This window comes from Aedes aegypti, unplaced genomic scaffold, assembly GCF_002204515.2.
Source record: "Aedes aegypti strain LVP_AGWG unplaced genomic scaffold, AaegL5.0 Primary Assembly AGWG_AaegL5_hic_scaff_1089_PBJ_arrow, whole genome shotgun sequence".
NCBI lineage: Eukaryota > Metazoa > Arthropoda > Insecta > Diptera > Culicidae > Aedes > Aedes aegypti.
Window position 1 is genome coordinate 123,305 of NW_018734504.1, and position 102,759 is coordinate 226,063.

General features: G+C 38.1%; 1 protein-coding gene across 2 annotated transcripts; it reads left to right on the forward strand.

Moving 5' to 3' along the window:
* Positions 1–10,255: 10,255 nt before the first annotated feature.
* Positions 10,256–84,826, forward strand: LOC110680236 (jmjC domain-containing histone demethylation protein 1-like). 2 transcript variants are annotated; one of them, XM_021856051.1, is made up of 6 exons: positions 10,256–10,435; positions 12,866–13,049; positions 13,177–13,521; positions 50,361–50,521; positions 63,054–64,986; positions 81,448–84,826. In XM_021856051.1, exons 3-6 carry the CDS (start codon positions 13,474–13,476, stop codon positions 82,984–82,986), a joined length of 3,681 nt encoding a protein of 1,226 aa, XP_021711743.1. In that variant the 5' UTR covers positions 10,256–10,435; positions 12,866–13,049; positions 13,177–13,473; the 3' UTR covers positions 82,987–84,826. The 2 variants fall into 2 exon arrangements, with proteins under 2 accessions (XP_021711743.1, XP_021711744.1); XM_021856052.1 differs by lacking the exon at positions 12,866–13,049.
* Positions 84,827–102,759: the final 17,933 nt, after the last annotated feature.

Consider the following 102,759-nt stretch of genomic DNA (forward strand, 5'->3'; position numbering starts at 1 on the left):
ATGTATAGGGGTAGTCAGGGCGGTTGGAAATTGGGGTGGAATTAGGGTTACCAGACGTACTCATTTTAGAGTACAAGTACTCTTTTTTGCTTTAAAAAATTGTGTACTATTCTTTTTTACTAAACGGGCTCAAATGTACTCTTTTTCAGTTATTACTGACGATAATCGACAAATAAAATAACGTTTAGAAGAATCCAGATCAACATTTTTCCCAGGATAACACAGATAGTTGCCTTAGAGTACATCAGTATTCTCCCACCCGAGCACTTCTTCATTTTTTTCCGACAGTCTAAGCTCTCTAGAGGCTGTTCGGTCAATGAAGCCGGTGAAGCACTCAGCGTACTTCTTGAATGGAATACGCCAAGCATGGAGTGCTTTGTCAAATCGCTCTTAAACTGTTACCCTAGCTTGGGTCCCTTCCCATTGCTCCATTCCGGGCAATGAGAAAGCGTACTATCTGGCTAAGGTAGGCGCTAAAGAATGTGATGTTTACGAGCGTCAAATCACCTTTGATGAATTTTTTGCATGAAATGGAGAGATGGAGAAATAGGTAGATGGCTGTATTCCATATTTCAGGTGACGAAAAAACCATGGTTTAAGGGGTTGGGCATGAGCTGTGATTTCATTTGTGTCATGTGTCGGCTTATGTCCAATCACTATTCGTTGAACGCACATACCCACCGTATTGGGATCTCAGAAAGCAATCTTTGTGTTTGCGGCGTGGCTTATCAGGATATCGAACATGTTGTGTGGAGATGCGGTGAGCATCGTGGCATCAGATCTGAGCTGACTGAAACTCACCGGATCCGAGGAAATCAGCAGAAGTCTGTCAGGGAAGTGTAGGCGAGCCTTGATTTAGAAAATATGAATTTTATCTATCTGTTTTTGAAGCGTATCAATATCCAAGTTTGATTGTCGTTCGTTCCCCGTCTTTCTTTTTCCCCTTCAAATTGTCCTCTTCTCGTCGTGTCTCCCACAAACCGTTTTTGTTTAGATTCTTTACAGATCTGGACATCCTGTCTCTTCAAGCTTCATCAGCTTAGTAGTCTAAGTAGCTTGAGAAATCCAAAAAAACAAATCTTTCCTTTCCTATTGTACAAATGTATTCCCTAACCGTAAAACTTTCCCAAACTAACATAGTTTTTAAACTGTAAATAATGTAAAAAAGAAAAGATTTCGGCTCTGTTATGCCCTACGGCGCCTGACAAAAACTGGCTGAATCGAATTGGCACGATCAGCTAAAAATGATTAGAAAAAATATATACGCTACGTAAACGTAATATGCTTATACGCTACGTAAATCTACTGGTTGTATACTATTCATTTTCAATTAAAAAAAGTCGGTTACAATTCAAAATCACTTTGTTTTGAACAATTTAATCTTATGAAACAACTTTTTTATAAAGCACTTTTTCTAGAAATGACGTTTTGGCGATGCAATTTTGTATGATCAAAGCTGTGCGAATGAAAAGGTTTCACTTTGAAGCGTAGTATGGAAATCACAAAAATAAACTAAATTTATAAAATTTAAACCGAAGACAATGCTTGAGGTTCTTTTTAGTAGAGATGGTCGGGTTTCACATTTTTCAAACCCGAACCCGACCCGTACCCGACTTATTTTATTTCTTCAAACCCGGACCCGACCCGAACCCGAGACAATAATTGAAAAGCAAACCCGGACCCGACCCGAACCCGAAAATTTTTCGCTGTCTAAGCCCGAACCCGACCCGAAACCCGAAAATTTTTCGTAAGAAAAACCCGAATAAAACCCGAGATTGAAAAGATGGTAAATTCATCGTTTCTGATGCATAGGGAAGCTTTTAGGTTGTTACTCTGTTCACAATTTTTACCAAACCCGACTTAAACCCGACTCAAACCCGACTTTTTGTAAGCCCGAACCCGACCCGTACCCGATAATTTTGTAGCCTTCAAACCCGACCCGAACCCGAACCCGGAAAATTTCAAATTTTCAAACCCGAACCCGACCCGAACCCGTCGGGTTCGGGTTCGGGTCGGGTTTCGGGTTTGAAAGCCCGAGACCCGACCATCTCTACTTTTTAGATCCACATTTCACTCTTCTCAGTTCTTCTGGTTTCTTCACAAACTCATATTGTTCTACACTTTCTTAAGAATATTCTTGCAAAGTACTAAGGAAAGAATTCTTTCAACAGAAAGACAATATTGTTACAAAAAGTCGAACGACATTTTCTTACATTTACTAGTAATTTAAAAAAAAAATGATTGAAACAATCTATTCACTCCGAGTCATTGTTCAATACAGAATTGGTGAGAAAAGTAAGAGTTAAATTTCATAAAATCATTGATGAAAAGTTGAGAATAGTGTCTCCCTAAAAAACTTAATTTTAATTGAAATGCAGGAAAAGTGGCTGTGATTAAGAATCAAACATTTTTTTGCAAGAAAATGGACGTTAGGCATAATTTCCAAAATAAAAATTGAAATCCTTTATGCGAAATGCGAGCTGACTTTTTTAACAATTGTGAAGGGTTTCAAAGATCAAAAATGAGTCCTTTTAAATGCAATTAGTTGCCTTATGATCGTCCCATAGTTGTGAATCCTTTGAGGTAAAATTCCAGGACATTTTTTTTTAATGATCAACATGACAATGCTGTAAAGGACCTTCATTAGCTTTGTGGCAACTTCTGCGACCATAGAGCAAAACCATGCCAAAGGTATCTTAGTTAGAATCTTTTCCTTTTTTCACTTCCTTTTTCACCATGAAATATAATCGTGTTAGTGTATCGTGCACAAATAAGAATGCAAATTAGCTACTTTGACAAAGCAAACTTTTGTTTAATAACTGTGGAAGTGCTCTTAGAACACTAAGCTACGAATATGTGTCGAGGTGTAATGTCAAGAATAAGAACGCCGCTGTACATGATCTGCTGCTCATCTTTCGAGTTTGATTGTATACATATAACTGGCAAATATTTCATCAGAGATTACCCCTTCTTTAAATTGAAGGCTGTTCTTCATAGTTATACTGTCGATATAATTATTGGAGTTCCTGCTGCTAATGTATAAACCAGAAAATATTTCTTCTTATATAAATAAGCTTGTTTTCGCTCATTCAAAAATTAATGTCATTACTGCTTAAATATTCCCATCATACATTTTACCTTCTTTAAATCATAGTCTATTCTTTATACTTATACGTTTTTTTTAATAATTGGAGAGAAAGGCTGGAAAATCACCTTCTTCCATTCTGTTCTATGGATTATTGCTGTTCTCATATCTATTGGAATTGTAGATAGAAATATTTCCATAATTCTTTTGACGTAGGACTACGTCTTTGTTTTCTATATTGGGGTGCACTTTAAAAGTACGGAAAATGAGACATGTAACGAAATTAGGGGAGATTTTGAACGTTAATAACTCAGTTGGTTATGAACCAATTATTACGATTTTAGTATCATTCGATCAGAAATGTATCTACGCATCGTTAGTAATATATCCGATAAGTGAATTTTGTTGTTAAACTATTGGAAATTTGATAAATGTTGACCCCTTTCTTATCCAACCAATCACGTTCGAGCACTTTTCGACGGTGTCGCTTCCTACTATAAAAGCAAACGGGTCCCTGCTTCTTCCCTCAGTCTTCTTTATGCAGTCGGACTGTGAACACGGTCGGGCGAGTCATTCTCGCTTTGCTTTTGCACCCGCGTCACAGTTCAATTTGTGTCGTCGGAAGAGGAAGACGCAAGATTGATTTGCGGCGGCGATGACGATGGCTTGGGCGCTTCCCCGAGCGGCAAACTACTGCTGCTCGGCGAAGCGTCCAAGCCATCGTCGTCGCCGCCGCAAATTTATTTGCGCTCCCAGATTTCGACCCGTGATAAATTCAGCATCGGCGGTCAAGAAGCAAGCCCGTTAGGAGCCAATTACCGGAAGCCCCCAGAGTTGCTGCTAATCGAGCGTCGGAATCGCTCGAGATTCCAAGAGTGAGCATCGTTTCCAGATTTCGACTTGTGCCCGGGGATCCACTACCCGTTGCTGTAGCTGTTTGCGTTAAGGATTTCCCGTTTGACCATGGCAATCAAGTGATAACTTCCCGCAGTGCTATTTATCTGCCATCGGACCTTGTCAGGACCATCAAATTTGTGGTAAAGAGTTGAAGGAATAATATTTCCGACCTTATTAGATCTTATATTTCTCAATCAATCTCGCAGCTTCATACAAAATTTAATTTGTTATGAATAATTGACTATTCGTGGACGCTACTGCAGTGCCGTCGGGGTGAGTGCTCAACATTTCACAACGATTGTAAACTAGAGTGGAATTTCCGACAGTGTCTTTGATTTGCCATATTTTATGAGAACACTTCGATTACGAAAATGATCACATGTAACAAAATTCTGACATGTTTAGAATGCTTTTGAAAAGAAATTCCCATTGAACAATTTTCATAATTTTGGCACCATGGATCAGAAATTTACCTTCATATTAAAGAAAAAATCATTTTGGCACCCATTATATAGAAATTCACCTTCATACTAAAGAAAACTATTGATTATCAATAGCTAACTAGAGAATATTTAGTAAATGTCAACCCTTCCAACTATTCATGTTCGATCAATTTCTCACGCGTTATCATTTTCCGCAATTTTCAAGTAATTCTTAGCCCAACACATTATTGGCATATACCCATTTTCCAGATTGGTCGACTAGAAAGAGAAGAGCACGAATGGGAGGAGCATAATCTGCTAATCTAAGGGTATATAGCATGCTTCCTTCGTCGGATACGGTTTCATTCCGTTTCGACTTCCGAGCTGGCAAGAGCTCCTCCGATCCTGTGCAGCGACGTCCGCACTTGCTGATTTCAAGCTAGCGATCCAGCGTCTGGTGATCGGCGGTCAAGAAGCAAGCCCGTTAGGAGCCAAATACCAGAAGCCCCCAGAATTGCTGATCCGAAGAGCTGTTGCGAATCAAGCGTCGGACTTGATTTCAAGATTTCAAGAGTCAGCATCGTTTCCAGATTTCGCCTTGTGCCCGGTGATCCACTACCCGTTGCTGTTGTGCGCCATCCACGGACCATGGCAATCAACTGATCAATTCCGCAATGCTATTTATCTGTGACCGCATCGAGGCTAAGAAAGCCATCGGCCCTTGTCAGGGCAATCAAATTTGTGGAAAAGAGTTGAAAGAATAATATTTCCAACCTTATTACATCTTATATTCCTCAATCAATCTCACAGCTTCGTACAAAATTTAATTTGTCATGAATAATTGATGGCACGACAATTTGAGACTATTCTTGGACGCTGCTGCTGTGCCGTCGGGGTGGAAGCTCTACATTTCACAACGATTGTAAACTAGAGTGGCATTTCCAACAGTGTCTTTGATTTGCCATATTTTATGAGAGCATTTCGATTATGAAGATTATCACATGTAACAAAACTGCGACATACTTAGAATGGTTTTCAAGAGAAATTCTGATTGAACAATTTTCATCATTTTGGCACCCATTAATCAGACCGTTGGGGCCCAGATAGCCGTTGCGGTAAACGCGAAGCTATTCAGCAAGACCAAGCTGAGGGTCGTGGGTTCGAATCCCACCGGTCGAGGATCTTTTCGAATTGGAAATTTTCCCGACTTCCCAGGGCATAGAGTATCTTCGTACCTGCCACACGATATACACATGCAAAAATGGTCACTGGCATAGTAAGCTCTCAGTTAATAACTGTGGAAGTGCTCATAAGAACACTAAGCTGAGAGCAGGCTCTGTCCCAGTGGGGACGTAACGCCAGAGAGTAGAGTAGTAGTAATCAGAAATTCACCTTCATACTAAAGAAATTTATTGATTATCAATAGCTAACTAGAGAATATTTAGTAAATGTCAAGCATTCTTACTATTCATATTTGATCAATTTCTCACGCAATACCATTTTTCGCAATTTTAAAGTAATTCGAAGCCCAACACATTATTGGCACATACTTATTTTCCAGATTGGTCGACTAGAAGAGAAGAGCACGAATGGGAGGAGCATCATCTGCTAATCTAAGGGTTTAAAGCATGCTTCCATCACCGGATTCGGTTTCATTCCATTTTCGCTTTCGAGCTGGTAAGAGCTCTCCGAACCTGCTTAGCGAGGAGCACCTCCTAGCCAGAAGCCTGCTGAGCTGTTGATCAGCATCTGGTTTATGAGATTTCGGCTCGTGATAAACTCATCTGTGGTGCAGTCAAGAATCAAGCCCGTTAGGCATCATTACTACTTTTATTAGACAAATCGAGCGTCCGGCTTGTGGTATCGCTCAAGATTTCAAACTTAGGGTTTATTCACAAATTTCATAACGCTAAAAATGGCCATTTTCGACACCCACCCACCCCCTCATAACGCGTTTTGTAGGAAATTTTTTCAAATTTTGTATGAGCCGTAACAGCACGAGGACACCCACTCACCCCTTTCAGCGTTATGAAATTTGTGAATGAGCCCTTAGGCTACGTTTTCAGATTTCGACTTCAGCCGTGTGATCTAATAACTGTTGCCGATGTGTGCCATCCACACCACGAAACATTCAACTGGTTGGGGATTCTTTGTTTAACCATGGCAATCAACTGATAACATCCTGTAGTGCGATTCATCTTTGACAGCATCCGAGATAACAAAGCCTTTGGCTCGTTTCAGGGCCACCAAATGTGTATAAGAGAGTTAACAAAGTAATATTTCCGACTTTATTTATCACATTTCCAAGCTATGAATAATATTTCTCTCAAACCATAAGATCAACAAAGCGATGACTGAAGCTTTCATTATAATCCTCGAATAACATCCTATACACATTGCTGTTAAATATTCTTTAATTAGAATTACTTAGATTTTGCTTCAGCATACTGAACAAGCCTCAATCACTTCTGTTCTTTCCAATGCTACCACATATTTCATAGGAGGTTACTAATATAATTTCAAAATAATCAAACAACCTGAAGTGAAATTTCACATCTTCATAGATAAATATGAAGAATTCATCGAATAAAGATAATGTATATTTGGGACATGATTGAACGTACACTTGGCTGCAAATCGTTATATGCATAAATATTTACGAAAGTTTCGAGCAACACAGTATGAAGTCAAAACGAGCAACAAGAACGACATCAAATTCAGTTAAATTAATCATCGTGGTCCTACGTCACCAGTTCGTACAACCCCATAGGGATGTACCCTTATAGTTTTTTCGTTTCGACTTGCTCTTGAATTGTTAAGTAGAACAAGATAAGTTGTGGGGGCTCTATGAAATAAAATTGGGAATACTATTTTGAACCTGAAGGCACGCCATGCTGAATAGTGCGCTATGGAAAACAATCTTGAAATTCTCTCTACAGTAGCTAAGCAAAGCAAATCACAGTCAGCGAAGCCAGTGAAACTTGCGTCCGTCACTGCTGTATGCAAAAAGCCTTGAAAATAGCAAAACACCCGTTGCTAATAGCAACCAACAATTACTGTAGAAACATGTTCTATTTCCCGCATTTAGAGCCTTCAGTGACACTTATGATTTATAAAATTCATGCACCCAAAATATTGATGAGATTCACGTTTTTGAATTACTGTACTGGGAAGAGCCACGTGAGTAGCTCGAAATTCAAAGCTACTACTATTTCCGTTCCCCGCACTGATGGTAAATTTGAATATGGCTTCTGTATCTTAAATAAAAACTTAATCCAATTTACCTTTTCAAACTCGACGAATTTCGAATAGTTTCATAGTGCTTTCGGTGAAACTTACATATGCGGCTGATCAAAATTGATTTTTCGAAAATTGTTTGCAGAAAAGACAAAGGAACTGTTCTCACTACATTAAATTGATGAAACTCGGAGTGGGAATGTAACGCCAAGAATATGGTTGAGACATTAGCAAAAATGTGACAAATTCTCTTGATTGTTGTCTTCAAGTAAATCTTTTGTATTATTCGTACTAACATGTATATGGAACGTTTACCTTCTTCAGAATTAACGTAATTATGTAAGATAAATGAAACAAAAAATATCACATAATCTCTAAAATATTTAATTATTTCTAGAAGAAAAAAAAAATTTTTATTGCATATCGTAAGTAGTAAATATAAATTCAAACTTCCAAAAATGGATTAAGCTGCATTTTATGATGATAATAATGACCATGACTACAACCTTCTTCCATATCTATAATGGGTTCATTGGCAAATTTCATAACATCGAACGTATTAATTTATGATCACCCAACCAACCCACCTCCTCGTAACGCTTTTTGTATGCATTTTGCATTTTTTTTTTTGAGCTGTTACATCTTGAGGACACTCACCCACCCCCATCAGCGGAATGAAATTTGTAAATGGTCCCGATCAATTTTCGATATAAGACGAGTTTCAAATGGTATACACGGAAGTTATTTTATGCCAAACGTCCATTATGCCTAACGTATTTTATGCCTAACATCCATTATGCCAGATGTCTTTATGCCTATCGTCCATTATTCCTAACATCCTTATGCCTAACGTCCTTATGCCTAACGTCTTTATGCCTAATGGGGTATACTCGGCTTAGTGTTCTCTTAAGTACTCTTTTACGGAGTTGAAAAAATGTACTCTTTTCAGTGAGAGCAAAATGGTAACCCTAGGTGGAATGAGCACTAGAGTGATGCAAATTTTGAAATTCTAGCTCCCCTATGCTTAAATGATTATAATTATGGTAAATAGCATCATCCCAAAGTTTGAAGTGATTCGGGAGAAATTTGACTGTGCACACGCCATTTGAAGTTTATATGGAGATTACTATGGAAAACGCCAATCTTTTGTGTTCAGCCCTCTATCTCTTCGTCATAATTTTTTTTTTTTTGAAAAGTGAACAAATTCTTCTAATGTGAAATCCTCCCAGCTACAACTTTGCCGAAGACCACTTTTCGATTAGACGTCAGGATAAATTGTTATTCATCATCATAAAGTTGGTTTGCATGTTACATGCTTCACCACCTGTTCAGCAGGCAACAGTGGAATAGATCAAAGTAATCCAGACTACTATGTTCTACAGCAAAAAAGCAGTGTTGGTCTGAAAGTAATTGAATGATCATCTCAGCATGATTTAGACTTTGTTATCAATAATAACAAATTTTCCTTACGTCCCATCAAAATGTGGTCTTCGGCAAAGTTGTAGCTGGGAAGTTTTCACATAAGATGAGTTTGTTCACTTTTCCATAGATTATTATGACGAGCAATTAAAGGACTGAACACAAAAGGTTTGCGTTTTCCATAGTAATTTCCATATAAACTTCAAATAGTGTGTGCACAACCAAATTTCTTTAGAATCATTTCAAATTTTGGGAGGATCATTTTTATCATAATTGCCATTGTTTAAGCATAGGGGAGCAAAAACTTCAAAATTTGCATCAGTCTAATGAGCACCCCTTGAAAACTGCATAAATTCTTAAAATTTTAACTGAAATAACATGCAACCCCAAAGCTGATGCGGAAATGAAGCAATAGGCATGTTATAAGTCAGTGTTCAATACTCAAAGAAAAATAAATAAACGATGTTCGAAAAAACTGCCCATATTGCCCCGAATGACTCTTGAACATAACTGAATTTTTAGATTATATGAGATTATTTTGCAATCAAAAATGGGGTGCTCATATCACCCCATCAGTAAAAAAAATCGACTCGAAAAATGACAAATTTTGAAAAATTAATCATTCATCCGTGAACTTTATAAGACAAAGGAAAACATGCGGATCTAGTGTATTTATCTAAAAATTGTTGGAAATCATGCAAACATTCGAAAGATTCATAATATTTTCATCACTTTTATCGAATTTTTCTTAAGGTGGCCAAACTGCCCCACTTTCCCCTAAGGTATTGGAAAAAGCGTTAAAAGCGGAGGTAGGGGGAGGTTGTCTAGAAATCCCGAAAAATGATGGAACATCCGTACACGTTCGGGGCAACTGGAAAAGTATCGTCCAACACCGAAGAAAATGAAGCTTTCAGCTTATTCAAATTAACTTTAGACCGAAGTTCATGAGAGAAATGAAATATCACTAAATAAATTAGAATTTCGACATCGAACTAGAATTTGACTTCAAAATTCACTTCAAACCCACTGTGCAGTACCGTTACACCAAGGGGCTTTAAATTCATTGATGAAACGCTGCACAGGAAACGTCTGGCAGCACTGTCACTAGCTGTCGATGCGGTTGCGGTTCTCTCTCGCAGACAAAAAGTACCGGTTCGGCGTCTGGTTTGGTTGGTGAGACACCTACACACACTCTCATATCATTCCGCGACGAGCGCTCGAACCGACTGGTCGAAGTTTAGTGCGCGTTCCTTCGTTTTGGCTGTTTGCGTCCATCATCGCGTCGAAAATCGGCGGAAAGCCTGGTCGGAAAAGAGGAAAAGAAACGGCGAAAAATAATACCGCGCGTTGTTCGGTTTTCGGTTCGGTCTTCTGGGTACGTAAATTTTGAGCTGGCTGGCTGCTTCGATACCATGCCATGCAAGGAAGGTGTGAGAGAAGAACCGAAAAATGTGTTCGGATGTGTGGATGTGCAGTAGGGTGCGGCTTATTTTTCGAAAGTGTTGTCAAAACCAAAAGTTCGTGTGCTCTTCTGAACTTAAAATTTAAGTGATTTAATCACAATAAATGATAGGAACTCCTTAAAATTTGAGCCAAAAATATTATGATTTAGAGGTGGTGTAAGCAACTTGAATATGAATACTCAAGTTAACACTTCTCAGTCGTCGCGCTGTTGTATTTTGTACAACACTGTTGGAACAACCTCGCTTTTCGTTCACAACAGCAGCGTGGTGGCTCTGACGGTGGCAAACCACGCGACGATTGGAAGGTTAAATACATACAGTATTGCGCAAAACATTAGCAATTGTTTCGATTTTTCATACAAAATGATCAACTTTGGAAGCTTAGATCGTATATATGGAACGATTTGAACCCTAGTTCGTAGCAATGTTTGAAAAATTCTGATCATAGTAGTTTGTACTGAGCAATTGTGACAATTATCCAAACCATCTTTCGAATAGCATCATTATTCAAAACAATGAGCGATTCCGAATCTGACTGATATTGAGTCGGCAGCGGAAAAGGCTTTGGCTGGTCTCCTACCGGGGAAATCTAAGGCAACCATTTCAATGGGTATCAAAAACAAGAGCGGCTATATTATGAGAAATTACACTACAGCGTTGATGTTCCAAAATGTGCGCCCAGTACCTCGCTCGTCGTCTGTTCCGAGTTCACTGCTGATAAGCGCGGTAGAAGTCATAGAATTTTCAGCTGAAGATTCCAGAGCCAGTAGGAAGAACAACTTATTGAACTCTCCTGAAGTCTTAATTTTGTCCTAATAATGAAAATTATCTAAATCTTAAGAGCACCTTTTCCGTTTTTTCAAGAATAATAAATAACATGTGTTTTATTACGTTACTGAAAACCGTTGCGTAAGGAACCATAACGCAACTTAAATGCGTTGCGTAATGAGTCATTAGCAAATGCTTTTCAGTTAAGTAATGATCTCATACGACAATGCGGGAAAGTAGGCCATTCCTTGACGGGTTGGCGTTATGAATAACTCTGATGACTATTCGTGATCAAACGTCAACATCCCACCGCAAAATCGCTAGTGTTTGGAGGTGATTTTAACCTCCAAATTGCGAAATCATCACCTCCAAGTTAGTTCTAATTCCCACCGTTACATGAATTATGGTGGCGCGTCGATCGTCGCAAGTTTCTCGTTAAACATTCCGTTCTACGGTTGAACAGAAAGCTACAGCAGTTGTCACATTACTGATTTTCACAAAGTATCCCGGTCAACCAGTCAGTGATTTTCGATAGCGATCGATACCGATTCGTTTTGAATCGTTGGCGATCGCCATCGTTGGACAAAGATCTATAAAGAAATCGGAAAACTGGTTGGTCGGGATCATCGATCGACTGCGATGATACCTTGGAAACCACGCTAATGACTGTTGTTTTCTATACTGTTTTCCAAAGCTTTGGATTCTACAAGCATACTTTGATTGGTTGGTTTCGTTCAATGATACAATGATTTTCAAGCCTGCGGTAGAACTTTGACAGTTGCGGTAGAACTCGGCGGCTACCGCAGAACGGAAAATTTTTAATCGAACCGTAATACGATGAGAAATAAAAAAAAATTACAGCACTCCAGACATAACTTAAATCACAACATATATTTTGAATGGTTTTTCCAATCACGAGTTCAAACGTAATTAAGGTTTCACTAAAGTAAAGTTTTTGACTAAAAATGGTAAATGGTTTACCTGAAAATAGGGAAGTCCTACACGAACACTGTTTTCAGAACACCTGTTCATCTTATCCATACTTACAACTTTTCTGAAGATACCATAAAGCAATCACTTAAACTTTTTAAGTTATGTACATCAAGAAAAAATTGTCAATCTTCACTTTAGTCAAGCCATTATTGCTTTTGAACTGGTGAATGGAAAAGTCGTTCAAAAATATATGTATATGTTGAACTGAATATTATATTATGAAAGTTATGTGAAACTAAGTGACTAATAATCGTGCCAAGATGTAATAGACGATTTTGAAAATAATATCAATGACAGGCTCATAACAAATGGCGATATTGACATTCTCGAGTACGTTTTAGGCGAAATTTTATAAGATATTTTGAGTACGAAATAGCTAAGGAAATTGTAGGAAATGTGTGTGGTATTTATGGGGGTTTCTAAACTAGGTTTTTGAAATGACCTATGATTAAGTTTGAGTATATTTTCTCCAATAAATTGGGATTCAAATTTGCACATGAAAATTTCATTGGTTATTTTCTCATTTATCTTCAAGTCTCTTGCACCAACTCTAAATATCTTTCCCTGTTATTTGAATTCAGAATAAGACTCACCCTAATGTGAAGAGATCGCGTTTGTGACTTGCGAGAAGAGTTTACTGGTAGTGGTAGATGTGGGGGCGGAAAGACGAGAGGAGGGACGGTCGAATCGCAGCAGCCTGGCAAAAGCGACGACGACGACTACAGAGGCAGTCAGTGAGAGAACGTCAGCCCAAGTGTAAAGTCGGTGAGTTTTTGCCCGCTGCCACTAGAGTGGAAAGAAGCTAATCGAAAGCAAAAAAAAGTCCGTGAAAAGGACTGGAAAATTATTGATACAGGCACACGGTGGAAGTTTTCAAAGTTCTCGATTCCAGTGCGGTTTTCTGTGGTGGAGATTCGGAAGTGCCCTCTGCTGGGTGGCGGAGCCTCTCGGTGCACAGAATATTGTGCGTAATGTGTCGTGTGCTAAATCGCAGTAAATTTCTCGAGTGAAAAAGTGTGGAAGAAAAAAAATCAGTGGTTGAAAATTTTGCGTTCGATCGGCGGCGGTCGCTGCTTTTGCTGCCGCGGAGTGGTTCCAGAATCTGGAGTGTGTTACCGGTGCCCAGGTGGGGCCGCGAAGATCGAAAATAGATCACCCGGAGGAGGAATATCGAACGACGACGACGACGATGTCTGATAAAGTGTCGATATCGCCATCCAAAAGTCGGAGGCAATTAGTAAGTGATGGTTGTTCTTCTTTTTCACATTTACCAACCCCTCCCCGCTTCACCACAGCCGCCCCTCGCCAACTCATTCCGTTTCCCCTTCGTTTCGTTCTCCACGATTGCACGTTTTGAAGAGGGAACAGAGAAAAGACCGATTTTATTGTAGGGGTGTCCAAAAAGTTGGAATCATTATTGTTCTCTGTTAAATTATTATTTTTTTGCTTATGAAATTGTTGTTAAGTATTTTCCAGTAAAGTATAAGAAGAGCATGGATAATACATTACCAACTGCTCCGATTTTACATACAAAATGGTCAATTCTGGCAGACTGGATCTTAGTTATTTTTGAATCGAGTTTAATGAAATTTCGAAAGCACTTCAGATATAGCTTAAATTTTAAATATATTTAAAAATATGTTTTTCTACTATTTCGAAAATCTTAACGATTTGACTTGAGTGAAATTCCTGAAGAAAAATTATAAACGATTCTCACGGCTGGTAACGAGTCTCTTTTTAGAACTTTATTTTTGTGAGTAAAAAGTCTATGATGTAGTGTATTTGAAAAGGGTCTAACTGCAAAACTGAGAAACCAAATTTAAACTCAATCTCTTTTGAACAAAGCGTAGACTGCCTTCGATGCTTATGCTCAGAGTTGTTAAATGTAATGAATGTCACATGACTTTGACAATCAAATATTGCTAATACAGTGAGGACCCGATTTTGTCAGCCCCTCGATGAATTTTAGGCTGATAAAATGGGGAACCTGACAAAATCGGGTCATTTTATTATGTTCCTGTTTTTCAAATTTTGACGTGTTAATGATTGCTTGTGAACCGCGTCAACAACTTGCATGGACTTTTAAGAGTTCATTCAAAAATTACGTAACGCAAAATTTGTCAATTTTAGACCCCCTCCCACCTCCACGTAACATATAGCAAATTTAAAATTTTTGTATGAACCGTAACTCTATGTAAGACCCCCTGTTGCGTTACGTAATATTTTAACGGTCCCTAAGGAGTCGATGACCATTGGCGTAGCCAGGTTTTTTTTATCAGGGGGGGGGCTTGAGAAGTTCGGTTCTTAACATTTCATTCACGATTTTCACGACAAAACGATCATTATACATTACACTCTTTTTGCATGAAACATAAAACTATACAAGATACCCACCGTATTTTTTCATAGTAAGCTAAGTAAAGTCCTAAACGCGTCTTTTTTCAGTGTTGAATGACGGGTCTATTTAAACTCTTGCAGATTTACCTATTGGAAAAATTCCAAAGATTCGATTCGTTGTGGTCCCTTTGATCGGCAATTTTGCTTTGTCCAGTAAGACAAATGGAATCAACCTAAGTTCCTAGTTATACATGATCGAACTTGTCACAGAACAAAGAAATTGAAGAGACGTATCGAAGGAGCAGTTGATTTTATGACCACCTTGGATACTGGGAGTTGTTTATCCTCTATCAACTAGTGAAAATTTAATCATTAATAAACCAACCTTGCTACTGAGCACACGTCTTTCTCTAAAGGTTATGGGCCCAGTAGCGTCTGGCCGTTGAAGATCAATTCAATTCAAGTTTGTGAAGATTGTTACGGATTTACGGAGAAGACGGAAGGATGTCGAGTGCAGCCAAAGTAGGAATTGTTCAGTTTGCTGGCGAAGGATACGACGTATGGAAGTTCCGGGTAGAAACGCAGTTGTCGGCCCATGGCGTAAAGGAAATGATCACGAAGGATGAACCCACGGAACAACAGCAGCGGGAAGCTTTTCGGGAAAAGGACGAAAAAGCGAAGGCGCTTCTGGTGGCATACATCGCTGATTCTCACTTGGAGTACGTGCGCGACAAGAACACTGCAAAGGAAATGTGGAACTCCCTGGCAAGTACGTTCGCGAAGAAGGGTTTTGCGGCGCAAACCTATATTCGAAGATCTCTGGCAACGCTGAAGATGGAAGAAGGAACACCGTTAATGGACCATTTCCGCCGATTTGATGAATTAGTTCGACAGTTGAAGGGAGCTGGAGCTACTATTTCGGAATTGGATGCCGTGAGCCAGCTGTTCATTTCGTTACCATCGTCGTATGATGTAGTAACAACGGCTATGGAAAACCTGGAAGATGATCAGTTAAAGATGGACACGGTGAAGGCGCGTTTTTTAGCCGAAGAGCAGAAGCGATCGGGAAGAGACTGCGGTTTCAAGGTCAATGGTGTTTCGGATGGATCAAGTTCAGCGTTAGCAGCGAAGCCTTTGAGAAGCAAGGAGAGGAACTCGGAGAAAAGTAAGTTTCAAGGAAAATGCTTTATTTGCGGAGAAGTGGGACACAAAAAGTTCGCATGTCCGAAGATCAAGAATCGGCGCGACAAGGCTCAAGTGGCGACCATCCCGGTGGATAGAGAAATTGCATTAGTACTATCTCAGGAAGAAAGAAAGGATCTGAACGAGGAATTGAAAATCGAATGGATCCTGGATTCGGGAGCAAGTCGTCATATGGCGTATAACGAAGAGCTGTTCCAAGATTTCAAGGAGTTCGATAATCCGCTGGTGATTGAAAGTGCGAAGAAAGGTGAGAAGCTAATCGCTACGAAAGAAGGCACAGTGAAAGGAAAGGTGGCTGGTAATGGACTGACGCTGTCCTTCGGAAACGTGCTATGTGTGAAGAATTTGAAATTCAATTTGCTGTCGTTATCGCGTTTGCTGAAATCCGGTGTGAAGGTCGAATTCAAGCCAGATCGAGCAGTTCTATCGAAAGATGGTGAAATTATAGCCGTGGCGATGTTACGTGGAAGCCTATTCTATTTGAAGATGAACTGTCTGGCGCCTGGCTCGGCAATGCTTGCGAAAGGAACCGAAGGTGAGCTGCAGTTATGGCACAAACGATTTGGACACTTAAGCTACAAGAACATTCGACGCCTGAAGCAGTACGAGATGGTTGATGGACTAGGTGAAGTCAGCAATGAGGGAGGATTTTGTGAACCCTGCGCGGAAAGCAAAATGATCCGGATGCCGTTCAACAAGACTCGACCGAGAACAACAAGACCTTTGGAGCGTGTTCATACAGATGTCTGTGGCCAGATTACACCGAAGACGGCAGATGGGTATCAGTATTTCGTGTCATTTATCGACGACTATACCCATTTTGCTGTGGTTTATCTGATGAAGCGTAAGGATCAAGTTTTCGAGTACTTCAAGGTATATGAAGCCATGGCGACGGCGAAGTTTGGATTGAAGATTGCCAACTTAAGATGTGACCTTGGAAGAGAATATTTTTCGAACGAGCAGAATGCGTATTATACGAAGCAAGGAATCCAAGTGGAATCAACGGTTGGCTACACCCCTCAACACAACGGAGTGGCAGAAAGGTTCAATAGAACAATTGCGGAAAAAATGAGAGCAATGCTTGCAGAATCCGGAGCACCGAAGACGATGTGGGGAGAAGCAGTATTGAACGCGGTGTATGTAACAAATCGAAGTCCTACTGATGCACTGAAAAGCAATACCACTCCCGCTGAATGTTGGCATGGTGAGAAACCGGATGTTGGAAAGCTGAGAGTATTTGGAAGTCTGTCATTTGCATGGATTCCGAAACAAAAAAGAAGCAAATTGGATGCAACTGGTCTGCGAAGTGTGATGCTCGGTTATGCACCGACTGGTTATCGCCTGTGGAATCTAAAAACCAGAAAAATGTTTGTGGCCAGAGATGTGAAATTCGATGAGACAAGTTTTCCGTTCAAGACACCGGAGAAAGAAATGCCTTCAAATTTGGTTATTCCGGAAGTTATCCCTGCTCCTGAACCGGTCGAGGTAGAAGATGTGCTACAAACTGTTGAAGCTGAGAACGATGCTACGAATGACGATAGTCCAGTGGTTTCAAGCGCTGATGAAGATGAATTTGAGGACACTGCTGATAACATCAGTGAAGAAAATGCATCAGCGCTCCCACCACAATTGAATAATGGGAACATCTGTGAGGAGATTGTTCCGAGGTCTAGTGGTCGGGAGCGCAGGACCCCAGGTTGGTTTACTGACTTTATTGCTCCATATAGGGCGCTTTCTGCTGCTGATGAATCCCAACAGGTACCCACGTGCTACGCTGAGGTCGACGGGCATCCGAACGAGTTAGAATGGAGGAAGGCAATCGATGACGAGCTGAGGTCCTTGGAGAAAAATCAAACCTGGACGATGGTGAAGTGTCCTGATGCGGTGAAACCTGTACCAAGTAAATGGGTGTTCACATTGAAGACTGATGCTGATGGGAATCCTGTGCGCTACAAAGCCCGTTTGGTTGCCAAGGGGTACCTGCAGCGGAAGCACATCGATTATGAAGCGACATTTGCACCAGTGGCCAAACTTTCGACTATAAGGACAATTTTGGCTGTCGTGACAAATCGGGACCTGAAGGTTCACCAAATGGACGTTAAAACGGCGTTTTTAAATGGCATTCTACAAGAGACGGTGCACATGCGAGTTCCAGAGGGGGTATGCAGTCAGCCTAATGAAGTATGCTTGTTGAAGAAATCCCTGTACGGCCTCAAGCAATCGCCTCGCTGTTGGAACGGTAGGTTTAATGAAGTTCTGGTGAACATGGGATTTGTTCGTTCCCGCCATGACTACTGTGTATACGTTCGTGGACAAGGAAGGCAGATCGTCTACATCGTGATTTACGTGGATGATTTACTAGTGGTTGCTGGAGATATCCGGACGATAAACGAAATCAAGATGAGACTGAAACAAGAATTCGAGATGACAGATATGAACGAACTCCATCATTTTCTGGGCATCAAGATAGAACGAGATGAAGATGGTGCTATGCATTTTTCCCAAGAAGCACTGATTCGGAAGATACTGATGCGGTTTGGAATGGACAATTGTAAACCTGTCAATACACCTGCTGAAACGAAGCTGCAACTTTGCCTATCGACTGAAGGTTGTAGCCATCCATATCGAGAACTAATTGGCAGCCTAATGTTCCTGATGCTGGGATCAAGACCAGACCTGTGCTTCATTGTGGGTTATTTAGCACGATTCCAAGATGCTGCAGGAGAAGAACACTGGAGGCACGCTAAGCGAGTGCTACGTTACCTTCAGGCTACCAAGGACATGAAGCTGACTTTCAAGAGGAACCTGCATGAACCACCAATCAAAGTATTTGTAGATGCTGATTATGCAAGTGATGAGCTGGATCGCAAATGTGTGTCTGGATTCCTTATTAAGGTATTTGGCTGTACAACCGTTTGGTCATCGAAGAAGCAGCGTACAGTAGCTATGTCGTCAACAGAAGCTGAATATATTGCGATGAGTTCTTCAATTAGTGAAACCATTTGGCTCAGTGGACTTTTGGCGGACCTGAGAGAATCAAAACTGTATCCTGTACCAATTCACGAGGATAATCAAGGTGCTATTGCTATGGCAGAGAAGGAAGAAACAAAACGCGTCAAGCATATTGATGTCAAGTTTCACTTCATCCGAGAAGCTGTTGCAGAACGAAAAGTAAAGCTCGTGTATGTACCAACCCAGAGGCAGGAGGCGGACATTCTTACAAAGCCGTTACCTGCTCCAGCACTAATTACATTGCGGTCAAAGATTGGATTAGAGACCATCAACTGAGAGGGGGTGAAGAGACGTATCGAAGGAGCAGTTGATTTTATGACCACCTTGGATACTGGGAGTTGTTTATCCTCTATCAACTAGTGAAAATTTAATCATTAATAAACCAACCTTGCTACTGAGCACACGTCTTTCTCTAAAGAAATTCCCAAAGAGGTTCATATAAAAATTCCTCTTGATTTAGAAACTCCTTCGAAATAGCATAAATAATTGCCTCGAAGCTCTTCTTGGAATTCATTTTAGTATAATTCAAAGAATGTTTCATACGGAGTTTTCACATATTTTTTCCTAAACATTGTTTTAAAACTCAATGTTTGGAATGTATGTAAAAATATTTCTCACTGTTTGAAAACCAAGAAATTTTCTTCAGTTTTCATGGATTTTTTTTGCTGGGTTTTCAGCGCAGAAGTATTCATAGTACATAACATGAAGTTGTGAATAAATCTCATAAATTATGCCTATACCTAAGGGATGATTTAATGCTTCAAAATGTTTTTGGTGAAATTCCTAGTCAAGTTCCTGAAAATCTCGTGAGATGATTCCTGTGGAAATCTTTCAATAAGCATAGAAATTAAAAAAAAAGGAAAAAGAGAAAAAAAAAAGAAAAAGAAGGGTAATTGGATGAATTTCCAAAAAAAAATTAATTAAAACAGTTTTTAGAAGAATATCGGAATTATAGAAAAATAGATTTTTGATGAGCCCTAGGTCTAACTTCATCAAGAATATCCTAAGAAAGCTTCAACTAAACTTTTTTTTTTTTTAAGGAACCTTTTAAACACTTCATTGTAGGCACAATCTCAATAAAACTTTAAGGAGCAAATTTTGAAGTTTATCTCAAACTCCCTGGGCAAAGGCACAACCTTGTGATCAGCTTGATTGCTGTCAGGTCTCGGGGCTTAAATGTATCTTTACTCTGAAGAGAAAGATGCACACTAGTGGTGTCAATGGTGATAATAATCAAAAGTGTTTTCTAATGAACACTATTGATTACCATCGCCGTGAACTGATACTTTACGTGGTCTATGATGAAGCGGCCTTTGTTTGTTTTTTCTATACGCATTTTATTTATACTTCCAGACACTCATCCGGAGCATTATTTTATTTGTTTTAATGTGCATCAAAACCTCCTAACATTGAAGAAATCGCGCTGAACAGGAACACGCATGGCCGTACAAGGATACAGCAGAATCTTATTAAATCCGTTTCTTATATCAATAATATCGCTATTTACTAATTACTAATTATAACACTCTCTTCTCGTCAGCTAGCGTCATTTCAGGATTAAGTTTTTCATCATAGCATTGAATATGCGTTATGAAAGAAGTTTTGTGCTGGTCAAACGAATGCCGTCAGACTAAAAAAACTTGTGACTAATCGCTATCTCTATTTATAGGTACCCGTAACCGCAAATAGGAATAGTAACTCATGAGAAAAAACTAGGATATAAGTGAGTAGGAAATAATCACTAACACCCCCAACACTGAAAAGGTAAGCACATATACTATTCCATTAATTCCATTCTAAAATAAATCTGATTAAGGAGTGTTATCTTAGACGCGTACTCGGAGGTAGTTTTAGTGAAAACAGGTAGCCCAGTGTAAGTGATTAGTATAATCTGCGCTTGTGATTGCTGTGCGATGCGCTTCATTATTGCAGGACATTGTTCTCATTATTATTGCGGCCTTCAGCCCCTCGACGAGATCACCTTAAGAAGATATATGAATAATCTCGTTGCTGGTTTTGAAAATAGTGATAATGTAATAATATAGTGAGATGACGTTATTGTGTCGAATAAGTTTGTGTGGTTAATAGTAGTAAGCTACAAAGATGGTGATTATTCGAGTGATGATAGTTGGTGATATTATGAATATTAGTGATATAAGCAACAAAAACCTTACTTTTATTTTAATGAAGATAATGATATTGAGTGTTTATATGATTTATTTATTACAGTGATTATTTTGTAACGAGAAGTTTTATACTTTAAACCTGATAGAGCAGTAGTGTTGTGTTGCGGCTGGGTTATAGATGTGATGTTAATAACAAAATTGGTACAGATAATGGTGACGCTGTTAGTAGAAATTCAGTTGATAATAAAGATAGTGATATCAATACCAGTGAATAGTGCTATGAAGTAATCTAATAGTTATCAAGTGAAGTGATAGTGTGAAAAGAACGTTTTCCACCTTCTACCGTAACCTTCTGAGACAGATCGCAACAGTGTCTTCTTGGAAGCCATCTTTCCGTGCACGTCTGGTGAACTGCTTCAGAAGGATTACGTCCTCTTTTCTATCTAAAGTCTAGTTTAGAGCTTTGGACAGTATTCACTGTACGGCTAGCAACATACAAAAAAAAAAAAAAAAAAAAAAAAATTTTGAAGTTTATCTCAAACTGAAGATAAAAATGGAATGAATTCAACAAGGACTAAAAGAAGATAATTATTGAAGTAATTACTTGAAAAATAAAAATATTCTATTAGAATTTTGAGTGAAGTTTGTGGTCGAGTTCATGTTCAAGCATAAAGAAATTTTAATTTAGAAGAAAATCCCTTTCGGTGTACCCAGTATGTTTCTGGAACAATTTATAAAATTATTGCTTGGAAATTTTTGAAAAAAAAGTTTCAACAAATTTTTGAAATAGTATTGAGTTCTCTCAATACTCTCGGAGGAATTCATGAATGAACCTACATACATGTTTTTTTGTCATAAACTCGACTGTATGAATACCGTTTTTTTTTATTTTAAGCATGATTTAACTAGCGAATTGCCAAGTTGCTTAGTAACGAAACACAGTTTTATGATACTTGAGATCGCTGTACATATCTCGTTTAATATTTGGCATATTTGGCAATTGAGTTTTTATGGAAGAATTTTTAGAATCATCTCCAGAAAACACCTTTAAATTTTGTTGAGGAATCTTTGGAGAAATTCGAGGTACAGCCAGGAACGATTTATAGAATAATTTTAGGAATAATTGGAGAAACACGTTGAAGAAATATCTGGAGGATTATGAATGATATCTCGAGTGGAATTTCTGGAGGAAATACGAGGAGTTTTATCCGATTACTTTAATGATAATATTCTGCTAACTATAAATTTTGTAGAACCTTTTTGAGTTTCCCAACAGATTTGAATAATTTATGGCAAGATGTTTTTCAAAAGGCTGATTGTTTGGTATACTCCATAAGTTTTCTAATCTATCATCATGTAACAATTATATAAATATGAGTGCTGGAGACAATCTTTTAAGAATACAAACACATGATTAATTCCCGTAATATTGTTTTTAGCATCGTCCAAAGGGGAGGAGGCATTCCCATTGCCCGCTCTGGCTACGCCCATGCGTGCATGACATTAAACATCATCATCAATTTTAATGAAAATGTGTTATACAGTGACCCCACGCAGTTGAATCACCCACAATTTATGAATCAGCTGATTTCAAAAGACAAAATTATTATCCAACTTGTCACAAAACATCACATAATTATTTTTACACATAGTTTCTTATCACTAAAAATAATTCTGAGATGTGTTGTGACAAGTTTGATAATAATTTTGTCTTTTGAAGTCAGCTGATTCATAAATTGTGGGTGAGTCAACTGCGTGGGGTGACTGTACCACGAAAACAATTTTTTGACAAATTTAAAACAGGCTGACAAAATCGGGGGTAGACAATATCGGGGGCAGACAAAATCGGGGGCTGACAAAATCGGGTCAGTACTGTATCATCCTTCCTTGTGGAAAAAGTCATCAATTTTTTGTCCCCCAATGACCTTTTCCGAATTCTTAGTTCATGCTATATTTCTAAGGCTGGTAGCAAGTCATTTTATAGTGACTATTACTTTTTTCAACCAGGTCACCATTCCAACAAAAAATCAATAAAGTCGCTTTGTTCAGAAATATGGTCACTAAAGTCATTATTTTCGTGATCTAATAATCAAATTTAAGGCTGACTTTATAGAAACTTCTCCGGAAGATATGCCGGAGACAGTTAGGAATGTAACTGAAAAAATCAAAAAAGTTTGTCAGAAACTCCTTTAGGACTTCAATAGCGAGTACATACTTATTTTGCTTGAAATCATCTCACAAATTACATTATAAATTCCAACAACAAAGTAATACATTTTTCTACTGTCTCTAAAATAAATTTTGTCTTTTTCTATTAGCCTGGTGCAAAATTTTTTAGGTCCCAGGGAAACGTTTAGGGATTCTTGTGCGACTATTGCACGCGTTATACCGGAATTTATAGCGGAGTTTCCTCAAGGAAAAGTTCTCGAGTGATTTCTCCAGAGATTTCTTCTGGAGCACCTGCAAAGATTTCTCAAGGGCTCATTCCAGAAATTCTCCTAGAGAGTTTTGTTTACAAATTCGCCATGGCATTCGATCAAAAGTTTTTCCATTGATTTCAACAAAATTTGTTGAAGAACAACCTTAAGGGCCCATTCCCAAATTTCATAACGCTGACGGGGGTGGGTGGGTGTCCTTTTGATGTTACAGATCATACAAAATCTTCTTCTTCTTCTTCTTGGCATTTACGTCCTCACTGGGACAGAGCCTGCTTGTCAGCGTAGTGTCCTTTTGAGCATTTCCACAGTTATTAATTGAGAGCTTTCTATGTCAAAGTTGCCATTTTCGCATTCGTATATCGTGTGGCAAATACGATTATACTTTATGCCCAGGGAAGTCAAGGAAATTTCCATTACGAATAGATCCTGGACCGACCGGGAATCGAACCCAGACACCTTCAGCATGGCTTTGCTTTGGAGCCGCGGACTATAACCACTCGGCTAAGGTCCCAAAAAATCTGTAAATATTCATACAAAAAGCGTTACAAGGGGGTGGGTGGGTGTCAAAAAGTGTCATTTTTGGCATTATGAAATTTGTGAATGAACCCTAAGCACTCCAAAGCTACTACCTTCAGTAATATCCACAGGGATAACTCTGAACATTTTCTCAAGAACTATCTTAGGATTTTTTCCAGAGGTTTTTCTCACAAACTCATCCAACAATTTTCCAATGTTGCTTCAGGAAATATTACAAAGATTCCAGATTAGATTCCTACAAGAGTTTTTCCTCATAAATCTCACAAGGGTTTTTTTCTGGAAGCCCTGCATCGATTTGTTCTGTTGTTTTTTAGGCATTTTGATATGATTTCTCCCAGAAATTGCTCCAAAAATTCCACCATATTTGTAAATCACTTAAAAACTTCTAAAGTAAGTTAGTTAATTTATCTTCATTTGAGTAACTTATCGCTTTTGGCGAGTTCGCCACTTAGAACATTTAAAGGAATTCATCAAAAGATTTTAAAAAGGAATTTATCATCAAGTGCTTTCAGAAGTTATCCAGGAATTTTATTTATTATTTCTTCAATAATTATCTTAGGAATTTATCTAGAAAATCCTTGCAAAAATCTTCAAAAGTCCAACAGTTCTTTTAGAGATCTTCGCAGGAATTCAATTTCTACAGAAGTTTTACCAGAGATTACATTAGGATTTCCCTAAGCTAAATACCCTTTTTCCTAAAATATTGCTCTAATAACTTTCTCAAAAACTGGAGACTTTCCGAAAAGAATTTCCAATCAAAATGTGGTCTTCGGTTAAGTTGTAGCTGAAAGGATTTCACATAAGAAGATTGTGTTCACTTTTCCATAAAACATTATGATGAAGAGATAGAGGGCTGAACACACAATAATGGTGGTTTTCCATAGTAATCTCCATATAAAATTCAAATGGCCTGTGCACAGTCAAATTTCTTCCGATTCATTTAAAATTTTGGGAGGATGCTATATACTATAAAATAAGCCGTTTAAGCATAGGGGAGCCAAAATTCCAAAATTTGCATCTCAAAATTCAAACCGTTTTAAGCTCACAGTAATTTATGAATTTAATCAAAAATAACTTATAGGTAAGTTAAATCAATTCCTCCAAATTCCGGGAAAAGACGGGGTTGGTGGTCTGATGGCTACCGCTTCTGCTTAATACGCAGAAGGTCATGGGTTCAATCCCAGGCCCGTCTCTTTCCTCGTACTTTGTAGTTATATATATCTCACTTGCTTCTATCTTCCATTCTAAATATATCACACTTATATAGTATCGTTCATAGCAAACGCTAGAACCAGAGACGGAAAAGAAACCGTTTCCCTAACGCTTCCATTTTTTCCACGCGCATGCTTTCCTTACGCCTGATTCATAGGCAGTCTGCTAACCACAAAAGCAAACCTCTCTGCCATACCTTTTCCCCAATCCCATACACTCCCGCATGATCTGGCGTAGATGCAGTGGTATATACGGTCTACGTGGGAGCCAGTATAATGCATCATCAATTCCTCCCCCTTCCCCACATTGGTCTGCATTCTGACGTGGCAGGCACCATTGTCGACTAAAAATAGAAGATCACCAGCACTTATACACTGAGGATGCCTGTTAGTCCCAAGCAGTCATTCGGTTGGTTCCTTGAGTAAGTGCAGCTGATTTGGCGATACTGGAGTAGCATCCACGGGCGGCCAATCAAGCTCAAGCTCAATTCCTCCAAATTCCGGGAAAATATGGGAATTGTGGAACTGATTTTGAATGAATACCATGCTGTGGTAAACTCCCATAAACGTCGGAGTAGCACTCGGTCGATTTTTCAACCTATTTTGTTGATTGTAACTTCATTTGAAACCATACAACATCGATTGTGTTGTCAACTAACGCAAGGCTTACCACGCCGGCAGCAAAATTGCTGACAACTAGCGTTTTAAAATTATGTTTGATAAACTCAAAACCGTTCTAGAGCAGAACTAGAATTGATTGCATCAGTACGTGTACTGATAGGATAGGTGATAGGTCATCGGGGAATCGGAAAGTCGGAAGTCTTTCTCTACGGGAATCATTGGATTGATATCGGCATCAAATCAACCAAAAACAAGACGCCTGCGAACCAGAAGTCATCCTCCACTGGAATAGGGTGATGTGCTAGTATCCATCGTATTAAGCATTGATCAGTGAGAACTGCAATTTTCCCAGTATTGCAGTTAATGATGCTGATACAAACCGATGCCAAACAATTCTTTCTCAAAACGGCTGATAAATCTGGATCTCTTTTTGGAAATAATGCAAAGAAAATGCATCATACCGTATTCTCAATCCGTCGTATCGTTTTCATCTCCGTCGCAATCAGTTTCCAGATTCGTCTCACAACTTACGGCTCACTGTGTGTATTGAGTGGTTAAAACACAACATATCAACGCTATAATAAAATGTTTTACTAGAATATATAGATCTACGGGCATCTCCCTCCATTCCCTCAGCATGATGGAATATACTAATTTCCTTTAAAATTAATTGTTCCTCATCAAAATTCAGCCCGAACATATGAACACAATTCCTTTTGACCGTACAATTATGGCATTTGCTCACAGTACAGCGAAAACAACACAATCAAAGGAATCGTATTTTTACGTCGAGCGTCACGCACACATTGATGCACACAAGCTTTTTTTTCTCAGTGCGACGGATTGAACTTTGTTTACATTCTCAATTATACGCGGCGGTTGAGGAAATTTCGTAAAATTTGGTGATTTATTGAAGTTTTACGGCGTGTGATTGGAATGAAATCCTTCAGTGAAGAAGTAGGAAGGTTTTCCATAGTGAAAATAAGTGCCCGGCGAATTAAGTCACCCACGGGGGCGGTAAGAAACTTGTGTTGGAAAGTGGTGTGGCTCAATTGATCGCTAAGCATTTCTCTCAAATCGTGTTCGTCCATGCGATTTCGGTGAAAAAGTACAAAGTGGATAATTGAACTGAAGTTATTTACCAAAATACAGTAGTTTTGGTAGCAGGGGCTCAGATAGCCGTAGCGGTAAACGCGCAGCTATTCAGCAAGACCAAGCTGAGGGTCGTGGGTTCGAATCCCGCTGGTCGAGGATCTTTTCGTAAAGGAAATTTTCTCGATTCCCAGGGCATAGAGTATCTTCGTACCTGCCACACGATATACACATGCAAAAATGGTCAATCGGCAAAGAAAACTCTCAGTTAATAAATGTGGAAGTGCTCATAAGAACACTAAGCTGAGAAGTAGGCTTTGTCCCAGTTGGGATGTAACGCCAGAAAGAAAGAAGAACAGTAGTTTTATTGCATTTTTGGTGTACAAGTGTACAAACCATAATAGCTTTCACAAAATTACACTTGGATAATGAACATTTGTTGCAGGTAAGTTTGAATATCCGCCGTAGTGGAACATTTAAAGTTCGATACGACGAATAGTAGCGCTTACGACGAAGAAGAACAAAACCCTAGTAGGAGAGGCATCTGCCCGGATGTACTGTGAGCTATTTTGAATAGTACGTAGCGCATTACCGGCTAGGTTTGTCGGGACGTCAGTGAACCAGGAGCAATTATCCATTCGGCATCACTAGCTGGACTGATTCCAACACTCTGTAGGCCAGCAATCGAGTAAGAATAACGCGTTATATTATCGGTTCCAGGAGATATTCTTCGTCAGGAAAGTTTTCACCGGATTCGAACAGCTACAATCGGGGCCTATGCTGAGTACATAGGATATTTGTGACAACACGCTGGTTCTGCTATCAGAACTAACCGGATTTACAGAAACGACCTTATCATCCGATCTGCCCGAAGAGCAAGATGAGAAGCCACACACTATTGATTGTTTTTTTCTGAAGAATCTAAGACAACATGTCTTATGTCATCAAGATCCATTGAAATGTCCTTTTTGCTCTAGATATTTTGAATCAAAGTATAGTTTCTCGTACCACAAGACACGCTTCTAAAAGTTGAAATTTTCCCAGCTTGTGCTATAATCCCCGTTGATTTCCGGACATCCCTAGTTTCAGTTCCTGGCCAGTGCGGCTGTGTCGTGTTGCGTAGCATACAACACACCGATCCGAAATGGAGGAGGCATGGCACTTGCCCGGTTGCTGCTGCCACGGCGGGGTGTTGTTTGGCCCAATGATGGAACACAACCGATTATCAAGTGCATGCTGATTAGTCTCGGCGGAGGAAACGATTGCCGCCTCAGAACGTCGTAGACTACGAGAGAGGTGCGACGCCATGGTCAGAAATAAAAATTCCCGAACGAATCGTGAGGTGCCTCGGAAATGGAGCACATCGTCAACGATTGATCGAACCACGCGGGAGTGTCCGGCGAACCCCTCCGGAACTAGAACCTACGAAGATGTGTCAACAAAGCGACGGAAGCTCTCTAGATCAACACTCGAAACAGCAAAACGTCGTCGATCCGCCATCACATGCATTGCGGCATTTTCGAGAGAATGATTTCATTCATTTTTCATCATGCCTCGACTAATGCCTACCTACGTCGTGCGAAGCGAGCCTAGCAGAGCTCGTTGTCATGAAGCTGCTCAAGAGCAGGCTGGACTGGCAACTGAAAGGCAACCGTGGTCCGGAGGCAGTGGGAACCAGCCAGCAGCAGCAGCACAGGCAAAGACAAACGAAAGGCCTTACGACCACGTACGTGTAGCAGGCAGAGCAGAGCAGAGAGCGGGAAGAAGAAAAACGCCAAGCCCTGCTAATGCTCGGTCTCCTCATGTATACGAAAATGAACGCTGCTGAGGCTGGCAAAATAAAAATGTGACAAACGACGAAAAACGACGCAAGGGCGAACCGACGTTCCGATGAAACGGTCAGAACTTCACACGTCCGATTCCATGCTGGGTCATGCGAGTACTGAAAATGCGGGTTCGATTCGGTGCTAAGTTCTACAAACACAGATCAGCCCCTAGCTAGCTTGCAGCGGGCTATGTATTGAAATCTATACAAGCAGAGCTGTTTACGAGAGAGGGAGAGAACGGTCAAAGTCGATGAGCACACAAATGCCGAAAGGTTACCGAAGAGTCCGCTCTCCCACCCACGGTCCATAGGATACGGACGCAGGGATGCCATCAGAATTCACTGAGTCATTTGTGGCTAGTAAAGGGAAGAACCTTTTCTTTTAAAGAGTGTGTAAGTGCAATTCCATATTTGGTTTGAATTTATATCTAAGTTGAATCAGTCAAAATTAAATACACTAAACTGCATTCCATTTTCGATCTATTTAGATTGATGATTGTCTGGACTTAAAGAACACTCTTTGTGAAATACTTATAAAAAATCATAGAAAAATCTCTGATTGATTTTTTTGATAAATGTCTTAAGGTATTTTTTTGAGAAATCTCAGAGAGAAATGAGGGATCCCTCAACAAATCCTTAGAGATAATTCTGAAAATCCTGAAGAAATCTATAGAAAAAGTGCTTGAGGAACATTCAGGAGAATCACTGAGAAGAAAATCCTGAGTTTTTAAGGAAGCGTTTTTAAGAAATACTGGAAACATCCCTGAGGAGAATTCCTCAGAAGAATCCCTGCAAAAAAAAAAATCTTTCAAAAGCTTCATGAAAAATCATTGAGAATTTTAGAAAAAGCTATGCGAATCATTTGAGAAAATCCGAAGAGTTCCCATTGGAAACATTTTTGGAATAATTCCAAGACAAATTCTTAATTTTGAGCAGCCCGTCATTTGTTTCGGCACCCATGTTTCATGAAACTCAATCCACATGATAAATATTAATCAGAAATGTATCACTGTATGCGTTTGCACGTAGAATGTATGCTGATAATTTTTCAGTTTAATCAGTGAGAAACCCATTGATTTGGATTGCTTTGAATTGAATTAGCAACAATCATCTATGACGTGTACAAATTTCAAAGACCCACTTCGCCTTAAATACAAATGTTGACATGCCTACTTTGTCTTAAATACAAATGTTGTAGAAAAAAGTAAAAGAATTCATGAGGGATTCTAGAAAAAATCTTGGGAATATCCTGGGAAGAATTTCTAAATGAATCTCTGGAGGAACTCCTGGAGAAATTTCCGAGAGATTTCTCGAGGAAACTCTTGAGAAACCATTCCAAGAATTCTGGAATCTCTTGAAAAATTCCTGGCAGTATCTCTAAAAAAAAACTTAGAAAAAAAAATTTAAAAAAAAAATTGGAGACATCCCCAAAACAGTCTCTTGAGAAAATGCTGAAAGAAATCCTGAAAAATCTTAACTGTATTTCCTTTATTAATCTCTGGAGAAATCGTGGTTAAATCCCTGGAGTGTTCAGGGATTTAACCACGATTTCTCCAGAGATTAGAGGCCCAGATAGCCGTAGCGGTAAACGCGCAGCTATTCAGCATGACCATGCTGAGGGTCGTGGGTTCGAATCCCGCTGGTCGAGGATCTTTTCGTAAAGGAAATTTTCTCGATTCCCAGGGCATAGAGTATCTTCGTACCTGCCACACGATATACACATGCAAAAATGGTCAATCGGCAAAGAAAGCTCTCAGTTAATAACTGTGGAAGTGCTCATAAGAACACTAATCTGAGAAGCAGGCTTTGTCCCAGTTGGGACGATACGCCAGAAAGAAGAAGAATCCCTGGAGTGTTCCCGAAGGAATTCTCGAGGGAATCGCTAAATGGAATCCCGGAGGAAATCTAGAGGAACCGCTGGAAAATTTACTAAAGAAATTCCCGTAGGAATCCCTGTAGCATCCATATATATCAAGCATAATTCTTCATTCCGACGTAACTGCAAAAATAAACAAATCGAGATTTGCTTTGCATGGGCTTGACAAACGCATAATCTACATATTGAGTCCAAAAAAGTAATCCTAAAACATTTTTTTTGATTTTTTGAAATAAATTTCAATTCTGCCCTATGTGCACTTTACTCAGTGTTTTCAATTTGGCTACATACACCCTACCATTGCAAAGCGACTCAACTGTCAACATTTTTCATGCTAGCACATACACCGTACATATGCTCATAGCAAAGCGACCTATATGCAGAATCAAAACATAAAATTTTAATCAGCAGATACGTCATACTGTTTTCGAATTACTAAACATGTTGGAAATCGAGAGATTCGGATTTTCACAGCTGCAGTAAGCTGACGGGTCGGCAAGCTGATGTGGAACATCATCAGTATTCGGTTTTAGACAATATTTCTCACCAAATTTCTTACAAGAACTGTTCTCCATTTACTTTTGTTACTCACGGCTCCGTCCGGTGCTCCTGTTAGTCGAGTTGAAATTGGAAACATTCAATATTCGTTGTAGTTGAACGTAGAAACTGACGAATAGAACAAACTTTATTATGTTTTATGGGAATTTGCAAACCGGTGTATGTGCAACTTCAAAACAATACTGGTGTATATGACGTGACGCATGTGATAAATGAACTGTCAAACCGACGCATCAAGCAAGGTGTATGTATCAAGCAAGGTATGATATCGACGAATCATCATGGTGTATGTGAGCAGCACAAAGCAAAAGGGTTTATTCGATAATTTCACCAGTTTTTCAATCTAATTCAAAACAAATCGGAATTGTTTAATAGTGGTTAGAAACGGTGTTCTTTTTTTCAACTTATAGAAGACACAGCAATAGAAAAAATGCAAAACATGTTAAACAGGATTTAAAATGCTTTACAATATATTGCATCGCATTTTTCTCGAATCCTTCCAAGTGTTAGATACGCCGATTTGAAAAATTAGGCTTGATATATACTCTATGCCCTGGGAAGTTGAGAAAATTTCCAACCCTAAAACATCCTCGGCCGGTAGGATACAATTCCACGAACCTTGCCTTGATCTTTCTGAATAGCTGCGTGCTATCTGAGCCCATTTGGGTGAAGTTGCCCTAAGATGCTCCAAAAAGTTCTGAAGATCTTCCTGAACAGAACGAATACAATGATTCAATAATCGTCAAACTAGCAACCCGTCCAAGCCAGCAAGCAACACAATCACGAGTCCATTCCGGATGAGTGTGAATCAGACACGAACAGAACACCTTCCCAGTTTCCCACAAACACACTGAGTGGTTAGGCTTGCCACCAGATACGCCTCTACAACACTGCTGGTCTGGGTGATTCTGATTCACTCCCGCGGAGTACGTCGTACGGATCGGACGTGCGTGCTACCCATCCGATATTTTCTGCTATTTCACAGAGGCAAACATCGACTCGAAAATGTTTGTCCGCGCGCCGTATAAATAGGTGCCCGCTGCAGGCCCCCGAGAGCATGCGATAAATAAAAATACTTAATTTTCGGTTTGGTCATCCCCTGATTCGGTTCCCCCCGCTCGTTTGCGGACTCAGCTGCTGCCATTGCGCCGGGAGAATCGTTGGAGCTTGGAAGAAGAGACTGAATCGCGCCGAAAACGTAGCGCTAATAAACAGAATGAAAAACAGATACGCTCCTCGCTCCTCGCTGCTGCTCGGAGGAAGATGTGCGTGCCAGAAGGGGGCGACCCGGCGCCGCAGGAAGAAGGGCCAAGGAGAGCAGTGATGGAACTGGTTTGCAGGTAATACCAACCAACGTGCTTGATTTGGATGGACGGACGCACGGACGGAATCTATCTGTATACGGTTAGCAAAGCAATGGCAAAAAAACGAATTTTCAAGTCACTTTTCGGAGAATGGGATACGGATCGGTTGGTAGATGGATGGTCAAGGCATGATGATGATGTGAGAAGAATGCCGATTTCAGGGCTGGTAGAATTGGCTCGTTTTAGAGACTTGGTCACTACTTCAGCGCAGAGAAAAAGAATTGGGTTGCTTAGTAAAAAAAAAAACACAGTAGCTTGATCGAAAAAGCACATTTTTATAACTATAACAAGATTTTATTGCACTTCAATTGTTCATTGTTGATATTATAAATGCTTAAAAAGATTACAATCCGTCGCCTCAATGACATTTTCATTTACATAATGACAGCTCGTTCCGAAGTAAAATTTGCAGAGGGGTGATTCAAAAGTGATTTTCATACTAATTTCGAACGTGTTTTAAAAATATTTCCAGGTTACGGACAATTTTGAAACTTTGGATTCTAGTTCTAATTTTAACGTATACTAGTGGTCCCGGCAAACTTCGTCTTGCCATCAAGTAGGCTGTTGAAAAACGCCATGGAACGCCCCGTGCAAAATGGAAGTTCCGTTCACTTCTGTTTTTTTTCAACTTTCCCGCTAAATATCCTTTGCTTTTTATATACACAAACACGTCGGAACACTTCAGGAACATAACTATGGAAGAATTTTCAAAATCCGTTAACCCGTTCTCAAGCCATTTCGTGACATACAAACATCATTCCATTTTTATTTATATAGATAGATTCAGAATATGTAAGAATCTTGATACCTGTTCCGCAATCTGCGGACGCGCCTCCGTTACCAACGAGCCCCCATCGGGAGTCACCGTCAATGGCTGAGATCGACGTAGCCGACGGAGCAGTGGAACGTCAGATAAATAAGAACATATATAAAAACAGTAAACAAATGTGAAAGATCTCTATCGATCGTTCTATTTACTCAACGAATTTTGATATTAATAACTCAGTAAAAGTTTCAACTGGCTAAAAGCCGATTAAAATTATTAGGAAGTAGAGCAGTGGATACCAGTTAAAGGTAAAATGAATTTAAAGCCTATTCGAAATAGTTAATAGAAATCTACCTTGATATATCCTAGATCTACTTCATTCAGTAAAAGTTTAGTTAGGCATGCGTTGCAGCATGATCACGATTGCAAGTGTTTATGGAAAAAGTATTAAATGAGGTAATTTGATGTGAAAAATAATTGTTACAAATTAATTTGAACAGTTTTCCCTATACTTATAAATTAACTACAGCTAAACACTGATAACAGAGAGCGTACCGTAGCATACCGCATTCTGGACATAACGAAGAGTAACGTAGACACTAAACGTAAGTAACAATTAAACCAATTCAATTATGTTAGTTGTTCTACCCACGAATTTGTTATTAAAGTAAATTGTATCCTACAGGAAAAATTTAACTAATTCGCCAATACATTACGTGAAAACAACACATTAGCGAGTTTGTTTAGATTTACGGAAGTCTATCGTCCAAATTGTTCCCTGTAACGGGAACAAATTAAATTTTTCGTTTACTCCGGAATGTCGAGCGGAAGTGTAGCGGGTGCCGGGATCCATTCACGGCGTAAAAGTGATTCTCCTGGCGGTGATGGAGCGAGCTGCGGAACATGTCGCCGTGTTGATAATAGTCGGATGGTGCAGTGTGATGACTGCGATGTTTGGTATCACTACGACTGCGTGAACGTGAACGACAGTGTTCGAAATCACGATTGGAGTTGCAATGAATGCGTGCGGGGAGCACTGGATAAGCAGAGGCGTGTTTTGAGTGAGCAGTTGGAAGTTTTTGAACAGCAGCAAAGGCAGTGGCAGTATGAGCAACAAAAGCGTCTAGAGCAGTTGGAAGAACAGCAGAAACTTAAGCAGCGAAATGAACAAGAATTTCAGCAGCGAAAGCAAGAGCAAATCGTCCGCATGCAGCTAGGAGAGTTGCAGTTACAAGAGCCGAGTATGCCGTTGGGAAAAGCTATAACTGAGCTTGAAGTACCGTTGAAATCTGTTGGTGGAATCTCGAAGCAAAATAAGCAGCATGTGAAGATCGTGGAGACGGATGCGCCGCAAGGATTTTCGACAGATCGTCGACTTTACACCGAACCGTTGGCTACCTCCATCGCCAATAATGAAAGAACATCAGGAAGATCCGATAAGACATCTTCGAAGTCGTCGAAGCGATCAGCAAAGCTTTTACTACTCGAAGCGAAAGCCCTGGAAGCAAGACAGGCATTAGAGAAGAAGCAGTTAGAAGAGCGACTGGCTTTGGAACGAGAAATGCTGGAATGTAGTGATTCCGATGCGGAGTCCAACATAAGTTTGGAAAAGATCAGTGAATGGCTGGAGAAAACGGAACACTTCGGACAGGAAGCAGGAAACGTCTTAAATGATACGCCGCTGCCGGTGTACAACGAGATACTGCGAAAAACCGTGGCTCCTCCAACGCAACTATACTTCCTCAGTAGCGGGGATCAAGCTGGGCCATCTACTCATCAGCAGCAGCATGGACAATATTTTTCGACACAGCCGCACGCCGTTCCGAAGCAACTTGGTGTCAGCTACGCGCCTGATTCAAATGTGAGGCATCCACAAACCAGTAGAAACGTTCCAATGGACCAATGCAGGAGTTCACTATTTGACGTTTTAGCGGTGCCGTGTTATTTACGTGATCATGGCAACGAGTGAATTCGGCACCGCTCAAACGTCACATTAGTGAACTCGTGCATTGGTCCATAGTCACATCGTGCCACCAGTCTGACATTTATGGACCAGCAGTATCTGGTAGGGGAAGGGGTGGTAAAATGAACACCTTAACGAAATCATATTGTTTCTGATAGAAAAACGAGGGATTTGTATAGTTCTTTCGCACAATATCGAAAATAGGTATGTAATCTATAGCAGCGACATGGATTTAAACTAAAATAGATAAATTTTCACATATTTTCATCGCTATCAAAAAGCGATGCAAATGTTCATTTTACCTGCACTATGTGGGTAAAATGAACAGCTGTGTGTGGTAAAATGAACACCATGCAAAAAACTGAGCAAAACAAATATTTCTGAAAACTTTCATTGCCCCACCGAAAAAACATCCATTAAAGATGGTAACCCATTCAAAAAGAATTCTAAAGGTATCAGATTTGACATCATATCATAACGATTTTCACCTCACTGAAAAACCTCAAGTCTTCCGAGCTAAAAGTTACGTCAGTTCTGATTTTCAAAGGTGATTTTCTAAAATCTTAGTTTTCGTTGATATTTTCACTTCAATTGACCTACGTATCAACTCGAACACTTTGATTTATGCTCTAAATCGTCCGTGTGTCATAAAATATCATCGAAATTTGTTTTTTCTCGGTAAAAGTCACGGTGTTCATTTTACCACCCCTGTTCATTTTACCACCACTTCCCCTATGTTACGAGAGCCTATGTACAACTTAGCATCTCAGCAACCAATCGTATCGACAGCCACCCCGTCGGCAAACTATCAAACCCATTTGCCTCATAATATGGGTACCTCCCAGAGGGTTGGCAATCCGCCGCTTGTAACTTCAACTCCACAGCAAAGTCTGCAACATTATCAACTACAAACAAATAGCGATACGGTACCGCTCAATAGTGGCCATCTTGCGGCGAGACAGACGGTTAAGGATCTGCCAAAGTTCGGTGGAGATCCCGAAGATTGGCCTCGATTCATCGCGGCGTTCGAGCGCACATCCAGGATGTGCGCATTTCGTAACGACGAGCTTCTTGATCGACTGGAGCGGAGCCTGTACGATAAAGCACTAGCCGCCGTCAAGAGTTTGCTACTTCTTCCAGAAAACGTTCCTGTCATTATAAATCGCCTGAGAACTTTATTTGGAAATCCAGAGTTTATCGTGGAAACATTGATCCAGAAGGTTCGCATGATGCCGCCACCAAAAGCAGAAAAGTTGGAATCAATTGTAGATTTTGGCGTTGCAGTTCAGAATCTCTGTGCAACGATACAAGTATGTCGAATGGACGAATGACTTTACAATGTTGCTATTCTGCAGGAGTTGGTAGATAGCTTGCCGTCTACACTAAAAATGCAGTGGGCATTATACCGGAAAGACATCGGAACATCCACAATGATAAACTTTAACAACTGGCTTGAAGGAATTGTAGAGGCGTTAAGCAAGGTAATCAGGCCTGCAGTGTGGATTAAACCGCAACGGTCTGACAACAAGTTGGAAAGACAAACTCGGAAAAAAGAAAACTATGTCCATGCACATTCCACCGTTCCATCGGAGCAGATAGAACATAATTCATGCTTAGCGTGCGGTAATGAGTGCAGCATGCTCGAAGAGTGTAGCAGTTTTCTAGAAATGTCACCAAACGCACGATGGGCGTTGCGACATGCGAAAGGAGGATTCCATGTAACCAGAACGGATGCACCTTTTTACATCACTGGTTGTTGCACGATGACAGCAAACATAAGAAGCATCAATCAGACTTTCCAACACACACTGCATCATGCAACATTCATTACAGTGAGCTGGGAAAGAATTTATTAAAATACATACCAGTTACGCTACACGGCAATGGAAAAGCAATTAATACGTACGCTTTTCTAGATGCAGGATCAACATCCACTTTAATTGAGCACAGTTTATGGGAAGAATTGAACCTCAGCGGCGAGAAATCCCCTTTGTGTATCTCGTGGACTGGTGGACAAAATAGGAGTGAGAAAGGTTCAGTAGTATTCTCGGTAGAAATCTCAGGTGCTCATTCTCCTGAACAGAGCTTTCATCTTCGGAGGTACATACTGTACATAGTCTAGATCTTCCTGCGCAGTCAATGTTAGCATCGGATCTGGCGAAACGCTTTGAATATCTCTCCGGTTTACCTGTAAATTCGTACACTGAGGTCAAACCTCGAATTTTATTAGGTGTTGACAACTCCAGACTCGAATATCCTCTCGACTCCAGAGAAGGTGGGCAAAACCAGCCAACAGCAGTTCTTACCAGACTAGGCTGGGTGATTTATGGTCCGTGTTCGACGTTAGAGCAAACGACAATGAAGAAAGATGTGCGTAAATACGGTGGTTTCCAGATTCAACACGTTGAAAAAACTTTAAATCCAAACGACGATATTCCCGCAACTCTGTGTAATAACTGGAGGCCATCCCAAATTTACGCCAGCTTGTTCTGGAAACGTCGGATGCGCGAATATCTGCCGTCGATTATCCGTCGGACAAAGTGGCACTATCCAGAGAAGGACCTGCCGACCATTCCGTGGCAGAGAGGAGGCCGTGTCGTGGACGTCAGCTACAAGAACAGTCAAGTGCGTAGTGCAACAGTGTATTCGCTCTTTAACAACTATGAACGTCCAGAGGTAAAACTTGAAGTTCTGGTCATCGGCGCAACGGTAGGTACTCAGCATTCTGAAACCTGTGTACTGGGGGGACTGTTCCGCAATCTGCGGACGCGCCTCCGTTACCAACGAGCCCCCATCGGGAGTCACCGTCAATGGCTGAGATCGACGTAGCCGACGGAGCAGTGGAACGTCAGATAAATAAGAACATATATAAAAACAGTAAACAAATGTGAAAGATCTCTATCGATCGTTCTATTTACTCAACGAATTTTGATATTAATAACTCAGTAAAAGTTTCAACTGGCTAAAAGCCGATTAAAATTATTAGGAAGTAGAGCAGTGGATACCAGTTAAAGGTAAAATGAATTTAAAGCCTATTCGAAATAGTTAATAGAAATCTACCTTGATATATCCTAGATCAACTTCATTCAGTAAAAGTTTAGTTAGGCATGCGTTGCAGCATGATCACGATTGCAAGTGTTTATGGAAAAAGTATTAAATGAGGTAATTTGATGTGAAAAATAATTGTTACAAATTAATTTGAACAGTTTTTCCTATACTTATAAATTAACTACAGCTAAACACTGATAACAGAGAGCGTACCGTAGCATACCGCATTCTGGACATAACGAAGAGTAACGTAGACACTAAACGTAAGTAACAATTAAACCAATTCAATTATGTTAGTTGTTCTACCCACGAATTTGTTATTAAAGTAAATTGTATCCTACAGGAAAAATTTAACTAATTCGCCAATACATTACGTGAAAACAACACATTAGCGAGTTTGTTTAGATTTGCGGAAGTCTATCGTCCAAATTGTTCCCTGTAACGGGAACAATACCCCTAAACAAGCCAATTGTCCCGTCAATCATATTTGCTGATCGATCAATCATAAAAAAACTGAAAAATAGTTGAATCAACCACAGATATGATTGACACGATTTCAAAATACAATCAAAATAACGACACTATTGTTGATGTTATATCGTTAAAATTGACACGAATGTAAATAAATTTGGGAGCTGGAATACAAACTTTTATTATGGGAATGAGACTTAACTTACGTCTACTTCGAATCCGTTAGTTGGTAACATGAAATTATTTGTAATAATAATGTGTGTTTAAGATTATAATGTGCAGATTGTTGTTTCAACAATAATAAATTTGAATTCAACAATAACGATTAAATTCATTATGTTGCAGCAACTATCGCAAGGCTGGAAGCAGGTCTTTTAAGTATCTTTTTTAACCAAAATGGTGTCTAAAGCTACTTCTCTGAATTCTGATTCCAAATACTTAACCAGGAAGATTTTTTCAGTTATTTCGTCAGCCATTTCCATAACAGTTCTTTCACGAATTCATTTACGGTTTATCTCAGGAATTGTATCAAAATACTTCCAGCGATCATTCCTAATATATTAAGAACTCTTTGAGGAATTTCTCAATAAATCATACTTGACATTAAGGTGAAGATGCATCGAAGACAAATCACGAATTTGAAAAAGCACAAATCTAGAGAAGCAGACAGCCGTTCACATTGAAAATTTGATCGATTGGTCACTCGCTGATTGCTGCTAAATGTGTGGACGGCTGTCTGCTTCTCTAGATTAGTGTTCTATAAAAAAATCGATCCTTCCAAACAATGCTCGAGCAATGTTTCAAGTAAAATTTCCTTGTTACGTTCAAATTTCATTTCAGGTTTCATAGCAGCAAATACCACTTGCATTATTCCGGCTTATTACATAAGTTTTTTTTAGGGATACCATTCAATGTTTTTCAAGAATTGCCTCAAGAAAACCTTGCAGGATTTTATCTAGTTCAAACACCTGCATAATTTTTAATGAGTAGGGTGCTGGTACCAATGGTTGTAATGTACCAGTAGATTGGACTATGGAATAAAACGTACATTTTTCGATAAAAACGACATGTGCTATTTTTGGTGGATAGATCGTCTCTAGTTTAGTTGATATGCAAAATTTCAGCTTTTTATTTTATCTAAAAGTTATATAAATAATTAAGTTTCTGCAAAAAATTTGCTCCCTTGCACCAGTAGTTGCCGTCGTGTTCCAGTAGTGGATCAACGGGTGAAACTAGTTTTTAAAATGGATGTATAAAAATGAAGCCCCAGAGATGATCTTTATGCTTCATTCGAAAGATATAAGTTGCCGTTCCAAGGGAAAAATGTTAAACCTGTGTAAAAATTTACCATTTTGTTAAAAATTTATTGTATCATTCTCCACCGTCTACTACTGGATCACTAGCGCAACTACTGGAACACGTGTACCAATAGTGGCTCAAGCGATTTTATGTTTAAAAAATAGTTTTAACACTCTTTTTTATATTTTTCCCATATAGTAGAGATTGAAATCTGTTTGAATTCTGTTGACGCCAAAAGATCTTTGTGAAGACTTTTCGTTATTTTGTTATGATTTTTTATAGCTTAGATAGTCTACTAATGGCACCTGCACCCTATCTCATCCAGAGTTTTTTAGAGGTCCTCGCAAGAGTTCATCAGGAATTGCTACAGTAGTTCTATAGGAGATTACTATAGAATTTGTTTTAGCGATACTTTTTTTTAGATTTTTTCAGGCTTCTCGAATAATGTCTTTAAAAATGTCCTCGGCAATTGTCCGGATAATATGAGTTTCCTTTGAAATTTCTCACTGGACTCTCCTAAGAAATCATAGAAGGAATCTCTGCAGTAATCTCTAAAGGTATTCCAGAAAAATTCTTGGTGTAATCTTGAACAACTTCTGAACGCCAATTCTGGAGGAAATCCTAGGAAATTAGTGGAGGCATATCTGGAGAAATTATTGCTCAGGTTCTTGAAAATGTACTGAATGGAAATCTTGGACGAAATCTTATTGAAGTATTGACTAGATCCTGCCCTAAAAGCCATTGGTAACCTAGTGTATAGCTTGTTGTTACTGGGCAAACGAATAGATTTACATTGATAATAAATCTTCGAGCTGTTTAGTAGAATATCTGTAAGTAGATGAAAAAACCGAATTTAGTACTATACCATTTAATTCTACTAGAGTTTGTATCCTTTGACAGATACGCGTATTTCGACCTCAACTGTAAGGCCGTCTTCAGTGTCGTGTACTAGACTCATGGATTTACACGTTTTTTTTATAATGCTTGATAATGAAGAGAAGATCTTCCTTTATAGTGTGATAGTTTTTATCTTACTAAATTCATTTGCTCCAAAACAACGAGCTACAGACTCGGTTACCAATGGTTTTTACTTAAGAAATTAATTATGGAGTCCATGGAGTAATTTATGGGGGTTTTCTAAAAAAGCAGTTGGAATTTTTGAATGTATTTTGAACCTATTTGAAAGAGAGGCTATTGAAGAAACAATAGATTAATTATATACCTGAATTAGTTTGTGATTAAAAAGAAAAAAAGCTTTAATCTTTTGATTCCTGTCCTTATAAGATTGCTCGAGGAAAAGCTACAGGAATTTATCTGGTGATACTCCAGAGATTTGTTCTAGAATACTTTCAGGGACTCTAAGGATATACCACAAATTCTTCCTGGAGTTTTACATTTCGTCCATAAGTTCCTTCAAAGATTTATCTAGTCATAATTAAAAGCATTTGTCATCAATTTCCTTTAGGAAATCCAGCGCAACTACTTCCAATAATTTCAACAGAGATTATTACTCCATCTATTTTCAGATATTATTCCAGGACTGCCTTCAAAGGTTTTCCACCTATTTTCCTATATTCCTATAGTTGCTCTGGCAGATCGATCTTCCACTGATTCCTTTAATTCTTTTAAGAAAATCTTCAATGATTTATTCCTGTTAAAAAAAATCTTCGAAGGTTCTTTCCAAGAAACCCAACCACAATTCATCAAGGTGTTTTACACCGATTTTTGTCGTACCTTTCCAGCCATTTTGATATGAATTGTTTCATGAATTCATCAAAGGTTTGTCTCAGGAGTAGCTCCACAATTTCACCTGAGATAGTTACTGGAAATCTAATAAGCAACATTCAATTCTTTTGTTCTCTTTCTTCTTAACTTTAATTAAGGTTCTGCCCGAGGGGATTTGTCGTAACTTCACTTTTGTCTGATCTACGTACTATAAATAGATGTTTTCACAAACTTACAAACTAATGTAAGAAATAATTCATTGAAATCAACTATTCAAACCATTCCCTACTTAATAGACTCGCAATTTATAAATTTATATCCGTAGAACAATTTATACATTTATATTCGTAGAACAGGTAGATTTGAAATTAACCCTCTAATACCCAACCCTGCCTTTAGACGGGGTACACTTTGGAATTTTGTGTATTTTTTCGTAGCTCGGAAATCAACATGATTTTATTTTTGGCTTATACCTTGACTCATAACACGCATATAAGAAAAAAATTTTAAGACTTTTGAAACTTTTTTGTATTTTTAGAAATTGTTTGAAAAATTGCATTCTTATATAACCTACAAATGCCTGGGCTTCATTTAACGTGTAATATAAAAAATCGTACCTTTTATATTTTTCTACGATTAACCTATCCCAAACGAAGAGCCTGGTGGTATTGAAATCATTTCAAACCTAAAAAACGCTCCGAAAAAATAAATAAAAAGTTAATATTTTTAAAAATACCGTAACAATTTAAATTTTTATTATTGCCAAAAATCAACATCTAGAAAAGGCTTCAAGAAAAAATGAAAAAAGCTAGGGATGTTCAAAAATAAAAGTTAAAAAAATCAAAAACCAAAATTTAAAAATTTGTGAATAAAAATAAATAAGTGCCCAAAACGTGTTTAGAACGATTTTAGATAACGAAAAATAATACTTAAATCGAAAATAAAAATTTGGGTATTAGAGGGTTAAGGAATGGTTTCATAGCAGCAAATACTACAGCAAATATTCCGGCTGCACAAACTTCTTCAGGAGTTCCATTTTGTGTTTTTCTATGATTTTTTTCAGGCAATTCTAAAGGATAATATCGAGGAGTTCGATTGGTTAATTTTTCAATAATTATCTCAGCAATTTATCTTGAAAGCCTACCAAGCCTTCCTCACGAACTAGAGAGTTTTATTCTTATTATTTATTTTTTTTAAATTTAGTTTTTGTTCTTGGCTAGTTCGCCACTAACTAGACAGAGATCCAAGCAATTATCAGGAATTTCTACAGAAGTTTCATCAAAGATAATCATAGAATTTGTTTTAGAAATATCTCCCAGATGTTTTCAAAATTTCTTTAAGGCGAAGTAGGCCGTCATTGAAATGTGTACCCGTCGTTGATAATTGTTATCAAATCATGTCACAATTTCAAATTGATGAAAATCAGTTGGTATTGCAGTGACCTAGCTGAAAAAGTATCAGCAAACTTTCTGCGTGTAAGCGCTCGTAGTGATACTTTTCCGTATCAATATCAACTCCGAGAACTGAATTTTATTACTTTGAAATTGCGAGCTGTAATGTTAACATGGCTGTCAAAACAAATGAAAGGCTTCTTGGCCTTAAAAATTTCTTTCAAAGTATCCAGCAATTCCCTGGAACTCCTGAATTAGTAGTTTACGCAACAAATTGCAGAATCAGGATTTTGTACAAAATGAATTCTACAGCGGCCCGTGTGCAATTTTTTTTGCGATTTCGTAGAAGAAACACTTGAAAGTATCAGTAATCATAACGGGATGCACTCACAATTATTTTGTAAGTTCTAAAAATGGTTGGGTAATGATTCGTTACGTCACTCAAATCAGTTGTGTTATGGAAAAACGTTGCGTAATAGACATTACGATGCTGATTTCATTTCATGTTGAGGAGTACTATAAAGATTGATGTGAGGAAAAACAGCTTATTAAGATGAAAAATTACAAAAATAAATATTTGAGAACTCTTAAAGACCTTCTGGAGGACTTCCTGAAGGAATCATCAATCTCTGGATTGACTAATAAAGATAACTTGTTTTTATAGGAAAACTTGTATCTTCTGGTTCCAGTTTAGATTGTATTGTTTTCTTAGTTACTGTTTTGTCTTGTTTGTTTCCTGTTCGGACTCTTTTTGGTTTCCTCTTTTCAATTTTCTTTTTCTTCTTCTTGGCATTGCGTCCCCACTGGGGCAGAGCCTGCTTCTCAGCTTAGTGTTCAATGAACACTTCCACAATTATCAACTGAGAGCTTACTATGCCAAAGTTGTCGCATTCGTATATCGTGTAGCAGGTACGATGATAATTTATGCCCGGGCAGTCACGGAAGTTTCCATTACGAAAAGATCCTGGACCGACCGGGAATCGAACCTAGAGACCTTCAGCATATCTGTGCTTGGTAGCCGCGGACTCTAACCACTCGGCTAAGGAAGGCCCAAATTTTCAAGTTTATAATGTTCTTTTTCTGAAGACACTCAGTTGCTACCAGCCCTGCGATTTACTCGATTTACTTACGCTGAGCGGCGCGGATCTCAACGCGGTTAAACGCAGGGCAATAACAATACCCGCACATTCGAGAAGACGCTCGCCTTAAGTTTAAACAGGCTTAAGAGCTGTTCGCGATCTGATAATGCGGTGCCCAAGTCGAGAGAGATTCCGATTCGAGAAGCAGCGCGCACTCTGTTTGGGTTTGTTTTGTGTTCGCGAGAATCCGCTGACTATTCGCGGTACTGTTCGAGCCGGGCGGTTTCTGCAGCAGTTAATAATTCGCTGACTCGTTCGCAGTCGACTCTGAAAGAGTAGGAGGAAAGCGAAAGGTAAATAGGCGATTACGTGTTTACGAACATGTGCAACGGGGAGTTGGAAAAGCTGCAATGTTGACGCCGCCGGTGCAGTAGAGGGTGCAATATGAGAAGACTGGGCGATTAGTAGATTGAATGGCCGGGGTCGACCGGCAATGTACTTATGCTGTTCTGCTTAGGGTCAGACCTTTCCAACTCTTGTGCGGCTTGTGACCTGATTTCATTTCTCTGGAGGTCGTAAATCAATTTTATAGTGGTTGTATAGCTGCTGGTTCCTTGGGTGGAACATAATTATGGACCACATGATTTCAACCCTTTTTTTCGTATCACGTGTATCATTTACCGCCTTTTTTGAACTCGATAGATGTCGAATGTGTCTGAATGAAATTCTGACAAAAAAAAACTAAGAAATCTCCCATCTGCAAATCATTGTACAGTATTTTTTTAATTTAAATGATTCGGCAACATTATAACTGCAACATTTCTAATGTTAGTTCTCACATCATGGGACAGCAATTACATTTCTGCTCTGTAGAATTTCCTTCGCTAGTTATTTTTTTTTTTAAATCGGGTATGACGTCGGATAACTTTTCAAGAGAAATCCTTCAATAAAGTGTATAGAAACTTTTTTATGTGGATACACCTATATCCCATTTTTTATGTTTTGAACTAGCTTTACATAAACATTCTACAAGATTTCCGTGCGTTCTCTTATATTGGAACTTTTCAATCAACTTCTTGCTTTTAATCGGCTGTCCGAAATAAACATATTAATATCGTAATATTTGGCAACCTTTTTTTTAGAGAATTTCCATGATTTGGCCATGATAATAGCATTCAACGTTTTGAGTATAGTGTTTCTTGAATTATCAGCACGTTCTGCTATTCTATGATAATTGCGAACCTTTTATACTTATGGCTACCTAAAGAGAAAACACAAATTCAATCTCTAATGAGAAACTTTTCACCTGCCCCACGTGATTAGAAAATTGACAGTGTTTCAATTTTGTTATTTTAGGTATATGTCGAAATAATTCTTTGCAGTTTAAAACTGTCAGAGGGGACAACTTAAAAGCGGTTCAGAAAATTATTTTCAGGATCTTTTTTCCACTGAAAATATTAAAATAAGATTGCACGCCGCCAACTTGTTACGGAGTGACAGTTGACAGGTTAACAAAATTTTGCTCTATTATGCAATAATGGCTGAAAAATCTCAGAAATCTCTTACCTATCGTAATGTTTTCAATGGCCTCAAAGGTTTACGCACGAGTTTAAATCGTTAATTCACATATTCATTAAAATATACCAATTATTTTAACTTACCCCATTTACCCACTTGCCCCGCTGTACCTTACACAGTATAATGCGTCATAACTCGTTTAAAACTTTACTGAAATTACTGCAAGAAACTTAAATATGAATCTCTAATTAAGGTTTATACACAAATCTCAGCATTACAACCATTGTTTGTGTAATTATAGCCTTTTTATTCGATTGAATGAAAAAACTTAATTTGGGCAAATTTCACTAGAAAATCGAATTTTCAATTTAGCAGCTGGGCTACCTACAATGATTACCAATTGGATTCATCAAATGCTCAAAAACCGACATCTCTTCTCGACATTGCGTTACGCAGCGATTCGAAAATTGAGTGTTTGCGGATGCCCCCAAGGGGGAGTCTTGTCACCACTTTTGTGGAATCTCGTAGCAGATACGCTATTGAGGCAACTCAATAATTGCGGTTTTCCAACTTATGGATTTGCCGACGACTATCTAGCTCTGATAGTTGGTATGTGCATAAGCACCCTATTCGACCTGATGCAAAGTGCTCTTCAGGTAGTCGAGAGTTGGTGTCGCCAATATGGCCTTTCGGTTAACCCGAATAAAACATCTATTGTTCTTTTTAAGGAAAGACGAAACCGCGATGGAATTCGACCTTTACGTCTTTTTGGCACTGAGATTAATGTGACTGATCAAGTAAAGTATGTCGGAGTCATTCTAGATTCCAAACTTTTATGGACAGCTCACATTGATTTCAGAGTCAAAAAAGCTTGCATGGCCTTCGGTCAATGCCGGCGAACCTTTGGTAAAACTTGGGGCCTCAAACCCAAATATATCAAATGGATTTACACAACAGTTGTTCGACCAATATTGGCATATGGATGTCTTGTGTGGTGGCAAAAGGGCGAAGTGAGAACAATCCAATCAAAATTGGGCTATCTCCAGAGGATGTGCTTGATGGCGATGTCTGGTGCGTTCTCTACAACTCCCACAGCAGCGCTTGAGGCCATTTTCGACGTTGCGCCACTACACAAATATCTTAAACAAGAAGCACTTTCTTGCTCTTACCGTTTATGGGTACTGGATCTACTGGAGAAAAATCCAGTGAATCGTAGATCTACACACACTTCGTTGTTTCCACTTTTGGTGAATTGGGACAAAATTGTCCTTGCTCCAAGTGATCTCACAATTGCTTGTAACTTTCCTTACAGGACATTTACCACACAATTCCCTTCACGGGAAGAGTGGACGTCCGGCTATTTGGAAAGAAGTATATCAAACAATATAGTATGTTACACTGATGGCTCCCTTCTTGAAGGTAGAGCTGGTGCAGGAGTATATTCTCGTGAGCTAAGGCTGAATCAGTTTTATTCACTTGGTAGAAATTGCACCGTTTTTCAGGCGGAAATATTTGCTCTTATGTGTGGAGTGCAATCAGCACTTCAACAGCGCGTAATGGGTAAAGTCATATACTTCTGTTCAGATAGTCAGGCTGCTATAAAAGCTCTCGCTTCGGCCAACTCAAGGTCGAAGCTTGTTATCGCATGTCGAACTCAAATTGAGGAACTGAATTCAGTCAACTCTGTAAAGTGTAAACCTTGTATGGGTACCAGGCCATTCTTCCATCGCTGGAAATGAATTGGCTGATGAGCTAGCTCGCGATGGAGCATCGCATGACTTCATTGGCCCTGAGCCGGCTATTCCAATTTCGAAGTGCTGGGTGAAGCTTCAGATAAACTCTTGGGCGGCAACTCAGCACAAGCAATCTTGGAATAGTTTGGAGTCATGTCGTCAAACAAAATTGTACATTACTGAGCCATCTCCAAGGGTGGTAAAGTATTTAACAAATCTGTCAAAGCAGAATTGCAGTCTCTTGGTCAGAGCGTTGACAGGCCACTGCCGAATCAACTATCACATGGTAAATATTCAGCGTGCTGACTCATTTGTGTGTGATAGTTGTGACTCCGATTATGGAACTTCATATCACCTGATATGTAACTGTCCAGTTTTTGCGCAAATGCGATTCCAATTACTTGGTAAACACTTATTAAGTGAAACTGAATTCAGAAGCCTGAATCTTCAGGACATTCTGTTATTCTTAACCCGCTGTGGTAATGAGCTATAGGCTCTCTACGCTCATGTGTTTTGCAGTGCCCTTTTTAGGGCGCTGTTCGAACCCATTGTGGTATGGAGCTACATGCTCTCATTTCGCTTATGCGATTTTCCCTCTTCAAGGGACCCCACTCCTATTTCCTCCCATCTTTCCCTTCCCTTTACCCACTTGCCCCGCTGTACCTTACACAGTATAATGCGTCATAACTCGTTTAAAACTTTACTGAAATTACTGCAAGAAACTTAAATATGAATCTCTAATTAAGGTTTATACACAAATCTCAGCATTACAACCATTGTTTGTGTAATTATAGCCTTTTTATTCGATTGAATGAAAAAACTTAATATGGGCAAATTTCACTAGAAAATCGAATTTTCAATTTAGCAGTTACTTTCAACGTGATGATATCAGGTTTCCAAGATAGTTAATAGATTACCATTATCAAGGGATTTAGGACGTATTTGAGGTTTTGTCCGACCTTTGTTTGAAAGCATGTACATGTGTACCAATAGCTTAGCATAGATAAGAACAAATATTCGTATTAATTCTATTCTAAAATATTTCCTCAAAACCGTATGAAACTTACTTACGTTGATTTGTAAAAGTAAACGCGATTTGATAGAAGCAGAGACACGTGAAGAAGATCACGGACGGCAAATAATTGATATCGAAGGATAGCATATGGATGTGAACTACGATTGTTAGACTCATCAAAGAAAAACCGAATGTTTTGAAGTTCAGATAGGGTAGGTGTACCAATTATGGATGAAATATGTCAACATAATTAAAACCAGATTTTGGTTGCGTTTCTAAAACGTAAACCTAACTTGTTGATGTATAATAAATCTTCGAACTGTTCAGTAGAATACCTATAAGTAGATGAAAAAACCGAATTTAGTACTATACCATTTAATTCCACTAGAGTTTGTATCCTTTGTTTTTCTACCTGTACTAGTACACGACACTGAAGACGGCCTTACAGTTGTGATCGAAATACGCGTATCTGTCAAAGGATACAAACTCTAGTGGAATTAAATGGTATAGTACTAAATTCGGTTTTTTCATCTACTTGTTGATGTAATTTATTAGTTTCAAGCGAATCAGACGAAATAAACAGTTTTAGTGTTTAATCGATTGAAAGCATCTTAATTGTTTGTCTTTGTACCAATTATGGCAATAGTGTTCCTGGCATTCGCCCTAATAGTGTACCAATTATGGACTATCGATTATTTGCACGTAATGAACTCAAATGCCATCAAGTGCGATTGATAATGCAATGCTTATCAGTAATGAAGTGACTGCTTATTTCATTTCCCAGAAATGTTGTGTTTAATTGATGTTAGGTCAATTTATCGCAATTAATAATTGAAGTCGTTATATTCAGGTCAAACAGTAACATAAATCCCTTTTTGTGTCCACTATCGTCATAATCGTTTTTTGTTAGTAGGGCGTCTGTACCAGTGATAGTGGCAATAGTAACGGGTTGAGGAATACAAAATCGCCAAAAAATAACGGAAACTCGTTTTTTATATCTGAATACGTCATTCGAAAGCTTTTTTATTATATTTCACGTAAAAAATAATCTTAGAATGATAAAATCATTAATTCTATCAAAAAAAGCATTTCCTCCATTACTGGAACACGTTCCAGTAATAGTGGTATTTGCTAACGTCTGTTCCCATAATAGTGGTTTACATTGATTTCCCATTGAGCCTCACTATTATAGGAACGCCCCACTATAACTGGTGCAAAGGAGCAAAAAAGTTAAGGATTTTAATTGTTTTCTACTATTTCCTTACTATTTAACAAGATTTTTTTTCACACATTCATATCATTTTGACAATGTCCATGTTAGAAAAATACACATAAAAATAAAAATTGGTTATAACACGCTTGAAACGGCACTACCACTATTATTGGTACACACACTATGACTGGATCAGACACCCTAATTGCTTTTTGATATTAATTCCCGGTTTGTTCGACACCTGTTCGTTTGGGAAATTTCCCTAAATCCTGGTTGTAGTATGTAACACTGCATAAAGTCCAAGCAACGACATTCAAAAAATACAATCGTGGAAACCATGCTCACAAGCTTAGGACAAGTTCCAATTGAAACGTATAGCAATCTCAAACAAGAAATTTTCCTATCACAAATTGCCTTATCTATCACTGTCTATTGGGCGCTAAGCAGCCTTTCATCCCCGTCCCACCATTTTTCTTTACCACCCTCTCCTCCACCCGAAAAGAAAATCTTTTTTCCCGGCGGATTTTTCCACGATTAGCAACCTAACACTCATCCACCGATATGTGTTTTTTCTCGTTTTCGTTTCATGCCTGGTCCTGCTGCCAATCCTTGCTACGATGACGACACACATCACCCAATCCAACACCATCAACAGCGCGAGCGGAAACAACGGAAGCTCTACTCGGACGAATGGGCCCTCGGCGACGATGACTACGAGGGGGCGCGCGGATTCAGCGTTGCCGAGAAGCTGGAATCGGCCCGTTTTGCGCAGTCCGGGATGGTGCGCGAGATGAAAGGGACCGATCTCACCGTCGGGTAAGAGACAAAAATCATCGTACTCACGTATCTTTGGAGCCTACCTACAGCGCACCGTGAAACGGGGTAACTTCGGTATTATTGGAAAACTTGGATTTTTTTTTTCATATCAAGCGTGTGCTAGGATACAAGCGTAAGCAACGTGATCGATTTCTCTAAATTGATCCTCCCTTCAATGAATGAAGGTGACAAGATGCAAGTTCGCTAGATTTATTTTTACTTCAGACTACTATGTAAAAATATGGCAATTACTATTTTACAAATTTAGAAAACCGTCCTAAACACTGCAGAACATTAGTACAAATTTATTCTCCCTAGGTTCCAACTTGTACCTCAAACAATAGAACAAAAAGTTGCTGATGAGAATAAATATATCTGATGAATAGGAGAATAGTAGTTTACGTAACAAGTTGCAGAATGACGATTTTTACAGTACGAACGATAATAGTCATTACGCAACGGATTTCAGTTGCGTAATAAATATAACCACACTGCTTTATTCAGTGCAGGAAAGTAGGCCATTTCATGAGAAGTTGACGTGATGGAAAACAGGTTATTACGATCAGAAATTGCAGAATAAGATATTTATTAATTTAAGTCCTAAAATTTAGTTTCTCATGGGAGTTTAACCCAGTTAACCCAGTATGCTTGTGGCCGGTACCCGACAAAACAGAGAGCGGTACAGGTCAGCGAGAGCCGAAGAAAAGCGAATCCACCGCAAAAAGAAAAGGCAGCACGAATAAAGTGTGGTAGCTGACGCTCAAGAAAGCATGAACCGGAATGATATGCGGAGATTCTATGCAACGGTCAATGGTGCGCGGCACAATACCATACCGGCGGGTACTTGTGCAATGATCGAGAAGGGCATTTGCTGACCGATAAAACGGCAGTGGCTGCCAGGTGGAAGGAGCACTTTCAGTAATTGTTGAACGGTGAAAATGGAAATGTAGCGAGGAACAGGATGAACATAGATGATGACGACCAAGCTGTGGACCCACCCACCATAATAAAGCTATAAGCGAGCTGAAGAACTGTAAGGCTGCTGGGAAGGACGATATCCCGGTCGAGCTTCTCACGCACGGAAGTGAGCAGCTTTGCCAGTCGATCCACCGAGTACTTTTGAAGGTATGGGAGGACGAAGAATTGCCTACTGGCTGGTTGGACGGCCTCATCCGCCCTATCTACAAGAAAGGGCACAGATTGGAGTGTGCCATTTACAGAGGAATTACCCTGCTGAATTCGTCGGCGAATATCAAGCTGGTTTTCGTGAGGGCCGTTCGACAACGGACCAGATGTTTAGCTTGCGAATGATCCTAGACAAATTCCGGGAGTGTAACTTGCAGACTCACCATCTGTTTATTGATTTCAAGGCTGCGTACGACTCAGTGAAAAGAAATGAGCTTTGGCAGTTAATGTCTGAAAATGGTTTTCCGGCGAAACTAATTTGGCTGATTCTACACTGGATTAGGAGATGTGGCGTGCAGAGAAATGGCACTATTATCACAAGGTCGCACATGTTCCTTGGCTTTGCGGACGATATAGACCTAATTGGAATCGATCGCAGGTCAGTGGAGGAGACCTTTGTGTCTCTGAAGAGGGAGACAGCGAGGATAGGCCTGACCATTAATTCTACCAAAACGAAGTACATGGTTGCAGGTAGACATAGAGTCAGGTATGGTGGTGTAGGTGCTGAGGTTGTGTTTGAAGTTGTTGAAGAATTTGTTTACCTTTAAACACTTGTGACAGTGACAACGACGTTTCCCGCGAAGTGAAAAGACGTGTTGTGGCTGCGAATAGGGCCTTTTACGGACTACGTAACCAGCTTAGGTCCCGCAGCTTGCAAACGGAAACAAAATTCGCCGTGTATAAAACATTGATTCTTCCGGTGGCTCTCTACGAACACGAAGCGTGGACGTTGATAGAGTCAGACCGGAAAGCTCTCGGTGTTTTCGAGCGTAAAGTTCTGCGGACAATACTCGGTGGGAAAGTCGAACATGGTGTGGCGCAGACGCATGAATCACGAGTTGTATCAATTTTCCAAAATGCGAATATTATCAAGCATGTAAAATATGGCAGACTTCAGTGGGCTGGTCGCTTAGTGCGAATGTCGGAAGAAAGAATTGCAAAAATAATATTCAGCAGGGAACCAGGTAGAGGTCGGCGGCTTCGGGGAATACCACGAATACAACCCTGAATGTTCGGGACAACTGGAGAAGTTTCGCCCAAGACCGACGAAGATGAAGCTCTACAACACGCCCGGCAATGGCGTGATGCTACGTTGTAGCCATCAAGGTATCAAGGAAGGCAATAGGCTATTTTTCATCACGTCAACCTTTCATGAAACGCCTACACTATCAAAGTTACCCGCGTTTTCAAAGATGCCCCGTTCTACGGTACTATCTATTCTACTTTGGTACGTGAAGCCAAGCCAAGCCGTCACCCATTCGTAGGCTCTCCTAACACCGAACGAGGTGAACTAGACAGACGTGTTAAAGATATGCTGTAACCTAGAGGCATTGGATGTTGTATAGGCACGTTCGCCACATCAATCGGGAGAGTGTGGCTGGAAGGGACGGGGTCAAACAGAGATAATAGTGTTGCTGTTCCTATCGTTCATCTCATAGTGGAATATTAATTCTATTCAGATTGGTGTGCCAATTTCACTACTAGCTATAAATTGTACACTGAGCCAAAAATACTTAAGCTTTTTTTATAAATCATGACTTAAGAACAAGTCAAATTATGGTTATATTGAACACTGATCCATTTCAAAAGTGATATAAGTTCCATAAGTGAAAACAATGAATTATTTAGGAACCATGATTTTAAATATTTTTCGTAAGAATCACTAAAACAACTGGTCTGTTATCGAGCATTCGTACATTGACGTACATGACGAAATTCTCCACCAGAATCATAAGTCATACTTAGAATTTTCAGTATATATAATTTTATTATTTTTGCCTCAGTATGTTTTGAGGGTCGTGTCCGATAAAAATCCATTTCTCTATTCTGGAAGTCAAGACAATTTTTATAAATTTCATCAAAAATCACATCTTCTTCCCAACCATAAAAAAGTACAGAACCGGAATGTTTGCCGATTTTTTTCTCGGCTCACTTCACGCGTCTTCCCCGGGGTTTACGATGCCTGTATACTCAAAGTTTATTTTCGCTTTCGATTACCATCAATTTTCTCGGTACTTTTCATTTTGCTTTCGTTCGAACGAATCAAAACATCAATAATAGGTTCGGACGGGCGGCTAATCGTTTACTGCTGAGCTGCATGCTGCTTGGGATTGGATTGGATATAGGTTTCGTTCGCCGTACAATGTGCGTATGAAGGTTAATTCACATGTTCAACCGTCTGTCTGTCGGTGGCGTAATGATTCTTGTACATATCACACTTTCCTCAACGGTGTACTCTGAAATTAAGACGATTAAAAGCAGAGAGTAGGAATCTGCTCTTGAATGTAAATAACCGATGGTACTGTAATTTGAGCTGAGTACTAATTTGTTGATAATGTTTTTTTTTTTTTGTCGGTAGCGATAGGGGCAGTACTGGCACTTTTAATCTGCCCTAAGCTCCTTCCCAGCATTTGCTTTTATAAGCCTCTATTGCGTTCATCACACAGACGTTCCTAAGCAATGTTGCTCAAATGGTCACTGTGTACCCTAGCAGCAATCAGCCCTTACCGTAGTTTTGCAGTCTAGTAGTTCAGACTACTATCAAACTATGATAAGGCCTGAAATGTTACTAGAGTGGTTAAAGTGAAGAACGAAATAGTTTTATGAAAAGGTCCCCATTCCCCATTTTATTTTATTATTCACTGTCACATAATTGCCTCACTGTTGCTGTCGTCACTTTTGTTTTTGACACTAGCACTTCTATATCAGATTATCATGTATGAACTTTCGTTATCACTTTCCACCATCACAGCTAAAAGTTCCACCAATATTACATCACGCCACTTTCATACCAATTTATTTTATTACCAATAATTGAAGGGTGTTTATTTTTTTACTATTTAATTGAACTACGAATTATCACAACGACCGTAACAAAAAATACTTCAATCACTTCTATTGCACTCGCTGTTATTATGAACACTGTCATTGTAAAAGTGTAAAGAACTAGGCAATAGTGTTTTTGTTTAAATAAATAAGTGTCTACTGTTATTATTATGTCTGTGGTATTAACGTAACCCTCACAATCACTTCAAATGCAATTTCAACAGTTCATCATCACTATGCAATTCATCAAGTATCATTATCACCCTCACAATCATTAATTTTATAACGACGAATGTTACACAGAAACTCACCGAATACTCACTTTTAAGTCACATAACAAAAAGTTGGATCATGCGTTAGCTTCGAAACCTATCCACCATTACCGATTAGTACAAAGGATGCTACAATTCATCTAACAAACTGCAACTACAAGTAGTGGTGCATAAGTAACTACTGAGCCCTGGCGGTCCCTCCATTTGAAGAGTTCCTGATAATATGCAGAAACATATTAACAGATCCTCAGCCTGCAAGCAGCCGTTTCATGATAAATCATGATCCGTTAGAGGTGTGCCAAAGTATTGGGAAGGTGATATTTTATACAAACGGATATTATTTTACGGTGCACCTTCACTTTGGCACCGTCAATCCCCATGATCCAGGCCAGGGAATTTGTTGATAATGTTATGACGTTACAGTGGATTTTTAAAGAGTAAGCCGCGAACTTACAAAATTTGAATTCTTATGAATTGAAACATAGGCCTTACTAGCCATTCGAAGTTTTATGTGAATAATTATCGGCAAAGTAAGCCAGCAAGTAATTTAGTACAGTGTTTCCTACGTGCTTTGAGGTCTTACACTGCAAGAATCCCAAGAAAAGTTCCTGGAGATATCCTTAAAGAAATTCCTGGTTGAATCTCTGGAAGAATTCCTCAAGAAATCCCTCAATTCTTGGTGGAATACTTGGTGAAAAAAATTGAAGAGATCCTTAAGAATAAAAGTTCAATGGCCAAAAGTTGAATATCTAGAGAAACACTTTAGACAACTTCTGGACGAACCACAGGAAAAACAATTTAAGGAATGCCTTGATTAAATACGGAAAATTCTTAGATGGAATTTAGAGGTGTAATCCTCGGAGAAGTTTTTGCAGGAATCGCAGGAAAAATCTAATAAGAATCCTGTGGGGATTTCTGCAGCATTTTTTTAGGGAACTGCTGTAGGAATTCTTAGAGAAATTTCTGACATGTAACAATTTGTGAAGAACATCTTGGACGGATCCACAGGAAGAATATTGAAATAAGTACCTGGTGAATTCTTGTTTTTTTTTTTTTTTTTGGAATGAGGGAAAGCCTGTAGGAGTGAAAAAAAATCTCTTCTCCTATAGGCATAAAACCCTCAAACCTATCTTTATTTAGGCCCTTACCATAAAGTATTAGGTGCCATTTTAATAACGTTATATACAATGTTTGTATTAATTTCATTTAGCTTCTACATCTTGTCATACTCTCACGACAAGTTAGAAGTTCTAAACTCGGGGCTTGGGATGCATCGTAGAACGGTTATCTTGTCACTCCATCTTCTCAATGGGTTTGTGAAGTTGCTCAGATGAGATAGTGATGATCAGCTCAGTGGTACTATTGGAGGCGTCGTGCAGTTCAAAATGATGACTTGAGGAAAATTTGAGGAAACGGAATCGGTTTGATATGTGGCTTAAGACATCCGTCAATCACTCAAGTCGCAGGTAATAGTAATTCACTGTTAAAGACAAAAGTGACATATTTAGCTAATAGCTTTTAGAAATTTATATATAGGATTTAGGAAATTAGGATTGTGAGAAAACAGAGCATTGCGTTGGGTGGTGTCCATAAAACAGGAAGGAAATCAATCAATTCTTGTCTTTTTACTTCATATTTAGAACACACCCAAACAACGTGTTCTATATCTTCAAATCCTTCACCACAGTCACAATGATTAGTATCACTTAAACCAATACGCTTAAGGTGAGCCTTAGATCTATAATGATTCGACATTAGTCTAGAAATAACCTTAATAAAGTCCCTAGTCAGATTATAATCTTTAAACCATGATTTTTTTGATATTTTTGGTGCAAGACCGTATAAGTAACGTCCCATAGATCCTTCATCCCAAGATCTTTGCCATTCAGCAATTACTTTCCGACGACATGTTTGAAAAAACTCCATAAAATCAATTTTTCTTTCAAAAATTTCACCTACTATGGCACCTTTTTTGGCTAAAACATCTGCCTTTTCATTACCATTGATGAGGCAATGCGATGGAATGCATATGAAAGTGATGCTGAAAGAGCGCATTGTTAATGTATTCAATAGTTTTCTCATTTCAATAATAAAATATGTTGCATTTTGTGGCTTTATTGATTTTAAAGCTTCAATAGAGCTAAGACTGTCGGAAAATACGTAATAGCTGCCAACCGATAAATTAAGGATGATAATTAAAGCATTATATATTGCTGCCAACTCCGCAACAAATACTGAACATGGATTCTTAAGCTGATGATATATAGAAACGTTTTCATTGAAAACACCGTAACCTACACTATTATCTATGCTAGAGCCATCAGTGTAAAAACATTTGTCAGAAGAAAGTCTTCCATATTTCGATGAAAATATTGAAGGTATTATTTTGGATCTCAAGTAATCTGGGATATTATTTATTTCTTGTTTCATAGAAATGTCATATGTAACTTTATCGTTGTTAAACTGAAGGAAGTTCATATTGAGCTGTTCAGAATCGATTACATCAGGTGAAATATCTTCAGACATGTGCCAATAATAAAGTGGCATTCGTCTGGACTGTACCATTAATTGCAGAATCGTACCGTTGTCTTGTACAACCTTATTAAATCTTCTGGATGAGCTCCCCACCAACTTCCAGTAATGGACCTGATAAAATTTATTCTTTGCTCACACTTAGATTTTATATATTGAACATGTTTTTTCCATGTACACTTAGAATCTAACCAAATATTCAAGTATTTGTAAGATAAAGATTGATTATTTTTTTTCCCTGATAGCTGTAGTTCAAATTTTGCTGGATGATGTTTTTTAGAAAAAACAACCATTTCAGTCTTTTCTGGTGAAAATTCGATTCCTAAATCAGTTGCCCATGAAGACAAACTATCTAATGTAGCTTGAAGCGGAGCTTGCATATCTTCTCTATCTTTACCTATTACAGAAATAACACAATCATCAGCTAATTGTCTGAGAGTACATCCTTCAGCCAAGCAATTATCAATCTCACTCACATATATGTTATACAGAAGTGGACTCAGACAAGAGCCCTGAGGCAAACCCATATAAAATTTAGCAAAAGAACTTACAGCGCCATTGTTTTGGCTTTTCAATAAATCCCTTGAATCCGGAATCTTCCCTAAAATATGGAAAAGCTCCTTTTTAGTGCCTATCTTTAAATCTGGCCGAAAATCTGACATACGTAATTATCGTGGTATTGCCATTATCTCTTGTATTCCAAAACTTTTCGAGTCAATTGTCAACGAAAAACTATTTCTTCAAATCAAAAATAGAATTAAAGACACACAACATGGCTTCTTCAAAGGTCGCTCGATCTCAACAAATTTACTTCAATTTGTTGACTATTCATTGAATGCAATGGACAATGGAAACCACGTAGAAGCTCTTTATACGGACTTTAGCAAGGCATTTGATCGCATAGACATACCAAACTAAAAAAAATGGAATCGAGCCAAGACTGCTGAAATGGCTTGAATGGTATTTAACTGACCGCCAACAAATAATAAAATTCGAAGGAAACAAATCAAAACCAATTCAAGTCACTTCGGGTGTCCCTCTAGGCTCTCATTTGGGACCTCTTCTTTTTATTATGTATGTAAACGACATTTCCTTCATTTTCAATAAACTCAAAGTGTTAATTTATGCCGATGACATGAAGCTCTACCTGGAAATAAGAAATGAAGAAGACATCAATGTATTCCGCAATGAAATAGAAAAAATCTACATATGGTGCAAAAAAAGCCTATTAGAACTGAATGTAAAAAAATGCAACCTAATATCATTTAGCAGAAAAAGAACAACACCACGAATTTCAATTTCATTAGGAAATCAAAATGTGGAAAAATGTGAAAGAGTAAGGGACTTAGGAGTAATCTTAGACACTAAGCTTTCTTTCGTAGACCACTACAATACAATAATTCACAGGGCTAATAACATGCTAGGGTTCATAAAACGCTTCTGCTACAACTTTCATGACCCATACACAATTAAAACTCTATATATTGCATATGTAAGATCAATCATGTAATACTGCAGCATTGTATGGTCTCCTTTCTCAATGACACACGAAGAAAGATTAGAATCTGTACATAAAAAATTTCTACTATATGCTCTTCGTAAATTAGGTTGGACATCATTTCTACTTCCACCTTACAAAGCACGCTGCATGCTTATTGATATACAAACTTTGAAAGAGCGGCGTGAAATCGCAAGAGTTTCATTTGTAAATCATATCGTTTCGCAACGTATTGATTCTACAGAAATCTTATCAAAATTAAATTTCTACGCTCCTTCTAGGCAATTACGAAATCGTAACTTATTCTTAACAAATCATCATCGAACAAATTATGCCAAAAACGGGCCTCTAAATCAAATGATGGTCATTTACAATCAACATTGCGAAACTATTGACTTTACCATGTCTCGGCAAAATCTAAAAACATACTTCAAATCCATTAGAAATTGCAACACGTAAAATAAAACAAAATGAAATTAACATTTTTTACACTACACTTTCTTTTTCAATATTTTTTATAAATTTCATAATTTTGGTATTAAGAAATAAAACAAAAATATGTGGATACAGAAAAATCAAAAATTAACTTCATTGTTATGTACAGTTAGAATAATGTAATTCAAACTTTTTTCTGTGGATAACAAATGAGGGACTATTATACTTCAAATCGTCATTTATTTTTATTTTTCTGATTGTTATGTATTTAGTATGAGAGACTTAAAAATTTGTGCCATGGTGGGGTAAGTGGATCACCAATCAAAAAAATCTGTTCTCGAAACAAATGTGGTGTGATTATGTATAATAAAAATGATATTACTCTCGTTCTTGTTATTAGTGCTAGTAATGTTACATTATAATACTTTAAAATTAAAAAAAGTTCCTTTATTTAATCAAAATATAATAAAAAGTATGTATATATTAGTTCATACTAAATCTAACAAAAAAAAACATTGACTCTAGAAAAATTTGGAGAAAATTCATCCATTTATACGCATAAGTTACACAGAAGTATTGTTGGATTATTCCTAACGATATTTTCCAAAAACACTCTTAGTTTAAAAATATTAGTTACTTTTACTTTGGAATAACAATCTGAAATACTTCTATTTTATTTATGAACATATGTGTATCATCTGTCTATGACAATTTCTATGGTCAAATAATACTAAGCGTTCAATTGGAAAATAGTATATTTTGCTTTTTTACAACTCAACTTAGATAAAACACGAAAAGTTTCGTGTACATTTTGAAATTATTATTCTTTTATTTTTTTTTATGCCAGAAAGGTTAAAAAAACTTTTAGGTGGATTAATTCAAATTTTCTATGGTCAATTTGACTAATTCAAGCTGGGAATGGAAGAAAATTAAGGAAAACAACATTTGCGGATATTAAAGCTTAATAAAATTCTCGTAAGCAGTCTGCCAATAAATGGTAATAATTCTTGATCCACTTACCCCACCCCATTAAAAAGTGGGGGTAAGTGTACCATGCCCAATGTATTTGTATTTATTTATTAAAATCACATATTTTTTATTATGATTCATTCAATTAGAACTGAAGTGCTCACCATGTGTCGAAAAAAATAATAGAATTCGATTTAAGACAGAGATACAATGGATTTTTATTGATGGAAAACAATTTTCAAATTAATTACTTTTTGCAGCTAACAAGTTTGCTTGTGTTAGTGTACGTGTAGTACCAGTTTTGCAATAGTATCAGTGTGGGCGTAAGAATATAACCTAAAACGAAGCAATGGTGCGAAAACATTCAACATATTCAAGCATTTATGCTTAATATTGACAAATGATCCACTTACCCCACTGATACACTTCCCCCACTGATACACTTCCCCCACTGTACCTTATGTAAAATGTACTAGTCTACGTCGGTTGACGAAAATAAATAAATAAATATATGAGCAACAAATGAGGAAGGACCTGGAAAATGCCTGAATAAATTCTCAAAGGAATCACAGAAAAATCTCCGGAGGATACCTTCTGAGTCCCATGAGGAATTGCTGAATAAATTGACCCTTGTCTTTCCCACATCTTTGATCGACTTCTTCTTTTAGTGAGTTTATTTTTAGTGAATTGATTGTTTACCAATAATTTTTTTTTTATTGAAACAGCTTGGTTTAATCTGATTAAGATAGAACCATATTCTAGTAAATATTGCATAGTGTTCGTCTGATTCGATTTATATCAAGTTCACCGAAAACCCATCTGTGAAAAGGATAGTGAATTGAAGACTTCCTGAAAACCTAAGAAGAACACTGAGCCTGGCCATTTTAATATTTGTAAATCATTGATATGTTGCAAATAATAATGCTGACAAGAAAATATCCGAAGAGATTTTGGTATTCTCAGGATGCTTTTCAATATTGGCGCTTAGAATTGCTGAAATCCTAGGAAGAATTTATTAAGTTTTATTTTCTAGAATAATTCTCAGAAGGAAATTTTGGTGGAACTTTTTGAAAAATCATTGTGGGAATTCCATAAAAAAAACCCCTGCAGGATCATGTGCAGAAGGGGGTGCAATTTTTGGATTAATTGATAGAGAAATTCCTGCCTTAATTCCCGAAACAATTTTTGAACTGCAGTCAACTCTTCCTTACTCGATATTCTGTATCTCGATATTTCCCCTAACTCGACGAAATACTTTGATCCCTCTGTAAGTCGATACCTCTCTAACTCGATGTTCCCTAACTCGATGCAATCTGTTTCAGTTTCTTATGCAAGTTTACCTCTCTAACTCGATATCTTCATATTGTTTTAAATGTTGATCAAATTCGTGAATTTGAATATTATGGTTATACAAATAGTAATATGGAGGTTTACGCAACCCACTCCGGAGTGATAAAATGATAAAAATTTTCAATCTGTCTAAAAGTGTCAAAAGATGATTGTGTATGAATTTTGCTATTTTTCATGTTAATACAGTGATACCTCCATGAGTCGATGTTCCATGACTCGATATCGACTCATGGAACCATACTAGAAACAAAATTTTATGGTTACTGTGATGGTCCCTTGAAACAGCTCTTCAAAGGATTTCTGTTCCATGACTCGATATTTCCATGAGTCGATGGTCCCTTCAATATCGACTCATGGAGGTTTCACTGTATTACTATTTGGAACGTATTTTGTCAAATTGAAGAAAATTTTAAAAATTTGAAAGTATATGTTCTGTATCTCGATGGTCCCTTCAATATCGAGTTAGGGAGAGTTGACTGTACTGCTTGGACGCATTCTCAGTATTCTCAAGAAGCATTTTTGCAAGATTTTTTGCTGGAATTTCTGAGGAGATTTCAGAAGGAATTTCTGGAGTATCATATGAGCAACAACAGATAGGATGCCTGATGAACTGACAGAATTCTTGGAAGAATCACTGAAGGAATTCTCGGAGGAACCCCAGAGAAATCTACGAGGGAATCTGGACATCTGAAGAAGTCCCGGGTGGATTGCTGGATTAACTTGTGGTAGAATGCTTGTATAGATTTATGGAAAAAAATCCGGAAAACCATTGATGAATGCTTTTAGGATTTATTTATGAATTCCTGGAGGAAACCATGGAAGAGTTCCTGGAGGCCTGTCGGAACCATACCTAGGTATGGTAAATTTTAATGTTTCGTGTTTACTGCAATAGTAAAAATATTTAATTGAATTCGAAATTATAGAAAAGAAAGTCTCAACTTATCAAGGATCCTGGTTTTATATATTTCTTCACATCAAGTACTTCAAAAAGTTAACATTTTCGCTGCTTCACCGTTCACAGCTTAAAACAAAATGGCAGATGAGGTCTTTATCTCACTGATTTGAACTTGTCAGAATCAAAAATATAAGTAACTGGAACAAACAAATCTCTAATTTAAAATGAAGTTTGTGTTTGTTGATTTAAAAATTAATTTTATTGAAATGCTGAGCTGACAAAGCGAACCCAGAAATTATTTTGAGCTACATAACGTAAAGAATGCGTTGTAACGCAGCTTTACATTTCAAATATATTAGTACAAAAGTGCTTAATGTGGGCTTTGTGAATCAGTTTCTTAAAGTAGTTCTTAGCATGCTGACACAGGATTCCTTAGAAGAGGAAAGTGGCCCATACTAATATTAGCATTTCATAACAAACTTTAAAAATAAGTTGCAATAACATACCTAACAAACTCATGAATTGCGCTGAATAAATCTAATATTGCCATTTCATTTCAATCCATTGCAGTTTCCTCCAGCAGTACGGCTTCAACATTCCCCTGCTGTTCAAGGAGAAGACCGGCCTCGGACTGCAGGTGCCCTCGGCCAACTTCACCATCAACGATGTGCGGATGTGCGTCGGATCGCGCCGCGTCCTGGACGTGATGGACGTCAACACGCAGAAAAACGTCGAAATGACCATGAAGGAGTGGGAACGGTACTACGAAGATACCAACAAGAAGAAGCTGCTGAATGTGATTTCGCTGGAGTTCTCGCACACAAAGCTGGAAAACTACGTGCAGAGCCCGAACATTGTGCGCCAGATCGACTGGGTCGATGTGGTGTGGCCGAAACAGTTGAAAGAATCGCAGGTCGAGGGGACCAATGTGCTAAACGAAATGATGTACCCCAAAGTGCAAAAGTATTGTTTGATGTCAGTGAAAAATTGCTACACGGATTTCCACGTGGATTTCGGTGGGACGTCAGTGTGGTACCATATTCTCAAAGGTAGCAAAGTGTTTTGGTTGATCCCACCAACGGAGAAGAATTTACAGTTGTACGAAAAGTGGGTCCTGTCCGGCAAGCAGTCGGATGTGTTTTTCGGTGATACGGTAGAAAAGTGCGCGAGGGTTTACCTGACGGCAGGTAATACGTTCTTCATTCCAACTGGCTGGATTCACGCCGTCTATACACCGACTGATTCTTTAGTATTCGGAGGAAACTTCCTCCACTCGTTTGGAATAGTGAAGCAGCTGAAGATCGCCCAAGTCGAAGACAACACCAAGGTACCGCAAAAGTTCCGGTATCCGTTCTTCACAGAAATGCTTTGGTACGTGTTGGCGAAGTATGTCTACACTTTGCTGGGGCACTCTCATCTGGAAGGTGAACCAGGCCGGGAGACCGAACTTGCCGGGAAACCGCATGTGCATTTAACTCACTACGAACTGTTCGGACTGAAGGAAATTGTAATGTACTTGTACGATCTACCACCGCAAAAGAAGAACGTCCCGGATCTGATCAAGGATCCTGTGGCTCTCATCAAAGACGTGCGCACTCTGGTCGAACGTCACTGTAAGGACAATCCAGAGCAGGCAATCACCGGAGTACCCGTACTCCATCCAGATCTCAACAAGAGCAATAATTCGTACCTGCGAGAGCGCTACGAATACTACGCCGGAGAAAGTGGAACCAAAACGCCACTTTCGCACGAAGAAGAAGGAGAAGGCTCCCAAGCGAGTCTAGAGGAAAACACCCAAGATATGATGCCATCACACCCTCAACCAACGGAAAGGTTAGCCCCTCCAATGGAAAGTTCTTCCACCATCCAACAGGTTCCAGTCGGACAGGAAGATCACGTCAATACCAACGGAACGGTGATGGCCGCTCCGCCCAGTCAACAGCAGCAGCACGACGATGATCGTAATTTCGTCTCGCCGCAACCAACCCGTCCGGGAGGCGGTGCAATACGTGGCCCCTACAAGAAGAGCAGTGGCAACGCTAGCAGTGGCGGCGGAAGATCTAGTGCGGAGAAACGCGATGGCAATGGACCGAGGCGGAGAAGAACTCGGTGCAAGAACTGTGAAGCCTGTCAACGGTCGGATTGTGGCGAGTGCAGCTTTTGCTTAGACATGGTAAAGTTTGGTGGACCGGGCCGAGCCAAGCAGACCTGTATGATGCGTCAGTGTCTGCAGCCGATGCTTCCGGTGACGGCCCAGTGTATCCATTGTCACCTGGATGGTTGGCGGCAAGCGCCCATAACGGCACCAGCACAAGCGAAACTACAAGCACAAATGCAGGAAGGACCGTCCTCCTTGATGGAGTGTTCGGTTTGCTACGAAATCACCCATCCGGATTGCGCCCAGCGGTTGGCGCCGGAGATTAACGGCATCGTGAATGAAGATTTGCCGAACAGTTGGGAGTGTCCCAGCTGCTGCAAGTCCGGCAAGAATACGGATTATCGGGTGAGTTGATTTCGATGTTTTATGTGCTTGTATCTTTTAAGATAGAGGGAGTTTATTTCTTGTGAAGCTTTACTTATATTTATAATATATATTAACCTAAGAACGAACGATGGACACAGAACGAAGTATTACCTTATTTGACAAGAACCTAAAAACTGAATGTCTTCCAAAATCATTAGTACCGTCGATGGGGGTAACAATGGGTCTAGGGAATGAGATTGGGTCAAAACGGAAAAATATGTTTTGTGAAATATTTCAGCTAATAACGCTGATATTACTAAAATTAATAATCCATATGTTAGGGAACATATTATTACACATAATTCATAACAATATACATTTTTAGAAATAGTAGTTTTTGTTTACTACATCTATAAACTTGCATGTTGAAACTAGCTAAAATTTACAACATTAAATTTCTCCTGTACAAAGTATCACGCATGTACTCTAGCCTCTATCGTTGTATTAGTAGAATGTTGAAAGTCTTTTCATTACACATCACAGGTATTTTCCGGAATCTGTTTGATTTTCCCACAAAACAATTATTTTTTTTCGGTACGATGTCTAAAACATTGAAAATGGGGGTGACATTGGGTCAAGCAAGAACGATAGTAAATAAAATTCCAAGTCCATTTTTTTGACATTTTACGGTGTCGGGTGTTCTCTTGTTTCATCAAGATGTGTTTATTCGCGTCTACGAAGGTAATTACCACAGTTGACCCTATGCGTGAAGCTCCGATTATTTTACATGGCAAAGCATAGGAAGTCAATTTTCAAATGCTTCTAAAAAATTCAAAACACTTTTTAATTAAATTCTGTTAAGTGTACGGGATTAGACTATTGATCAACTATAGAATCAGCAGCATATTGAGAAAAAAATATAAAACTCAAAATTATATGCCTATAATGTAGCCCATCAAAAGTATATCAACATATACTGAAAAGATTTTAAATAACTATTGTAGTTAATTTTATATAAGCATTTGAAATTTCGCTTCCTATACCTTGCCGGGTAAAATTTTCGACGCTTCACGCATCGAGCAAACTTTTCCCAGATGGCAGCACCGTACCTTCGTACACTCGAATTCTTTCTATATACAGCATCTCTGAAACATCAAACAAGTCCACTTGAGTATTCCGTGCATTGAATAACAATACAACGCATTTTGACAACTTCTCAAACCAGCAACTGTGTTTCGTGCGCAGCAACATCGTTAATTTTTATCAAAAGGGTGTTTTTTTTCTAAATTTGATTATTTATCAGTGTTTTCATATAATATTATAATCTCACGGAAGTACAAATGAGTTGGATCGCTGAAATACTGGGATTATGACGTCAACTTCTGCCTGAAATTTATTGATCGTGGAATGTCGCACCGAATTTTAACTATTTGCGAAGGTTTAAAATAATCACTGTTTCAGTACACCTTTGGGGAAACTGAATGGGCTTTATAGCAATGGAGATGAGACTTTGAAGACAATTTGAGGGAAAAACCAAGAAAATTTATGTAAACTTGACGATAAATGTTGGGTTTACACATTTTTTCTCATAGCTCTTCAATTTTCTGTATAATTTTTCTTTTAAGTGGGTTTATCATACTTGTGAAACATCTTAGATATCTTTTTGTCTTGTTTGCATCGTTTTTTTTATCAATATTTTTCAGTTGTGAATGGTTTTGAAATCATATTCTCAAAAACAAGTTATTTTAATTACAGTGACCCAATGTCACCCCCTCTATGGGGTGAGATTGGGTCATTTTTCATTCACTTGTGGTGCCGCTGTGAATAAATATTTGTCTTTAATTTATTGAACAGTTGTTAATGTACCCAGGGTGTCCATCCATCCGGGAAATCCGGGAAAAGCGGGAAAAACCCGGGAATTACAAATGATCGGGAAAAATACTGGAAATACCCGGGAATTTGAAGAACACCCCGGGAAAATGTGTATTTCAAACTTAAAACTACCGGTTGGTTTAAATTTCAAAGCATTATGGGCGAAACTTTTTTTTTCACAATTTGGCCGATGATTTGGCTGGTGCCACGCCATCCGGATTTCAATTCGGAAGTAAATATTGGAAAAAACGCCGTGAATAATCCTTCCAGACGCGTTCAGTGTGATGTTATTTGGCCGATTCTTACTGGCTTTGTTAATATTGTGCACCCTCGTGATTTTCTTTCGCCGTCGCGCTTGTATTGCGGCCGACGGCACTACGCCTCAAGGACGGATGGTCCGAGAACAAATGATGTTAAGTGGTTACGTTAAATAAAATAAGTGAAAGTAAGAATTAGTAGTGATAAAACATGTTCGAAATGTGATCTGGCAACGAGAAATGGTATATGCGTAACAAGGAGAAGGAAATGGATGCCAACCAGAGGAAAAAAGAAGAAGAAGAAAATCGATTACTGATTGGATTTGATGACACCGCCGCCTTGGATGGATTTTGGTGAGATTGTTCTGATTACATATTTATTGCTACTTAAAAATTAAATACGCGCCAGTTTCGAAGTAAACATCTTCAAAACAGGAAGTGTGTATGTATTATCATTATCCATTTGATAACGGTTATGCATACATGCGGGGCTTGTTGTTAGTGAAAGTGACTTCTGAATGGACGTGTCTCTCCAGCCATTCTGAAATGGGTCACTGGATCTGCAATAGAGCTATCACCTTCTAACTCCCGGACTGAAGCTTTTTGCAAAAATGTACTACATTTTTGCTGAAAACTTTTTTCCATAATACCACTGCCGGACAGTGGGGGTTAGATGGATCACACACACACACACACATTATGGGCGAAACTGAAAAAAATCTCAGGAAGTGTACGTCTACCTGTCATTCACACTTCGCATCACGACTTATCTTCGGTGAGTTCGTATAGAGATAGTTAACGATAAGGATCAACATTCCTAAAAAGGTACTCAGGGATTCCAGGCAAGGTTCTTAGCGAGATACTTGTTAGATTTCCATTTAAATTCTTGTAAATTTTTAATGTTTAATCTTGGAATCCTAACTAATTCCTAACTAATCCTAATTAGCTTTTTAGTGGATTCTAGAATTGCCTAAAATTCTTAGTAGATTCATAGAAATTGTCGAAAAGCTAAACAAAAAAAAAACATATATCTTGGGAAATCTACTGAAATCCTAAGCAGAATAATTAAGAGTTCCGTTTGGCGGATTTTCATTTGAAGCTGTTGGTGATACTGATTCTTGATGAAGCTTTGTTTAAATTACTAGTTCGACTAGTCCTTGATCTATGACAAAGTTTTGATGAGGCACTTACGAGATTTTGTATGGATTTTTACAGATTTATTGCGAATTCTGCCAAATATCCCCAATAAATTTCATGGCAGTCTTGACCACATTCTTGATATGTTTTTGATGAGACTCTTGACCAAACCTTTTGACGAATTCTTGGAAGATGCAACAAAAGTCAATGTCAATCTCAAAAGTAATAGCCAGTTTCCAGAGGCGCGTCCACATTCAAAACTATGTGTATGACAAATTTTGGCAAAATCTTTTTGTCACAGAAGTCTAGAAAAAAAAAAATTGTAATCCTAGACAGCAAACTGAAAGTGACTGTTTCCATGCTAGTCATTTACACTAGACTGCAGTCTAGTTCTCATGAGAAAGCTTCAAGATCATTTGTTTCATCAGGGCTGCCCAACGTACGGCACGCAGGCCGCATCAAGCCCGCGGCTTCATTTTGTGCGGCCCACAAACAGTTTCAAGACTCTTCACATATCTGGCCCGTTGAATATTCTATCTATTTCTAATTGAAACATACCAAGTCTCAAATCGCGATTTAATTAAATTTATTTTGTATATTATATATTTGATTCTTTAAAATTAACTGAATTGATATGTCAAAATTATAGAATTTATTGATTTTTAGTAAACTTAGTTCAGTAAACCATTCTTACACATATCAACCATGAGATATAGGTAAATATTTCAATAATAACATTGAATTGATTAGGACAACAATTTTTCTATTAAGACCTTCTTCATTATTTTATAGACAAATCTGAATTTCTAGTTTTTGAAGGAAGGCTTAGTTGACGAAACTCAAATTCACTGAATCATATTACCAATTTTTTGGTAATGGAATTTACACAATCCTGTAGTGGATTTTTGCAGAATTCTGGCCAGAATTTTCACAAAAAAAAAGGTTTTTTGTTCAAAAATGATGAGCAGGGTTCTCACCGAATCCTCAATATAATCCTCGTTCATGAAAACTCAAACAGAATCTTTATAAGCTATCCGCAGGATCTTAGGATAAACACTGAATCCGCAACTCATTCCTCGGAAGCTTTCGTAATGATTACAGAACACGAGTCTTGTGCATGATTTTGGTGGAATCACAGGTAGAGTAAAGTGGGGCAAAAGTTCGAGTGGGGTAAGAGTTTCTTTTTAAGATTTCTAGCTCAATTCAAAACAAATCTTATAAATGTCATTGTGGTTCGAATGCTATTCAAGTAAGAGACTTTTACTCCAAATATCATAAAATCGATTGAGATTTGTAAAAGTTATGGCTATTTGTTGTTTTTCGACGTGAATATTGTAATTTTTGGTCAAACTTTCGTTGCATGGAACCAATTGAAGATAAAATCTTTTTCAATATTTTATGTAAGGGCGTTTATAGGCCTATCATAAGGTTGCTTTGAAGTGTGTGTGAAAACTGAACTGTGAAGTGTGAAAACCATTTTTGGCCCATAGTGGGGCAAAAGTTCGAATCAGCGGGGCAAAAGTTCGACCCATGTATAAAATCATGGAAAAATTTGCAAATTGCCTAAAATCCACATATTATCTTCAAATTTAGTTATATTTGTCTCATCGTGTGAAAACTGTCACCAAAATTTTACATTTCCACTTAGTTTTGCGAAAAACTGCTATTTTTGAGTATATTACAATTAACCCGGTTTTGGGCAATTTTTTGATAAAAATTTAGTGTGTATTTTTCGGCAAACTTAAGTTTACGGCTGGTGTAAAGTATGCCTGTCATAAAAGGATCGATATTTTGGGTTTTAGCCAGCGAACTTTTGCCCCACACTAGATTCGAACTCTTGCCCCACCGGTGGGGCAAAAGTTCGAATAAGACAATCAATTTTGAAACTGTTATAACTGAAAATGGGTAAATATTTTGACACAAGTTTGTTCTGCAAAATTATAGCCAATATGTTGAAGGTTCACTGTATGGTATTTGTTTTGTTTTATCTGCTATTGTTTTCCTGGAAACTTTGGTTATACCACTAAGGTCGAACTTTTGCCCCACCTTACTTTACAATTCATACAGCACCATGCAGAAGCCTGTACGGAATTTCTAAAACATCTTGGCTAAGATCCAGAGCTCGAATCTGAATTTGAATACAGATTTTTAAGATACTAGCAGGTTAGATAAAGTAAGTTTTTTTTTTTTTAATTTTTACCGAACGCTGAGTATTTTTTTTTTATAAAATCCTAGACATCATTTTTACATAATCCAGAGCAGGATTTTCAAAAGGATTGTTAAGCATTCATGATTATATTTGACACAGAGTGCTGGGAAAGATTATAACTAAATAGCTGCAATTATTTGTATGGAACTCTTAGTATGATGCTTAAAACCATTTAAATATCCTTCAATTTTTCAAACGACCCTTTTTCCACTGCTTGATTTGATCGATTTTTTGACAATGTTGTAATCCATAGCGCAGAAAAAAAATGGCCCGCCACACAATTTTAGCTCGGAAAGCCCTCGGTTTTAGATCGTTTAGGCAGGCCTGGGTTAGATCAACTTCATTAGTTATTTATTGGTTGATCAAAATTTATATCCTTTTTCAGACCAGATTTGACAAAAACTAGAATACACTCTGAATCTCAACAGTCAGTGATATTGTTCTATTATTTCCTTATTAAAACATCAAAATACTATGAAATCTGTCTATTTGTTTTTCTTTGTATCCTTCGAAGAATTGTGAAATGAAGATTCTCGAGGTAGCTTAACTGAGCTTACTGGAAAAAAACTAATAATTTCTGGATAGTGGTGAGGATTCTTGATAAATGGTTCAGAAATAGTCTAAAATACACTATGAATTATAGGAATATGATCTAATCATTTTCTGCGAATCAATCAATCAATCATTCAACCAGTGGCGATTCCCTAACCTCAAATCTACCTGTTGCACGATTACAAATTCTGGATTTTCAGCAACAAATTAGCATCTAACAAATAGAGCTTTGTTAGAAAGGAAGATAACAATCATTTGCTTTGTGTTTTATAAACTAAATTTACTGAATTATTCATTTTTAGATTCGTAGAACAGGTAAAGTGAGGTTACGAGTCGCCTCTGCATTCAACCAAATGTCTTGAAGAAATGTTTACGGCAATTAAAGCCAAGAACTTCTACAGAGCGTGCTTCGGGAGTTTTGAACGAATTGTTCAATATATTCTTCCAATGATGCCTTGATACACGATGCTACCAGCATATGTGCTACCAGTCTTGATTTAATATATGAATTGTTCTAAAGATTCTTTAGGAACTCTTGAATGTTTGCATCTAACACCTCTTCTCCATTTTATTACAGTTATTTCTCAAGAAATACTTCCTGAAATGCTTATGGCAATTAATCTAAGAATATTTACATCTGGCTATATAAACGACATCACTTCGTATTAAATCATAGGTAGGATAATTATTTGACTGTCCTACCCAGGTATTTTTGTGCGTAGGACATGTCCTACTTCTCCTACCCACTTCCCGCGCCACTGTTTGAGAGGAGAACTGTTAAACAGATCTTTCCTTAGATGAGTTTTAACAGACGAAGAATTTCTCCAGGAAACGTGTATATCGTGTGGCAGGTACGAAGATACTCTATGCAATGGGAAGTCGAGAAAATTTCCTTCACGAAAAAATCCTCGACCGGTGGGATTCGAACCCACGACCCTCAGCTTGGTCTTGCTGAATAGCTGCGCGTTTACCGCTACTGCTATCTGGGCCCCGTCAATTTGTTCATATTGTATGAAAAAAACTAAAATATCAAGTCGTAGGGTCATTTTGTCAACCGGTTTTTTAATTTCATGGGCATCCGGGAAAAATCCGGGAATTGGAAAACTGATTTTGAGTGGACACCCTGTGTACCATCAAAGTACATAAAGCCTGTCCACGATAAATTTCGGACACGGATGGCGGGTGTACCACAGAAAGTTCGAGAATTTTACAGAAAGAAGGATTAACATCCTTGTCAACTGTTTATTTTGTAGATATAACTCTTTTATTCTGAAATAAACAATTGTTTTTGTTGAATTATGAGTAACTTTTTTTTGCTGCCATTATTTGGGTGTCCGAAATTTAACGTGGACAGGCTTTACACATCAAGTTTGAAGTTTATTGGAGTTAAATTGCGATAGTTATTCAAAAAATAAATCGCACATATCCCTTTTTGACCCATTGTCACCCCCAACGACGGTAGTAGAGATGTACCGAATAGCACTTTTCGGCCTTCGTCCGAATACCGGTACCGTAAAATGGGGCGAATAGAAACACTCTCCGACATGTTTGAATGTGTACAACTTAAACCGTGTAGATAAAAACCATTTTTATTACTCTCAAATATGGATCCCGTCTTCCTTAGCTGAGACCCCAATTGCCGTTAATAAAACAAAAATTATTTCATACAAATATTTGTGAAAATGTGGTATGTTTCTATTCACCCCGCAATGGGGCGAATAGAAACACTGTTCAGTAAATATCAATACTTTTTTCATTTAAATGAAAAATAAACACTTGTTCGAGTGCATCTTAAAGAAATATCATAACAAAATCACCTAGTAAAGAAAAAAAAATGAAATTATTAAAAACAATTTCAATTTTTGATCATGTTGCAAATTGTCAAAAATGGCGGATGTTTCAAGCTATCTAAAATTGTTGAGATTTCACTATTTTCTTCTTATTTTGTTTAAGCAAAATGTAGCAAAATTTATGATTTGAAAATAGTCTGTCGATACTCTGTTACTATTGAACTAATGGGAAAAAAATATATTTCAGTAGGTTTTTAAAGTTTATCTTTACATAATAGACGCATTTCTACCTGTAGGTCACTTTGTTTCTATTCGCCCCACTTTTTCTATTCACCCCGTTTTACGGTAGTTAAAATATTGTAATTCGGCCAAACGAATACTACTAATTTAGTAGATATGTTAACAAGATAAGTGCTGAAAGATGCCACGTGAGACATTTAGCAGGTTCTTCGCAAGATAACAATATGTTTGACAACTTTCTGCTGGATTTCAAGTAAAAGCTGGATTTCTGACGAAATTGGTTTTATGATAAAACTTTTATCTATAAATTTACATTTACATTTCAGCTCTAAAATTTCTCCAAAATGCTATACCAGGATTTCATTCAGAGTTGTTTCCAGCCAATCCAGTTTTCCACCGATTTTTCCAGTAATTACTCTAGATCATTCGATTCCCACAGTAGTTTTCCAAAAAAAAAAATATCTCCAAGGGTTTATTTCAGACTTGTTGAAGAAATTCGTTGAGGGGTTTTCCAGGAACTCCTACAATAATTCCTCAAGGAGTTTTTACGTCTTTTTTCAGTTATTTCCCCAGCCATTTTCATATGAACTCCTTAGTGACTTTATATACGGATTATTTTAGAAATGGCTTCAAAATTCTTCCAGGAACTACCTGAACATCCATTTAGAACTTTTCCAGGAACTCCTGACTAAATTGTACTAGTGATTTATCATGAGTATCCTCCAAAAATGTCTATAAAAAATTCTTAAACATTTCATCCACAATAACTTCTACAGTTTTCCCAGACAATGTTTTTAAGGTGAAACAGGTTGGAATCTAACTTCTAAGATTGCACTGGAACTTGAAAGGCACTAATCTCGCGAAAAAAGCATCCCAAGACAGTGTACTTTTTATTTTGGCATTGTGTACTAGTAGAAAGCTTAAAATAAGAAGATCAGTAATGTTTGCATACTATTTCTCCAGTTTTGTGCCTTTGAAAACGCGAGTAGGGTCACAAGTCGGCCATTGTGACGGCCATCTTTGAACTCCGAGATGTTTCACCTTAAAGGAATACCTCCAGAAAATTATACGAGATGTTATCCAGAAATTCAATCATTGGTTGAAATTTTCTTGATATAACAATAATTAGTTTTTTTTTCTGTGAGTTGTGCAATAATATTTTAAAAATTTCCTTGACAATGCCCTGGAAAAAAATCTATGATAATTTTTTTGAATCTCAATGAATTTTTGCTTGACTTTCATAAATAATCATAGGAGGGATCTCTGGAGTAATTTTTAAAGGTATCCTCTGAGAAATTCTTGGTTGCAATCTTGGTTGAACTGAACAACAATTCTGAGCTCATGAAATTGTCCTAAACAAAAATCATAGACGAAATCTCTGGATTAACTCCAAGTTTTTGTTGGAATCATTTTTGAAGAAAATCATGGTGGATTCTCTGGAGTGTTTTCTGGGGATTTCCCCCAAAAATCCATATGAATTTCTTGGAGGTATATTGAACTAATGTCATAGGAAATTCCTTATGTATGCTGTTAAAATCATTACATGTATTCTTAGAACAAATACCCGCATACAATAATATGAGCAGTTATACTTGTAATTCCCAAATAGATATCCATAGAAAAAATGTTTGGGGACTGTCCATTAATTACGTAAGGGTTTATGGGGGGAGTGGGGGTCTGAGATTTCTTACGCGCCATACAATTTATTTTTAATTTTCATACAAAAAATCTTACCATGGGGGGAGGGGGGGTTAAAAAACCCCAAAAAATGTCTTACGTAATTAATGGACCGCCCCTTGGACGAATTTTCTGAAAAATTCTTATGAAGACTTTAATCTTGTGTTTGGTTTTTTTTATTGGTAGCTTATTGATTCCCGGACTGTCTTTTTTGGTCACTTTTTAGTTCCTTTTGGGTCTCTTTTTGGTATCTTTTTTTTTCAAGGCATAAGGAATTAACCGAGATCCGCACAGCCGAGTAGTCAGCAAACAAATTTCCTGGGATCTCGAGTATCAGTAAATCGTGCTTCGTTGCTAAGCAACCGGACAATTTGTTAGCTGAGTCTCGATTAAAATTGGAAAACCGAGATTCGCACAGCCGAACTTGTGAAAAAAATCTTAGTGTGTGTAATTTTTCTAGTCTTGATAAAAACAGGAGACCCTTTGAAGAGTTCTGATGTTTTTTTTTATGAATACCTGTAGATATTTGTAATGGTCCCGATGTCCCGTGTGCAGTTCGGCGAGGTTCTCGGAGGATTTTTTACTAGATAAGATGTTAAGTAGATCCCTGATAAGATGAGTAAGATTCATCTATTTTCGACATATCACTATTTTCGGACCATTCATACAATTCTGGCCCACTTCACATAACAGTCCGAAAATTGGCATGATATGTCGCAAATTGGTGCCTGTTCCCTACCTGATCAATGCTGAATTGTTTTTGAACAAATTTTTGTACGGAATACGTAAATTTCTTGAAGTAATTTTTATTGAATGCCTGCATGAATCGCTAGAGAAGTTTAGAAACTTAGGTATTCATTGAAACGCTTAAAAACCCATGAGTAACATCTGCAGGCATCCTTGGAGATATTTCAGCTTGATTAATCTAAAAAGGAAGGAAGAAGAATTCGTTATGCATTTTTTTGGATAACTTCAGCAAGTTCTAACATCTGTTACTGACAAAATCACTAATTGTATTCTTAAAGTAACTTTAACAGCACTACAGCAGATTGACCCAAAACCTATTCTGAAATAAAACCTTGATTGTATAAAAATAGCTTTGAAAAAACTTTCAAAGTACCAATGCAGACATCTGTGAACACTTCTTCAGGATTCTGAAATTTCTAGCGAAAACCATTGTGCATGTGTCGAAGAAATCACCTGAGGATACACTACCCATCATACATATTGATTCGCGTATGCTAAATTTTAAAGTTCTGTAGTAGGGAGCTGCATCCTATTCTTGGTACTTTTGATTCACTTCGGCATTTTTTTTTTTTTTTGAAAGCTACTGAGCTCATATTTGGCCACAACATGCGTCGTATTGAAGTGCTTATTGCAAAGTTTCAGACGATTCGGCCGAGAAAAACCCCATATGCTAAAGTGAATCATGGAAGTGCCGAAGTAGCTCTGCACCCTACTCAGTATTGCAACGATCCCATACTTCCAGTGGGAAGTGCAATAAACTCATTTCACGTGTGTAAAGCTGATCAAACTATGAATCATTATAAATCACGTGCTCATATGTAATTCGGACCAATTATAAAACAAAGCTGTCGACAGATCGACTCATTTGATACATTTTATTCCTTAAGGTGAAGATGCATCGAAGCCAAACCTCGAATTTTCAAGAGCACACATTTAGAGAACCTGACAACTGTTTGTGCTAAAACTCACTGGTCACTCGCTGGTGGTGACCAATCGATCACATTTTCAGCACGAACGGTTGTCAGGTTCTCTAGATTTGTGCTCTTGAAACATCGATATTTAGCTTCGATGCATCTTCACCTTACCTACGCTAAATTAATTGTTTTTTTTTGTTTTTTTTTTTTTTTTTTTTTTAATTTTGATTATATTGAGAACAGGCTTGACAGAAAATCCTCAGGAATGAGATGATTTTGACGTTTTTTGAGGAGTCAAAATTGAACTCAAAATTTTGTTATTCCAAATATTTATAGTATGTTTTACAGAAATTGTTAAAAACCACTTGCTCAGAATTTTTAGAATTCTTATCAGAATATTTTAATAATTTAAAAATCTTTCAGCATCCTCTCAGAATACACATTAGCCTTGTTTCCAACAGAATTCTCATCAGAATCGTCAAGGATTTTAATCTCAACCTTCCAAATTTGTTTTCAGAATACTCCTTCCAGGATTCATATCACATGTCTTTACTATTTTCTTCAAAATTTTTGCAGGATGCTGCTTCAATGCTTCAAGGGTTTTCCACAGAATCCTTCCAGGATGCTCAACAACGTCTATATAGAATTTTCAACATAATCCTTCCTAGATACTTATTGGAATTCATCCAGGATTACCATCGGAATCTTTTGAATATTCGAAACAGAATCCTTTCAAGGGGACGGACCTGGTGTAGTGGTTAGAACACACGCCTCTCACGCCGAGGACCTGGGATCGAATCCCTTCTCCGAAATAGTCACTAACAATATTAGTGACGTCTTCTTTCAGAAGGGAAGTAAAGCCGTTGGTCCCAGGGTTAAAAATCTCGTTGATAAATATAGAAAAAAATCCTTTCTAGAACTCTTATTAGAAACATTGCAAATATCTCACCTGAAATCATGATTTTCATAACAATTCTTCCACAATTCCACGATTCACATCAGACATTTCCCAGTATTGTCATCAGACACACTCCAGGATTCTTATCAGAAACCTTTAAGGAATTTCATCAGATATCTTTTAGGGAACATATCAGAATCCTTCCAGGGATTTCATTAGAAACCTCCTAGGATTCTTATTCGAACACATTCAGAATTCTCATCAGCTTCCTTCACGATTCTTATTATAATCCTTACAAGATAATTATTGACATCGTTTAAGGATTCTCACAAGGACCCTCCCAGTATAATAGGAAGTTCAAAAACAAAGCATTGATCTACCGAAATAGAAAAGTGGAAGTTTGTTATCAAACCTGAGTTCAGGCATAATGTTCGACCGTATACTACTCTACTTAGCTACTACTACTCTTATTTAGCTTCCGGTAGATTTACATTTACTAAACTTTTGTATTTCTCACGATGAGAACATCCTTCAAATTTGCATTTTTGTGTCACAAGATTTTTTTTCCTAAAAATATCAATTTGTATTCCGGAACCAAATACCTGAGCTACTGAATCAAATACAAAATGACTCCTGGTCGTTCAGAATGTTCCAACTTTAAAAGTTCCAATTTATTGAAACAGTTTTTAATATTTGATATTTTGCATAATAACTGTTTTTAATGATGAAAATCGGCCTTTTTTAACCAAAATCTGGGTTTTGATACTGGGCCTAAAATTATGACCTGCATTCAAAATTAGCAGAAATGCTTTAGATGGTCATCTTTTAGCGACTTGTGGAGAAAAGAGCACTCATTTTCCTATAATTGGGCCACGTGATTTATGGAATTAATCTATCTAGTGAAATATTACTCTATTGGTTTAGCTAAAGTATTGTTATTGAGAGCATCCCATTGCGCGTCAAACTGTGTCTGTATATCTTTTATTTGATGTAAAAGATACTCCTTTTCTAAACAATAAATCACACTTTCACTAACGTTTCCGTCGTAACACCGTCCAAGCCTTTGGAAAAGCTGTTTATAAACAATGGACTTCTTGGCTACCTTGCCTAAAAACCAAAAAAAAATCATAAAGATTTCGTGGATAAAAATACACAACGAGAAGAGTCCCAGATTCCTAGAATTGTTCCACTTGACTTATTAATTATTTCTATGAGTGCATCTAAATTTATTTGCGAATTTCACTCGAAACTTCCCTTGAAATTTCTCTATTGGTTGCGCTGAAGAATTACTTTCGATGTGCTGTAATTTCTGCTGCAATATTGCCAGAACTTCCCTGGGCTTGGGATTATATTTTCCAGGGAGCGATGAATTTTGATAATTGATCGCTGTTGTTAGTAGTTTTGATTAGATGTTGGGTAAATTTCAAAGCAATGGCAACCTTTTTATTACAAAATTTAGATTTTATCTTCTGACCTAAAGATTCTGGTTAAACTACTGTACTATGCAGTTGGGCTGCACTACGCTATCACTCATCAAAATTACTTTCACTTCGGGAAAATATAATTTCAAACTGGCGAGAAGATTACAGACTGAGGGTGGGTTAGGAGCACAATCAGACCCTTGAATGTGCAATGTGGGGTAGTAATTGGGAATGCCATTGACGGTTTGTAATCTTCTACGAGGTTTTCGAAAACCAACAGGGCGCGTGCACCGGGTTGCGGATAGGAGCAAAGGGAGATCAATAGCATCTACCTAAAATAATAGAGCAAAAAGCCGTTCCATGATTAGGTAATGTTAAGCGATCTTCTATGGTGTTCTAGTACTATAAAATTCTTCACTCACTGGGAATTCTGGCCTTGATCATATCAAAAGTGATAAAAACATAAAATAATACCTAATACTTAATAAGTACAATGTAGCTTTAATGTAGTAATAAATGAAATAAAATCAATTTTCTATACTTGACAAGGTTTTGAAGACAATCAATGAGTGAAAGAACTACCTATTAGAAAAGTCACATCAGCTAAGTCTATACATATACAAATGTTGGTCATAGGGTCATGGCGAGCATTCGATATGTATGTCTATGACTGATTCTGATCTAATAGGGGCACTAGAAGACCACGCGGACAATTTCGAAACAAATTATTTTTATACATCGGTCTTACGTTCCGAAAGGCTCAGCTATGCTGCAAAGTAATTTTATAAGTTATTCATTACTGCTGTTTAATTGTTTATAATTCTAACAAAACTACATAATTAACTCATTACTAATCACTGTTCCTATTTTCTCTTTTTCTCTCCTTCTTATCTGTTGCATGATTATGAGCATCACTAATATAATGCATGAGCATGCACAATAAGAATAATTTCAGGATTGAAAGCAGTACATGGATACCTGGATAGAATAGCTTCGAAAAGGGCGCTCAAAATATAATATTTCTGGTCAGGGAAGTATTTCATCAAGGGTATGTAAAATTTTTCCATTATTAACACCTAGATCACACAAACAAATGAACTAATATCAAATATTTTTTAAATATTTTTATATAAATCAGCATCGTCAATCAGTGTAAAAACAGATAAAGTTTGTAAAGTTATCACCATCGATTCAATTGCGCTCTGTATAGTAATGTTCATTCAGTATCAAAATCTCCTAAAGCGTCGCATTGTGCCATCAGCAGCCCTTAGCATCACTCTCATATTGTTATTATTTTGTTGTTTATAAAATTTCTAGAAAGCGATCAGCATATTCTTTCTTACTTGTACAATGGCCGATCTATTTGGAATTTTAATAAGTCAAATCAAACTTCAAAACTCAAATTAAATTGCTTTCAGCACATTTACATTTTGCAGCATTAATCGCATTACTGTGTCAAGTCTTCTCCATTCCCTATACCCTACCCCAACCCTTCTTATCCTTTCCGATGGTGTTCAAGTGGTCCGCATAGACTATTACGGCCATTACCTATCCCTTACCCCGGCTTTGGACTGACTTGCGCCCTCATTGCCCCACCAAACGCTGCAAAATGAAAATGAAAATGAAATATTGCCAGAACTTCTGCTACGGATTACTTCGGGAAGAATTATCAGCACTTTCCTGAAAAATTTCTTTTAGGATCCCTGAACATCGTAGAAAAATCGCACTTAGAATGCCTGGCGATGTACAGACGAGGAAAAAACATGGAAATATTACTTAATTCTTGTGGAAGTTTCTGAAGAAATTTTTATATCCTGTAAATAAAAAATAAAATAATATGTTAATCAATCCACAGTCTGGGAAGTCTCCCTTCTGCGCCTACGGTAGCCAGTATTTATAGCTCAGAAATCCCGTAGGTACGAACAAGTAAAAGGTACCAGAGTCATAAGAAACATCACTTGAGATAGGTAGACATGACAGAAATATCCAGAGCATCTCTCATTGGGAAATATCTGGAATAATTCTTAGAGGAATCAAATAAATCAGGAACCTGACATTTATGAAAATTACTCGAAGGGAATTCTACCAAACATACCTTGAGAAAATTTAGGATTCACAAGAAAAAGTTGCTGTTTGGGATTGTCGGTGAAATTGTAAGAGGGATAGAGAGTTTTGCTATCCTAGGCAGGCTTATTCCAGAGCAGACCTTCTGATAAAAATCATAAAAATAGTTTTCCAAAAAAACAAAAACTTTTACTTTTTATTAGTATTCCCTGCTACCTTATAAAATCCCAAACTCCTTACAGGAATCCAAGGTTTTTTTTCTGAAATGCTTCCTTTTCAAAAGCTCCAGCTTGCCTGCAGAAAACCCATCTCTGATTTTTTTTTTCTAATAACCTTAGTTGCTTATAGGAATCCCTCAAGATGTCTCGGAAATCCAGAAATATTCCTCCGCTGATCTAGTTTTCCCCCCATTATTTACAGCCGCCTCCCGGAATTTCTACCTATCTTGCGGAATTCCTAATTTTGTTTATAAATACGAATCTTATTTCCAGCACTAAGCATTTTCGAGGGTAGGCATCGCTATGTAACCTATATTTTATGAAATTCAATAACTCCAACGTCGGATACGCGTTAATTCTCAATAGGTTATTAGTATACTAGCTATTCATATGATTTGTTTTATGTTAAGTTCGTGATAGGGTTATAGCAAATTTCCATTCTGCTAAACTACCATTATGTCATAAAACTAATTCCCCATAAATTCTGAATGTCCCTCTTTGCAGCCCCGCCACTTCCGAGCGCGCCAGAAATCCTCGGACATTCGCCGGATGTCGGTCAGCAGCGATGCATCTTCGGTTCACAATGCCGACCTGGGCCGGATAGGTGGTCCATCGGTGATCCAGCAGGCCGTGAGTAGCAGCGTCACCTCAGGCGGCGTCCACGGCACTGGACCGGGAGATATGGCCGGTAGGAGTCCGGTTGTGGTTCCACGGTTCCAGAACGATATGCTGTATGATTTTGCCGTTTCTGGGAATGCGGTGATTGTCGGTGGTAATGGGGGTAATATATTGCTGGAGCGGAAGCCGAAAATTAAAGACGAGGACGTTTCGAGTGGATCGGAGCAAGATCACGGTCAGAAAATGGGTATGATGATGCCGGCAAATGTTCCAGTAAAGATGGAAATCAAAGAAGAACCGATGGAAGCTGGCCACAGCAGTGGTTTGAAGAGAGACGGCGAAGGAGGAATGGGAGCGCACCCAGTGGGCGGTATGGTAGTACCGAAAAGGCGGAAGAGTGATGACGGGAACAGTATGTGTAGCAGTATGCAGGATTCGGTGGACATCAGTGAACACAATCACAGTCTCCCGAGGAAGAAGTCATCGCTGAGGACCCAACTGGCACATCAGATCCATAGCTCATCGACGAAAACTATGAAGAAACCGTTGTATCCGGTGAGGCCGGCCCATGTCCACACACCGGTCCTGTCACAACCCGGGAACTATGCATTGGACCCGACCTGTTTACTGGCAGTATTCCGCTATTTGCCACCCGAAACATTGGTGACGTGTTCGCTGGTGTGCAAAACCTGGTCCAACATTTCGGTGGATCCCGCACTGTGGAAACGCATGAACTGCGCTGAGTACAAACTTACTGCTAGTCTACTGACGGCGATTGTTCGTCGTCAACCCGAGCACCTGATCATGGATTGGATCAGTCTGGGAAAGCGCCAGGTAACTTGGCTGATTTCACGAATCCCCGGATTGAAGCATTTATCCCTCCAGGGAACACCGATCCAAGCGATTTTGGGTCTCCACACCTGTATGTGTCCTCCTTTGCAAATTCTCGATCTCAGCTTCGTAGCCGGATTAAACGATTCGGCCATCCGTGAAATTCTGTCCCCTCCGAAGGATTCCCGTCCAGGTTTGGCGGACTCCAAGTCGCGCTTGCGTAACCTCAAAGTTCTGAAACTGGCCGGAACGGACATCTCGGATGTCGCTCTGCGTTACATCACGCAGGGTCTACCGAGCCTAACCCATTTGGATCTGTCCTCCTGCCAGAGGATAACCGATGCGGGAATCTTCCAAATTGGTACTGCGCCGGCGTCGGTTAAGACCCTGGTAGAACTTGATCTCAGCTGTTGCAAACTCATCACGGAGACGTCCCTCGATCACTTGATCAAGTGTGACGCCCTGACGCGGCTCGATCTGAGTCACGTGCCCCAGGTGACGACCCAGGCCGTGATCAAGTTTGCTTCGACGTCCAAAAACGATCTCCAGCTGCACGACATCAAGTTGGTGGACAAGCGGAAAACGGCCCAGTAGATGGGATGAGTAAGGAACATTGTTCTGAGATAATACGCTTCTTACCGCGCTCGCTGCCATCTTTAGAATTTAGTTGAGAGTTTAATAGAAAAACCGGGGAAGAGCTGTAAGCTGGCTGGCAATGCATTTGATCATCTACCCACTAAGGCAATTATGAGACAATTAAGTATAGGGTGATGATCGTTGGTAGGAGGAGCCAATGTACCGGAAACCTTGTGCTAGTGATTTTCCTCACAAATTTTTCTCTTGATCACAATATTGTAGTAATGTAGATTTGAAACAATTAAGGATACACAATTTACAACTTTTCGGGCAGATCAGTGTGACCGCAGAAGAATTAGAAACCTGCTGAAGAATGAAGAGATAAGTGTGTATGTGTTTGTGCTTGAGTGTGTATGTAACATAGACTAGTTTTACTATCCTTTTTTTGTAAGAACTTAAGGTTGAAGACAATGGCGTGAGGTGAATGTGTGACTGCTGGAAACTGCATTTGAAATAAACGCAATTAATGAGAGCCATCCGAAATGCATAGTGATTGTTATTGCGAGCATCCCGTTTCGCGTCAATCTTTGGTTGTATGTCTTCTATTCGATAACAAATTTCCTCCTTTTCTCAACAGTTAGTCACACTTTCACTAACGTCTTCGTCGTAACACACAAACCTATACCAAAGACTACGTTCTAAGTTTCATGATGAGTAACAAGTTTAATTTTCCTGTTCCAATATTAGCGATTTCTGTTCTGACTAGCCATTACGAAGTAAAGCGTGTAATGTTAAAGTAAAAGATTTCCGTTTTTCTGCGAAAAACATCCCTTAAAACAAGAAAGATAGATCAAGACGACTACGTAAAGGCTTTCAAAACACAAAGTTCGTACCGATGCATATAATACTAAGAGCGAAGCGGTGTTACTTAACATGGAAGATGAATACATTATGCGGTCGATCTACTGTTGGCCGTACTAACAGTTGCACATCTATTACGGAACGAATCCTTCAATGTCAAGTTCTTTTTGAATATTCTGCTCTAGTACGATCGACCCTTGAAATTTTTCGAGAATTATTCATTCGTTTCGCCGGAGATATTAGCCAGTCCTGTTCCAAGTCTTCTTCTCCTCGATTAGCTTATTTTCAACAAATGATGTGTAGAAAATCGATCTAGATACGTTAGTATCAACAATTGTGGTAGTGTTTGTCGTTTGTTCGTTGTGATTGATTGATTTAAAGCATATGGTAAGAATCCTTTTTGTACGCTTAGTTGCACACCGTCGTCCAAAAGGCAAGGATTCATCTCGATTCTATTGTGTAACCTAGTTGCTACGTTGTATTTAGGAAAGGACGTGTAGCAAAAAAGCCTTAGATTACGTTTACTTTTAACACCCACTGATGAGCCATTTTTACACAAACACTCAGTAAACCAATATATTTCTTGTGACGAATTTACCTTAACGACTTTCGAATGTGTGTTACAGTAGTTCGCACCGTATTGTGTCCGCGACCATTTTCCGCGTGTTATATTTAGCGTAGACGATAGGTATCGAATGCACACACACAAACACACAGCTATTATTGCATGCAAACCAGAGCAGAAAACCTTATTCCCATAAGTATAAGATAGTACAGATTAGAAAAAGAAGCATAGTTTAGCGCCCCCTCCGAATAGTTGAAGCAAACACACAAATATGATGGAACTAAGCATTAATAGATCTAGGGTCAGACGAGAAGGAGGTACCTTTCTGTTTAAGTATAGTCTATAGTAAGAATACCAGTAGTGCAAGCAAGAGAAAGTTAATCCCTGGAGACGCCCAATCTAATGTTTGTAAATAAATTGGATGAATAATAATGGCTGCAGTTTTCTCGTCGAAGTCGAGCATCGCCTCGGAAGCATATAGAGAAAGCCCTGCTGAAACTTTATTGCATGTAGAAACTTCGAGGTAAGTTTTATGAAACTTGTCCAAAGCGAAAAGTAGATTCACAGTCCTATGATTTCTTCGTCTAGGAAACAAGATGTCCTCGTTGGAAGATCCGCGTGTTTGAGGCGGGTTTCTACTACTTCATTGAACGCTGTTAATCCGGTAAGTTTTGACCCCAGTTTTAAATTCAATTTTTTGAAGTCTTGGAAGCTTTGGAATCAAGGGCGTAGCCAGAGGAAGGCCGACGAAAAAAAAAAACCAACTAGTTTGCTACGAAAGTTAATATAGGGTGCAGAGCTACTTGGGCACTTCCATGATTCACTTTGGCATGGGGAGTTTTTCTCGGCCGAATTGTCTGAAACTTTGCAATGAGAAGCATTCTAATATGACGCATATTATGGGCAAATAAGAGCTCAGTAGCTTTCCAAAAACAAACCACTGCCGAAGTGAATCAAAAGTGCCAAGAACAGGATCCGGCTGCCTATTGTTTCAGGGTGTCGACTACCTGGAAAAACCTGGAAAGTCTGGGAATGTCAGGGAATTCAATTTTTGACCTGGAATGTCAGGGAAAGTCAGGGAATTTCACTTAAAGTCAGGGAAAAATTATCTATCAATACTATACTACAACATTAAACGAGTTGCTTATCTGCAAAGTTAGGCCAACTCAGCAATACAATAGTTAATAATCATGATGTTTACATTGAATATGATAGCTTTTCTGGACGAAATGGGTTATTAATCTTTCAAAATAGCAGTTAACCATTGAAAAACGCTGCTGTTCGTAGTAGAGTGAACTATATTTGGCTATATATAAAACCCTTAGAATTTCAAATTTTGTAAATGTGATGAATTAGGGTCCAAGCGTTACTTCAGGATATTTATCAGGAGCTTACTTATAGTGATTTCCAGGTTAATTAAAATAAACTCAGAAAATTCTCCAGAAATTCTGGAGATCCTTATGTAATTTTTCTAATCATTTCCTCAAGTATATGACACATTCCAGCGTAACGCGACACCACGAGGAACCGACTTTCATTATCAAATTAGGCATGTTCTCGGAAATATGCCTTGTGACCATGTGATAAAACAGCATATTAAATGTACTTGATGTTGTGACATTCATTTTGAAACATAACACTGCATATATGGTAATTAAAAGCAGTTGCATTTCGTAACGCGACACCATCGCTGAAATGCACTTTTTTAAACGTCACTCTATAATCGCCTATATCTGCTCTGCTATATTTTTTACAATCCGGGTTTGTTTTAGGCAATCCTTCTATGTATTGATAAGAATCAGAGTGTGACTTCAAACTGGATGGAAATAATGAATAATTGCAGAAATCATTGATTTCATTTTATGAGCGCCGCGTTACGCTTATCTTCCTACAGTGTTCTGCAAATGGTGTCGCGTTACGCAAAAAGCATTTTTTATTTATATTGATAAAATCGGTAATATTGCTTTCGGGTTTAAGAAAAAATGTATATCGAGTATTGTTATTTGTTTAATACATTCGACATTCTGCCTCACAGTGGGGTAATTTGATCCGACACTGGTTAAAATTAATTGAATGTTTCTGTGAAACCTTTTGAGAATGTCGTGCTTTTTAAAGCGTAGATGGTACTTGTGGTCACCATATAAATTTGACTAAATGCTTTGCAATAATGTCAAGATATTTCTGTGATTTTTTAAGAATGTTTTCGGTACAGTGCTTTCGGATGGCGGCGCGAATAATCTTGAGCTTTGATACATGTTAGAATGATTGAATTTGATTGTAAAATAAAATTATTTAAACCTTTCAACGATGTACTTTTAAAAGTATGCTTTCGGCAAAGTCGACAAGCAGACATTTATGATTGTCGGAACTATCCGAAATTCAATAACACAGTGGAGTTAATGGATCTGATAAATGGGTAAAATTATAAAAAGATTCAATAAATTATTTTGAGAATATTGTTTCAGAAATTTGTAGACGACCATAAAAGCTTCCCAATGATGGGACGAAAAATATGTAGAGCTGCTGTACAGTGGGGTAATTGCACTTGTTTTTGGGTGTAAATTTTTTAATCGTTCCTTTGATCTCTTTTGAAGATGATGAGAATATCCGATGTACATTCAATTTTTATAATCGGCTGGTTCAGACATACCGTGTGCAAGTGTTTATGATTTATTAAAGGTGGTCTGAAGGATACAGATTTTTGTGGCACAGGGGTGTAATTGAACCAGATATTGGGCCAATAAAATTTCAACGTAGCCATGTAGCCATGCCTCCCTCCCCTTGGTTATGCGACCTTGCCGCGATGGGAGGGCATAATCCATTAGCCCATATGATGGAAACCAAAGGCGTAACCTGTAGTGGTGGTATCACATTTTGGCATTTTTTGCTTAAAACCGCGTCATAATTCATATGGCATAGACGCAATAATATCTCGGATGTGATCCAACGGACATTCTGCGTCATTGATAGAATTGATGCCCATTTCAAATAATTAATCTATTCGAAGTGGACATTAATACTATTGGTGACGTTCAGTTTGCCTTTTGCTAACCAGAATGATCCGTAGCCACTCTTACTATTAGCTAGCTAGATACATCGTTATCATATACGACGTAGGGAATACTTAGGAACTCTTAGGAAAATGACTAGTAGATTCACTGAGTAGAAATAAGTGGCGACAATCTTATTTTAATATGGTTTTTACATTGCCATAATAAGAAATACCGCTTTTGTAACAGCGGTATAAACAATCTAATTCCAGCTTCATTTTCGAAAAATTTACAAGTAGAAAGTATGCGTTGTGAAGCATTGCATTTGCCACCGAAAAGTGAATCTTGTAGGAGACTGTAATAGAAGCCTAAGGTAACTTTACTCTTCAATATTCACTATAAAAATGACTATGGAAAGTAAGACGCTGAGATCGATCATTAGGGTACACTTGCTAGTTTGGAAAATTTGTTGAACAGACAAGGAAAGCGACTTTTTTCTTTAGGGATATATGAACGTAATGACCAATAAATACTTTTAACAGCAAAAAATGAAATTAACTAGAACTACTACTAAACAGCCTAACTTTGTTAAGACTTGACGACACTTGACATTTAAGACTCTAATCTTACGTAAAAGACACTAGTAATCAGAATAGCACTTGAATGACAAATTATTCAAAACCATTTCGACTAGACAGTATTAGTAATGCACTACTAATTCAAACAAATTCTACACTACTATTTCAAACAAATTCTAGTGGAGCTGCTGATTTTCATAATGCTTCCTTTTCTCAAAAGCAAGTGAATGTGGGTACTTTTCAAAAACTACCACCTCACAATACTAATAAAAAACAGTGTTCATGTGGGCGCCATTTCCTAGTCCGTCTGAGTATTGGTCCTGGTAGAGGGGAAACTTGGCAAAAGCCAGACCGAGGGTTCAGCCTTGACAAATTAAGCTGTCAGACAGCTCCAACTGAATACCATACAAAAAAAAAAAAAAATTCAACGTAGCCATGTAGTATTTTGAGGATCATGTTTTAGCAAAATTGTTAAGGACGTTTATGGTCTCAAAATAGTGATCTGAATATCATGGAATTCTACCGCACAGAAGAGTTATTAAATCAGATTATTAGGCGAAACTGTGAATACATTTTAACTCCTAAAATTCAGTTCCTCAATTATTCAACCGATTGTTTGAGATTTCATTGAAAGGAAATAGTTGTACCAGATTTAAGCGTTGGCGCAATTCTTCTGAAACCTTCCACGTTGTAGTGAGAGGTAAATAGGGTAGGTGTACCAGTTATGGACATAGTGAGTCCCTATTTCGCCATACGTGATTACTTTAATGTCTTCCAATTTTGAAAATGTTTGTGTGTTGTAGTAGTATATTTAACATATATCTTGATGTAAAAACATTCAAAAAGATTTAAAATGTGATAGTTATTAAAATTTTACATATGGCCAAATAGGGAACTACTATGGCCATAACTGGTACACTTTCCCTATGTTTCTTTTTTGCACAAAGCTTTGGTTTAGGTTTGGTTTTAAGAATGGTTGGTTAATATTCATAAAAAATATCAATTTATAAAATCATCCAATCAGGGCTGCCATGGGCCACTACAACTCCCTTTGTAAAATCCACAAAACTGGTCGTAAAAATCATCCTAATCCACTGCGCGTTTTTTTAACACGTAAACAATCATAATTATAGAACATATAAAATTTGTAATACACGTATAATTGGGGGCATTTCTTAGCCGAGTGGTTAGAGTCCGCAGTCATGTCTGGGTTCCATTCCCGGTCGGTCCAGGATCTTTTCGTAAAGCAAATTTATTTTATTTCCCTGTGCATAGAGTATAATCGTACCTGCCACACGATATACGAATGTGAAAATTACAACTTTGGCAAAGAAAGCTCTCAGTTAACAACTGTGGAAGTATCATAAGAACACTAAACTGAGAAGCAGGCTCTGTCCCAGTGAGGACGTAACGCCAGGAAGAAGGAAAAGTATAATTTGTATTGAAATTAAACACCACCTTGATCACCGAAGTTTGTTGCAAAATTAATCAAATTAATTATTATACAACGTAAAGGATGAATGTCAACATAGTTAAATGTCATGACAAGACATCCAGAAGATTTAAAAAAAAAACCTACTTGTCTAAGTTGATTTTTACGAGATGACCATTTTTTACGGTTGCTGCAGATCCTCTCAAAAGCTTTATAATGGCCACCTATATCCAAGAACAATCTCAATCATCCGTTATGTTTAGTAATTGATTTCTGATATGTTTTGAAAAAAAGCGCAGTGATCCAGGATGATTTTCACGAAATGACCACGTTTACGGATGTTCCGGATCTTCCGGAGGTCATTATTGTGACCACCTAGGTCCATGAACAATTCAAATAATCTATTGCGTTTTATAATAAGGAGTTCTGGTGAGTTTGCAAAATAAAAACTGTCTTGGATAATTTTCATGAATTGACCATTTTTACGGATATTCCGGATTATCCGCTGGAGAACCACGTTGTTTACCATCGAAGCCAAATATTCTACATGTAAGAGACTATTCCTACACTAAACGGCACCTGTCTGATAAGATTTGGGTCACTAGCCATTAAAAACCAGAGCTACTTGATCAGATTTGAGTGAAAAACAAGAGAAAACAGACATACCCACATTTTACATAAACGGGGAGGGTTTTAGTGGGGTGGCACCAATGCTGAAAGCTAGTATAACTTTTTCCATCTACTAAAAATCAAAAATTTCGAAAATCTGTTGTAGCATTGCTGAGAACGAGCATTTTGAAATTTGTAGTTTAATCCTGAAAATTTACGGTAAAAATTTACGTAACGCGACACCAAAACTTTGCACCTAGTGTAACTTTTCGAAAAATGGTCCGATTTTCAATCTTTTTTATGGAAACACGTATCTTGACGAGTAGGAAGAGAATCCAAAATATAAGAGTTCTATAAGAAGTATTTATTTTACAATGTCAAAAATAAGGCTATTTTCGTAACGCGACACCATAATAATGTGATTATTTGGAAAAATACGTTTTCAAAGAACCAATAATTTGTTTGAAAAAATTAAACCCGCACATAACAATGTCATCTAATACCCTTCTAGTCAACGGATAAGACAATTATATTACACTTGATAAACTATGATACAGGGCTATTATGAAAATGTTGTTTAATGTCTCAATTTCTCACCAATAAATTATATAAACTTTATATAACTTTTCAGGTATGTTTTTCACTGTATTTTCAATCAAATTTATGTTTTTTATACAATTCAACATATTGTCTTTCATGTTCTGCATGCTTTGGAAATATTTCAGAGTTTGAATTTTTGATATCCTGGCGTAGATGTGCGTGGAATGTGTCATATACTCTGCAATTCCTTCAGAACTTGTTAACCATAGAATTTATAGGACGTTGCGACCTTCTTATGGATTGGGTCATCATTAGTTTTCTTCCTGATTTACACTTCCTAAGGATATTTCTCCAAGATTATTTTTTTAATAATTCGTCTAAAGGAAATTTCAAGGAATTTGGTTTTAATGAATTTGTTCTGCGATACATTGAAATTTTGTGAGATTTCTTAAAGATACTTACAGAAGAATGGATTATAGAATTCTTGGATCAATTCCTCAGAGAATTGCTAGAGGCACGACAAATTAAAGAAAGGCATCAGAAATGATCTGACTTGTAGTTAGAGCTATGAATTTATAAAGAATATTCAGTTATCGCAAGTCTAAAATATTAATTAAAACAAATAAGTTGTAACAAAGCATCTCAAAGTATCATTTGAAAAAAAAAAAAATCGAAATAAAAAATGCATTTTAGTAAAAAAAAAATCAGCAATTTAGAAAAAAAAAAACTTTTAAGATATTCCTAATGGTATTATTAAACAATTTTTAGAGACAAATCTGGATATAATATTAATGAAATTATTGGAGATATATTTGCATTAGATTACGGAGGAATAATGTAAGATTTCCTGGAATAGTTCATAAATATTATTTTCTGGAATTAAAGAAATATGTATAGAGAAAAACTTTGAGGAGCTTATGGCGGAAATCTTAGAAGAGTTCTTTGAGGAGTATCGGAAAAATACGTTTAAGAATTTCAAGAGGGAAATTATTGTTGAATTCTTTGAAGTGATTCTCCGAGAAAGTTCTTTGACAATGCCTGCAATTCTACCACTAAAAAGGATGGTGGATCTTTATGGTTTGCATCTTATATAAAATTTGGTATAGATAGCGGAAGGTGTAAAAATGTTCGTTTACGTCTGAAATTTATAAAATCATTTTTAAAGTAGTTCAGTATCTAACTTTTGCGCTTGAAGATTTCAACGGAGTATGATTAGTTGATGACTTAGGATTTACTATTGTCCATAGGAATATTTAATCATAAAACATTAAAAGAAAACGCACAACTACTCAGTTTAATCACTTGCTTCAAAAAATGCTCCAGAAAATTGTGTAACAGGCGTTTTTCTAAGTAAATATGTAGCTCAGTTCATTCATACGGCTTATACATTTTAATAAGCATCATAAAAAAAAAAATAGTCAGACATGTATCTTCTTGTACATATCGCAAATACCGTAAAGTGCCCTAATTCAGCGCAGTGCCTAATTCCGCGCATTTCATACAAAATTATTTATATATGGAAATACACATTAATATTTCAACAACTTTTAATGCTATTCGAGACTTTGATTTAGCATATGTTTGAATCACAAATAAAAGCAGATAGGGCATTTTTTCGCGGCATAAAAAATAATCAGCGAAGGCCCGTCGGAGTAGACGTCATTTTTCTAATTTTCTTAGCGTCCGTGCTAAGACTGTACGACAACAACAAACGCGATTTCTTTATCAAAAATATTTTATTTTTTATGCAATATTCCATGGAACTTTTTGCTACAGATATGTTTCATGGTGCTTCTATGAAATCTTATCAAATATTACCAAAATTATTGAGTTTTATTCAAAAAAGTATTGCGCAGAATTAGGCTACGTCCTTTTTCCATAATGCTTAATTCCGCGCACTGTTCTTCGTATAACAACAGACAAGTAAAACATGTTATAACCGTCTTCACATCTGTCTATTTCTCTGAAAAGTAACTTCATGCGTTCAGGGTTCTGAATTTTCGTATCAATGATGCGAAATCTACGATTTTTCGCACGTAAGGAGAATGCTTTTTTCGCTGCCTCACGTGAACATTTTTTATCGCTCACACTAACTCTCCCTGGAGCTTAGATGGAGGATAACCGAAGATCACTCCACTCTGGGATAATTTGTTTTTCACTCCATTATATTTTCGCTCACCAACTGCTCCCGAGAATTATCACTATGTGGATAAACAAAAACTAGTGCCGGCGACGGGATTCGAACCTAGAAAATTGCTAAAAACAACCGCGATGTGTGCACGCTAACCATGCTTCCACACCAACTTGACGAAAGCAGTTGTTAATTTGGTGCATAAAAGCAACTGCTGCTCGTGGTGATGGATACAGGAAAAGTTCTCAATGGATCGGAAAACAAACTTCTCACAGCTGCGGAAATGAGAAATTATCTATTTTCGCTTTGTTTTGTGGACGGATAAAATCACAAGGCAGCTTATCGCTGAAAATGGCTGTGAGGGATGAATCCATTATCGTGAGAGTGAGTGAGAATTCGGAAGCCTGCATACGTTTCATGTACAAGCGGCAGTACCCACATAGGCAGCGTCCATAAATGACGTAGCATTTTTTGACTAATTTTTGACACCCCTTCCCCTTTGTAGCCTTTTTTCCATACTTAATACATGGTTCGTAGCAAAATCGTAGACTTCCCCCTCCCCCTAAAATGCTACGTCATTTATGGACGGTCCCTGACAGGGAAAAATACCACGTGGTTTATGCACAGCCCCAAAAAAATAGTCTATAGAATTTAAAAAAAACTGAACGTAGACTTAAAAGTTACGGTTCATACAAAACTACGTTTTCTTTTACAAAAAGTGTTACGGAAGTGGAGGGGGTTGAAAATTGTCAATTTTAAGTGTTACGTAACGAATGGATGCAGCCCCTCATTAAAATTAATGTTAATTTGATTGTATCATGAGTGCGCGGAATTAGGCATTCTTCTGCGTGGAATATGGAAAAGCGTTTAAAAAATGCGCGGAATTAGGCAATTTCAACGAGTGAACTATTTCAAAAAATTCACGAATGTAAATTATGAATACAGTCTAGTTTATATTTTTCCCATAATCTAGAATAGATTTGCTAGCGATCCACCCATAAAGCTTTTTTTGTTGATGCAATACTATTTTTTAAGTAAACCATTTGAATCGTTTTATTCCTTAACTGCGCTGAATTACGGCACTTTACGGTAATACGTTTCAATTAATGGCGAAATAAAGACCTGTTCTTTGCAGTTTCTCAGAATTTTATGGTTCTTCAAGTAATAGATCAAAATTTAGAATGCCGTGAGACGTGTTCTGCGATATGTCAAACTTGGGTACCTTTTGTAGTACCAAGGAATCAAACGTACTACTAGATGTGGCACCAGATTATTCTGAGCCCAACTACTATATCTTTATTTCGTCTTAGGCAACTCAACTAATTCAGTGGTCTGGAATTTTACGGGAAAACGGCTGGAAGGTCAGGGAAAGTCAGGGAATTTCATTTTCAAAATTGAGTCGACACCCTGTGTTTGAATGTTTCAAGGATTGTTTCCAGTAACCATATTTATATAAAATTGCGCCATGATAAGCTAATCGGATAATTCTTGGAGTTCAACATAAAATCAGACTTCTGCCCAAAATCTTTCCACAAAACCTTTGTGCCAAGTCATCTTAAAACGTATTCATCCAGGAATTCTTAGAAGAACACACCGAAGCATTTGAAAAGAGAGTTTCACGTATTCCACAGGAATTTCACCTGGGATTCCTCTAGATGTTCTTCAAGGAATTTCTTCAATATCACCCCAGGATTTATCTCTAGAAATCATACATCGATGTTCTCCAACTAGTTGTAAGCTATGCCTCAGGTATTTTATAGATTAAAGCTTTGATATCCTGCCGTACACTTCTTCAAAGCACAAGGAGTTTCTATATTAATTGTTTCCAGAGTTCTAGCAAACAACTTACTGGGAAACTCAATGGGATATCTCAAACTATTTGTCTTAGATGGCACTTTCGGGAATACTTCTGCATATTTTTAAGAATTTTTTAATTTAACATTTAGTTATTTCTGAAAGTATTCTTTCTTAGCTACTAAGATTATAAAACGATTCCTACAGGAATTATTCCAGGAACACAGGGATTCGTCTAGATCTGTCTAGACGTTCTTCAATAATCATTCCAGAGTTTTTTTTTCTAGAAATCGTTTCCCTGAGTGCATCGAATTTCTCCAACTAGTTGTAAGCAATGCCTCAAGGTATTTTATAGAATAAAGCTTTGATATCCTGTCACACATTCCTTCAAAGCACAAGTTGCTGCTACGTAAATTGTTTCCAGAGCTCTAACAAACAACTTACTGGGAAACTTAAAGGGATATGTTAAACTATTCGTCTTGATGGCACCTTCTCAGGAATACTTCTGCATATTTTAAAGATTTTTTTAATGCATTTCCCCTCGAGCTCCGTCGGAAACTTCACCCGCTTTTCATTTCGCTTTCGAAATCATATATTTTTAAAATCCTTTTTCTTTTAAAATTTATTCAGTTATTTCTGAAGGTATTCAGAAAGTGCTCCTGATAACTCTTCAGGGATTATTATTATTTTTCTTTGTTAACGTGGCCTTTTTTTTCCTTGAAGAGTTCCCCACTTATAAAACACTCTTGAGATTCATAAACTCATCTAAAAATGTCTTCAAGAGTCCGTTTTCCTGACAGTTTCACTGAAAATCATAAAAGGAATGCAATCTTAGACTAATCAAAACAATTCTACAACTATCATGCTGGAATGTTTGCCTCAAGGTATTTTATGGAATAAATCTTTGATATCCTGCCGAAAATTTCTTCGAAGCACAAGCAGTTGCTACAAGATTTTTTCAAGAGTTCTTGCAAAGCACTTACTGGGAAATTCAATGGTATATGTCCAACTTTTCGTCTAGGATGAGACACCCTTAATACATTTTCCCCCGAACTCTGTCGGAAGTTTCTCCCGTTTTTCATTTCGCTTTAGAACTGGTATAATTTTAGAAATCACCAGAGTTTTTTTTCTTCTGAGTAGTGTTTGATCCTTCGTCCTTGACGCTTGCTCATGCGGGGGCGGGCGATGATGGCAGGATCAAACATGTCGCGCGTCGGTGGTACAGTAGTGAGAAAGTGCTCGGTCCGTTAGTAGTGTTTGATCTATTGATCGTCTCGCTTGCTCCTGCGTGGGCGAGTGACGAACACTTGTTAGGCGTACAATGCGATTATTGAATTATTTCGCGAATCCGGTTAGGCGTGATTATATCATGGATCGCATCACCAAACATTGGTGACTCCCAGATCTCTACCTTATCCCACTAACCCAATATCCTTTCCATGACAACTGTGGAGATGCAGAGGTGATCTCGGTCTCTAGTAACAACGGTTGTCGAACTAACATTCCTTCCCCTTTCCCGATGACCGTAAGGACGTAGCCGGCGCCGTTATTGAGTTATAAAATTTGAGCTCTCGATTTGTGCACATTGAAATGGTAAGCTAATCCCAAGCCCTATTCATTAAATCTCTGTGCAACTTCGATCGTCTAGTCAATCACGGGAGTAGCAACTAGAATTGGACGGACATCTATGCTTTATGCTTAAGCTTAAATATTCTTCCGGGAAAACCCAATTCTTTATGATTTATTGAAGGAAACTCTATCACTAGCTACTAAGATTACACAGCGTAACAAAATTATATTTTGCAATTCCGTTGCTAATCATTGAGAAGTTGATCAACATAACGGCCTGACTTTTCCTACCGAAAGAAACAGTGCTTGAAAAGTGCAATTCTTAATTTAGTTAATAACGGTATTTTGGTGCTCGAGACAAAAATGTGTTCGGCAGTTTTATCAAAGGATGCCTATAGGAAATGTTCCAGCAGGGTTTTTGCGAATTTGATCACTAGTAACATCTCCAAGCATTGTCTTAGGCAGGGGTTGCTAGAGACAATGCTCCAAGGATTCTTAACAGTAATTTGCTTTTAAAACAGTGTTTCCTTAATTTTTTTTTTTCAGAAATACCTTTGAGCTTTTTCAAACCAATTGGGTGGATAATTTGCAATTTGTGTAGGAATATCCTTTATATTTTTTCAGCATGCGTTCCCCGGATTATTCTAGGAATTACTCTAGGTATTACAATGAAAAGAATCCTATGGCCATTCTTGCAGAAATTTTCTCCAGGTACTTTTAAGAAATTCCACATGAGATTTTTTCTATTTTATAATCTAAGAATTCTTTACTGGAGATTTCAAAATGTTTCTCAAAATATCCTTATAGAAAATTTCAAGAGTTCCTTCATAAGAAAACAACGGAAGAATTTAACTACAAGTGAATATAATTTTATTTCCTACGGAAATTACATCTAAAACGTATCACACACATTGATTTGTCCAGAGATTTAGTGATTTCCTTTAGAAAAAAGAATAATTACTCCAATTATTCGTCCAATATTCAACAGGAATTCTTCCCAGAACTTCTTCTAATGTTTTACTTCAGGTTTTACTATTCATTTCATTTATTTAGTCAACATCTAAACAGATAACACTGAATCAACAATTTCACGCCACAATACTCGGTTCGTGGGCCGCATCTCTCCATCCTCGGTTCTGCTTTCACGCTCGCCAAATCGATACGCACTTGACCCGCCCACCTAGCTCGCTGTGCCTCCCACGCCTTCTCGTACCAACCGGGATCCGAAGCGAACACCATCTTTGCAGGGTTGCTGTCCGGCATTCTTGCAACATGCCCTGCCCATCGTATCCTTCCAGTTTTGACTACCTTCTGAATAGTGGGTTCGCCGTAGAGTAGGCGAGCTCGTGGTTCATCTTTCGCCTCCACACACCGTTTTCCTGCACACTGCCAAAGTTCATCCTAAGCATCCGATGTTCGAAGACTCCAAGCGCTTGCAGGTCCTCGAGCATCGTCCACATTTCATAACCGTAGAGGACGGCCGGTAGTTATAAGCGTTTTGTACATGGTACATTTGGTGCGGGCGTAAATCTCTTTTGACCGCAGCTTCTTCTGGAGGCCATAGTAGGCTCGACTTCCACTGATGATGCGCCTCCGTATTTCACGGCTAACGTTATTGTCAGCCGTCAAAGGTAAACGAACTCGTCAACCACCTCGAACGTATCCCCGTCTATCGTAACACTGCTACCTAGGCGAGCCGTGTCGCGATCGGCCCCACCAGCTAGCATGTACTTTGTCTTGGACGCATTCACCGTCAGTCCAACTTTTGCTGCCTCGCGTTTCAGGCGGGTTTACAGGTCTGTCATCCGCGAAGCAAACAAATTGACTGGATCTCGTAAAAATCGCCCCGGGCTCTCCTCATAACACCTTCTAGCACAATATTGAACAACGACACGAAAGTCCATCACCTTGTCGTAGTCCCCGGCGTGATCCAAACGAACTGGAGTGTTCGCCTGAAACTTTCACACAATTTTGCACACCTTCCATCGTCGCTCTTATCAGTCTCGTGAGCTTCCCGGGAAAGCTGTTCTCGTCCATAATTTTCCATAGCTCTACGCTGTCGATACTATCGTATGCCGCCTTGAAATCGATGAAATGGTGATGCGTTAGGACCTGGTATTCACGACATTTTTGGAGGATTTGCCGTACAGCAAAGATCTGGTGCGTTGTCGATCGGCCGTCAACGAAGCCGGCTTGATAACTTCCCACGAACAGACAGACGACGGAAGATGATCTGGGATAATACTTTGTAGGCCGCATTTAGAATGGTGATCGCTCGAAAGTTCTCACAATCTAAATTGTCGCCTTTCTTGTAGATGGGGCATATTACCTACCACTTCCTTCCACTCCTCCGGTAGCTGTTCTGTTTCCCAGATTGTGCCTATCAGCCGGTGCAAACAAATGGCCAGCTTCTCTTTACTTTACTATCATTTACCTATTAATACATAATGAAATCATCTGCATAATTCAAAGCAAATTTCTCGAAATAATATTGGTTCTTACATTCTTAAGTTTCTGCAAGAAATATTAGAAAAAAACTACACCTTCACTGTGGTTTTGCTTTGTATTACGGGACTTCACCACTAAACTAAGGATTTAAAATGTTTGCCAGAAATCTTCCCACAGTTTCTTTCCTTGCTCTTGTTATAACTGCACTTCTGGGTGTGATGTTACTATCGGCAGACAGACCTGCTTCACTTATGGTTGGATTTATACTGTCGGGCTATATTGCAATTCGGTATAATTATAATTAGGCCGGAACAAATTTGAATTTTTTACTTTTCTCTCCCCCCCCCCCCTTCAAAAATTTTCAAAAAATCAGAAGGGGAAAATAAATAAAACATTCTTATTTTCAGTGTAGATTTTCATTATTCTTCGTCAGACAGAGCCTGCTCTCAGCTTGTTGTCCTTATGAAACACTTTCACAGTTATTAACCGAAAGCTTTCTTTGCCAAAGTTGCCATTTTCGCATTCGTTAATCATGTGGCAGGTACTATGACACTTAATGTCCAGGAAGTCAAGGAAATTTCCATAACGAAAAAATCCTGGACCAACTGGGAATGTTACATTAGGCTGTTCAAAATCTAAAAAAAGAAGTTTTGAAAATTCAATCTCGCAAATCTTTTTTGCAATCCGTACCATAAAAATAGAGTTGGTGAAATTTTCAGCTTTCTAGGTGGTATTTTAAAGTGACCATAGACGATGTTGGTTTACATTGGAAATTACTATGAAGAAATGTTGAAACATGTTCCAAGCACGTTACACACTTAGATTATATAACTGGGGTCGGTAAAATTTTACTGGGTTTTGGAACTACCGAAAAAGTCAGTAAAATGAAAACTGTCGCCACGTGTAATTGAAAAGCAAATTTCACCATGTTTTATTTTTTATCGATATATGATATAAAAAGAAAGCTCACTGCAAAATTTCAGTAAAAAATCTCTGTTTTTCGATTTTTGACATTTTTTTTTAGTTTACTGACTTTTTCGGTAGTTCCAAAACCCAGTTATTTTTACCGAACATATTGAGTGTGTAGTACTGGAATGTAAGTACAAATTTATCATCCCATAGTAAAAACTCATTCTTCAAACCATAATAAAAAAGTTTGCTGAAGAGAGCAATTCAATCCGACCGATAGGAGAAAAGATATTCATGAGTTTGTTAGCTATTATTAAGCTTCACAGCCCTGCAATCTACAAAAATCCCAAACAAAATTTGCTCAAAACTGATTTGTTTCTTCACCAACTTCCTTCATTAAGACTTGAAGAATAAGTTTTCCCTATGGAATGATATGTTTGTACTAACAGTACTAACGTAATTGGAACATTTTTCAGAATTTCAGCATATTAATTTTCATATAAACCTACATCGTCTTTGGGCCAACTTTAAATCACTACCTAGAAAGCTGAAAATTTCACAGAACACTATTTTTATGGTGAAGATTATAAAAAAGATATGAGAAATTGGATTTTCAAACATTTTTAAGATTTGATTCGCCTTAATGTTACACATGTTGGACCAAATTGATACAATCTAAATATGATTTCAAGTTGCATATAGGGTGATGTGCTAGTATCCATCGTATTAAGCATTGATCAGTAAGAACTGCAATTTTCCCAGTATTGCAATGAATGATGCTGACACAAACCGATGCCAAACAATTCTTTCTCAAAACGGCTTTAGCATTGTACAATAACATTTTGATAAATCTTGATCTCTTTTTGGAAATAATGCAAAGAAAATGCATCTTACCGTATTCTCCGTCCGTCGTATCGTTTTCAACTCCGTCGCAATCAATTTCCAGATTCGTCTCACAACTTACGGCTCACTGTGTGTATTGAATGGTTAAAACACAACATATCAACGCTATAATAAAATGTTTTACTAGAATATATAGATCTACGGGCATCTCCCTCCATTCCTTCAGCATGATGGAATATACTAATTTCCTTTAAAATTCATTGTTCGTTATCAAAATTCAGCCCAAACATATGAACACAATTCCTTTTGACCGTACAATTATGACATTTGCTCACAGTACAGCGATAACAACACAATCAAAGAAACCGTATTTTTACATCGAGCGTCGCGCACAAGCTTTTTTTTTCTCAGTGCGACGGATTAAACTTTGTTTACATTCTCAATTATACGCGGCGGTTCAGGAAATTTCGTAAAATTTAGTGATTTATTGAAGTTTTACGGCGTGTGATTGGAATGAAATCCTTCAGTGAAGAAGTACGAAGGTTTTCCATAGTGAAAATAAGTGCCCGGCGAAGTAAGTCACCCACGGGGCGGGAAGAAATTTGTGCTGGAAAGTGGTGTGGCTCAGTCGATCGCTAAGCATTTCTCTCAAATCGTGTTCGTCCATGCGATTTCGGTGAAAAAGTGCAAAGTGGATAATTGAACTGAAGTTATTTACCGAAATACAGTAGTTTTATTGCATTTTTGGTGTATAAGTGTACAAACCATAACAGCTTTCACAAAATTACACTTGTGTAATGAATCTATGTTGCAGGTAAGTTTGAATATCCGCTGTAGTGGAACATTTAAAGTTTGATACGACGAACAGTAGCGCTTACGACGAAGAAGAACAAAACCCTAAGTGCAACATTTTCGCAGTCTTCTTGAAATTGTTATTATCTAGAGTACAATTTGAAAGCCGTTTTATGAAAAATATTATGCGATCGATGTTACGAACATCGAAAAAATGTCGTGTTTATTATTCAAACATTTTGATTTGACGGATATATGTGGCAAAACATGGTTTTTCACCATATGAGAATAAAAAATGATGGATTTCCCTGAATTTCCATTTTATTATTTTTTGTAACCACCCCCCCCCCCTCGACACATTTTGACAGATTTTAGGATTTGTTCCAGCCTTATTGGAATGTTGGATATCAATTGTGTAAACGATCGACGGCGATCGGTATTGGAAAGAGAGAGAGAATATCCAGAGAGCGGATATATGGAGAAGGCAGGTTCAAGGCCAAAGGCGCTTAGTAACTATTTTACGACGTGCCTTGGGAAAGTGAAACATGAGCTTCTCACATCAGAATTGGTGGTCATCGGTCTACTTATGCACATATTGCAATTGTCGCCTAAGTAGATCGATGCTATGGATCGTATTGGATTTTTACGGCGTTGTGCAAACGGTGTTATTTTCGTTAGCAACACAGTTGCTCTGCGAGGTTTAATGACATGTGGAAATGCACACGCTACACTCTGATCAATCTTGTGAGCTGTCAAGTTGATCTCGTCCATGATTTTTATAGTTCTACGCGCTCAATATCATAGTATACTACTTTGAAATCGATGATAATTCGTTGGGACCTGATATTCACTGAACAGTAATTGGAGATCCTGTCTGTTGTCGATAGGACGTCAAGGAAGCCAGTTTGATAACGCTTGAACGAAATCGTGTTCACTACAGATGATAAGAGATGGAAGTTGATCTGAGATAACACACTCAAAACTAAACACATCTCTAACACTTCATAAGTTGCATTTTGGACGGTGGTCGCTCGGAAGTTCTCACATTAACTTGTCGCCATCTTGTAGATGCGGCATATTATCCCTTCCTTCCATATCAACCGGTGCAGACAAATGGCCCGAAGATGGTTTGGATCTTGATGAGTTTAGCTCCGATGCCATCCTTACCAGCTGCTTTATTGTTTTTCAGCTGTGTTGAATCGCATTGGTTTCCACCATATACTGAACTGGTGTGTACATTGTCATTGTTGTCTTGATCTTCACGATCGGCGCTCTCAGCACCACTCTGGTGTTCATCGAAATGCTGCTTCCACCTTTCGATCACTTTACCTCCGTCCGTCAAGATGCTATCATCCTTATTTCTAAACATCTCGACTTGCCGTTTTCTTGAGGCCAACACGGCTATTCCATCTCATCACACTTCTCTTCCTCCAAGCGGAGTTTTTTCTCCCGAAAGATCCGCGCTACATTCTTCTACTTTCGAGTTTATCAATCCTTCATTGGTTGTGTGACAATCTTTTTCTAGAGTTGTTCTAGAAATTCTTCCGGAACTTCTCCCGAGGTTAACTGAATCCTCGTATGTTTTTAATATTTTACAGATATTCTAAAGATTCCCATAACTTTCTACGTAAATTCTTCGAGAAAAAATATAGTGGATTGCTTCAGAATTTATAGTTTTTCATCGTTCTCTCAGAAAATTTCCGTACAATTCTGGAACAGTGCCTGCAGAT

Coding starts and splice junctions, on each gene's coding strand:
- LOC110680236 (XM_021856051.1), top strand. CDS start 13,474: ATGTCTGATAAAGTGTCGATATCGCCATCCAAAAGTCGGAGGCAATTA. Junction 13,522..50,360: donor CCAAAAGTCGGAGGCAATTA/GTAAGTGATGGT, acceptor CACCATCAACAG/CGCGAGCGGAAACAACGGAA. Junction 64,987..81,447: donor GCAAGAATACGGATTATCGG/GTGAGTTGATTT, acceptor CCCTCTTTGCAG/CCCCGCCACTTCCGAGCGCG.